The sequence below is a fragment of the Xyrauchen texanus genome, chromosome 44 (assembly GCF_025860055.1).
Source record: "Xyrauchen texanus isolate HMW12.3.18 chromosome 44, RBS_HiC_50CHRs, whole genome shotgun sequence".
Taxonomy (NCBI): domain Eukaryota; kingdom Metazoa; phylum Chordata; class Actinopteri; order Cypriniformes; family Catostomidae; genus Xyrauchen; species Xyrauchen texanus.
The window spans coordinates 14,128,578-14,272,756 of NC_068319.1; the positions used below are offsets into that span (position 1 = coordinate 14,128,578).

A 144,179-nucleotide genomic window follows, 5' to 3' on the forward strand; every position below is an offset into this window, starting at 1 on the left:
TTCCTCATTATAGTAATCATCTTTAATCATCAATATCATGAATACGGAAATAGAATGTTCGATTACAGCTTAAGAGTGACCAATCTGGGTAGGGTGATAAAGCCATGTCCACTCTCATGTTTACTGTGTGCAGCCATCGCATGAGAAACTCTTCATAAAGAGGGCACGAGACAGGAAAACGGTGCAGCAGTATGCGCGAGAGAGCGAGGAGAGTGACACGAATGAACAACTCACATGGCTTTATTTTGGGTTTTAGCCATAATGAACTCGCGAAATGAAGGTCGAATACATCAATGTTGTTCACTAATGTGTGTTTGTGCTCGAAGGCTGCTTGGTGTGTCTTGGGGATAGCTCAGAAGCGTCTGTGACACTGTGTACAAGCTCACTTTTGTCGATGGCGTCTACATATCGTTAAATGTACACATCCTGTTGATATACTGAATGATAATCTACACTTCTTCTGTAATTATTGAGTGTTGAGGACGTTGTTATTAACGTCCAGGACGTTTATGAATATGTGGTTTTAATCGCTCTATTTCGGAACCGTGCCGAAATGTTTCGCGCTCTCTGACTGGCTGTATCGGACTGTCACTCAAGCGTGCGGCCAATCACAACCGGCCTTGCATGAAAACTCTATTTTCACTTACTGCATGTACAGTAGATTGCATGTTGCAAAAAAGTGAACAGAGAAAGACACACACACAGAGAGAGGGGGGGTGGACAACGGCACAGACGACATCAGACCTATAAAGTCACTTCGGTGGCCTGTTGCAGGTAAGCACCGACACACATGCACTTCCACTTAATTTTACAAGCACAACACCGATCTGACACTAATATACAACACACAGGAAGCTCTGTTAAAGTCAGAGTAGACCTGTGATTAAAAATATTGGTGGTGTCATCCTCTAGAAATTGGTGCTATGATCAATTGAATGGCAGTAGAAAAGTTTAGGGCTGAATGACTTGACTCATAAGGCCACCGAGTGATTGATGATGATGATGATGATGATGATGATGTGACACGGGTAGGCCAGTTTGTCCAGCGCTATGAACATCCACACAGTGCTCTAGGGCTTCATAACAGAACAGTCGGTGGGAACACTTGAATGCACGGAGGGGGAGGAGGAGGGCTGTTAAAGAAAAAAGAAAACAAGCTGAGAGGAAAATTGTTCGACTGAAACGAAAGTACTAATTCGAAGTGCCATTCGGCCCCCACCGTTACTCGATTTCGGAGCGATCGGCGCGATTCGAATGTAGTTTTATCGACTTCCCACCGCGCTGTTCCGAGCACGGCGGCGTCCATCCGGTAAAAAATAACATAAGTGCTTGTGGAGTCTGTCTGTAGGGGCTACTGTACGGACGGCCAGTGCAGAGCAGTTCTGATGTGTCAATAAGTTTGAGGTGGACAGAAGGCTGGAATGAGAAGGCCCTGGCGTTTCGGCTGGATTTCAGGGGTAAGTTTGCGTTCACGCACGCCGCGATGACTGAAAACTTGGGCATATTTTGTGTGCGAAAAACACCCGGGTGGCGATTGATCGCGAGCTCGCGCGCAGGCTGGGCGAAATTCGTGCCAGTTTGTTGCACCGAGGCGAAGTGGAGAATCACTCTTCGATCATAAACAACAACTGCGATCGGTGTGTCTGACACCTGCTTTCTGTGAAATTGACGATGCGAATGTAGAGAAATATATATATATATATATATATAGCATGTACGACACGGGGGAAAAGGCAGCTATGCTCTCATCAGATGATCAGAATGGGCACTTCCCTCATCCAGCGCAATGTTACAGCGAAACGAGAACAATCGAACGCGTCTCATTGAAGTTGCGTTCTTAAAGTGGGAAGATGTCGGATACGAAGTGTCCAGCGCGTGCGATTATCGCTGGCAGTGACACGTTCAGGCGAGCTCGAGCGATATATCTCGCATCACAGGGTGCTAGCAGGCTAGCCCAGCTACTTTGATTCTATCTGGCAAAACGCAGCGAGAAACCCAGTTACAAAACCGTATCATTTGAAAACTCTGCCCCGAAAACCCTTAGTTTAAGTAATGAAAGCTCGCGGAGGGGATTCCCTCTGTAAAAAAATAACCTGGTTGAGTTTGACAGGAGTGAGATTTATACTTCATCTTCCCCAAAGCAAGATGGACTCTCTTTTCGCTTGTCTGTCTTGTCAAGAGCCCACATCGACATTTTTGCACCGTCTGAGCACAGTTCAGATAAGGGGTCAAATGAGTTATAAAATGGGCACTTTTGTGTAAGTAACGTGAGAATATCAGCGAGATGGTGCTTTGTGGAGTTCTTAATTCGGGGGTCTTCTAGAGTTCCTCCGGGCTGCATAGAATGAGAGCGCGAGCACCGCTCTCAGGATGAAACTAAGCGGTATACAGTCCATGCACTCGACGAAATTGTGTCGGATGTGCTTTAGTGAGACATTGGCGAACGAGCAGCCGTGTATTTAACGAATTATGTGTATGTTGTGAGTGATGTCACTCGATGTATACGGGGAATTCATAACTTTACGCTTCATCAACAATACCGAAGGTGCCACCATAGTTTGAAGCCGGAGCAGCGCGCGCACGTATGCCTCCAACTATCCACAACACACGGTTAAAATCGGTTAAAAACACCCGGGACAGTATTATGTGGTGCATTTGGCTTTGTTTTCGACGATTTATTCCTGTACTGAGGGCACAGTGTGCGCTTTTTTTGTTGTTTCACTTTGTAGGTCATCTTCATCGCATGATCCAGCCTGACTGACAGATCCATCCTCATCTTTCCAATACCGTATTTCCATATTCTGTGACTGTAAGTACACCTTCACGTCATGCCATCATCAGCAGTGATATCTTATAATTTCTAATTGATTGACTTATTGGGATCTGATGCCCTAACATCATGGATCAAACAGTCATGACATCATCACAGATTTTAAGCTCATGTCTGTAGATAATCACCTGCTTATTGGGCTGTGCACAATCCGAGATAGAATACATATTCGTTCTTCAACCTTTTAGCATTGCACAGAGCCAGGCTGCTCAAAAATAGTCTAGTTTTCTGAATAATAGTAACCTTGTGCAAACACTATGTTTGATGTTCATATAATGACTTATCATATGCACAATTTGTGTTGTTCTTTTAAAGGGTAATTAATAACGGTATGATTTTGTCATTCGTGTTTTCATAGATAATGGATAAGTAATGGGGTTGTAAAAGTTAAAGAGTAGTTCACCCATAAATGAAAATTATCTAGATAATTACTCACCCTCATGCCATCCCAGATGTTTGTGACTTTCCTTCTTCGGCAGAACACAAATGAAGTTTTTTGATGAATAATTCAGCTCTGTAGGTCCTTAGAATGCAAGTGAATGGTGACCAAAACTTTGAAGCGCCAAAAACACATAAATGCAGCATAAAAGTAACCCAAATGACTCCGGTGGTTTAATTGAATTGGTTTAAGGTGCGAACAGTTAAAGTCCTCTTTATCTATACATTTTGAAAAACGCCTTCTAGGCGTGCTCGATATCAAGCTTGATTACACTTCCTTGCGCCATCTACCACTCTGCTCATGCGATAAGTGCGAGGAAGAGCAATCAAGCTTGAAATCATGATTGTGCTGAGAGACTTCAATGGCAAGATGTACAAGGAAAAATTAGTTAAATTTTGGTCTGTTCTCAAACATAAAAGATTAGATCGCTTCTGAAGTCTTGAGTCTGAGTTATATGGATTACTTTTAGCCTTTATGTGCTATTTGGGGCTTCAGAATTTTTGTCACCATTCACTTGCATTAAATGGACTTTCAGAGCTGAGATATTTATCTAAAAATCTGTGTTTATGGGTAAACAATCTACTATATGAAGACAAATAAGCTGCGGTTGTTTGTATTGCCTTTTCTCTCAGACTACACAACAAACTTTTTAATGTAGGTTTTCATTGCATTCATCAAACGTGAATCATTAAAAGATTTTCCTAGTGGACTAGTTGGCATTATTTTAAGCCATTAGTCGTTTAGTCGCACGTTTATGATATTAATTTAATACTTAAATATATATATATATATTTTTGGGGCATCAGAAAATGGTTTGAGTTCCAGGGCTGAGAAAGAATGTTATAAGTAACATTGCTAAAACTGTTCTACATTACAGAGAAATACTAAACCGTAATAATGAGTCTTTAAAATATCAATTGTTCAAGCGCACGCACGAAGCGAACCGCAGTGACACCGGCAAAAATGGTGATGATTCTGAATTTGTTGAAAAACCAGCAAGGAGACTGTCTGAACATTTTTTTCATTTATAGAGAGAAATGCAAATTAGGGTTGTGCTGACAGACGATGATCTCGGGGATCGACGATGGTCAGAGTGATCACCAATAGCTGATGCCTTTGACGATGTCGAGATGATATTTGGCTCATTTTCCATGTAATAATGTATTATTATTATTAAGATTAATATTACAAATAATTTGCCGGTAAACACAGACACATGCTTGAAGAAACAAACTTTATAATATTATTAAGAACAGATGACAGAAAAGCCGTATATGGGACTATATGATGCGCTGATACGGAGACGTGCAGTCTCGTGGAACATGCGTAAAAGTTTCTCACTCTTTGTTTCTGTCTTCTGATTTTTTTTTTTTTTTGCAAGATCAGTATCATCTATGAGTGCTGCAAATTACCTCTGACATTTCAGCTCAGGAGGTGTTTTGAGTGAGTTCGCTTTATTTCCACAGAGCAGTTTATAGTGACCACAACTCTGCAGCCTACACATCTGTGATTAAAACATAAAATAATGTTTACCTCGAACCATGATTTATATTTCAGTGATTATTATCATCATATTTTTACATTTATAATTGTTTTTATGTCTTCATTTTTGCACGTAAATTTCCGCCTGCATGCTAAAGAGCACATATTATGTTTTTTTTAAACGTGCCTAATTTTGTTTTAAAGGTCTCATACAATAGATTTACATGCATCCAAGCATGCATTACCTTATTTTCCCAGTGTCAAAAGCGACTCGTTCAATGATCCGTTCAAAAGCATTCATTCTAAACACCTCCTTTCAGAGAGCCTACTCTGCTCCGATTGGTCGGATGTCCCCAGTCTGTTGTGATTGGTCTACCACTCAGTGTAGTGTTTGAGGGTGGGTCAAAGCTGTTCGCAAGCAGCCAATGAAGACCAGAGGCAGGTTGTTTTGTTACCAAATTACGTAGGTTAGTACAGGAAGATTGTGTCTCTTTTGGAAGGATGTGTCCTCCAGAGGTCGCATTTGTTGGCCGCATACGTCATCGAGTCTGTCTCGTTTCAGAAAAGTGAGTAGGACACTTCGAATGCAGTCTTTGAGTGCGACCTTCTTTCACGGGAATTCGGAGGATGCAAAAGGTGAAGATGTCCTTCTGGGCACTCACAACCCACAATCCTTTGCTTCAACGGAAATGTAAAAAAAATAATAACACCAATTTGCCCGTAAATATGATGTTCAAACGCAAGGAATGTTAATTCCCAAGTTGAAGTACCACAGTAGATGGGTGCAGAGTATATATTATGTATAATTATATTCATATATAATTAAAATAAAGAATTAGACTAAAAGTACACCTGTAAAATCTATTTTCTGTTCATTTTTATAACTCTCCTAAATTTTACCTCATACATTCCCTTCTAAAGGGACTTTGTTCCCTTCTCACTCACAACGCTTGCGCTTGTTAAAGAGTGGCGTATTGTCATAGCAACCATGTTACGTTCCATTTCCGTTTGCCCTATGAAGACAGTACCATTTAAACGAGACTTGTTTAAAGGAGGACGCTCGGTAAACTGCAGCCTTCAAAGGACGCGTCCAACCTAGCATGCAGCCTTTCAAAGGAGACACAGCCAAAGTCTGGAATTACTAATGACTCGTTTCAGGTGTTCAGAATCGGTTCTTTCTTTTGGGAGAAAGAAACTCCATTTGTCATGCACTTTGATTTTTGAAACTTTGCAGACATTTTTTCTTTCTTTCTCAAACAGCTATATAACACTACATGAAAGGTTATATTTGAAAAACCATAATAGGTGCTCTTAAGACTGATGGTATATGGAAGGTTACTTTTGTATATGTATATATATATATATAATTTATATAATCATTATTTTATTTGCTTTTTCATTTAGATTGGAGAGCAATTTGAATTTAGAAATGTATGTTATTTAATTATAATTTTTTTTTTAATATAAATTAATTTCATTTTCAATGCAAAATCACTATAGCCTGCTTAACGAAAATTACCCCATAGTACAGCCTAGCGTCCATCGAGCGGTAATACCAGTGTTCGTTGGTTTCCTGTAGAGTTTTTTTCTGCAACCTACAGACCAATCAAAACTAAATTTCATCTTTTATTTTTGCTAGTAAAACACACATACCTGAATATTGTGTAACAGAGGTAAGCGATTATTTAAGTAAAGCAGCATTATTGCATATAAAGGAAAAGTTTGCCCGAAAATGTCTTTTTTATTTTTTATTTTATCATTTACTCACCCTCATTTTGTTCCAAAACCCAATGACATTATTTATTTCATGAAACACAAAATATGGTTTTATGAGAATAGCCGTCATTTTAATGCAATGGCAGTGGATAGTGCCTCACTTTAAACCTTAATAAAAGATTATTATTAAGTAATCCATGCAACTTCTATGTCATATTCAAAGTCTTATGAAGACATAGGATATGGTTTTGGGGAGAAACAACCCAGAATACAAGAGACTTGATTTAATTTGCACGTTAATGAGTGCTATAAACGAAGCTTGTTCCTAGTGGCTCACATGTTCATGCGAGAACTTGCGTTGTTTAGCTTTAAAAACGACAAAAGTTCTGTTTCTCACCATAAACTATTGTATGTTTTCAGAAGACTTGGAATATGATGCATGGGAATACATTAACACAAAAACACCATACAATAAAAGTGGTTCATATGATTCATTCAAAGTTTTCAGAAGCCATAGTATAGCTTTAAATGAGGTATAGACAGATGTCATTAATCTCTAGAAATCTTACCCTCTGTATACAATCTCAAATCTAAAAGATTTAAATGCATAGAGCCACATTTCAGGGCTGAAAACCCTTCGCTAAGCCCAGCCATATCTCTGACAAGGGCTTGCATTTTTTACAATGAGGGTCTAGGGGAGTAATGTGTGTTTGAGTAGTTGTATGACTAATTTGTAGTAATGATCCAAAACAATTTAAAAACTTTGTTGCTGGGTCACTCTAATAGTGACACAAGGTTTCTACCTAGAGAGTATGCACAATGTTTTTTCTTTCTTTTTTTAAATCTTTAAATATATCTCAGTGTCTGACCTCATTCCCAACTGAACATGTATAACATAAGCAAGGACATACATTTGATCCAAGGTAAATTAAATCTAATAACGTAACGTTAATATAGTCATGAATTGATTCAGGTTTTTGTAAAGGTAATAGTAAATAAAGAGTTCCACTGCATCATAGTGAGTGTGTTATGAGACGTTATGAGCAGTTCTGTTCGCTTACACTAATGGTATCAGTGTGTAATCAGATTCAAATTAAGTTTGTCTCTTTTCAAGTGACTGTGATAATCATTTGCCTTAATTCTGAATCACAGTCTTCACGGTTTTCAATGAAATTATTGTGTAATTAAAAATTTTCTTTTTTACAAAAAACATCAGATAAACATTCTTCACAATGTCACTCTCCATTCCAGCCCATGTAAGCATATTATAATTTCCATTTGTGTAATATTTTGCTGAAAAATGTCATAGTACTCTCCCATTCAGTACCTTGGGAAGTTCTGCAAAGCTTTTCAGAGCGAGCAACAGTAACCAAGGAGGGTGGAGCTTAGCGAAGAGTCAATAACATTCTGGTTACATTCCGACAGATCATCCTGTGAAAGCTAAACTTTATGCTGAGGAACCTCTTTTAAAATGTCAAAACTCTTTAGTTTAAAAGTCCCACTAGCCTGTTAATAGCTCACGGTTACATTAGGAGTATCAAATAAGCCCTTTTATTTAAACATGCGTATGTCTTTTTTTAGGGTCACGTTTCTGTATCAAAGTCTAATTCTACTTCTAGTGACACAACTAATGGGAAACTTTCAAATTAAGAGCCATAAACAGTAGATAACAGTGAAGACATAAATAGAGAGTATGGTGTTGTCCAACCCCTTTTCTCTCTTTTATAGATTTAATCACAGTTTCTTATATACCCTATTTTTGTCATAATCATTACCTTGTTAGCTATTTGTTTGCTAATCCCATTCTTTTAATTGTGGATGGTAATTTAAGTCATACAGAATAGATTAGAGTAGCTTTAAATATATGGGTTTCTTTGGAGTGTAACATTTTTAACGAACAGCAAACCTGCTGCAAATACAGTTGCCCTGTCTGTGTTCATTTCTAATTTTTATTTAAATTAGGAAAATTTAGAAATAATTTGTTTTTGGAAGTTATCCTCAATAGAATGAGAGTGAGAGGAAAGGAAAATTCTACCAAAATGTGCATTGTAAACTTATATTATACATATAAAATAAACATTTTCTAATGCCTCAAATCTTAATGGTCATATTGAGATTGAATTTAATAATTTTCACCAAATTGCGACTGAAATCAAATCAACCACTTTTACTGTTCATTTCAAATAGGTACTTAGTAATACTTGCTCAACTGTCAGTGAGAATACTTTTTAAGAGCTTGTAAATGGGTTAATTTTTGTGTATTTTAAGCAGATTTAGTCTCTTTGTTTAATAAGTTTAGGCTATCTAAACGTATGTTCAAGGAATGATCCAAGTTAAATAGAACTTAAGCTCTATTGACAATCTCTGAGGCATGTTGTCAGTTTCCTCCAGAAAAATAATTTCGACTCATCACTAGGGATGTGCATGGTTACCATTTGTAACATTCAGTTAGTTGACTGCGAGGTTTTACAAACGGTTAATCGGTTTTTTCTCGAGAGTAAAAATGTGTCTTGCAATGGAATTTCCTCAAACACTACTTAACATAGCTTTAAATAAAGTGCTCAGTGAGCTATGAGCACAATACATAGATCTCAATTAGTGCTGTCAGTCGATTACATTTTTTAATTGAGATTAATCGCTTTTTTTTTGTAGTTCATTGCGATTAATTGCTGAAATTTGACTATATATACTTCTTTTACTGTCAAATTTCATTTATTTCCATCTTAGGAAACAAAACAATATGTAGCAATATGTATATAATACTTCATTAACATTTCCCAAACAAAACCTTTCACAATATAAAGAGAATGCTCTAAAATATCACCAATTCAAGTCACATCAAACATTTCCCAAAGTCCAAGTGGGACTTTGACTAATTGAAAGCACTCCACATACACTCACCTAAAGGGTTATTAGGAACACCATACTAATACTGTGTTTGACCCCCTTTCGCCTTCAGAACTGCCTTAATTCTACGTGGCATTGATTCAACAAGGTGCTGAAAGCATTCTTTAGAAATGTTGGCCCATATTGATAGGATAGCATCTTGCAGTTGATGGAGATTTGTGGGATGCACATCCAGGGCACGAAGCTCCCGTTCCACCACATCCCAAAGATGCTCTATTGGGTTGAGATCTGGTGACTGTGGTGGCCATTTTAGTACAGTGAACTCATTGTCATGTTCAAGAAACCAATTTGAAATGATTCGAGCTTTGTGACATGGTGCATTATCCTGCTGGAAGTAGCCATCAGAGGATGGGTACATGGTGGCCATAAAGGGATGGACATGGTCAGAAACAATGCTCAGGTAGGCCGTGGCATTTAAACGATGCCCAAATGCACTAAGGGGCCTAAAGTGTGCCAAGAAAACATCCCCCACACCATTACACCACCACCACCAGCCTGCACAGTGGTAACAAGGCATGATGGATCCATGTTCTCATTCTGTTTACGCCAGATTCTGACTCTACCATCTGAATGTCTCAACAGAAATCGAGACTCATCAGACCAGGCAACATTTTTCCAGTCTTCAACTGTCCAATTTTGGTGAGCTCTTGCAAATTGTAGCCTCTTTTTCTTATTTGTAGTGGAGATGAGTGGTACCCGGTGGGGTCTTCTGCTGTTGTAGCCCATCCGCCTCAAGGTTGTGTGTGTTGTGGCTTCACAAATGCTTTGCTGCATACCTCTGTTGTAACGAGTGGTTATTTCAGGCAAAGTTGCTCTTCTATCAGCTTGAATCAGTCGGCCCATTCTCCTCTGACCTCTAGCATCAACAAGGCATTTTCAGCCCACAGGACTGCCGCATACTGGATGTTTTTCCCTTTTCACACCATTCTTTGTAAACCCTAGAAATGGTTGTGCGTGAAAATCCCAGTAACTGAGCAGATTGTGAAATACTCAGACCGGCCCGTCTGGCACCAACAACCATGCCACGCTCAAAATTGCTTAAATCACCTTTCTTTCCCATTCTGACATTCAGTTTGGAGTTCAGGAGATTGTCTTGACCAGGACCACACCCCTAAATGCATTGAAGCAACTGCCATGTGATTGGTTGATTAGATAAATGCATTAATGAGAAATTGAACAGGTGTTCCTAATAATCCTTTAGGTGAGTGTAGGTTGCATATTCAAAAAACAAACACGTTAACAGCAATGACAAGGAATGGTACTGTAAAAATTAAAAGACACACTTTCTAAAGTTTAGTTACAATACTTGGAGGGTGGGGGGTATTCACTAAGAAGAATTAAGATGCTGTTTTCTTGCACAAGCTGTCTGCTCTGGTTTATCGCCCTAAGCACTAAAGAAATTATGCAGTTTACATGGAATCATTAAAGAATGGAAAGCTTCCACCAACCATGATGCAAGCCTGCATAAGTCTGATTCTTAAAGAGGACAAAGATCCAAGTGAGTGTAAGAGTTACCGTCCAATTTCCCTGGTCCAGCTAGACCTTAAAACATGGTCAAAAAGTCTTGCTAACCGATAAAGTAAAGTTATAACATCTCTTATACATACAGATCAGGTGCTGTTTATTCAGGCCGTAGCTCTTCTGATAACGTTAGGCATTTCATCAATATCATGTGGTCAGTGGCGAATGATCAGACTCTGGTTGCTGCCATCTCACTTGATGCCAAAAAGGCTTTTGATATTGTAGAATGGGATTTTTTTTTTTAAGATTTTGGAAATGTATGAGTTTGGGAATACCTTTATTGGATGGATTAAGTTACTTTATAGACACCCGGTAGCAGCGGTACAAACAAATGGATTAATTTCAGATTATTTTACTATGGATTGGGGCACCGGCAGGGTTGCCCTTTTCCCATTATTGTTCTGTCTTGCCCTGAAACCATTAACAGCTGAGATAAGAAAGGAGGAGGAATTTCCTGGGGTGATGGCGGGAGGTGTGGTGCATTATCTTTTGCTTTACGCAGATGATATTTTATTATTTGTCTACAACCCGACTAGATCAATGCCTCGCCTCTACAGAATTATTAATTCCTTTTCTAATTTCTTGGGATACTGAGTTAATTGGTCTAAATCCGAAGCTTAGTCTCTTGGCTTTTTAGCCAGGCGCCTTCCTGTGGCCCAAGCAGGGCATTAAGTATTTGGGTATTTTAGTCCCAGCAGGTTTGTGTGATTAAGTTAGAGTTAATTTTGACCCATTAATAAAACATTTTTCGAGTGATGTGTATTCCAAAATTCAACTACCTGCTATAGTCTCTCCCTATAGATGCCCCCCTCTCGTATTTCAAGTAACTTGATAGCATAGCGAAGTCCTTCATTTGGAATGGGAAACGTCCCAGATTACGTTGCAGTAAACTGTATAGGATGATTTGACAAATGCGGGCTATGCATACCCAAGATTTTGTTTTATTATTATTAGGGCTGGGACAACGCTCGATGACATCGACGCAAAAAATACGTCGACGCAAAATATGTGCATCGATTCGTTAGACCCAAAACAAAGATGGCGGCGCCGAAGAGTAGTAGCAACACGAATGGCTCCTCAGACTATCAGAAGTGCAAGGCACTCGTTCCTCTAAAGTATGGGAATTCTTTTAAATTAAAGGAAACAATTCCGTGATATGTCGTCTTTGCAAAAGGGAGATGGCCTTCCATTCTAGCACCACGGCAATGCACCAGCACCTGAAGAGGCGCCGCGCACCCACACGCGCACCCACACGCACACGCACACACAGTATTCTTAAGGTGAAAGGAAAGTGTCAGAGTGTAAGTTGTTATTTGCATGTGAATGAAGATGCTATTTTCAGTATGTTCAACATAAATGTTGAATTCTGAATGTTTATTTTCATTATTTTTTGTTGGAAAAGCACTTTCTGTATTAGCTTAAAGCCTCCAAGTTTACAATAGTTACTGTATTCTTTCAATAGATCTAAGAAAGGGTGGCTGGGTGACCTTTTTATTTTTTTATTGAATGCTAGACATCAAGTTGTTGTTATTTTATTCTGAAAGAAGAATTACAAGATGCACTTTTTTTCAGTAAAAAATGTGGCCTATGTGTTTTCAAGGCGTCAAGGTTTTATTGAATGCTACCTCTGACTAAGAATGCATTACTTTGCACTTGTATAGTCTTTTATTTTGGAATTTTAAGAACAATAAACATATATTGCAATGTTAAGGAATTCATTTTTTTTTTCATTCATATATGTAAATCAACATGTATAAATTGCTATTAGTCGATTAATGGGGAGATAATCGAAATCGAATCAGACTGGAAAAATGAATCGTTAGATTAATCGATGCATCGAAAAAATAATCGCTAGATTAATCGTTTAAAAAATAATCGTTTATCCCAGCCCTAATTATTATGCATTCAGTCTCAGACATTTGGCACATTGGTCGCTTCCACCTGAGAGAGTCCCTCCCTGCTTTTGTATTGAACCTATTTCGACATTACAAAACCAATCTATCAAACTAACCGGAGAAGTTAAGTTACACCCTGTAAGTTACGCCGCATTTGCACTGTTTAATTCGGAGATTTATTTAAATGTTGCCTCGAGCATATGGCTGAACCCAAAATGATGTATTGATAAGTCCCCTTTCCGTTGGTCAGAGTGGATTGTGAGGGGGTTGCTACACTTGTTGACCTATATGAGAGTGGAGTGTTGAGATCCTTTGAAAATTTGGTTCAACATTTTGGGATTCCCAGATTTCAGTTTTATAGGTATTTACAGCTGCACCACCTGCTCTGTACTATTTTTGGGAGAAGCATACACCCCTCTAAATTGGCAGACACTCTGGGAGTGGTGATTACTGCTTTTGGAAAAGGTCATGAGGCATCCATGTATTACTTCCTGCTAATTCAGAGTCTGGGGGACGGAGCTTTAACTTCTATCAAGCGATTATGGGAGACAGATTTAAACTTGGTATTGGAGGAGGGAGTGTGGGCTAGGATCAAGTCTACATGTAGAGACGCAAGAATGCGCCTTATACAATTCAAGATTTTACATCAGTTCTATTGGACCCCATCTAGATTGTATAGGCTTGGTCTTAAAGGCACATCAGAAGATGGAGACACAATCCATGTCTTTGGTGGTGTGTTAAGAGCCAAGAATTTTGGTTGAAGGTTCAGAGTTTTGTGTGTGATGTACTGGGCACTCCGGTTTCGTTTTGCCCCAGAAGTGGAGAATAGAGTCTTGATCACGAGACGGATAGTTTTAAGGGGAGGGAGCTCGGCTGGAGCACCCTCATTTCAGGAGTGATGCTCAGAGATGGGGAGGGTGGCGGCCGTTGAAAAAGGGTCATTTAGAAGACTGCGGAAATTGGACTTGTTTGTGGGGAATATATTTATATATTTGACCACTGGGATGTTGTTGAGAGCGGGGGAGGGGTAATAGTGGGGGTTAATAGTTGATTCTATATATATATATATATATATATATTTTCATAATAAACCATTTTTTATTGATTCACATATAAACACAGAAAACCACAAAAAAATATATATATATATATATATATATATATATATATATATATATAATATATAAATTTTTTTGTGGTTTTCTGTGTTTAATATGTGAATCAATAAAAAAATGGTTTATTATGAGAAATAATAATTAACAAGAAATTATGCATATCAGGCAATAGCAAAAACGCGTCCACAAAATCTGTGCTGAGCGCTGTATAGTAGATGATGCAGCAGATCTGGCACACTTTGTCAAGACTGGGCAAGCAGGGATATTCAACTTAATCAACAAATGAGATAGATGGAAAAAATCTTCAGGGCATGCGGGCATTTTTTTATTGAAAGCTTCTATCTACAGATATTGTGTTGTAGCAGGCCTATAATATTTGTTTACCTTATGAATAAAACATCAGCTTTTTATAGCTTTAATTTATATGTTTGTCATTAGAAATAATTCCACCTAGCAGGAAATTCTGGACAAAAAAATACAGAGACAAAAAATAAGAAGTACTTTCAAAATTGGTCAATTACTGGAAGAGTAAATCAGACTGATACTAAAAACTTTTGACTTTTCAAATGTATTGACCAAATTAATGAATAGGACTTTTCAGTTGCTACGAATTTACGCTTGTCATTCGTCCATGATTTTATGTCTTTAATCTTCCCTTTCCATTAAAGTGATGGATAATGATTATTTGTAGCACAACCTCTAAAACAAAAATGCGGTAAACATGCATGAGGCACAGTAAAAACATAAAAAAGGCACAATGTCTGTTTAGCACAAGTTTTGAAATTGAGAAACCACGTGAACGGACACGAAACGCGTTCGATGTGAATGGCCCCCTTGACAACTGACAACCTCACACGGGCCGCTGAAAAGTTCAAACGGGCCGTATTTGGGCTGCGGACTGCCACTTCAATAGGCCTGCTGTACAGCATCACTCCACTACTGTGATCCAGACACCGTATGTGTGTATATATATATATATATACTCACCTAAAGGATTATTAGGAACACCTGTTCAATTTCTCATTAATGCAATTATCTAATCAACCAATCACATGGCAGTTGCTTCAATGCATTTAGGGGTGTGGTCCTGGTCAAGACAATCTCCTGAACTCCAAACTGAATGTCAGAATGGGAAAGAAAGGTGATTTAAGCAATTTTGAGCGTGGCATGGTTGTTGGTGCCAGACGGGCTGGTCTGAGTATTTCACAATCTTCTCAGTTACTGGGATTTTCATGCACAACCATTTCTAGGGTTTACAAAGAATGGTGTGAAAAGGGAAAAACATTCAGTATCGCGGCAGTCCTGTGGGCTGAAAATGCCTTGTTGATGCTAGAGGTCAGAGGAGAATGGGCCGACTGATTCAAGCTGATAGAAGAGCAACTTTGCCTGAAATAACCACTCGTTACAACCGAGGTATGCAGCAAAGCATTTGTGAAGCCACAACACGCACAACCTTGAGGCGGATGGGCTACAACAGCAGAAGACCCCACCGGGTACCACTCATCTCCACTACAAATAGGAAAAAGAGGCTACAATTTGCAAGAGCTCACCAAAATTGGACAGTTGAAGACTGGAAAAATGTTGCCTGGTCTGATGAGTCTCGATTTCTGTTGAGACATTCAGATGGTAGAGTCAGAATTTGGCGTAAACAGAATGAGAACATGGATCCATCATGCCTTGTTACCACTGTTCAGGCTGGTGGTGGTGGTGTGGGGGATGTTTTCTTGGCACACTTTAGGCCTCTTAGTGCCAAGTGGGCATCGTTTATATGCCACGGCCTACCTGAGCATTGTTTCTGACCATGTCCATCCCTTTATGGCCACCATGTACCCATCCTCTGATGGCTACTTCCAGCAGGATAATGCACCATGTCACAAAGCTCGAATCATTTCAAATTGGTTTCTTGAACATGACAATGAGTTCACTGTACTAAAATGGCCCCCACAGTCACCAGATCTCAACCCAATAGAGCATCTTTGGGATGTGGTGGAACAGGAGCTTCTTGCCCTGGATGTGCATCCCACAAATCTCCATCAACTGCAAGATGCTATCCTATCAATATGGGCCAACATTTCTAAAGAATGCTTTCAGCACCTTGTTGAATCAATGCCACGTAGAATTAAGGCAGTTCTGAAGGCGAAAGGGGTCAAACACAGTATTAGTATGGTGTTCCTAATAATCCTTTAGGTGAGTGTGTGTGTGTATATATATGTGTGATATATATATATATATATATATATATATGTTTTCCATCATTTGATCATTATTTGATGAATTTATAAAACTTTATTTTGCCTGCTTTCCTTGGGTGGTAAAAGTGAGATGTTTATTCCCCTTCAAATAGCACAGAATTGTGTGAATGAAGCACAATCTATAATGAGCTTATTTTACATATAAAGGAGGCGTGTTTGTGTGGAAAAGTTTGACATTGACTCAATTTATGACTCAATACTCAAGATGCAGCACTGTTTAAGCATTGATTTTACCTGCTTAACAAGATTAACCCTTTAAATTTCAATGGAATACCCAAAATTAAAGGATTATAAACAAACAAAACCAAAAAAACAAGGAGGGTCATATTTTTGGAATCAACGTTAAGAAAACGTGTATAAATCTTTTTTTATGATAGATTCTGAGACTCGGCTTAAGAAACTGCTGGAGAAAAACTTAAATAAAATGTCCCTTTTTAAATTTTTCTTATTTGACATATCTCTGGGTGTAAATAATGTGGCTCCGAAAAACAGCTTTTATTTTGTCATGTCAACTGTATCTTAAATCAGCAGTGGTAGCATTACAAAAAATAATTTATTATACTGTCCAAAAAATTTTTATGTGTTTGGTGACACTTTTGGACACATGAAGCATTGTACATAAGAACTAATTACACATGCAAACACAACTGAATGACTAAAGGTATGCATAGTATGGAGACATGTTTTTAGTAATGAGATTTCACAGAATAAATGACTTTTGTTTCAATGAGTCTGTATCATTGAGTCTGTGTCATTTATATGGTGCCGCTTCCTGGTGGCCATATGTAACATTGTGCTTTGTGTGAATTATCAAATGATCTATGCATCCGATTACTTGTATGTGGGCTTGTTTGAAAGATAATAACCTCTTTAATGTTATGTTATAGTTTCATTCATATTCCGTCTCATATGGATGCTGTCTAAAATGATTCAGAAATATACAGTGGTTGCACAAATTTATTTAAATAAAAATAAATAAAGCATTAAGCTATTAGAGGCTATGCTTTACGTCATGCCAATGAATGCCTCTTACACATTGTAAAATCAATGTAACCCACAGACATGAGTGGCCCTCCTGAGACCAGAGCGTGACTGCTGTATGCATTTTCCATTTACCTTTTTGATTTATAACTGGTAGTACTTTATAAACATGCAAAATTAAATAAATCCTAGAGCAAATAGTTTAAACAAAATTGATGTCCACATATGCGAATTGTGAGACTAAGTTGTGAAATTTTAAATAATACCAAGCTATAGAAAGTCAGATTTCTTTTTAAAATAAAATTGTTTATTATGTTTCTAGGAGTGTTGATTATTCATGTTTTTGAAATGTTACAGGCATTACAGCTGATTTGGAACAATGTGTATTGGGAAAAGCACAAATAATAAACTACAAATAATAATTATTTGACTTGATTTGACTTTTATGTTACGATATTGTTTCTAATTTGGCAACAAAATCTCAATGTTCTCTCTTTGTACTGTCAAACAACAAGTGATAGCAAGTGCTGAAGCATTTTACCAATCAGAAATATGCATAATAAAATCTGATACAAGTAATGGCTAGCTTCATCCAATCACTGCCAACCATGGTAAAATAAAATGAAACATTATAATTTCTGGATCTATGTACTGATTACCATTTCTCATGTCTACCAATTATGTTGAGTGATTCAAACATAATCTCCAGCCTAAAACTGAACTTTTGGTCAGATGTTTGGAGTGAAAGCACTTGGCTTCATTGAAAAGCTATTGGATGCTCCTTATTTAGTGATTGACTTAACCTCCAATGTGTTGTTTATCCACACTGGTCTCAGAACAGTTCGAAATACATATTTTCATCCTAACTCCATATAAAGCCTCTGAAAGCAATTTTTTTTTCTCAATGTTAAAATGCACAGTAAAAATAGGATTTCTAATGAAAACCTAGTGCTGTTGTACACATTAGTGTAAGCAGCTGGCGAACGCATCATACAGACATGTCCAAGTCTGAACCTTTATTTCTGCTGCCAAAGTGGTTGATGTCCACTGTCTGGGATTACTTTGGGTACATAAAGACCCACAAGGCACCATCAATGTTGATGGTTACCCAATCTGAAAAGTTTGTGGCAAAAAAGTCGGCTCAAGCGGGAAACACTTGCACCATCTCCGTGAGACCAATCCATGGTCCATGAGAACTTGAGTAGATGAATGTAAGTGGAAATACAGTTTACAGGATAATAAATTATTTTCATTAAAACACCAGATTCAATGTAGTTTTTACGTTGGCTAAAGTTAATTTTATACATTCTGTCACATTCACAAATGCAGCAAACAGATATATGCACCCGTTCAACATTATGACGTGCCAAATGTTTGCGCAAAAGTGCAGCGCAACAGTAGGCCAACAATGTGTTTGATACTACTAATAATATGTTTTATTTGTAAAACATTAGTACTAAATAAGGTTTACAAAGTGCATGGCTTTTGGTATGCAGGAAATTGACATTGACTGTATGCATGCAGAAAATGACAGTATTGGATAAAAATATCAATAACCAAACTGCAAATGAATAATATATTTTCGGTAGGTATTGTTTAGAATTAAACTAAATCACAAATGCAACAAAATACTGAATGCATACAAATGCTTATCTGAAGTGTTAACCTGGACAATAATCATTACAAATTGTTACAATAAAATTTCATAAATCATAAAATAACAATAACAAAATATTTTTGTAGTTATATCATCTGACTACTGTACTTGTTTAAAAAAAATATTATTATTGTTTACATGTTTGTTAATTTGTTTTATTTATTTTACTGTTTAGAGTGTCCTAATGTTCAAGATCAAAAGATAAAGGAATAAAGTTGAAGACTTATAAAAAAAAAGTTCAAGAATTGTTTCTAACTGAAATATTTTCTGTGTTTATCAGACATATTTCATAACCAAATATTAAACTGCTAATAATATTACCAATATACCTCAATACCGTGATACCGTAATAAATTGATATTTCTTGTGACAGTTATCATACTGTGAAAATGTCATACCGTCACACCCCTAGATGAAACTAGAGACCCTGATCTTTTGACTCAAACAGGTTTGTAAAAAAACCAAACATGTTTGAGTCAATGTAATAAATGTAAAAAATGAATTAGACTTCTTACCAGATGTAGTTTTGTTGCTGTTTCTCCCAAAGACAGACTCTGCTGTGATCAGTGCCATTTTGTTTCATCACATGACTCCATACGTCGAAAGTTAAACCCTTTATTTACAGCGCAGAGTCTGCTGAATTGAGATCAGTTGGTTTGAATGAAATGAAATGATGTGTTGCGTATAGCCAAATACAATATCCACACATGTGTATGCTGGATCCCAAGAGGTTAATATAGAATTTGCAGTGATAGATAGTTCCAACTGTAGATGTTCCAGTTCTGACAAAACAGTTTATAAAAGATATATACTTTTATAAGATGATACTAGACTTTTCACAGAAATAACTTTTTACAACTAGTTTTAACCAAATGGTACAGTGGTGGTGGGGGTGTGGTTAAGCAGCAGTTTGTGAATGGAGAGCGAGATCAGGAGATGAGAATGGTAAGGATCATCACCTGGCAGTGATTGCCTCTAACAGCTGTTTGTCATTGCAGTGAGAGTGGAGACCGGCTTTTAAGAGCGAGCCAGATGCCAGTGAGGGTGAGAGAGCTGCAAGAAGCAGTGTGCCAGGGTGCGATATTTGTGTTGTGCTGAAAAGCCTTATTCGATTGTGTCCACTGAAAAGTGTGGGAAATAAAGCCAGTTGGATCTCCCAGTCTCCCACTTCCTCAGCAAGAAAACTAATAACTTTGTCACACTGGTGCGGAAACCTGGAATTAAAGGGAGGAATATTGCCGCCATGGAACCCTCACCTCTGGAGGACGTGGTAAAGACCCTCAACAGCATCCAGCAGATGCAACGTCAGGCCCTCCTCGAGCTGCACACTGAGCAGGAACAGTGATACATTGTGCTCCCCCAGGCCCAACCAGAGGACCGGCAGATGTTCCAGAGCTTGCTGTGCCAGGAGAGTGCTGCAACCGCATGACCCCATGACTGCCCGTCCCAGGTTCTTGTCAAGATGGGCCCCCTTGTTGATCTGGAGGCTGTCTTGGAGCTCTTTGAGTGGACGGCAAGGGCATGCTGATGGCTGAGAACCCAGTGGATATTCTGATTGATTCCATTGCTGTCTGGGAAAGCCCAACTCGTGGCGCAGCAGTTACCAGCGGAGAACCTCCTGGTGTACGCCAACTTGAGAAAAGCCAGACTGCAACAGGTCGGCCGGACACCCGAGCAGCATTGCCAACACTTTTGCTCTATGACCATTGGCGAGCACCGCCTGTACACCTTTGCCCAACAGCTCCGGGATGCCTGCCGGAGGTGGTTGCTGGCTGAGCAACACAATGTCGGAGCTGTCATTGATCTGGTGGTACTGGAGCAGTTCATCATTCGACTTCCAAGAGGTACGGTGGAGTGGGTCCATTGCCACCATCCAGCATCATTCCAAATGGCCATCCAGCTGGCAGAGGACCACATGGCAGCATATTTGGGATCCGGCGAGCCCCGAGATCCATCTCTCTCTCGTTCCTTGTCCCCTCCCATACCGGCTCCTCGACTCCGGGGATTGCACTAATCACCGGTTTCCTCATTATTTTTAAGTTTGTGTATGAAGATGCTCGGAATTGGCATAAGTGGCTTGAACCCCTGTTATTCGCAGTTTTAGTGGTCCTGCAAGCCTCCACAGTGTTCTCCCCATCTGAATTATTGGATGGGCGAAAGCCTTGTGTTGTTTTAGATGTCGTGAGTGAAAATTGGGAGGAGAGACCTTCAAACAGCTAAAACGAAATTCAATATGTTCTTGACCTGAAAGCAAAACTCCACATTGGGGCAACTATCACAGTAGAATTTTCTACAGATTAAAGAGCGTCAGACCCTGCTGTATAACAGGGGAGCTAAATTACTCGCAAAGTGGCAAGGGCCCTTTGAGGTCACATGGCGAGTCGGGGAAATCGATTATGAGGTTAAACGAATGTATGGGGCGGAGCATGGCAAATTTACCACCTCAACATCTTAAAGCCGTGGAGGGAAGTGGTCCCCATGGCTTTGGCGACCGGTTCCCATGGCTTTGGCGACAGTGGTACAGGAGTGGGAGGAGCTCGGGCCGGAGATTAACTTAAAAGCCAATTGCAGCACCCCGGTCACTTACGGAGACCACCTATCACTGTCACAAATCATGGATGTGGCCCAGTTGCAAAGAGAATTTTCTGATGTGGTCTTGCCCCTTCCCTGTCGTGCAAACCTCATAAAACACTGTATCAAAACTACCCCAGGGGTAGTGGTAGGCAGTCGTCCCTTCCGATTACCCAAGCACAAAAAAAAGTGGTTTGAGAAGAATTAAAGGCCATGCTCGATATGGGGGAAATAGAAGAATCCCACAGTTACTGGGTCAGTCCGGTGGTGCTGGTTTCGAAGAGAGATGTCTATGGCGTTTCTGTGTGGATTATAGAAAAGTCAATGAGGTGTCTAAATTTGACAAATATCCAATGCGCCGTAATGATGAACTGCTCGATCGGTTGGGTGCAGCTTGCTTTTATTTGACACTGGATTTAATGAAAGTTATCGTCAGATAATATCATGTGAGTATTGGCTTGTATCAATTCGTGACCCTTCAATTCGGCTTTGTTTGGAGACCCGGCTACATTTCAGCACCTTATGGACAGAGTCCTCAGACAGCACTCTGTGTAAGCCGGTGCATATAAAAACGGCGCATTTGCCAGGGGGTTGGGAGCTGTGGTGTCTCATGTGGTTGAGGTGGAGGAGTGCACATTGCTGTACATCAGCCTTAAGCGTTCGGTGATAGAGGTGAGGTACAGCACCATTAAGAAGGCATGTCTAGCCATCAAGTGGGCGGTACTCATCCTTGGGTATTACCTCCAGGGACTTGCTTTCACCCTCTGTTTGGACCACGCCCGCTCCAGTGGCTCCATCGCATGAAGGATACCCACGCGTAGATCACCCGTTGGTATCTGGCTCTTCCGACTTTTAAGTTTGAGGTGGTCCACAGACTGGGGGCACAGATGGCTGTTGTGGACTTTCTCTTCAGAAATGGGGGGTGGTCAAATGAGATGAGAATGGTAAGGATAATCACCTGGCAATGATTGCCTCTAACAGCTGTTTGTCATTGCAGTGAGAGTGGAGATGGGCTTTTAAGAGCAAGCCAGATGCCAGTGAGGGGGAGAGAACTGCACAGAGCAAAGTGTTCCAGAGTGCAAAGTTTGTGTTGTGCTGAAAATCCTTATTTGAGTGTGTCCACTGAAAAGTGTGATTTAAAGACTCATCTCCCGCTTCCTCCTTGCCATGAAAAATAAGAACTTTGTTACAGGTACCAAAGTCATATTTTGTGAATTTTTGAAGTTTGTTCCAGTCAAGTTCACACAGGTGTCCTTGCAGAGTATACACGTGTGTAGTTAATCACATGAATTATAGACATGTTCCACTAAGTTTGACAACCAATAATATCTTTATTGTTTTAAAATTTAAAACCAAATATTTTTGGTAAATGATTTTGTCTAGTGGCAGAATCCAGTGTTTATAATACTATTTGAATTAACAGCAAGAGGGCAGCAGACACTAGCTCATGAAAGCCGTACAGACGATGTCTGCTGGTAATGGAATGTCTAGATATACTATACTCCCAAATTCCTCTAGTGGTATTTTCCGAGCACCACTGGACCAGGGATCAGGAACCTTCCTTAATTTGTATGAAGATGTGTATTTTACAATTTAGCCCATGGTAATTGTAGCACAACTGTTAGAAAACAGTCACACACAAGTTAGTAATTTACTCACCCTCACATTGTTCCAAACCTGTATTATTTTTCTCCCATGGATATTGACATGTTAGGCAGAATGTTAGCCTCAGTAACTATTCACTTGCATTTCATCTTTTTTGCATACAATGAAAGTGAATGGACTGTCATCTCACAGCAAAAAGGTCCCCGGTTCAAGTCCCGTCTCTCACAGGGCCTTTCTGTGTGGAGTTTGCATGTTCTCCCCATATTCGCATGGGTTTCCTCTGGGTGCTCCGGTTTCCCCCACAGTCCAAAAACATGCAGGTTAAGTGAATTGGAAACTAAATTGCCCATAGGTAATAGTGACTGTGTGAATGTGTATGTCTGTGTCTGCCCTGTGATGGACTGGCCACCTGTCCAGGGTGTTTCCAGGGTGTGTATGTGAGATATGTGCTCTGGTCCTATTGGAGAGGAAAGAGGGTGTTTGTTTGTGAAGGTCACTTGTACAGTGTACAAGAGTGCTGAGATCGACAGAGAACCCTGTGTCCACCTCCCCTCACCGAACACTGCACTGCACTCGAAAGCATGCTGAATAAATAGTGTACAATTGTCTTATGTCGGCTTGCTCCAGATAGTGATGTTTAAAGATCCTCCCTGCTTTATTTATGACTCCATCAGAAGTATATTATTGCTGTCTGGCCTTTTTTATATATATTTTATGTTGCCTGTCAAACTATATTTACTGTCTTTTTTTTCCTCTTTTCTATTCTGCCTCTTTCATGTCTGGTATCATGTTTATTATAAGAAGTTAAAGTCACTCATGCCTTGCAGGGTAATGTTTATGCAGCACTAATTGGAATATCTCAATTATCATGTCACTGAATGAGAAAGAGATTGATTAAGAAAGAAAGCAAGCTCTTGTGCAAGTCAGTAATTCAAATATTCATTCCAGAGGGTTGTATCATAATTGTTTAATGTGTGTAATGATTAATTTTGTAAACCACAGGAAAGTTTGGAAATGACTTTTGGCATGCCAAAATTTGTAGTTAGATATTAAAGGTAAAGTTGAACCAAAAATAGAATTGGAAAAATTACATTAAAGGGATAGTTTACCCACAAAAGGGTAAACTATCTCTCATTATTTACTCACCCTCAAGCCATCCCAGATAAGTATGACTTTCTTTATTCTGCTGTAACAAAGAAAGATTTTTAGAAGCTCTGTAAGTCCCTACAATGCAAGTGAATGGTTACCAAAAAGTCAAAAAAACCACCTAAAGGCAGAATAAAAATAATCCAGTGACTCCAGTGGTTAAATCCATATCTACAGAAGCGATATGATAAGTGTGGGTCAGAAACAGATCAATATTTAAGTTTAATATTTAAGTAAATATGTAGTCATATTTATTATTATTTTTTTTATTTAAATGTATATTTTTACATAAATAACCTGTTTCTCTCAAAATTAGATGTTAGGCAGAATGTTTCAAGTCACCTTCACTTTCATTGTTTGGGGAAAAGATACAATGAAAATGAATGTTGATTGAGACTGCCCAACATATCCTTCCAGGTCATATAATTACAGTGGATCATGTTTGTGTGCCCTCTTCTTGTTGTATGGTATATTTTGTGAAGGCACGGTGTATTGGGGCCTGTGGTTGACCTCTGACTGACCTTTCCCTTAATAGGGTCAGCAGCAGTATGAAGGGTGGAGGTGGAGGGAAAGAACCTCCGGTGGAGGGAGAGGTCAGTGGAAAGCGGCCCAAACGCAAATGCTTACAGTGGCACCCACTGCTTGCCAAGAAAGTTCCAGATTACTCAGAGGAAGAGGATGAGGAGGATGAAGAGGAGCTGGAGAAGGTACATTTTTATACAGACTGGATTAACTACAGTATTAACTCTGCATTAACCCTACTCTAGTGTTCATTGAGTGTTCCCTGCAGAAAAGACCAGCTTATGTTGTGGTTTGGATAAATAGTTGAAAAGGCCTGGAGTAGGCTTTTGGCTGTGATTTTTAGCTTCATGCAGCTTTCTCCAGTGTTGCTGTTGAAAATGACGAGGTTTCTTTTGTGTTTATCATTTTCATCATTTTTCCTCTCTTCACCCCAGGAGCCAGTGTTATGTGCAGAGAGTGGGAGTCAAGAAACCGAATGTGGTGGAGTGGAAGATGATGGTGAAGAATTCTCTTCTGAGCAGCGGGCTCGCCGGCCCATGAATGCCTTCCTGCTGTTCTGCAAAAGGCACCGCTCACTGGTCCGGCAGGAGCACCCACGACTTGACAACCGGGGAGCCACTAAGATCCTGGCCGACTGGTGGGCCGTACTGGATCCCACAGAAAAACAGAAATACACAGACATGGCTAAGGAGGTAAGAGCCTAACTTAATTTAGGGGCCATTCACACAGGACACATTTTGGCATCCGTTTTGGTATTATTTTTCTATGTAAAGACGCTCTAGATAGACGTTTTTGACCTTTGCGATGCATGCTGTGCTCCAGCTTTTTTTTTTTTTTTTATACACAAGAATTAAAGATTATTAAAGATTGGAGCTAAGCAGGTTTGCTACTACTGTCACCAAACTGAATTTAAATAAATATGAACCGGTTTCCCAGACATTTTTTTCCATTTGTCAGACATTGGTTGTGCCAATGGGGCTTTGTAGGGCTGTTCAGGATGCTCAAACAAAAAGAACAATGTGTTGATAGTGCCATGGTTTGAAGAAATCAACCTAGAAATTGCTTAAGTTGTCAATGCATATTAAGGTGGGAGAAAGTAATTTAACATTTAAAAATACTAAACTCTTCAGTTTTAAAATAATTCTAATCATAAATCTATATATGGGGCAAATATTATGACCATTATGGAGTATATCTCCTATGCTGTAATATGATTAAAACCCAGCACTCTGCATGCATAAAGATTTATAATTTAATGAAGTGGTTAATATCTTCCCTCTCATTGCGGTCAGGGTGTCATTTTCTAGAGTGGGGTTTTCAGTAGACATTTGCTTATTAGCCTTTGCACCCTCACATTCTCACATCAGCAAATGCCTCATCTCTGCTTCTGCGCTGGATCAGATGTCAGATTGGGTGAAATTGGTGTTCTGATTTTATGCCTTTAAATTACATTGTAACGACCCTGTTAGATGTTATATTTTATCTGAGATAATGTGTCTAATTGGCTAGTTTGAAGGAAATTGTTCACCCAAAAAAGATAATTCTGTCATTATTTACTCGCTTGTACATATGCTGTTATATGCTGTAACACAAAATGTGACATTTTTAAAGAATCATTATGCAACCCTTACCATATAACAGCAACTCATAGTGAACTGAAAATCATGGCCTCCAAATAAACTCAAGTCTAGCCCCTATTTGTGTTCAGAATCATAAAATGTTGCCTTCAGTCATGCCAAAGCTTGAACCAAAGGTTTTGGCATTAATAGCGTTGACAGACATTTTTTACATCTGAAAACAGACACAGGCTAGACGCGAGCTTATGTGGAGGTGAAAAGTATCAGTGAATAATGACAGAACTTTCATTTTAAACTGTCAATTAAAGTTTGGAATGAAATTCTTCACATTGTCCCAGTTTCTACTCTTTTCAAAATGTTTATAGCTCTAGAAGTGTATGAATGTATTATATTTATTTTGTGTTTTGTATTGTACAGTACAAGGATGCATTCATGAAGGCTAACCCAGGTTACAAATGGTGTCCTGCCACCAACAAGCCGGTAAAGAGTCCCTCCCACTCTGTGAGTAATGCCCGCAAGAAAGTCTGGTCCCTGCCCTCCAACCCTAGCAAAGATTCTTCCGTTGCCAAAAAACAGCCCAAAACCGACAGCACCCCCCAGCTTAACTTTGCCATAGCAGGTGGGTACACAACAGAAAAAAGCATTTAACATTGAAAAGACAATACCGCGTGACATATCTTAACAGCTTATTCTCTGCTTTATTTATAGATCCCACTATGATGGGAGGCCTAAGCATGCTGCTGTTAGCCGGGGAACATGCCCTGACCGCCAGAGAGGTACATGGCCAGCATTGTGATGCATAACACTACAACACAGCTATTAGAACAATAGGAACTATTGTCCCAGATCTATAATAATCTATACAGTACATCAAGATGCTCAGCCTTTATTTTACCAAAGACGCAAGAGTCAAAGATTTCCTAGTCTTGTAGAGCCAGACATTTGACCAGTCGATAAAAGTCTGTTCCATGTTCTAGTTTTTTCTTAACTTCCAATCCAGTGGGTAGTTCTTTCTAGCAAACCTTCTAACAAAACTAAACTGTGTTAACAGTGCAGACTGATGAAAACCTGTTTACCAAGGATTTCGGAAGCAGCCAATCAGTTAAATTGGAACTGTAGATTTAATTTGTTTTAATGGACAAATACAAATTGTTGCATTTTGTTTTGACCAAAAATAGCTGGGTTTCCATTAGGGCTGGGCGATTACCAGATGTTCACGAAATACAGACGTATTCAAAAGTTTAGGCACCCCTGACAATTTCCATGATTTTCATTTATAAATAATTGGGGGTTTGGATCAGCAATTTCATTTTGATCTATCATATAACTGAAGGACACAGTAATATTTCGGTAGAGAAATGAGGTTCATTGGATTAACAAAAAATGTGCAATATGCATCAAAAGCGAAATTAGACAGGTGCATAAATTTGTGCACCCTTTTCATTTTGTTGATTTGAATACCTGTAACTACCTAGCACTGATTAATTGGAACACACAATTGGTTTGGTGAGCCCATTAAGCTTTGAACTTCATAGACTGGTGCATCCAATCATGAGAAAAGGTATTTAAGGTGGCCAATTGCAAGTTGTTGTTCTCTTTCACTGTCCTCTGAAGAGTGGCAACATGGAGGCCTCAAAACAACTCTCAAATGACCTGAAAACAAAGATTGTTCAACATTATGGTTTAGGGGAAGGCTACAAAAAGCTATAGCAGAGATTTAAGCTGTCAGTGTCCACTGTTAGGAACATAGTGAGGAAATGGAAGACCACAGGCACAGTTCTTGTTAAGGCCATAAGTGGCAGGCCAAGTAAATTATCGGAGAGGCAAAGGCGAAGGATGGTGAGAACGGTCAAAAACAGCCAACAGACCACCTCCAAAGACCTACAACATCATCTTGCTGTTCAACAATTCAGCGCACTTTGCACAAGGAGAAGTGATGCGGAAGAAGCCTTTTCTGCACACACGCCACAAACAGAGTCGCTTGAGGTATGCAAACGCACATTTGGACAAGCCAGCTTCATTTTGGTAGAAGGTGCTGTGGACTGATGAAACAAAGATGGAGTTATTTGGTCATAACACTGGGCGCTATGCATGGCGGCAAAATAACACAGTGTTCCAAGACAAACACTTGCTACCCACAGTAAAATGTGATGGAGGTTCCATCATGCTGTGGGGCTGTGTGGCCAGTGCCGGTACTGGGAATCTTTTTAAAGTTGAGGGTCGCATGGATTCCACTCAATATCAGCAGATACTTGAGAGTAATGTAGAGGAATCAGTCACAAAGTTGAAGTTATGCCGTGGTTGTATATTTCAACAAGTCAATGACCCAAAACACTGCTCAAAATCTACTCTGGCATTTATGCAGAGGAACAAGTACAATGTTCTGGAATGGCCATCCCATTCCACAGACCTGAATATCATTGAAAATCTGTTGGGTGATTTGAAGCGGGCTGTCCATGCTCGGCAACCATCAAACCTAACTGAATTGGAGATGTTTTGCAAGGAGGAATGGTCCAAAATACCTTCATCCAGAATCCAGACACTCATTACAGGCTATAGGAAGCGTCTAGAGGCTGTTATTTCTGCTAAAGGAGTCTCAACTAAATATTGATGTGATATTGCTGTTGGGGTGCCCAAATTTATGCACCTGTCTAATTTCGTTTTGAATTCATATTGCACATTTTCTGTTAATCCAATGAACCAAATTTCACTACCGAAATATTACTGTGTCCTTTAGTTATTTGATGGATCAAAATTAAATTGCTGATCCAAACACCCAATTATTTATAAATGAAAATCATGGAAATTGTCAGGGGTGCCTAAACTTTTGCATACACCTGTACTTGCAACGATTTTGCAAAAGATATAAAATTAAGCAATATTGTCAACATTGCTATGATTTTTATTTGCCCATTAAGTTTTATAAAGAGTGCATAAGTACACTAATTTCACTATCCTTCATGGCTGAACAATTAATTCAAATAACACCAAAATGGTCAAATGTGATTATAAAACTGCAAAAGATTGCAATTTGAAAATGGAGAAACATGGACTGTATGCGCTTCTGAATAATCGGCAGGGGCTAGTGGTTCTATTGCTTTTAGAGCAATTAACATTGTAAAGGGATTAATGGAAACAAAGATGGAGTTATTTGGTATATTATTATTATTATACAGGCATAATAATTATAATTAATAATTCATTATATTTATATAGCGCTTTTCTAGGCACTCAAAGCCCTTTACATAGTATAGGGGGAATCTCCTCAACCGCCACCAGTGTGCAGCATCCACCTGGATGATGCAACGGCAGCCATAGTGCGCCAGACACCACCTATTGGCAGAGAGGAGATGGTAGATTGATGTAGCCAATTCAGGGATGAAGATTAATACAAGGCCATGATAGATGGGGGCCAATGGGGGGAATTTGGCCAGGACACAGGGGTTACACCCCTATTCTTTATGAGAAGTATCCTGGTATTTTTAATGACCACAGAGAGTTAGGACCTCGGTTTAACATCTCATCCGAAGGATGGTGCCTTTTTACAGTATAGTGTCTCCGTCACTATACTGGGGCATTAGGACCCACACAGACCGTAGGGTGGGCACCCCCTGCTGGCCTCCCTAATACCACTTCCAGCAGCAACCTTGGTTTTCCCCAGGAGGTCTCCCATCCAGGTACTGGCCAGGCTCACCCCTGCTTAGCTTTAGTGGGCAACCAGGCAAGAGCTGCAGGGTGATATGGCTGCCGGCATGACAATATAAACAACATTTAATTAAATAAAAAGACACACACATGGGGCAGCTGCCCATAAACATTCTCTCTCTCGCACCACTGTCTGCAGTCGGCCTTTATCCCTCTCGGAGGCTTATCATTAGCCCGATAAGGGGCCGGGTGTGTAGAATCACGACCCAGCCCCGCCCTCTGCCCCGTCACATTCCTCCCTCGTTCTCTCAGGCCGGGGTGCCCCCGGCATGACATACAAAAAAACTAATTTGGCTACTGCATGTTCACCCATTCATGCGATTTCAAACATTAGCACAAGTTATTATACAAATCTACAAAGGTGGCAAAGTAGGGGGGAGGAGATGACAGCTTTTCACCAGATGCTGAACATTGAAAACTGTTAAATATACAGTTAAAGTGTCAAAATAAAAGCGTTAATTTAGTGGAAAGCAGTGGGGAAACATGCCTTTATTACTTTTTTTTAAATGTTATTCAGTTCCTTTAAAATATTGAATCTACTTTGCTATAATTGCTGTTTGGATAAAATGATGGTTCTTCTGATTTAAAACAAAATCACTTTTGTGCCATTTCAGAGCAAAAACTTATTATATATATTGAATATCATTAAAGGCTGAAAAATATTTTTGTAGACATATTGCCCAGCCTTAGTTCCCATCAAAGTTGCGAATTTAATTTACGCAACATATAAATTTATTTAAAAATATAAATATTAAAAAGGGGCTATCGCAAAAATAATTCATGAATTTCCATCCCATGTTTCAAGAGAACAAAATCTTCACTTCTGGGGAAATTGGTGCAAAATAGTAATGGAAATGGAAGTTGTAGTTACTGCGGAAGCGACTGTGGCTCTTTTATAACATTTTATAAATTATTTGCGGTTACATTTGAGATGCTATGCGATGATATTAGTCTGCTGAATAGTCAAGTTATGAACAAATTATTCAGTCACATTACTTTAAATTTCTTCAGTAAATGTGTTTCCATCATAGTTTATGCACTCGTTAAGTGTATTGTGAGCCAAACTCCACCAAACTTTATTTGCATCCTGGTGTTTCCATCTATCATTTTATGTGCAATACCCCAAAAGTATTTTCAGAATACTTGAATTGAAATCCAGGATTTGAGCTGCAGCCAAAAATTTGGTGAGTGCCCTGCCAGTACTGCTTTAGATTCACACATCCTTTAAAATAAATTTTTTGGCTTGTAACAGTGGGATTTTAAGGGGTACATTGAAGAGGTAGATATGTTAACAGAGAGTAAACAGGCTTGTTTATCTAAATTGAACCCTTTTTTTTAAATGATGTTCCATGTTTGCTTCCTATAGCACAAAAAAATCTATGCATGCAACCACAGTCAAGGTGGTTTAAATTGGTCAGGTTAAACAAGGAATTGAAAGCAGGGGTCGAGATGAGGCTTACAGTTATTAGTCTAGATTCGTGTCCTCATATCCCGATATAATTGAGACTAATCTGCATCGTTTTGTACTCACGGCAGACCTCTGATATAATGAGCACATGATCAGTGCACACGTAAATAGACTATGACAGGCCCATCTCCACGGATACAGCAACCACAGTGGGTTATGACTAAACATACTTGGATGTTAACACTGTTTTGGGCCCCAAACTGGGTTTGTGTGCCATTATGAGGTGAACCGATTTTGTCAGTTGTAGTGCTTTAGTTATTAGGCTTTGTAGTTTTGGACTGTGTGTGTGTGACCCTGTGTGTGTGACTGTGTGTGTGTGTGTGTGTGTGTGTGTGTGTGTGTGTGTGTGTGTGTTGGTTGAGGTTTTGCCTACATTATAATGGAAATCCTCTACATTGGATATATCATTCCATTGGATATATAAGAATATATAGCTAACTCACTCTCTATCTTCAAAAAAACGGCTAAAAACACATCTTTTCCAAAAGCACTTAACCGGTCAATAAAAAAAAAAAAAAATAATAAAAAATTTTTTTACATTTCTTGTTGCACTTAAATCTGTTTTGTATACTATTATGATGATAGTGAAACTTTGTAATATGGCACTTTTTGTACCACTGTCTCCCTAAGATGATTCTCTGATGTTCTTCCTCTTTTGTAAGTCGCTTTGGATAAAAGCGTCTGCCAAATGAATAAATGTAACTGTAAATAGCTCTGGAAACAAAGTTATTGGTATAAAGGCTCCTCTATGATGTAAAAACAAACATGTATTTGATTCAGGGATGTTTCTGTGTGTGTTTATGTGTGTGTGTTCAACAGACTTTCAACCCTGTTAATCCTCTGTAAATTCCATTTTCCTTCCACTAAGTGATCCTAATTGCCTTTGGCGCAGTGCATTTGTCACTGAAGAGAGCAATGGGAGGTTTTTACAAAACAAAAGGCAGTGTCTCCATGTTTTGTGGACAAATTACATTGCATCATCTGTTTACCTCCGTTTGAGGAAAGGAAGTAGAGGAAACAGGAGGGCACGGGGCAGAATACACTACCTGTTGACTTAAAATATTTTAAAAGGGTAATTTGTTCAGTCAGAGGAACCAGTCATTGTAGCCATATTCAAAATGATTAAAGTGTTTAAAATATGTAGTTGCAGTAAAAATCTAGTTAGAATAATCAAGGCATGTTTTCCCACACTAAATAAATAAAAAGTAGAATGATATGTAATTCCTGTATTAATATGCATCAATATAACATTACCTAGTAATAAACAGCAATATTTACCTACATATATTGCATTTTTACCAAATTTGTACAACTGCGTTTTAATACACAAATAATGCCACATTGGGATTATAATCACCAGAACTATTTACATTGCAATCACTCAATGTGGTGCATCGCGTCATGTTGCAACATGCTTTTAGTTATCAGACAACCTTCGATTTGCATATCTACTCAAACCACTTTATTTTCTCAATCCATCTAAAAAACAAATTAATTATCCACAAATTTAATATGCTTAAATTTATTGTTTGAAGTATTTGGACAACAATTTATTATTTCATTCATAACCATATTTATCCTCAGTTGTAACATTTTTCGTTATGTCAAATAGTCAATGAAATACATTTTATCAATGTATTTCCATTGAAAATAAAGTTGTATGCAAAGTTATTTGCCCATTTGTTGTTTTAATATTTAAAAACCTCTTGAGAAGAGCATGCTATGGATTCAGTTATGTAATGAGCATGTGTTACATTAGTAAGAACACCTACATTTGCTCTGGGGTAAATTGAAGCCAAAAAATGCCATTCATGGCAATCTTCCATTTATTCCTTTGGGACATTCTGCAAAGCTTGTCTGAGCTAACAACTGTAACCAAGGGGGGTGGAGCTTAGAGCAGGTTCAATTGATTAGCATTTTCCATTTATTGAATCTACTTGTGGCTTGTCCATCTTGTTGTCAACAGAGGGAGATGTTGAGTTGCCAATGTCCGTGGTCAGTTCAAAGAGGATGTTGATTCAAGATTTGTTCTGCTTTACTGATGTAATTTATATATTTATTTTAGATTTCCTCCAGCTCTTCCCAAACAGGAAGCACAGATGTTGCTAAACATACTGGGAAATCAGCCCTTTTTCAGCTGGCTGAGGTGAGACTACCTGAAGACCTGTCTGTATTTAACAACATACCCATAAAACCCTCCTTAGCAGTGAGACATCTCAGATATGGATGGTTGGCTGTGTACATCTAAATGACTTGAGCTTAATGAGCCGATTGCATTTTGTTGACGGTCATATTTGTGCTCCTTCTTAGCAGATTTCTTCCAGTCCAGTGCATCCACCTGGGGGAAGTAAAAATGCTGAGGATACAAGCTCTCTCACACATGTAGAGGTGAGGGATGGTGACCAGTATGCCGCTTCCACACTTGGGCTTTTGGTGCAGACCGTGATGACAACACAGCTGTAAAAAAAACATAGCTTAAACCAGCCTAAGATGGTTAGCTGGTTTAAAAAGTTCTTCCTGCCTAATCAGTTGACAAGTGCCCAAAACCCTTCTAAAAAAGCACACAAGACCAGAATGAGAGACCAGCTTAGGCTTGCTTAAGTATATGAACTGTCATTCACTTCTTTTGTTGTTCTGTGTCCTTCTCAGGCCTCTGGACCATCTCAGCCAAGCTCACCAGACCTGCCCAAAAGTTGTGTTAAATCCCCCCTGTTTCAGCTGGCTGAGGTACAGTTGTACTAAAATCTCTGTTTGAGACAAGCTAAGCAATCATTTCTCACAGTGCTACTAGATTCATGCTGTGCAGGAATCATCTAAAAAAAAACATAGTAGGAAAGACCCAATTACACCTGAATTTTTGAAGTCTGATTTAAAACAACAACAGTACATTAAATCCTTTACACTGAAGCTGGAAACACAGTGTCCTGTTTTGTTTGGTTTTAATTTATTTAACATTTATTGGACTGTTAATTCAGTAATCCAACTTTTTCAGTAGCCTAAGATAGTACAAAAAAACTAATTCTCGTTACTGTAATGACTATCAAAGTTATCTTCTTCGTTTTCGTGAGATTCACCCTTTTATCCCTCAACTTTTGTTAGCTGTAACTGTGTTGTCTTGAAACCGCTTTGTTTCAGTCAGTAAGCCAACATTTGACAGTTAATGTCAACAACCAAAGCCTTCAGCAAATTATAGGGAGTATATATGGCCATACACTTTTTCAGGTCTGCTTAAGCTGGTCAATTGCCACCTTAATAGGACATAAACTTCCTCCAGGGCTGACCATTTTGGAACTTCTGCAATTTCAGTTGTTTGTAATTTCAACATTTTTCATAACTGTCATCAACTTAAAGAGCCATCAGCTGATACTGTTTGTTGTAAAGAAGAATTTGTTTATCTAGCACATTCTATCTGATATCTCTGGCACAAAACAATGTGACTGCATGTGATATTTTAGGATGTTTGTACATGGCTGTGAATTGCATCTAATAATATCCATTACACTTACAAAACCATTACACCTCCGTTCTTAGAAGTCGTGTTTACTAAGACAAGCATCTTACTTTACTATTGCTCATTCTTTGGCCTAAACTATACTTTGGTTTTGACGCAAACACTTAGCGTCTGCATACAGTGAAATGCTAGCCTTTCAAAGTATACTTTATTTGACTTTGTGCACATACACAGGCGCATTACGAATGTTATGAGAGACTGGACATTATAGTCCTTCAGACTGGAGTTATACAAATGCAGGTATCGCTTGACCTCACACACACACTGTTCATGTGCACATTCACTGTTGTTGTTGTATTCATCTTTGTCTACTGATGTTTAGTGACTTTTAATATTCTTTTAGAGCTTCTTCAATTAGCAATGGCTAAATTGATTTGCTACCTTGTGGACCCACTAATTATTGCAAATAATTCCAGGTGCATGCACAGTCTGCGCTTTCAGAGTACCCACAACTAGAAAAATCAGGGCACACGCATTTAGTGCTCGAGCACTCAGCTGATGACGAAATTTGCATCACACATCCTATACTAGGCTTGGAATCATTGCAGTTTTCGTGAATTGATAATCGGAAGATTTTCCCAATGATTATTGATATATATCATGGTGTGTTCTAAAGTCTTAACAATATTTTTTTATAAAAGTACGCATTTGTCGCCTACAATCAGCGGCAAAATTCTGAAGTGCCCCGGAGCTCATCTCGTATAGTTTTCCTTTAAGTTCGTCCCAAATCATTATCAAAGTACAAACATTATTAACTCTAGCCATCACTGGATGAATGAAAGCCTTTCATAGAGCCTATACAATGTATTTTCAGTTACAAGTATGTTGTTTTGTGGTTTGACATCTTGAATGAAAGACCTATTCTAAGCTACATACAGAGAAACTGCATAATAAACATCGCCATTTCTAATCGTCCAGTTTGTGCAGTTACAGCAGATTCATACACTAACCTGCAAACCCATCATCATCATGTAGTTCATTCTTGAAGTAGTACATAAACCTTCAGAACTTTGGACTGCCATCTTCTGCACTGTGTGTGTGAGGGTGTAAGTGTGTGTGAGAGAGAGAGATACCTGTGCCTTTCCTGACCGCAACCAGCTTCAGGAATTGTTATATCACCCTCTTGTAGTCTCCCAACGGTATTATGCCAGGCTGTTAAACAGAAGTCAAACAGAGTGAATTGGAAACAACGTAAATTAGGCTTCTAATTTAAATATCGTATAATATTTAGATTTGGATGCCTCAAAAATATATCAAAATAATCTGCCCATCAATAATCTATATCGATATTTAATGACATCCCTATCCTGTACACACAAGCCTTGCATTCACGTCTGAATGAAGTATACTTTGGGCTTTAAGGTTATTGATTTGAATAAACCCCTAATTATAAGTACTTTGGTGCATATTTTGTGTGTATTACTGCTCTCTGCAATCACAGAGAAGTTTTGCCTGGCGGATGATAAAATCGCATATCTTATATTGTGGGAGGGACCCCTGTCATATCTAGGGACTTAAATATCATAGAAACCAGGGGGTGGGCTCCTTTCACCATCTAGTACACTCTAGCAACTGCCTAACAACATGCTACAAACCTGTCAGAACACCTTAGTAACACTCACAACACCCTAGCATTGTGGCATTGACTTTTGTGTGGGCATTGTGATTTTAACCAGAATCATCCTCCATTGATGAGCGGTATGTTTTCTGTTAAACAAACCCCATATGCCTGTGTGCATTTCTCTCAGTGGGTATATTTATTATTAATGTGTATGTTATTTCTCTCTCTCACTCTCTTTATTGGTATTCCATCATAATTTTTGTGTTGTCTTTGCCTTTATAGCAGATCTCCTCCAGTAGGTCTCAATCAGGGTCTGAGGGAAGGCAGTGTGGTCAGTCGGCACTTTTCCAGCTCGCTGAGGTACATCACACACTGTACACTCACTGCCCCGGGTTACATAAAGACAGGAGGATGAATCTTATGTTATATATTATCTGTTCTAGTACAGAATGAATGTTCAGTGAGGCAGTGGCTGGTGTTGACTGTTAGCATGAATAATGGCAGGCAATGTTATGGATTAAATCCTTGGACAGTTTTTATGTATATGCTGCCACCTGGTGGATGCTCGATTATATCATATGATCACCCTAAGTCACCTTGAAATCTAATTTGACACTAATATTTTAAAAGTTTCTTGAATCATTGTTCAAGACTCATTGGTGAATGTTATTCTTATGAAAAAAAAAAAATGAAGTGAGCCTGATTAGCTCAGCGAGTATTGACGCTGACTACCACCCCTGGAGTTGTGAGTTGAAATCCAGGGTGTGTTGAGTGACTCCAGCCAGGTCTCCTAGGAGTGGCCCGATTGCTAGGGAGGGTAGAGTCACATGGGGTAACCTCCTATAATGTGTGGTTCTCGCTCTCGATGGGGTGCGTGGTGAGTTGTGTGTGGATGCCGTGGAGAATAGCATGAAGCCTCCACACGCGCTATATCTCTGCAGTAACATCAGATGCGGAGGCAACTGACTCCGCCATCCAGATTGAGGCGAGTGACTATGCCACCACGAGGACTTAGAGTGCATTGGGAATTGGGCATTCCAAACTGGGGAGAAAAGGGAAGAAAATCAAAAAATATATTTAATAATATAATCCAAAAATTATATTTGTTTATATTTAAACAAATATAATTTAAATCAGCAATAAAATCTGACAGCAGTTGCGTCACATATTGTGCTGCTTAAGCTTAAATCAAGGTAAAAAAAAACTATTTTCAGGCTGGTCCAGCTAATGTGCACCCACGTTCTCAAAGAAAACTGACAGAATGTGATTTGTTCTTTTAATTACAAGGGGCAAAACATACTCTATGCAAGTACGTGAGATGCAGGTGCATCTTGAAAAGCTAGCCTGATTTCAGGCATCGGGCTGTTATGTGTCAGACCGCGCGATTCATAACTTAATGCAACCATACATTGCATTCTCATTGTTGCCACAAGGGGCGCTATAGCAAGATAACTGTGAATTGTCGGCTACTATGGTGATTTTTATTTATAGCAATTATCTGAACAATAACACATCCAGTTTAATGGCGCAGATGCTACTCTATCGCCCCCTTGAGTACTGAGGTTTATTTCCGCCACCATAATGCTTGATTGCACATAAAGCATGTTCAATCTGCATCTATGTTCACGTACTTGGAATATGAATATGATTTCGGCCTTAGGGAAATTAAAAACCTATTCTATTATTTTTAGTTTTTAAAAACCTAACCTATAACTTTAACGTGTGTGTGTGTGTGTGTGTAGATAAGTCTGGCATCTGAGGCAGAAAAGATGGAAGCTCATTCCTCCCAGCCTTCAGGTGGTTCCTCGTCTCTCTGTGCTCAGCACAGCTTAAGTTGCACATCCAACCCTGACAACAAAGAGCACATGGACACTCCTCATCTTCCTCTAGACACACCATCATTATTATCTTCCTCTTCTGCCTCCGGGTCCAGCTCCTCCTCTCCCACAGTCTCCACCCCAACTGAGCTCAGCCCATCTAAGACACAGAAGAAGAAGAAAAAGAAGAAAGAAAATAAAGAGTCTGACGAGTCTGAGAAGAATCCTGTTTCGCCCAAAAAGGTGAAGAAGCGCCAGTCATCCGAGTCGGACCTGGACAGTGTGATGTTCACTATTGAGGCAGTAGCTAAAGGTACTTGGGGCTCAGAAGAGACACCCAGGAAGAAAGCTCGTCCCTCAGGAATCGAGAGTATCCCCCTCGAGGACCAATCTCCACCTGTGAAGAAGAAAACGAAACCTAAACCGAAAAAACAGCTGAAGACAAAAGAAGAGGTGATGGACGAAGAGGAAGAGGGGGAGGAAGAGACTAATAAGCAACAGGATGGTGAGATGAAAAAAGATGAAGCTCCCCTGACCCCTAAGAGAGAGGGTGAGAAGGAGCCAGATGTGAAGGTGGAGCCCCCTAGCTGTGTGGAGGAATTAGCACCTCACTGTCCTTCTCCATCTACACTTGAACCAGAAGAGAAAGAGACAGACACCAGCCCGCCTGAAGCCAGACAGGAGGATAAAGATCCAGAGGTTAAATCAGAGGCCTGTGGCTCCAGAAAGTCAGAGCGAAGCTGTAAAGGAGCGCTTTATAAGACTTTGGTGTCTGAAGGGATGCTCACATCATTGAGAGCAAATGTGGACAGAGGTAATTACCAAATTTATGGCTCTCCAAACCCATTTTTCTTCTGTGGAACACAAAAAAATATGGAAAAAGATGCAAACTAAATATAAAACACGTGGCCCTCTCGTTTCAATTTAGCAAAAACTATAATGGAAAAATCACATTTCCCCAATTATGTAAAAATAAGCAAGTTGTTCTGCATAAACGACAATGCCACATAAAGAACTTTACATGTCTTTTATAAGGTTTTCTGTGATTTTGTTTTTATGTACATTTTCAATTAATTGAATAGATCACCCAAAAATTCAAAATTCTGTCAACATTTACTTACCCTCATGTCTCAACAAACCAGTGTCAGAAATGTATTTTGTTCACAAATGGGCAATAATTGCCCCCTGGATTTAATTTTCAGGGGCATTTTTTACTTTCTGCGATGGACTGGCGACCTGTCCAGGGTGTCCCCCGCCTTTCGCCCAATGTTAGCTGGGATAGGCTCCAGCCCCCCGCGACCCTGTACACAGGATAAGCGGTTGACGATGGATGGATGGATTTTTTACTTTTATGTGGGCATTATGGTTTCTAAATATCTAAAAAACAATCACATATATGTGATAAATTAAAAAACTGAAACTTTCAGGTTTGTAACTTTTTATTTTATTTCATTTTTATCACTTTTGGAGACATTTTTGCCACTAGCCCTTCTTCATTTCTGACACAAACCCATAGTACTTTATTTTTTCTGCGCTGTTTTAATGCATATTTTGGCCCATCTTTTTAGCAGAATAGCAGTGGATAGTGACTCACTTTAAACTTGAAAAAGATTCAGAATAGTAGTACATGCAATTTGTGCATCATATTCCAAGTCTTCTGAAGGCGTACCATTGGTTTTGGTAGGAAACAACACAACATTTATGTCATTTGTTTTTAGGAAAATGTTGATGTCCATTGTGCATTGAGAGCATTAGAGAAGCTCGTTCACAGTGTCTTTCGTGTTCTCACCAGAATTTGCATTATTTTTAGCGCCAAAAGACATGCAGGTGAGGAAACCATGAAAGTATTTTCATTTTTGAAAAGGGACCGTGATCTGGAACTGTCACAAGGTTTAACATATGGTCTGTTTTTTTTTTTTAGGGAAAAGAGGTTCCATGCGCGGTAGTGTATCCGATCACGAGGGTGGCTGGAATGATGAGAGCTGGGTGTTTTCTCAGACCGCTGCCAGCAATCCCAAAAAGCTCAAGAAGTCTAAGTCCAAAGAGGAAACCACTCCAGGGTGAGCTGTAGTTTCTCCATCACTGCACTGAATCTCGGGAGAAATAGAGATTGTTTTCGTGAAGACACATTCAGTGTCAATGATATTGGTTAAATCAGAATGCACCTAGTATATGTTGTTGAGGCTAACTTGTGGGTTTGGTTTTGTTTTTTTAATTAGGTTAATTGGAGAGTGTTAATGGTCTATAAAGTCTTTTGTTTAGCTTGGTAATTAATTTGTAGTTCAAGAATTTTGTCAATTTTAAGCATGTACCATATCCATATTTGCCATTCCATGATCATAGTATTACACAACTGTACACTTAAAGACTCCAAACATGATGTTTTTTTAGATCAGCGGTCTTCAACCTTTATCAGGCCAAGCACCCCTATGTAAAGTTCAGGAAACTTGGCACAAAAATTACTAGCTCTTTAATACATTTTAATGTGGGAGTGTCAGTTAAACATTTAGTTAAACTTTAACTTCTTCACTTTAGCTTTGGTTGAAGTTTAACATTTTAAAGTTCAAACAATAATTGGTGGATCCCCTGGAGTAGGGCGCTGCGGACTCTTTGTTGAAGACCCCTGATTTAGAACATTCCATCATGTTCCATTGTGCCAGTTTTAAGTCAGTTTATCTAGAAGATGTTGATTGCCGGTGAACAGTCATTTCAATCAGATGGCTAATGTTTTACTGTATGTAAAACTCACAGACTTGGAAAGCTTGAGGAGGAGTTTGAGAAAAAGTTCAACAGTTTACCGCAGTACAGCCCCCTGACATTTGACAAAAAGACTGTGGCGGTCACCAAGAAGAAAAAAACTAGTATGTCCAGCCCTACTGAACCACCCAAACCCTGCAAGGGTGAGTGCACTGTGCGCATGGAAACTGACATCACATCCCCACACTCATTTCCTCATTTGCCTGATTTTTTTAGGAAGTACTCGTCTCATGTTCAGAATAGCATTGGTTCCACCTAACATTGCATGCTGTGTGGTTTTTTGTTTGTTTGTTCTGATTTATTGATTTTAAAATTAGGTTCATCCTCATCTCAGAAAAAGACCTTATTCCACAAGATAGTCAACAAGTACAAACACAGGAAGGAGAAATCCAGTGCGGCAGACAAAGGTGACACCCGATTGGCTATTAGACACTGGGACTCATTCACTAATTTTGTGAACACAGTTTTGCAGTATATTATATTTTATATACATTATATTCTACAATATATATTATTGTAGAATTTAAAAACAATGAGACCTTGCTTTAAGTCTTAATTATTTAAAAATTCAAAAGTGCATTGATTAATGTGTTCAAGCATGATTGGGATCAGTTCTGATCAGCCGATTATGTGTAGTTGAGGCCTATATAAATGTTTTTATTGTGTTTCGACTGGTTTTGAGTTTTAATAGAAGATCTTTCTGCGGAAAGTTGTTATTTGGGTGTGTTTTATGCTCCTTTTTAACTGCTGACATGCTGTCATTCATTTTGAGTAATCCAAATTCATCAACATTAGAATGAGTCTAAGAACAAATTATATGCATACGCACCTGCTGAAAATATGCAGTTAATTATGCACACACAAAAGCAATATACGGATTAGTGAATGAAATCCAGTGTTCTGAAATCAGCTTCATTCTCAGGTTGTATATTCGTGTTTATGTGAATGTTACAAACTGTGCCTGCATTGTGGTGGTAGTTGTTTGTCCTTGGTTTAGCCCTGTGTGTTTTAATACTTCCTGCTGCATATCAGGGAACGCTGGCAGGTCTAGGTCACTGTATACTCTGGTTGTCTTTAACGGGGCACACGTGTCACAGTTATGTAGATTTTTTTTGATGCAGCCTGTTGTGGTGTAGTAAATGCACACTAGATAGTCCAAAATATGTGGACACCTGTACATCAGATCCGTACTGTACTTGTTTGGCATTTAATTTCAAAACCATTGGCATTAATAGGAAGTTGGTCTTCTGTAACAGCTTTCACTCTTCTGGGAAAACTGTCAATTAGGTATTGGAACATGGCTTCAGAGATTTGCTCTAATCAAATAATTTCTTAATGGACCTGTGCACATTGACATTGTCATGCAGGAACAGAAAAGGTCTCTCCACAAACACTTGCCACAAAGTAGGAAGCACACAATTCTCTAGAATAACATCAGCATTGTGTTCACTGGAAGTTAAGTAAACGCCCACTGTTCTGATTGGCTAACATCATGCAGCTCCTCAAATTCAGATTTTTTTTAAAAAACTCAATCTGAAGAGAATGAACAATGTCTGTTCACAAGCAGTACCATGCTGATGGCAGAAAAAAAACACATTTTTGAAGACACATCCACATGACGCACATACATAGTCAAAAGAACGGTGTGAACTAGATGCACACACATACAGTTTTCAGTATCATTCTGCACTGAAATCGCTTGAAATGCATCTAAATGGTCAAAGACATCCGTCTAGCGCAACTAACAATTATAAATAGCTCAGATGGGCAAAAGAACGTGTCCATGGCACGTTTGTGCTCAAACAGAAAGAAGCAGCTGAATGACAGAGAGTGGATTCTCCTATTCAGAGTTGTAACTTGACACTGCGTCTTTTAAAAACGGTCAAAGACTTCTGTCTATGCATGTTTAAATTCAAAAATAATTGAAAATAGTCCAGATGGTCCCCTTAGGTGTTCAGGAATGGTTAGGCCACAGTAGGTTTGGTTGTTCCTTCACTCTCAGTTTACGAAAGGAAGCACCAGTGGGCAGGGCCAAGGGTGTGATGATGTGAAGTAGGGTTTGATGTTTTTGAACTGTAGAGGCAGTCATGAATCAATGTACCCCTTTTGACATAGGGAATTCACAGGAGTAGAGAACGAGGTGTTTTTGCAGCTTGGTTTCAATAAATGCTTTTATTGCATTGGGGATTAAGTTTTAGAGTTCTGAAATTTTGAGTAAGATTTTATAGAAGATAGACATCTTATATGTTATAATATCAAGGAAAATTAGATTCTTCATGATATTGCCCTTTTAAGACTTCTGAATTATAACTTCCAGGTCAGTCTACAGTATGTGTTTTTTCATGTTTCATGTGTTCTCTGTTCTTTTAGACATTGTCATGCCTGACCCTGTGTCTGTGGAAACAAGTCCAGTGAAGTCTGGGAGTCCATGTGTCTCGCCCACTCATGAGCCCCAGAAGATTTTGGATTCGCCCGTGGGCAGTCAGAAAAGGAAGGCCAGGAAGAGTAAAATCACACACTTGGTGCGCACAGCCGATGGCCGAGTGTCACCTAAAGAGGGTGAGCTCTTCCCACAATTTCCATCTAGTGTCTAATTTCAGATTCGTTACTGGGTTAGTTCACTCAAAAATAAAAAGCGTATCATCTTTTACTCACCATAATGTAATTCCAAATAATAGGACGTTCTCTCTTCTGTGTAACACAAAATGAGATGTAAGGCAAAATGTTAGCCTCAGTCACAATTCACTGTTATTGTATGGAAAAGTCATGCAATGACAGTGAATGGTGACTTATGAAACATCCCCATTTTAGAGGTGGACAGTTTTTAAATTTGATTTGGAGAACTTTAAAACATTACTATATTATAACAGTCAGAGACATGGAGGCTACAAGTGTCCAGCATTAATACAATACCAGATTTAGTTTATTGTTCAATCAAAATCGTAATAATGCATTAATCAAAAAGATTTGATGCATTACGTGGGACTTTTAACTGTAAACAAGCCCAAAACACACAAGGGACTCCTATTTTGAAATGACAGAGACTTTACTCCATTAAAATGCTCTAAAAAGCTTTTTATTGCCTATATATTCACCAGATGTGGTTTAATGAGGAATAAGGTTTATTATTATTCACAAGATATGAATTTTGAGACACAATGTATGTGCTGATAGGGCATGTTTCCATAGTCGCATATGTCTTTGCATGTCCTCGCTTCAATTAAGATTAATTGATTATTTCATCAAAATTGCGCTGGCCACAGAAGAACATGAAGGAATAATAAAAAAACTATCTGCAACAATCGGGCATATATTTTGGCCGATAACCAACTGACTATCGGCACCGATTAATCGGTAAAACAATATATCGGACTTCCTCTACTCCTTTTGTGTTCCACGAAAGAAAGAAAGTCATATATAGTTAGAACAACATACGGGTGGGTAAATAGCGACAGAATTTTCATTTATAGCTGAACTAACCATACAAGGCAAGAATCACTATTGCAATGTGGCAATCACCTCTCATAGTCTTCAGAAAATGTAAAAATCTGGTTTATACATATACTGTCTGACAACAAATTACTGTCACGAATCACAAATTATTATCCATAATTAACCTTTCTCTTTTTCTGCAGAGGACAAATCTAAGCATCAGGCCAAGAATCAGGATGAAAAGCCATTCACTCAAGAGGCATTATGCAATAAAGGGGGCTGCTACACTGACCCCAGATCAGCGGAAGTTGATACGGTGGACTCACCCGGTGTCCTCCCGGCCTTCTTCAGCTTAGCTGCTCTTGCTGAGGTTGCTGCCATGGAGAATGTGCACAGGTACACAGGAATATACACCACTGCAAACACTATTTCACTGGTTTTGCATCTTGACCCAGATTTTACATCGGACCTCAAGTGACAACCAAACACAACTCCAATCATATTCATCATTCAAAAGTGTCTTAAATTAAAGCAGGAAATGTATTGATATTACCAAGAAGGAAGTACATGCATAAATAAAACAACAAGATTGATATTCCAGCCTAACACGTCATGGAACAAATTCCACACAAAAAAAAACAAAGTGTTTATCATCAATTGACAAGGCTGTCTGTAGATTTTTTTTTAAACTGCCACAAGGGCAAGGAAACACTTTTGTTAATCGACCAAGCAGACATGGTTATTTGCCAATGGCAATAATCACAAAATGGCCTTATATCGGCCTTGCCAATATATTGATCTATCACAAATCTTGACTGCACAAATTTATGGATAGTTGCATTTTATTATTTGCATCTTTTATTAATAATAAATGCCTCTGTGTGTGTATTCCAGAGCCCAGCGTGCTGTGAGCATCCCCACTGAAGGTCAAGTGAAGGACATGGCCCCTGTTTTGATCTCCTGTGCAGACCAGTGATGTCTGCATACTGGGTCGGGGCCCATGTATGGACATGCTGGGGCTTATCCTTGGCCCTGCTACTTGGGGGATAGAGAGAAAGAGAGGGGGAGAGAGGGAGAGACTGGATAGGAATGAGGGAAGCTCTGAAATGGATGAAGATGTTTTATCCCAGATGCCTTCACCCTCCACCCCACCCTCTCTCCCTCTTGCCTGCTTGTGGCCCCTGGGGAGTTAATCCTGGTCCCCGAGCCTGTTTTCTTTGTCAGCTCCAGACCAGTTATCAGACTTTACAATCTGTAAGAAATGGCTACTATTTAAGGTCAAGTTTTGCATACAAGTGCATTTGAAGCAAGTGCTCTCTCCCTCTATTTGTCTTTCTCTTTATATTTTTTCTGGCTAGCATCATTGCACAAACTTCTTCACATAGCAATGTCCACGTTCTCTCAGTCAGACGAACGTTTTGTGGCTTCCTTCTCCCCTTCCTGCTCTTGAGTCTAAAGAGAGAGAGTGAGTGTCTGTGTCTGTGTTTTAAGACCTCAGCTTCATACCTCGAACCCTATTCAGATTTTTTTCTGGACACATTTCAATACCATCTTCACCATCAAAATGCACAGTTGATGCCTAGATGCCTCTTTACTCTCAAGCAATGACCCTCAATGTGTCTGGTGCCACTGTCAGTTTAGAGCAAGCACCTATTTTTCTCTCACAAACCTCAGTAATATGTCAGTGGTAAACCGGATGTTTGTGCGAGTTGCATTGCGGTCGCAAACATGCCTACAAGAGTTTCTGACAGACTAAATCACCAGGTGGAAAACCAGATGAACCTTTCAAAATTGTGACACCCTGTCACATTTCACTCAGTGCTTTTGCACAGCCGGGGTCCAAAATTAACTCTTACAAGATGCCAAATGCAAGTAAAAATTCTTTTTTAGGCAAACTTTAATAGGAACTGCAATATTACATGGTTTAAACCGAATTGTAACAATGCTAGTCTGAACCTTGTGGATGCAAGTGACTTGTGCAATTCAAAACAAAGACAACACAAACAAACCTTATATTAACAGAAGTATCTGTCGCAACTCACGTGTCTTCTAACTACTTTTAATCTACATCAATGGAACTTTTCCCGGAACTCCTTGCATTATGGCACCAAACTGAAAATATGAAGTTCAGTATCGCGATGTGTGTTTACGATTTGGGAAATGATGCGATATGTTACAAGTGCAGTTTCACCAAGAGGTGAAGACTGACTCATCTCATATATGATGTGGTCAGATATGGTGCGAGTGACCTGCACTGTTTGTCACAAATAGCTAAGTAATCCATCGAAATTAGGGACAAAATCATATTTTTATAAATGTTTTATATTTTTCTTAAAAAAATAACGTAAAATACAATTTAAATGCAGGTAAGACATTTATGCCTGGTAAATTTGCCCAATGTAATTGCCATTGGCCAGTGTGGCAAAAAGTTATTTTGGACCCTGTGCACAGCTGTCAATGAGTTTGTTATCAGAGCAGTATGGCAATACTTGAACGGGACAAAAAATGCATTTTATGTCAATACTTGACCTTACTGCGGTGTGTAGAGTCTTGCTGGCTAATCCAAAAGAGTGCTACTTGTCTCCTAATTTAGTTTAATACCAGACACTGCACTCATTTTTAGCTACCGTAGACCAGGCTTTTAGAAGATGTTGGCTTTTGTTATAATTATAATAGTGATATTTGTTTGTATTTCTGTTTTGTTTAGATTTAGTCTCAAATTAACTTTTGAATCGTCACTGAGATACTCCGCTTTCAATTTCCTCGTAGCTGAGGCAGTAGACGCTTTTCATTCCAGCTCGAAGGTTTGCTGATATTGTTTTTTTTTTTTTTTTTTTTTTTGTCCATTCACGGTCTAGCTGGTGGACCAACATGGTCATGCTGGTTAAAGGGAAAGTTCATCCAAAAATGAAAATTCTGGCATATTTTACTCACCATTGTGTCATTCCAAACCTGTATGACCTGTCTTTCTTATACAGAACACAAAAGGAGATGTTTTAATGAATATTCGGTACCTTCTTTTCAATGTAATGGCATTTCAAATTACTTCAAAGCTTAAAAAAGGACCCAAAGGTATAATAAATGTAGTCCATGTGACTTGTGCATCATATTCCAAGTCTTCTGAAGGCATATGATGTAAATGCATATGATAGATTTTGGTAAAACACAAGTCATTTTTCAGCTAAAATCTTGATGTCTGTTGCATGTTTATGGGTGCTATGAGAGAAGCTTTTTTCACCATGGCTGGCGTATAACAATGCTCTCGCCAATAACAAGGTCTTATGTATTTGAGGGTGAGTAAATTATGACATTATTTTTTTGTTGAACTATCCAACACAACATTTGCAGGTGACCAGCCACACTGTTTTTCAGTTGGGAAGAGTAGAAATTATTTTCTCACTCATATACACTTTGTATTGTAGGAGTCTGTGCATAGCGCTCTCCTGCAATGTGCACATCCTGTGTTTCAGGCACTTGTGAGTCAGACCGTACCAGGGTCATATTCCACTCCCTGTGTTCTTGGGCTGGTTTAAACCTCAGATTCTGCTTCCTGAACCCCTCCTGAGATTCCCAGGGAGCCTATATTATATAAATGAAGGAATACAATAAGCCAGATCACAGGTTTAAAACCCGTCACTAGCTATCTTACGCTGTTAGTCACGCTTTCTCCTTTATAACGCGATAATTGATGTTTTTTTTCTTCATTTTACTCTTAAAGTCACTGATTTTTCTTCTATAAATGATATTGTCTGTGAATTTATGAACTTCTAACTAATAAGTTTTTTTTACTTTTTCAAAATTCTGTATTTAACTACTTCCCCTAAAAATCCTTCTGTAGGGCGACGTTTTTCTCGCTTTCTTTGTAATGTTTAGTTTTAAAACCTCAGCCTTTCCTGAGGTCTTCTGTATTGAGACTGTTGTCAAAAGCTCATATACAAATATCTCTGTGTGTGTGTGTGTATATATACATATATATATACATATATATACATATATACACCTATGCTTACCTGTTAAGCCAACAAGCACTGAGAAATAATGCACCGCCTCTAGATGACTAGTTCCTGCTTGTGGAAGTGCACGCGCGTGGCCTACGTCTGGTTTGCAAGGTGGGGCACAAGAATTGCGTCTGAATGTACCCCCCCTCCCTGTTGTTTATACTATAGAGGCATTTACTCAAAGCCAAGGGTTTAAACCTCAGTGTGTTTTAAGTAATAGACAGCTTGTAATTGTGCCTGAGCAGTCGTGAGAAATATCAATGTTTACCTGAAGAATCAGGACGTAATCACTTTTTTTAAGTGTGATTTTATTAAGCTAGTTCAATTTTATAAATCACCTTTATGGCCCCGCTTTAGAAGCGAGTAGTATGGTGAAAGTATTATAAATTATGAATAATAAGATGCTAAACCTCCTGCTCAGCTGTGTTGAAATCATTTGTTTGTGATTATGGATGATTTGAAGTGTGCAATCTGATTGTGAATTACCCCCTCTTTAAAATAGATATTAGGCTGGGATAGTGCCATGTGTAATTTGACGAAAATGAAAACTAGGCGCTTTTATAATTTATTTGTTTTATTTATATTTTTCAATGTTATGTTGGCTGAAGATTGAAACCATGGTACCAGTGTTGGGGAGTAGTTAACTGAAAGGAGCGGCATTACTAACTTAACTAAGTGTTTTGGTAGCGTGATAATATTTTAGCTACAAGTGTAGTTTTTCTAGTTACGAGACACATTTTCTAGCAAGTAGCGCCGTCACAAAACGCTTCATTTGTCACATTGTATTATGATCGCAGTAATGGAGCTGAACAGTCATCTTCTGTAGCGCTGGGAAATCCATCTAATTTAAGTGAATTTTATTCTTTTTCTTTCTTTTTTCCCTGGACAGTTCATGTAAATGAACTGGTTAAGATAAAACATTCCTTTATATTTAGTAAGTCAGTTTTATTTTGTATGTTGTTTTGTAAACGAACTAGTTCACATAAATGATTCGCTGATTCACTTGAACCCCACAACGCCTTACAGGGAATTTATTAAGTAAAATAGGGTGTTCTAGTTTATTAGTTTAAGTATAAATATAAAATCAATTTAATGTTATCACCCTTTATGTTTAACACTTAAGAAAATTAACCATGGTTTTACTAAAGTAATATTATTAATATCTGGTTACCATGGTTCATTTTCAAAATGAAATGATTAAATATCAAATTAAACTTCTGACTAAATTAAACTTAATCTTACTACTGTTTTAAAGTAGTAGCTTGACTGTAGTTGAACTTCTTTAAAATATGAGTAGCTTGGAAAGCTACAGTTTCAAAGAAGCTTTCCCAAAACTGCAATGTTCACATCATTACGCACCTTTGAAAAAATTGCACGTCTATGCCATATAGTCTTGTTATCGTTCTCGTAAATTTTAACATGGCGTCTACCCTGCCTAAGGTCCACGGGAGGAATGTATGTTCCTCAATGAATCATGTTAGACAAGACTCAAAAAGTTAAGTCCCAAATGTTCCTTCCTTGGAAGTTACTGTAAGACGTCTTCCCTCATGTGTAGTTTATACCAGTGATCAGGAGATGTACCGTACACGTGTATGGCACTTTGTTCTCTCAGACATTTGTCAAAGAAAAGCAAAAATTGTCTGTAAGAGAAGTTTCATGATGCAGAAAGTCAGGCAGGCTTATTCCGCTGAGCTCAGCCAGTGGATCCGTCTTCAGGTTTCAGATGTTTTACAGTATATCAGCACAATTCTAATTCTTCTAATCTTTTCTGATGATTATATCTCTGAACTTACCTGCAGTGAGTGTGATGTGCAAAATGTCGGCACCTTTTAAATGCCTATTTTAGAAAGACAATGTTTGCACCTTAAATCCATACCAAAACAACATCACTTTCTTAAAGGAATAGTTCACCCAAAAATGTACATTCTTCAAACCAGTATGAATTTCTTCCGTAGAACATGAAAGATGAAATTTAGCTAAATGTTGACCCTGTTTTTTCCATACAATAAAAGTGAATGGTGACCAGGGACTATCCAAAAATAGCCCAAAATTTGTCCTAAAGAAGTAGACCATACAACTCTAGCTATATTCAAAGTCTTCTAAAGCCATACAAGAGCTTTGTTGGGAGAAAAGTCAGAAATGTATGTTGTTATTCACTGAAAGTCAATAATGTTTGCTTATATTCAAATATGGCACAAATATATTTGTCATGCCAAAGCCTTGTGTGACATCAATATACCAAACACTTTTGATTTTTGTGTGTCTCATAACCAATCTCAATGCAAAATTTTTTTAATATGTGCAAATTTAAATCACGCAAAATTTTCACCAAATTTCAGTCTGCTCCTCGCACGGCCATTATATGACTTTGAATATAGTGTACAAGTCACTACTGGACTAACTTTATGGTACTTTTATGAATTCCTTGTTTCACCTTTTACGTTCATTGTATGGAACCCTTTTTGGTCTACAGAATGATATGGGTGAATAATTGAAGACAGAATATTCATTTTTGGGTGATCTCCCCATCTCACCAGTGCCCCCTTCATGATTGTCATTCTTAATAGTGACCCCTTGTTTTTATCTAGAGGGGAAATAGATGTATTTGAACAAATTGTAATTGCTAGTGAGAATTATAATGTGTTGAATGAGAACACGCCTTATTTGAAAGTCCCAGCATGATGCATCTTTCAAATTTGCTCATATCCTCTGGCCCTCGTCATAAAGCTCACCCGTTCGTTTCCTATTTAGAAGATGTCTCGTAGCGAATTTGCCTCTATGAATCTAGAAAAGTTCCTATATTAGCTATAAAGATTATGATGTTACCCTTTTGTGCTAGTTTGTTTCTTGAATGTAATCGATTTTGTACCTGTATTTTTCTAATTCCATTCCAGTATTTCGGTGGCTTTATATGGAGGAATTCTAGGCTGCTTCCTTAAGTGAATAATTTGTAAAAACTTCCAGTCATCCTTACAACACAGACCTTGACCACTGGAGTACGCAGTATATGCTCACTTCTGCTGAGAATACTACTGTCACCATCAAATCATCTTTTACACATTTTGACAAGAAACATGCAATACCTGCAATCAGTTGCCAAACCTTCCACATTTCACCATCTCAACTTGGTTTGAGTCTTAAAGGGATAGTTCACCCAAAAAAAAAGAAAAACGAATATATATATATATATATTAGTATTTTTTTTTTTTACTATCCCTTTAATAATCTAAATATGCACCACTTGAATTCTGATCATTTTCTTTGCTCTGTACAAGAATGTACGTTAATGGCTTTAGATGCAGTTGTGGCGCAGTCTTTTTTAAAAGCTTACCCAAGAACCTGTTCTGATTCCTCTAAGGAGTTTATACTCTTGTATGCTTGGTCTAATTATTGTCACTAGTACTGTACGATGCAATGTATGGATCTGATTGTTACAGCCCAGTTGTTGATGCAGCCTTGCCTTACTGAACCCTGCGTAAAGAGGGATCCCTTCGCCATTGCCCTTCTCACTGAGTCTTATGTCATAACACTGTCTGCTGACGCAAATGTTATTCTTTAAACACCTATTAAAGTAACATACATATGAAATTGTCTCTTTTGTTACTTTCAATATGTTACAAACCCTTAGACTTTGTTTCTTGGAACATAAAAGGAGATGTTAGGCATAATATTAGTCACCATTCACTTTCATTGTAAGAAAAAAAAGATGTAATGGAAGTGAATGGAGACTGAGACTAACATTCTGCCTAACATCTCCCTTTTGTTTTCATACAGGACAGAATTACAATTTTTGGGTGCGCCATCCCTTTAAAGGGATAGTTCACCTAAAAATAAAAATTCTCAAATTTCTCTCAATTTTCATTTTTTTGCCGTGAACTATCTCTTTAATAGTGGGTCTAAATTCTGCAAAACTTGAAGTAGACTTGGACAATAAATCAATCAGAAATGTATTATTTAAAGATTTCATTTTTCCTTATTAAAAAAAAGCTGAACTTCTTAAGAAATGAATTGTAATTTTGCAATATATGTAGGAAATCATGAGCACTCACATTTAAATGAAGACTCCAGTCATATCAGTAATCTTATAAAAGCTGTTTTAGTCTACATGGAGAGGGTCCACACATGGGGGCCACCATGTTAAAATTACATGACCAGCCGAATAATATCTAACTCAATCTCAGTAACCGTCCTGTTATTTGACACTTTCACTCTTATATATAATAATAATAATATTCTTGTTGCACTCTAATTTGCCTTGGATACTATTATTCTGATGCGATTTGAACTTTGTGATGCAGCCCTTTTCGTCCTACTCTCTCATCAAGATGAATCGCTTATGATGTATAATTCCAAGTTTGTAAGTTGCTTTGGATAAAATATAATTTTGCACGAAGAAAACACAATGTTCAGCTTAATGACACTGATAATTACACCTGTAAAACAATGACTATAATTAAATCACCAACATCGGAGTACATCTCACATATGATACTTCAAGTTGAAGGTGATTGTGGCATTTGTAACTTTATTTATTATTTTGAATTTCTTGTATTTGAAGACAACCCGCAATCACTAATGGACAATGTTTTTGGACCAATACCACACCTTTAATGACATTTGAACCTAGTGTGCTGGAATTCATGTTCGCTTTCTAAAAAAGGTATGATTTTCTGATCTTTTATATCATTTCAGCTGATTTTCCTTGACCGTAAAGAGAATGAAACTAATTAATGGAGTTGGAGGGGCATTGAGCGTTCAGAGCAGATTGTGAAATTTTGTGATCTAACTTTTTTTAGTATCTCATACGGTATATATGACTTTAACTGGAAAGCAGAACCTCTGACAAGAGACAGAGTTTTTTTTTTACTCAGGCTAGCAAGCAATCTTTAAATATCACATTGGCACACTGGGCAAATGTAAAATCTGGTGAAAAACTCCCATTGGCAAGTAATTAGTGGGATAATATCTTTGGATCTCAAAGTCATAAAGACAAGAGGGTGGGTTCTTTTGACTTGGGCTAGCCTTAGAAACTGCCTAGCCACGCCCTAGCAACCATCCAGTGCACACTAGCAACCAAACCCGTTGACTTCCAATTAAAATTGCTCTTCGGATCACAACGTCATAGAGACTTCATGGTTGGCTCTTTTGACTCGGGCTAGCAAGAAGCCTTTTTAGAATCACCCTGACAACTGCCTAGCAACTAGATTGGGTCACCCTAGCAACCATGTATCAAAATACATTTCTCTGCTCCAGAACATCGTAGCGATATAGGGGTGTTCTACCGAAGTTTAATGATGCAGTGCTCAAATATTTAGTAGTGCGTAAATTGTGACTTAGTGCCCATTTATGCCACAACTAGGTAAAGTTGTATCGTATGTATAGCTGGTGCAACCGTCCCTGGACTTGTGTGTGTGTGGGGTTGTGCGCGCTGCATTGGCTTTGGTTTATAGCAAGCGCACATGCACGTACCGCACGGAGTTAAGTATCACATTTTTGGTACTTTTTGAACAATGTTTGCACGGTGAATTAAACATTTTTGTGGTTGGTTTTTGTTTTTCTTGTTTGTATAATTTTGTTTGAAAAAAATTAAAAGCAATGATGATGTTTTATTTATTGTATATTATTTCATTAGGCTTTTTCAATAAAAAAGAAAGAAAGAAAGAAAAATCGGGTGAAAAGTCCCATTAACAAGAAATTAGTGGGATCATATCTTTGGATCAGGAAGTCATAGAGACATGAGGGTGGGCTCTTTCAGCAAGCAGTCTATATGTATCGCATTGGCAGCCATGTTGCAACATCTTCCAGCCATATGTTGTCATCAGAACATGGTACAGTCATGGGGTTTGTTCTTTTGACTCAGACTGTCAAGCTTTTGTTGTATTACCCTTATAACTGCACCATAGGATCTAGCATACAGATGGACCATCCTAACAACCAAATTGCAACACCAGAACATCCTAAAGACATGGGGTTGGACTCATTTCACTCAGGATAAAAAGCAGCCTTTTTATGATTACCATGGCAACTGCTTAGCAACCATACAGAGGACCCTAGCAACACCAGAACATCGTAGAGACACGGGTATGGGCTCTTTCAACTTGGGGCAGTTAGTGGGATCTTCAGAAAATGTACCTATCTAGTTATAAATGTTATACTACTTATATTATTCTCATGGTAATGTGAATTTGAAAGAGCACAATATAAGCCAAAGATAATTTCAAATTATTTAGACAACAAGAGAAATGTTGGGTGGTAATTAATAAGAGGAAGTTGTGACTAATACACACCAACTGTAGTTCACAAAAGCTGGGCACTTCAAGGCATTCAGTCAGCATGCGTTTAACACAGTTCACCAACTATTTCTTTGTTTTGGCATTAATGTATCTCCAAGATGCAGGTAAGAGGCTTTAATTCTTACTTTATTTGCATTACTTTGTGTGTTTGTTTTTAATTTTAAAATTGGTCTCACCCCACAGGTGCTGTGAATGTTACCAGAGGGGAAACTGCAAATCTGTCCTGCCTCTCAAATTCTGAAAAGTTTGAAAGAGTTTCTGTATATTGGATAAAAAATAACAACACAACTGTTTGTGGCTATCATTTAATTGACCACAAAGATCAAACTATCTCAGGATCTTGTGAACCTCGTTTTTCATTGAATACAACGCATTTCTTTCTAAGCATAGATAATGTTGAGTTCAGTGACGCTGGTAATTACACCTGTAAAACATCGAGAATACTTCCACCACCAACATCTGAGTACATCTCACATGCGATACTTCATGTTGAAGGTGATTGTGGCATTATGAAATTACTTATTTGAATTTCCTACAAACCTGCTGTCATTAAAACACAATGTTATTTAACCTGTAACACATTTTTTACTCCAGGGGTGACAGTCTAACAGATAAGAATACTGATGATGCCAAATGATTTCACGATTCCTTCATTGTATGATTACCAGGTCTCTCACTGCAGCGACTGAACAGCAGTAACGCCACCTGTGTCCATCTGCTCTGCTCTTTGGAGGGTCTGAATCCTGCGCGGGTGAACTTCACCTGGAGTATAGAAGGTCAAAACATATATCATCCATCCACCTCTTCTGATATGAGCAGTGAGCTGCATCTGTGTAAACCAGAGTGGATAGAAGGAGACACAATCACCTGTAACGCCAGTTACTTGAGCACCAAAAGACTTTACAGCCAAAGTATACTGCTCACAGATGATGTCACAGATGATGTCACAGATGATGTCACAGATGATGTCACAGATGATGTCACAGATGAGGTCACAGATGAGGTCACAGGTGAGGTCACAGGTGAGGTCACAGGTGAGGTCCCAGGTGGAACATTTAATAGTCTATCACTTCATGCAGATTTTTTTTTTGTATAGTTCAATTTAAGTTGGCAGTTAGATGATGATGTTTTGGGTGACACTTCTTTTATACATTTCCTTGTTTTGCTGTTCCATTTTATTTAAATGCTCAAAAATAAATTAATTTCAGAATTAATAAAAAGCCTTGTAAAATGTAAACAAATCAATCCATCTGGCCAACCTGTTGTAAGCTGTTCCAATCTGTTTCAGGGTCCACCACCCAGAACTTTCCAGTTGTTCGTGTGATCCTTTACAGCTTTTTCATCAGCATCATCACTTTCATTTTTGCGCTACTTTACATCTTCAAATGTTTGACCTCCACAGTCATTACTCTGTCTCCTTTTACTCTGTCCCCCTAAGATTATTAACTCATTACATCCACCTAACAGGAAATAATTTACTCCTATATTTAGTGAAGAGATGCTTCTGTTTTCCATTCTCAAGTCAATTTTCCTAAACAAAGTTTGTGAATCCTGTAAAATCTTTGGTCTAGCATTTATTTGATGTTCATTTCACCTTGTCAGTATAAGATCTTCATTTCATTTGTCAAACAAAGCAAATCTCACTAAATTGTGCAGGCAACATAAAACTCTTGTGTCATCCTACAGATAAGAATGTGACATCCAGCTGTCCTTGGTCACCAACATGAGCCTGTAAGAAGAACAAGTGAAATACATTCAGCACTTTGGCCTGTACACTTAAACTTGTAGTACCCCAACACCCATTTCTTTTTTTCTTTAATTCCTTTTGCAAATGGTCGAGCAACATAAACCGCATCATGGTTCATGATAAGTTTCTACATGACTGTTTACTGTCACTGTAATATTTGTAAAAAAAAATTCAGTATACCGTATGTACATTATTCACTTACTTTGAAATAATTTTCTTTTATTTGATTTTCAGTGAACTGTAAATTTGATATATCTCACATTTAGTTTCATTTATTATAAATGTCTAAGAAGTGTATGTGATTTTCATCAAAACGAAGAGATTAAAAACAATTCTACATGTTATCCGAGGGTCCCATTAAAACTGAATTGTAAACTTTTTTACCAGGCCTTCATCATTTATTTTTGGTACTTTTCAAATGCCTTTTATGTACAGATGTTTACAGCCTTGTCCCAGACCCAGACTTTCAATATCAAACTATAAAAATCCATTATAAAATATGAATTATTACATGTTTAAAAGCATGATCATCTAAACAATGAAATATATTCAGGGCAAGACAGTCATACTTTGAGTTGGGGGATAAGGCAGGAAAGATTCTGGTTAGATATATAAAACCGAGAGAGTTGAGGGCCTGTTTTTTTCACTGCCATCTCACTTGATGCCAAAAAGGCTTTTGATATTGTAGAATGGGATTTTTTTTTTAAGATTTTGGAAATGTATGAGTTTGGGAATACCTTTATTGGATGGATTAAGTTACTTTATAGACACCCGGTAGCAGCGGTACAAACAAATGGATTAATTTCAGATTATTTTACTATGGATTGGGGCACCCGGCAGGGTTGCCCTTTTCCCCATTATTGTTCTGTCTTGCCCTGAAACCATTAACAGCTGAGATAAGAAAGGAGGAGGAATTTCCTGGGGTGATGGCGGGAGGTGTGGTGCATTATCTTTTGCTTTACGCAGATGATATTTTATTATTTGTCTACAACCCGACTAGATCAATGCCTCGCCTCTACAGAATTATGAATTCCTTTTCTAATTTCTTGGGATACTGAGTTAATTGGTCTAAATCCGAAGCTTAGTCTCTTGGCTTTTTAGCCAGGCGCCTTCCTGTGGCCCAAGCAGGGCATTAAGTATTTGGGTATTTTAGTCCCAGCAGGTTTGTGTGATTAAGTTAGAGTTAATTTTGACCCATTAATAAAACATTTTTCGAGTGATGTGGGCAGGTGGGCTTCATAACATTAATCGATGATTGGGAATGTTAATGTTATTAAAATTAATTGTATTCCAAAATTCAACTACCTGCTATAGTCTCTCCCTATAGATGCCCCCCTCTCGTATTTCAAGTAACTTGATAGCATAGAGAAGTCCTTCATTTGGAATGGGAAACGTCCCAGATTACGTTGCAGTAAACTGCATAGGATGATTTGACAAATGCGGGCTATGCCTACCCAAGATTTTGTTTTATTATTCGTATACTCAGACATTTGGCTCATCAGTCGCTTCCACCTGAGAGAGTCCCTCCCTGCTTTTGTATGGCACAGGAAGTTCTTGAACCTATTTCGCCTCTGCAAAGCCTTTCTATGAAACTAACCGGAGAAGTTAAGTTACACCCTGTTATCTCGCATTTACACTTGATATGGACAAAAGTGTCTTGAGTGTTTATCTCGGATATTTATTTAAATGTTGCCTCGAGCATATGGCTGAATGCAAAATTATGTATTAATATGTAGTAAGTAATTTTATAGGTATTTGCTGCTGCACCACCTGCTCCGTACTATTTTTGGGAGAAGCATACACCCCCCTTAAGTGGCAGACACTCTGGGAGTGGCGATTACTGCTTTTGGAAAAGGTCATGAGGCATCAGTGTATTACTTCCTGCTAATTCAGAGTCTGGGGGATGGAGCTTTAACTTCTATCAAGCGATTATGGGAGACAGATTTAAACTTGGTATTGGAGGAGGGAGTGTGGGCTAGGATCAAGTCTACATGTAGAGACGCAATTCAAGATTTTACATCAGTTCTATTGGACCTCTAGATTGTATTCTTGGTCTTAAAGACACACCCACCTGCTGGCGATGGCAATCAGAATATGGGGACACAACCCATGTTTTTTGGTGGCGTGTTAAGATTATTAGATTATATATATATTTTTTGTGTGTGTGTATATACTCATGTGTGACCACAGAAATGTTTGTTGAGGGTCATGGCGGGATTGGGAGGGGGGAGTGGTAATTGTGGGATTTAAATGTTGTTTCTATGTATATATGCTTTTCTTTATTTACAGTAGGAATCAATAAAAACAATTTATTACAAAAACAATGAGTGAAATAAATGTAAAAAAAAATACCACAGTAGGTCTGTCTTTAAAAGTTTATAGATTATTGTTAAAAATCTATTTGTCTATGGAACAAATGTATTTGATTTTGACTTCTGGAACCAGACTGTTGCGCTCTATACCAATCAAGTTGTAATTTTGCCTAATTAAACAGCAAGTGTGAAAATAAGATTTAATTGTCTGTATTTAGGATACACAACATTTTAGCTGTGAAATTAGCCTTAGAAAGACAAAATAGTTGGCCATCTTGACTCACCGTTTTGGAGATTTCTGTCTTTCAGTACTTTTATAGGAGCTGCACTTATACGCCACTTGTTTAAATAGAAAATAGCTGCCCAACATTCCAAAGATGGCCACCAAGTGAACTGAATTGCCTATAAAGGGACTTTTTACTCTCTAAATAACCCATTATTTTTATGATTAGTATTCTCAAAAGCAATCCTTTGTTTGATTAATAACAGCTCTCAGTAATGAATACATGTATCTAATATAGAACACAGCAAGCTACAAATTAAGACTATCATTAAAGACTATAATTTCATGCCATGTTCTGTTAGAGGCAAAAATTTGTCTTCCTCCACATGTGCAGAGAATATTATCACAGGGGGAACTGCCCATCTCAACAATTTGTATACAATGATGTCCCATTACCATTTTTTGGTAGTAGCCGATACCAATACCGATACCTTCAAAGTCATTCCTCTCAATATTAGCACAATCTGTCTCGTGGTGTGTGTACGCATATTGCAGTGTACATCAGTTCGGTCATAACTCTCTGAATATTTTTTTTTAAATGTAGTATTTAGAATAAAGTGATGTTTTATAATGGATATGACAAGTTAGTAGGTTTGGCCTTGGCTGACTAGACTGATCTAGACCAGCGGTACTGAGGAGGAGGAGGAGGGTTTCAGTTAATACATGTTAAAGGACCTATCAGATTGAACCATGTTGAGTTAATGACTGAACTTAAATTCATTTTAAAAACCAGTTATTTTAGCTTTGACCATGCAAATCTAAACTGATGTTAATTCAGGTCTGTGAAAGTGTTAAACACTCATGTGTCATCCTGCAGATAAGAGTGTCATCCTGTTGTCCTCGACGTGAGCTTGAGAAGAGGGGAGACACATAGAACGAGGGAAATACACCCACTACTTTGCTCTTTGCACATGATTTCATATTAGCTTACTGACAAGGTTATTTCTTTCTGGTTCTTTTCTGGCAAACATTTTAGTTTGGGTTCCATTTATTTTATGTACTCACAAATAATTTTACGACATTGCTGCAGGGTTCACAGCAAGTTCCAACAGTATATGACTGGTATTGTTTGGTATTGTACTTTAAATCAGGGGCTTTCAAACTGGGCTCTGCAAGGTGGTGCTTGGTGGTCTGCAGAAAATGTGAAATAATTTTTCCCAAAATATAAATTCAATATGTTTAATTGTTTACCATATGTGACATTATCATTTAATTCTTCTTTCTAAAGACTGCTCAAAATCATTAGATAATTTAATATATTTTTGGTTTAGTAAAATGACAATAAAAAAGCCAATTATATAATTTGGCAAAAAAAAACAAAAAAAAAAACAACATGTTTAGTTATAATTTCATGGCTATTGTTTTTTTTCACACAGTAAAATTTGGTCTTTATACTGTGGCAAGAAAAAGTATGTGAACCCGTTAGAATTATCTGCATTTATGTAAAAATGGATCTTAAAATCTGGTTTGATCCATTTTTTAATTACCATAAAGAACAAACACAATGTGTTTTAAATAAGAAAATGCTTGTTGGGACTACTGCATGTATCCCTACATGGAATTCATCTTTTAATTAATAAAAAAAATATATAATAATGTCCAATGTTGATATCATTCAGTTTTAAAACTAAACCCAAAACACCTACAGCACAATAGATTACAATAGCCAGGGCATTTACCTTATTCTGATGACTTGCACTGAATGGAATCGGACAATTTTGCCTAATCCGGGCTGCAGCATCGCAATTTCGCGCTCTGTGCTCATAAGTCCTTGAAAGGCTCGTATGCACAAACCTAGTTGTCATGGCAACTGAATAAACAAAAAAAACTCTCCCTTGATGTGGCCATCCAGCCAAGATGGCACAAAGGGTAGGCCTACACCGCAGAATGCTCAGTGAGGTCAAACATAACTCTAGAGTGACAGCTAAAGACTTGAAGGAATCATTGGAACGGTTTTAACATCTCTGTTCATAAGTCTACTATAAGGAATATATTAAATCATGATTTGCGGCTGCTTCGGGCCTGGGCTACTTGCCATTATTGAGGGAAAAATGAATTACCAAGTTTATCAAGATATCCTACAGGAAAATGTCAGAGTGGCTGTGTGTCAGGTGAAGATCAGTAGAAGTTAGATGATGCCTAAACATCGAAGTAAATCCACTACTAAATCCAAGGGTTCACTTACTTTTTCCACTGCATTGTGAATGTTTAACGGGATGTGTTAATAAATACATATATTATTATAATTGTTTTTGTGTTGTTCACTTAAGCACATTGTGTTTGTCTATACTTGTGACTTTAATTAAGATGAGATCTCATTGTATGACTAGAAAATGCCGAAAACCAGCTAATTCCAAATGATTCACATACTTTATCTTGCCAATTGTAATGAGGCTCAGGAATGAGGAAGCGGGAGATGACGATTCCAACTCAGAAATGTCACTCTTTTATTCACAAAAATAAACACATTCGCTTAAAGCGCAACGGTGAAGCTTCAATTCAGACACTCAAAAGTTGCAACATGGCAGCGGCCAACACACGAGCAGCTTCTCAGCTGGGCTCTCTCTCTCTTACGACTCCTCTCTTAAAAAGCCACCATCACTCCTCACTGAAACACAAGACAGGTGTTAAGCACAGATGGAAATCATTCACCACTCATCTCCATGCTTTACTCTAAACAGCATGGCGCTCAGCCATGCCTCTGCCTCCCCACCAATATATATGAAAACATGGCCGTAGCAAAGATTTCTGGGCTCCCTGACTCTATATTGCTCTGGGCCCTTTACCTATAAAAACAAAAAACTGTTTTTAATTTGAGTCTCCCTGGACCTTTGGGCCCCTAGAATCATTACCACCATTCACCCCACTAGCTTAGGCCCTGTATGAAAATATATAGCTGCCTTAATGTTTAGGAAGTTGGGCCCTTGATGAAGGGATCATCATATCTGGGTGTCTGTGGTGTTTAAAAGAAAACTCTGCTTTAGATTAGAAATGGCTGTTTTCTTCTTCTTTGCTATTAAATGTCAGTTGATTTTCCAAAAATATACACATACATCAATACTTGCTATATAACTAATATTTACTACCGTGTACAATAAGCTGTAAATACAGGCCTGCTTCTCAGATTTGCACTGTATATGAGTGTCAATTCTAAAGAAACTTGCGATCCACAAAGTATTGTTTTGTCCACTGGTTGTGTAAAACCACACTTATTTAATCAAATAAAATGAAAGCTTAAGATGTCACAGAAATTGGTGTCTCACTTACCCAAATGGAGCATGAGACTGATTCATTGAGGCCGTGTTCCAGACTAGTGGGAGGCTTGCTGAGTTCAGAGTGGATTGTGAAATTGTGTGGTCTCCCTTTCCAGTATGTAGGCCTGTCTCTTTAATTGGAAAGCAGAACCTCTGAAAAAAGAAAGAGAAAAACATTAAACATACAGGCTTTATGTTCTATGCGCTGTTTGTCAAATACTTTGTGCCACACCAGTACACAGTAACAAAGACAATGAGCCAGAAAGACATGATTCAGAATATAGCATATATTTATTTTCAAGGAAGTAGATTACTAGAACTCTTTTCCATCAAGAGATTATAGTGATGTTACTCTACATTTAAGAAGCTTAATCTGTGTTAAAAATAATCTCTAATGGTTTGGTCAACGGAAGATGGGTTGTTTTTTCTTGTTGTCTTGTCGTGGTTGTGGGTGGGTGCGTGGAGAGGAAGTAATCACTTAGAGTCTCTGTGTGTACGTGTCACACAAACTGAGTGCAGCTCAAGGTGTTCAGTCGACATGTTTTTAAAGCATTTAACAAATTATCTTTTAGTTTTGACTTTAATTTATCTTTTAACAGATACAGGTAAGAGACTTCAATTCTTAATTTATTTCCTAATTGTATCAGTTTGCTTTTATTTAGATGAAAAATACTCCATTTAATGTCGTTTGTAATTACTGTCTGAAAACCTATTGTTTTACGATCAATACTCTCAAAAATAATTCTACGTTTGATTTTCAATGTGACTAATAACAGATCTCCCAGTGATGCAATGGCCTCAAAAGTTTACACTGAAGCCAATGTAAAAATTCATAGCTAACACTTTACAATAAAGTTAACATTAGTTAACAAAATGAGTTAACATGAACTAGCAATGAACAATATTTTTATTGATCCAAATATTAATTTCAACATATACTAACACATTTTTTAATTCAAAACTTGCATTTGTTAACATCAGTCAATGCAGTATTGCATTTGTATTAACTAACATTAACAAAGATGAATAAATGCTGTAAAACAAAATGTTTGTATACCTTATGCATTAACTAATGTTAACTAATGGAACCTTATTGTACTGTAGTGTTACACGTTTTAAGATAAACATTTCTCCAAAAGATCTTTGTTGGGTTCATAATGACTTAAGGGAAAATGACTTAGGATGTGTTCCATTCAGAAGTGATCATCATCATCCCTATCACTTTTATTTGGAAATTGAGTTTGAAGTGATCTTAATGCATGACTATCATGATTGTTCTCCCTCCGAAGTGCTCTTCGGGGGGGGATTCGTCCCAGTTGGAACACAGGGCCAGATACATTCACTGAAAATGACCTTGAGGTTCATGTATATATAAGTCAAACAAAAGTTGGTTGTGAGAAAAAAAAAGTCTTGCAGATTTCACTTGGTTTGATGTTTTGTTGTCTAATGCAATGACATTCTGACATTTTTGCATGTGACTTAAATTTCTTTCACACTGAAATTGGTCTCACCCCACAGGTGCTGTGAATGTTACCAGAGGGGAAACTGCAAGTCTGTCCTGCCTCTCAAATTCTGAAAAGTTTGAAAGAGTTTCTGTATATTGGATAAAAAATAACAACACAACTGTTTGTGGCTATCATTTAATTGACCACAAAGATCAAACTATCTCAGGATCTTGTGAACCTCGTTTTTCATTGAATACAACGCATTTCTTTCTAAGCATAGATAATGTTGAGTTCAGTGACGCTGGTAATTACACCTGTAAAACATCGAGAATACTTCCACCACCAACAATTGATTACATCTCATATGCAATACTTCATGTTGAAGGTGATTGTAGCAGTCATACATTATTTACTTATTCATCCATTTGAATTTCCTTCTTTTGAATACATTAGTTGTCAATAATAGGCTACATTAATACACAATGTTATTGGAATCATATCATATGCCGTTGTGGTGACAGTTTATCCCAGTGTGAATACTGGAATTTATTTTGGTGCTACATCCAGGTCTCTCAATGCAGCGACTGAACAGCAGTAACGCCACCTGTGTCCATCTGCTCTGCTCTTTGGAGGGTCTGAATCCTGCGCGGGTGAACTTCACCTGGAGTATAGAAGGTCAAAACATATATCATCCATCCACCTCTTCTGATATGAGCAGTGAGCTGCATCTGTGTAAACCAGAGTGGATAGGAGGAGACACAATCACCTGTAACGCCAGTTACTTGAGCACCAAAAGACTTTACAGCCAAAGTATACTGCTCACAGATGATGTCACAGATGATGTCACAGATGATGTCACAGATGATGTCACAGGTGAGGTCACAGGTGAGGTCACAGGTGAGGTCACAGCTGATGTCCCAAGTGGGTCATTTAAACTTCATGATGTTTCATTCAAAAAGTAGGGTACAATGGGGCTAACGGCCCCCCAGTTTAAATGGCTAATTTCATTTTATTATCTCCCAAACACTAAATAGCAACAAGCTTCTACAGTACTTTCCTAAACACATGTTTGTCACTTTACTCTGCAAAATATTCCTGATCCATGAGATTGTTGCATGCAATGTCTAAAGTTTGATTTTGAGGTAATTTTACCTAATTTTTTTATATGTTTTACAATGTTGCAAATATATGTCGCTCATGCAAATCCATGAAATGTTCATATTTATTTTAAGACTAGATACTTATTTATTATATCAGTTTTGTTCAAGGTGATTAAATCTAAAGTTTTTTAAAACTGTCCAATAAGTTAAAGGGTAACCCCCCCCCCCCAAATGTTGAAAGTGGGTTTACATTGACTCATAGATTTGGCTTGAACATTGAGGGGGTGTGAAGCATTTAAATGTTTCCATTGATCATGGTATAAAAGCAAATGCGTGCTCTGATTATTGGAGGGGTTGTTAAATAATTCATTAAAATAATTAATAAAGCACAATGAAGAAACAACACAATGAGAGAACAATCAATGGAAATTTTTTTGATCATTACACAGTAATTCTGAGTAGAAAATTAACTGTCCTTTTCTGCATATTTCTGCACCGTTTTGTGGTCCGCTCTGCATAACTTGCTGGCTCATTTTAGCTTATCACGGCCCATTTGGCCCGTTTCATGGCCGACCCATCAGCTCGCTCTGTTCTCCCGATGGCCAGTCCGCCCCTGATCGGCCCCAAAGTGCGTCGGCCCACCGGGAAAATGCCCGGTATGCCAGATTACCAGTCCAGCCCTGCTTGTGATATTTACTCAGATTTGCCAAATAAATATGACATGGTTGTCTTTTGTAGAATTCATACATGATGATGCATTAATAAAAACACCAATCATTATTTACTTAAAAGCAACAGCATTTATTTATGTTTGAATCAAGTGTAAATGCAGAATTAACCTATATTTTCACGTTCACACTTACACTAACTCATTCCATATAGAAAGAACTTAATGTTTTCTGCTTTATCTACGTCCCCACAAAAATGTTTTTTTCAGTGACATGTACTAGACAGACTGTTTCACCATGTCTCGCTATTTTTGAAGTGTCTCATGCTATGAACGCAGCCTATTTCCAGTTCGGATGAGAGGTGTAAATGTTGCAAAATCGATACTTATTAGTGTGGAAAGTAGGAGAGCCTTTGTGCGGTGCACTGACAAATACTTTAAACCAAAACCAAAAGTTTGCTAGTGACTGCTGATCTAAAGGAACTGGTTTTATTCAAGTCATTATTAAACATGAATACATTACGTTACATATGTAGATTAGAAAGAAATAGCAACAATTGCAGGTTACAATTTATTACCGTGTGGACTTTGGTTTGTTTTTGTCTATGCTTGTTTAAACCTTGTTTCTGATGCACAATTATACTGTATGTTAACAGAACGTCATATCAACAAGTCTGTGCTGATAATCGCATGCAGTGGTGTTGCAGGGATCATCTTCTGCCTGATCATCACTATTGTGCTGTGCAAATATAAAGGTGATTATTATAACTCAAACAATTGCATAAATAAATAAAATATGACAGCTCAGATTGCTGCAGTTTGTTCAACCCTGCTAAAAAAAGATATATATATATATACACACACACACAGTATTTCTTAAACTGGTCTCCCAGACAGTTCAGGTATCTTGGCTGGTTTTAGAGGGGTTTTGAGACTTTTCAGATGGCCAGACTGGGAGATCAGCTTAAACCTACTTTTTTTTTTTTTTTTTTGCCTCCCACAGTGGAAATCAAGTAATTCTTAAAAAAGCTTATTTAATAACTGAGAAATTATAGAAACAGGAAATTAAGACATGACAAGTCTTACTTTATTCACGTTGCGCAATGATGCAACTAAAGAAATAGCGTACTGGTTAAAAAAGAAGCCCACAATTCATCTGAAACAAAGAAACAATCTCCCTACCCTCTATTCAAACGCCTCTTCATAACGTACAAATTAGCATCCTTCCTTACCTCAGTTTCTGCTGTTTGTCAACATGTCATTGTAACACGTTTAAAGAGAAAGGAGGAGGTGAGAACCAGCTTGACAATATAAAAAAATATTTTAATGATCAACTTAACCAAAAACACACAAACATAACCACACACACACAGTTTATTGTATGTTTCATTTCCTATTGCTTTAGGTGTTTTGTGAATTAGATTTCTTTGTAGTAGACTAAATCTTTTGAATGTATCTTGTTTCAAAATTTACTTTATTGCCTTGCTCTAACTCGAGTTTCCTTTTTTCTTAAGATATGTGATAAATGTATCCCCTGTAAAAAATATTTTTTTAAAAACACACACACACACATAGGGCAGCTGCCTGTAATCCTCTCTCTCTCGAACTATCGTCTCCTGCCGCCTTTAAACCTCGCGTGCCCCAACGGGCTGATTGGAGACCGGGCGTGCATCGTTCCATCCCGGCCCCGCCCTCCTCTGCTCTACATTCTTCCAAATCTTAAAGGGAAATCTCACTTTAAGTCCACCTTCTATTATCATTTAGTAACCCTCATTTGTTCAAAAGTCATATTGTATGCTGTTATTTTCTTCAATAAAACACAAACAGGGGATTTTTAAGAATATTCACACAGCTCTTTTCCATGTGCTATACTGAGTTACCACAGCCCTGAATAGCACATGTACAATACATCACTCAGACGTCTATCTGATGTGTGTGTTGACATCTGGAAGACATACGTTTATATGATGTATATCAATAAGTATGACTCAGATGTCAATAAGACATTCAGCAGACGTCTTCGAGACGTTTATGATTTTAAATGTTTGTAAATCAGATCTTTTTAAGATGCTTAGCAGATGTTAATTGGATTGTAATGCTTTCCAGATGAAAAGATCTAAAACAGACATTTTGGAGATGTATGTGTGCTATAGGGGAGTTTTATTATAGTAACAACTGTAGTAATTTGTGTATTTAGGGATGGAAACTGTGGTTTATATGATAAATGTGGGTAAGAATAGACCTCTAGTTCACAATTGCACTTTGTTTCAGAAGTCAAAACGTGACTTAAAATGGTAATGTTCTATAAGCTCTGAAAACATACTTGTCATTATTGGTCAACATCTTTAAAACATTCCTTAACATTCCACTACATGCGACAGAAAGAAAGCTTCCCTTATTGTTTTCCAAAACACTATTGTTACTACAATAAAACATTACATTTAGCCACATTATCATTGAGGAAAGAGAGAGAGAAAGAAACCTCTCTACAAACCACACTTATTCAGAAGGTCTAATCTTAATCTCCATGCATATGAGATAACGTACAGTCAGGTGGTTATGATTGCAAAAAAAACAAGACAGGTTATTAGAACTTGTTTCATCCTTAAAGGGATAGTTCACCCAAAAATGAATATCCTCTCATCGTTTATTCACTCTCATGCCATCCCAGATGTGTATGACTTTCTTTCTTCAGCAGAACAAAAATTAAGACTTTTAGAAGAATATTTCACAATGCAAGTGAATGGTGACCAGAACTTTGAAGCTCCAAAAAGCACATAAAGGCAGCATAAAAGTATATAACACCAGTGGTTTAATTCATGTCTTCTGAAGCGATATGATATGTGTGGGTGAGAAACATCAATATTTTATTCCTTTGTACAATAAATATCCACTTTCACATTCTTCTTTTGTTTTTGGTGATTCAAATTCACAGTGTATACTACTACCTACTGGGCTGAGAGGAAAATTTATAGTACAAAATGACTTAAATATGAATTTGTTTCTCGCTCACACCTAGCACATGACTTCTGAAGATTATAGATTACTTTTCTGCTGCCTTTATATGAATTTTAGACATTCTTTGGAGGTTCTGGTCACCATTCACTACAGAGCTGAAATATTCTTCAAAAATCTTTGTTTGTGTTCTGCAGAAGAAAACAAGTCATACTGATCTGGGATGGCATGAGTGTGAGTAAATGAGAGAATTTTCATTTTTGGGTGAATTATCCCTTTAAGGGATTTATTTTGTGAAAATGACTTCATGATTGTTTGGTATGATTCTATTTGTATGTTCTTTGTATTTATGTGTAACTCTTTCTATTTCTGTTTGTCTGATCACACTGGATTTGTCTAACTGGACGACTGTTTGATTGTGCAGCCAGAAAGAAAAGAGATGGAATAATTTTTAGCAATAAAATCTACGAGAACTTCAGTTTCGCCACGGCGCGCCAGACTGCACAGGCCATTCCTAAACCACAGACAGTCGAGTGCATATATGAGAACTAACTTAGTTCATACATAACATACAGTCACACTGAGCCTAAACTTGTTTCAAAGGATTTGCAATGTAGGCTAAACTGTGATTTTCTGGTGGTTTTACTTAGATATCTGAAGGTGCTGCAACGCGTTCTCACAGTATTGTTAAAAATGCTTCCTTGTAAAAAGAATAGCATGCACTTTAAAAACAATCAGTATTTTTTTTGTCATTTTGTTCTCATGTACTGTATAGGCTCACTAAACTAGTATGTGTCTTGAGTTTGTGATTATGGGCAGGGACTTTACATCTGTTTTCTTAGATAAAGTGCTACGACATTATTACAAACTCTCTTTGCACTTTTTGTCATATGAATTATTTTTGGTACAGTATTTAAACTAATTGTGCTGTAATGTTGTATTTACTTGTAAATAAATCACAAATGACATAAAATTTTGAGCCTGTTGTGTAAAAGTCTCCCTTCAGTTAATCAAACTGTTATGTTGCAGAAGCTAAAATGTCCTACTCACTCTGCTAAAATCTGAGGTTTCATTAAAAAAGTAATAATTATATTACTTAAAGCTGCAAGCAGTGATGAACGGACCCTCGCACCCTGTGCACGTTGGGGCTGTTGTGCCAGGGGAATGTCACTGCAATTATTTGTAGCATTTTTTAGCACTTAAATGTTGTAAAGAGTATATCACAGTGTAAAATATGTCATTTCATGTTGCCAGTAGGTGGTGCTATGACTATAACTGAAAATTGGCATATATAAGTGTTCAGGCCAGGACTCTTATAATATATGTGAAGTTTGGATCAGATATTGTATGTTTGAGTTACAACAACTTCCTGTTTCATGGTGAAACATCGAACTATGCCAGGCCACCACAGACACGCTGTTCAAAGAAAAGCTTTGCAAATTAGCATCACAAAGGCCTTTAGATTAGACTGGCCACTATGATTTTGATCTTATTTAATATCTAGGAGTTTGTTAAAGTACAAGGCCTGAAAATGGCAAAAACTGAGCAATAACTGAAGAGAAAATATCACAATGGCTGACTTCCTGTTGGGTTTAGGATATGGTTCTTAGAGACTTTTTTTGTACTGGTGACATGTTACATATGCCTACCGATTTTCTTAAGTGTAGGTGAAATGTTGCATGAGAGCTGCTTTTTACTGTAGGTGGCGCTATCGAGCCATTTTGCCTTAATTCTAAAACCAGTACCAGATGTAAATGTTCCCCATTTTTCAGACATAGGCAAATGTTCAGGAGTTTTCAAGCATGTTTAGGCCTCAGAAATATGACTTGTTTCATATCGAACTTCATCAGGCTGCCACAGACGCCCTTCAACAAAAACTCAAAAGTTCTACAATTTAACATCACCAAGGCCTTTAGATTAAGACTGACAAATTAAATTTTGATTGATAACATTTCTGGGAGGAGTTTAATTTGTAACAATACATATATTTGGTAATTTTAGAAACTCCTTTAGCACAGGATATGGCATAGGTCTTTCACACTCCTGCCCACTCAGTGTTTGTGGTAGCAGTGCTTCTTTAGCATCCTCTTTGTATACACTAAAATATGTCATGAGAAAATGAGTGTTACATTACACATGAATAACTTAACAAAAACTGAACATCTTTAGGCTGATACGAAGTTCTGGTTAAAACAACCAGTTTTCGCCACTTCTGATGCGTGTGCAAAGTTTCATGAGTTTTCAAGTATGTTCAGGCCCTCTAAAATGCGATTCTTTTTGGAAAATAAATACAAATAATAAATATAGCTGCAATCAGCATTTCCTCCTTGCTTCTTTAGTAAAACAATGCATCAAAAATTTGTAAGCGATTTGTGTAAATGTAAACTGATTTTTTTCAAAGACGGTTGTAAGGGCCACACTTCCTGCCAGAGGTGGGACAAAGTCATTGTTATGCAAGTCACAAGAAAGTCTCAAGTCTTTGCCCTCGAGTCCCGAGTCAAGTCGAGTCAAAGATGAGGCAAGTCCCAAATCGAGTCAAAAGTCAAAGCCAACAAGTCTCAAGTCGAGTCCAAAGTCCTACGATTTTAGTTTCGAGTCATTTCAAGTCCTCTTACCACAGAAATAAAATTCATACAAATCATGTATGTCTGTAAGATTTGTATTTATTTAAACCACTTTTTATACAATGACATTAATCAAACACAGTAAAAAACAGAAAATTAAATTTTCACAAAAAATGCTTGTATTTCAACAGCATATTGCACTAGAACAATGCACAGCAGCTTCAGTCCTGTATTGTATTGACCTCATATTGTAAAACAGTTTAACTTTCAAACAGACATGGGTCCTTTTAGCCTAAACTTTTTTAAACATGTCATCAATGAAATCCTCACTCCTCAAAATTATCACTTCTAAAAAACTGGACCAACCTGATAATATAATTCGAATGCCTCCATAGAGACTGGTGTGTATGAGAGAGAGAGAGAGAGAGCTGTGTGGACAGGTGATGAGCAGAGAGTGAGTGTGTGTGCGTATGCGTGCTGTGGACAGGTGGAGGGAGGCCCCTATACTGCATTGCATTTGCAAAAGATCAAATTGGCCAAAAGCCTGTCAGTCATTTGTGCACGATGGGGACGCAGAATGATGCCACCATGGCTGAAAACTCGCTACACTGGAGCACTAGAAGCAGGCACTGCCAAGACTCGGATGGCTACTTGAAAGATTGAAGGAAGAGTCTTACTGTTCAGTGCCCAGAACAAAAGGGCATTCTGTCCTTCTGCCATGTCAATGTAGTGACTTAGCTGTACTGCTGGTGGGGTCCCAACATCCCTTTTCTGCCTCTTATGGTATGCAGCAAACAGCCCTTCTCCTTCCATGTCCTCTAGTTCTTCTTCAGCAGGCACCGGCACAGGCAGCTCCGTCTCTGCAGCATCTTGCAGGATTGATTCTAAAAAAAAACGTGTCACAACAGCAGAAACAAAAGAGCCCTTATTATCATTACTGATGTTGATGATACTGTGCAACACTGAAAATTGTTATTATTGTTAAAGTCAGATTAATATAATATTAGATCCTAGATCAGATTAAGATCAAATTATTTTACGTTGCATTTAAGTTGCATTGCAAGTCAATAATATTTACCTTTAACTCGTTGTGCCACATCTGCCTTGATGTCACGGTTGACCAGCACATGGGGCTCAATCCACAGCAGACAAAAGGCTGGATCCAAGGCAGCTGCTTTCATGTAGACTGTGTCTGAAAAGTTTGGGAACCCCTGCTTTATAGTTCACTCTCTCCTGCACACCAGATTCCATGGTGCCTTGCTGAATCACACAGAAATTGCAGGTCTACTGCTGCCTCATTCATTGTTTAATTGTGATATTTTATGTCTTCAGCGACAGTTCAGCTTAGTTGTGATTAACCAAAATTACATAAACGACCTCAATGAGGCAGCACACCAGCAACTCTGAAACTGAATAATTAAAGAGTAAAACTGGAAGGCCTGTTTTTGTCTAATGTGTGTTGGAGAGACTGAGATATACATTTGTGTTTATCCGTCTAGCAGCAAGGTAGAAATGGTACTTTAAAACGGACATTGACATGATGTTGGCGAGGTTTTCCATCTGAGTGTGCTACACTCATGTACCTCATAAAATCCGGGTTCAAAAATCCCTATTTTTGTAAGCATGAACCAACAAAGGAGACGTCCGTTTACTGTCTCGTTGATACAGTAAATATGCAGCAGCTAGTAAGTTACGGTACATCCGATAAGGTGCTTAGCATTCGTTCAAAACGTACCTTTCTTTGTGCAACTTCAGGTGTCGAACAAAGTTGGACGTTGTAGCAGCTCCGTCTGTAATCTTCGACCCGCATGTTTTGCAAATTGCAACTCGTTTTTTGTCGACTACCTCGTAATTTTTATAGCCAAACGAAACTCTATTCGGTATCATTTTGCCAACTGGCGCGTCGTTGCTTGTTGCGCTTCATTGATTGTCTTGCAATGTGCCTGCTTAGATGCTGTCGAATCAAAACAACGTGCGACTACAGTGATTGGATGTCGTGCAGGCAGCGCGCGTGCTCTCTGCATGCATAGGCTACAGGTGGTGCACATTTTTTTCACAGATGCGGATAGACTGAGAGTGGCGCGGCCGTGTGAACATTTTTTCCCCAGTTTTCATGGGAAGTAGCATGTCTTCTCGAGTCAAAAGGCGCAAGTCCAAGTGAAGCACGAGTCATTGATGTTAAAGTCCAAGTCGAGTTGCAAGTCTTTGTACATTTTGTCGAGTCGAGTCTGAAGTCATCAAATTCATGACTCCAGTCTGACTCGAGTCCAACTTAGTCACATGACTCGAGTCCACACCTCTGCTTCCTGCTGCCTGATGGTGGCGCTACGACCATGACCCACAGTAGATACATCAATGTGATCAGCCCTCAAGGCCAAACATATGGGTAAATTATGCCAAGTATGCAAAACATATGAATATACATAAAAAGGAATAATAGTGTTTAACGCATTGCCATGGCAACGATGGTTAAGATATCGAAAATCCCTTCATAATTGTTGTGTATTGCATTCTAAACGTTTAATGTTTCCTCCTTATGACACTCCGTACTTGTTCCCTGTTGTATATTGTACATGCGCAGAACAATTCAGTGTATCATCTGTATAGTGAACGAGTTAGTAAATGCTGCTATGTGAAAATGCTCGTGTCAGTGTCATCACTCAAGCAGTGCACGATCATCGTTTAACGATGTAACAAAACTGGCGACGAGGATAAACACTCTCTTCTCTCTCCGCTATACTTGTAAATGTACGTGCTATTCAGCTGACAGCGGCCCGTTAACCGTGACGGCATGTGTTCAGTGGAAGCTAACAGGCAAAACACATGTGCGTCTATGCGATGCTCGTCGCACTGGGGAAATAGCGCAAATAGACAAAGAAACGGCACGGGAGGGAAAAGAGACCGGTACAAAAGAAGAGTGAGTGGTAAAGTACACTGACAAACAGACCAAAAATGGCGGGTCTAGTGGGACAAATCGGACCATATGATGAAACTGTCGAGCAGTGGAGCTCGTATACGGAGCGGTTTGATTATTTTGTCAAAGCTAACGGGATAAAAGATGAGGTTCTAGTACCAACTTTTCTCAGTGTAATGGGCAGTAAGACATATAATCTATTGCATAGCCTGGTCCAGCCTAATAAGCCTGGTGATAGCCCATTCAAGGACATTGTAACAATGCTCCAGGAACATTATGCACCAAAACCCCTCATAATCGCTGAAAGATTCCGCTTTCATAAACGCAATCAGCTAGAGGGAGAATCGATCGCATAATTTGTTGCTGTACTGAAGCGTCTGTCAGAACACTGTGAGTTCGGCACAACAATGAGTGACACTATAAGAGACAGATTTGTGTGCGGGTTGCTTAGTGAGACTATTCAAAAGCGACTCTTATGCGAAAGTAATCTAACTCTAGAGCGAGCGATGGAAATCGGTGTATCCATGGAAATGGCTGCAAAAGATGCACAAGCGTTAAGCACATCCAGTCAAGTCCACAAAGTGTAGGCTACAGTGAAAGAATGAAACATGATGGTAAGAAAGCATGTCACCACTGTGGAAAGAGTGGTCATCTGGCACAGGAATGCTGGTTCAAAGACAAAGATTGCAGAAACTGTGGGAGAAAAGGGCATATTGAACGTGTATGCCAAAACAAAAAGCAAAATGAGAAAGTAAATCCAGCTAAACCTGTAGAGTTTAAGAAAAGCTATGTAAAAAAATTCAAAAAGAAAAACATAAATCAGGTGGAATATACAGGGAAACAACAAGAGTACGAATCTGATGAAAATAAATATTCACATGTAATGTCTGTGTCTTCAAATTCTGATGGCTACTGGGTGACGCCACTGTTAGATGGAAAGGCTGTTCCCATGCAAGTGGACACAGGGGTAGCTGTATCGCTCATGGCGGAGTCAACTTACCAAGAGAAGTGGCCATACCTCTGTCTCAAGGAAGCGAAGCTGACCTTGAAAACATACACAGGTGAGCTTGTACCTCTTTCGGGAGTCGTGGATGTGACTGTAGAGCTAAACAAACAGAAGGTAAACTTACCACTGTATATTGTGAAAGGCAGTAGTCACACAGCTCTGATAGGCCAATCATGGCTAGAGAAAATAAAGCTAAATTGGCAGGAAGTACATTTAGTGGCGAAAGAGTCTACTAGCCTACAACACATCCTGAGGAAGCATGCAGAGGTGTTTGGAGATGAATTGGGAAACATGAAAGACAAACCTAAGTGCTTAAAAGCTCGCCCCGTTCCTTACGCAATTAAGCCTAAGGTAGAAGCTGAACTAGACCGTCTGGAAGAAGCTGGCGTACTGAAGAAAGTGAGTGTTAGCGAGTGGGCCATGCCAATTGTTCCTGTATTGATGGATCAGTCAGAATTTGTGGCGATTTCAAGGTTACTGTCAACCCTGTTTTAACTGTAGAACAATACCCCTTGCCGCTAATTGAAGATCTTTTTGCTGGATTAGCAGGCGGCCAGAAATTCAGCAAGGTAGACTTATGTCAAGCTTACCTCCAAATGCAGGTCAATCCTGTTTCCCAAGAGTTGCTGACCATCGTGACACACACAAAGGGCCTGTACAGATATCAGAGGCTTCCTTTCGGCATAACTTCGGCTCCAGCGTTGTTCCAGCGTGCCATGGACCAGATTCTGAGTGGATTGAATGGAGTACAGTGTTATCTCGATGATCTGTTAATCACAGGAAAAGATGATGAGGATCATCTCAGGAACCTGAATGCAACACTACAAAGACTAAAAGAGTATGACCTTCGGGTGAAGAAAGACAAATGTGACTTCTTCCAGCCTACCATCGAGTATTTAGGACATGTAATTGACAGCGCTGGTCTTCACAAAGCAACATCAAAGGTAAAAGCTATCGTGGATGCGCCATCTCCAAAGAACGTAAGCCAGCTGCGATCATTCCTAGGATTGTTAACATACTATACAAAGTTCATGCCAAACCTTTCCAGTAGGCTTCGTCCACTACATGAACTGTTAAACAAGTCCAAACAATGGAAATGGTCGGACAAATGTGAAAAGGCATTCAGGGACGTGAAATGCACATTAACACAATTGGAGGTCCTCACACATTACAACCCTGCACTACCAATACAGTTGGCATTTGATGCTTCACCGTATGGTGTCGGGGCGGTACTTTCACATGTAATGCCATCCGGTGAAGAAAGACCAATCGCCTTTGCGTCAAGGACTCTGAACTCAGCAGAGAGTAATTACGCTCAAATTGACGAAGAAGCTTTAGCAATCGTATTTGGTGTAAAGAAATTTCACCAGTACCTGTTTGGGCGCAGATTTACCCTGTTCACAGACCACAGACCACTTACCTCCATTTTTGGTCCCCAAACTGGCATTCCCTCTCTGGCAGCGAATCGCATGCAGCGTTGGGCTCTGTTGCTGTCGGCTCACCAATATGACATCAAATATAAGAGGTCTGAGCAGCACTGCAATGCAGATGGACTGTCAAGGCTGCCTCTGCCAGACACAAAACCAGAATGCCCTCAAGTCGACATCTTCTACTTCAAAGAAGTGCAAAGTGCTCCAGTAACTGCTGCCCAAGTGAAACGATTCACAAGAACTGACCCAGTTTTGTCAGAAGTTCCTGCCTGGATGTCTCATGGCTGGAGAGGAAAGATGACAGACAAATTCAAACCTTATCTGATTCGACGAAATGAGTTGACAGTCCAGTCGGATTGCTTACTTTGGGGTTATCGTGTCATTATACCCCCGCCCCTGAGGAGCCTTTTGCTGAAAGAACTTCACGCTGGCCATTCGGGAATAGTGAGGATGAAAGAGATGGCACGCAGCTACTTCTGGTGGCCTGGCTTAGATTCAGAGATCGAAGAGGAAGTAAAGGGTTGTTCAGAGTGCCAGAATGTAAGGAATATGCCCCAGACAGCCCCCTTACATCCATGGGATTTTCCAGAGGTGCCATGGCAAAGAATACATATAGACTTCGCAGGACCATTGGAGAACCACATGTTTCTGGTGATTGTGGACGCTCACAGCAAATGGCCTGAGGTTGCAGTCATGCATAACACATCCTCTGAGAAAACCATTGAGGAGCTTAGAACTGTTTGGGCTGCCACAACAGCTTGTAAGTGATAAAGGCCCCCAGCTGGTGTCTGAAGAGTTCCAGTCCTTTCTGAGTGTAAATGGAATTCAGCACATCAGGTCTGCTCCTTATCATCCATCCACAAATGGCCTGGCTGAACGATTCGTTCAGACACTTGAAGAAGGCTTTAAAGACATCTCAAGACTGAACACATTTCTATTGTCTTATAGAAACACACCTCATGCAGTCACAAAAGTCTCCCCAGCTACAGCATTGCTGAAACGACAACTACGCAGCAGACTGGATCTTCTGAGACCAACAGGAACCAAACAAGTTGTATTGTCACAACAGCGAATGCAGGTGGAGAGGCGATCCAAAGCGAAGTTCAGGAGGTTCAACACAGGTGACGGCATACTTGCTCGTAATTATGGAAAAGGAGCAAAATGGGTACTCGCAACCGTTCTTGCCCAAACCGGCCCTGTTTCGTACATCGTTGAAACAAAGGAAAATCTGATATGGAGAAGACATGTTGACCAGTTGTTGTCCTCGACAATCTCCAGTGATGATCCCTATTATTTGGAGACACAACAACACACATCTCACATCAACTCTGGTCAGGATGTGGTACCAAAAACCTTACCCACACCATTTTCAAGTGAACCTTGGGTAAGCGTCCCCTCTGAGAATACATCTCCCTCTCCAGTGACTGTTACAGACACGCTAGTAGAAACACCACCTGTGCCTGTTCTTCGTCGTTATTCAACGAGAGTGCGAAAACCACCCCGGAGATTAGATCTCTAGTTTAGTGGCTAACCCACGACGTTGGGGCAGAATAATCCCCAGGGTTCAGCCAGGGAAATGAGGCAGTCTACCCTCTGTCCCTAGAGTTAGAACAGTTTTATAAAGTGTTTATAAAATAATAATAATGTTCCTAAACTAAAGACAAGTATGATGTCAAAGCATTTATTTGTTGAGGTTGACGTTAAAAGTAAAAGGGGAGGAATATGTTGTGTATTGCATTCTAAACGTTTAATGTTTCCTCCTTATGACACTCCGTACTTGTTCCCTGTTGTATATTGTACATGCGCAGAACAATTCAGTGTATCATCTGTATAGTGAACGAGTTAGTAAATGCTGCTATGTGAAAATGCTTGTGTCAGTGTCATCACTCAAGCAGTGCACGATCATCGTTTAATGATGTAACAAAAATATAATGACATTATTATAAAATTATTTGAAACAGCTCAGATAAAAATAAGAGTGCTATTCCAAGATCTGTCAAAAGTGCCACACATCCTTCTGCCAGTTGGTGGCACTATGACTGTGCGCAACACAATAGTCATATCCATGTGATCAGCCCCCAATACCAATCACATTTCTAAATTTTGATCTAAATCGCACAATGCAGGCCAAAGATATGAGCACTTCCTGTTTTAAATTTTTCGCCATGAATTTATTGCCTTGCAATGGCAACACAATTTGAAATATCAAAAATCTGTTCACAATTTAGCATCTTCAATGTCTTGGAATGATGTTGCCCACGTTTGGTGCCTATCACATAAATCACCTAGGAGGAGTATTTCAAATTCCAGCGCATGCGTTTTTCAAACAATGCTAAATGGCAGACTTCCAGTTGAGTAGAGCCTATGACTGTGAGGGGGAAAGTTGTCCAGCTTGATGAGATCTATATGTGTACAAAGTTTGGTGACTGTATGTGAAAAGGCCTGTGCTACAGAGCCTCCCAAAAATTGAATTTTCCTAATAATAATAAACTCCTAGAAGAACAATCGGGACCTCACACCTGCTTGGGCCCTAATAAAGCATACTTCTTGCTACAGTAAGTTGCTAGTTGCTATCCTAAGTAGATGCTAGAGTTTAATTTGTAACAATACATATATTTGGTAATTTTAGAAACTCCTTTAGCACAGGATATGGCATAGGTCTTTCACACTCCTGCCCACTCAGTGTTTGTGGTAGCAGTACTTCTTTAGCATCCTCTTTTTATACACTAAAATATGTCATGAGAAAATGACTGTTACATTACACATGAATAACTTAACAAAAACTGAACATCTTTAGGCTGATACTAAGTTCTGGTTAAAACAAATCAAACAGAACCATTTTTGACTCTCGACTGTCAAACGCTATTAGAATGTATGGTCCCACTTTTGTTTTTGGTGTCTTTAACTACTATGTACTTGCATTGAAATACATACATGAATAATACAATGTATTTATTGGGTAACTACATGTTGTTCTGTAAAATTGTCAGAAAATTCAGATTTGCGGTTAATTAGGTTGATGGTTGAGCTTTAGGGGTAGGGTTGTGGTTGTGGTTTATATTATGGTTAGGTTTAAAATTAAGAGTAAGGCAACAGTGTAACTACAGATTTAATTGACCTCTTCAACTCTGCGGTTGAGGAGGCGTCTTGAAAAAAGTTTATGGTTAAAATGTTCAAGTCACAGAATACATAAATCAGGCATATGGGGTATCGTTTAAAAGCTTAAAATCTTAACTTTTTGATGATAAGAATCACTTCTGCATTTATATTACATAAGATAACAAAATAAGGCCTGAAATCATTTGCATTGCAAATCGGCGCCACCGTGAGGTCATGTGGTAGAAATATTAATATGATATTTCAAATAACACTTAAATAAAGATATCCAAAAAAGATACTATATATCAAATGAAAACTCTTGTTCTCAGGAATTATTTTGTTGCCCTAATGTGTGTGTATGTGTGTCTTTTCACACACACACACACACACACACACACACACACACACACACACACACACACACACACACACACACACTTTTCCTTGGGGACACAAACAATCTTTTCCTTGGGGATAATTTACTCAATGCTGCTTTAAAGCAGCTCTAATAAAAAAATAATTATATTAAACAAAATACTGGTGTATCTTTCTTGAAACTATAACAATACCAGTTAATTCCCTATACAATACAAAATAAAGAATAAAAATGAATCAAATTAGGATACCAGTTACAAAACAATACAAATAAATAAAATTAAATCCTATCTACGAAATACGGCAGTGCCTATACATGAAAGCACATGGGAAAATAAATATAAACTATAGTTTGGAGGCGGAACTATTCATTGCGGTGCTAGTGTTCCGCCCGTAAATAAATAAGAAAACACCTGTTGAGCGAAGCGCCAAAAAAGACGACAGAAAATTGACCAGCGACAGCCACGCGAAGTAATAAATGACTTGGTTACTAACGTAACCTCGGTTCCCTGAGAGGAGGGAAGGAGTATTGCGTAAGTAGCTTACGCTATGGGAAAACTCCGTTTCTCGAGAAATATTGAAGTCTTTATGTAAAACGCAATGCAGCTGCACAGCAGACAGCAATGAGCGAGGCAGCTCGGTCATTGGCTGTGCTGCGGCAACTTGCTCGAACCAATGACGGGGCGACTCTGAACGCCCGACCAATGAGCGCGCTTCACGCCCACGCGCTCAGAGCCCACCAAGATTGGCGTGGCTAAGGCTATATATTTGGCGCCCCGTCATGAGAGTTCTTTAGGTTCAATCGACTGAAGCGACTGACCAAGCACAAGCACGGCAGCTTACGCAATACTCGTTCCCTCCTCTCAGGGAACCGAGGTTACGTTAGTAACCGAGTCGTTCCCTCTCGAGAGGTCTCTCCTATTGCGTAAGTAGCTTACGCTATGGGAACACCATGCAAAACGCTGTGTGTGCTGACTTCGCTCTATAAAGCCAGAGGCAGATGCCTGAGCCTTAAAGCAAAGTGATTATTCAACGAGCCGGCCAACGGCAAGCTATATAATGGGATAATACAGAGCGCCTTTGCCCCAAGGTGGCCCATGGTGGGGCGCTCATTGTAAAAACACAAGCACATATCTTATGTACTGATTTTTCTATTTACTGATATGCATAAAAAACCCTCTAAGTCAGTCAGAGACGGACCTTATAAGGGAGGAGATAATGCTCAGCATATACGTACTCCAGTCCATACTACAGTCAGGCTGATAGAATGTTGGAATGCAATGAGGGGACCTGTAGGTTATAAAACCTGATAAATGTCGAAGGCGAGGCCCAGCCTGCCGCTGCACAAATATCCTCAATGGGTATCCCACTCGACCACGCCCACGAGGAGGCCATGCTCCTCGTAGAGTGAGCTCTGACGCCTAAGGGGCATTGAAGGCCCTTGGCTTCATAAGCCAGCGCTATAGCATCTACTATCCAGCGCGATATTCTTTGCTTTGAAACTGCGAGACCTTTAGTGCGGCCGCCAAAGCATACGAATAATTGTTCCGTCTGTCTGAATGAGGCAGAACGTTCCAAGTATACTCTGAGCGCCCTGACCGGGCAGAGTAAATTAGCGTTGCTTTCATCTGCTGGAGACGATAGCGCTGCCAGAGATATCACCTGTACTCTGAAGGGTGTGGAGAGCACTTTAGGAATATACCCGTGCTTTGGCCTAAGGACAACTCTGCAGTCGTTAGGTCCAAATTCCAAGCAAGCAGCGCTTGATGACAGCGCGTGCAGGTTGCCCACTCTCTTGACTGAGGCGAGTGCCAGCAAGAGCTCAGTTTTGAGCGAGAGCTGTTTAAGGTGCACGGTTCGGAGAGGTTCGAACGGGGCACTCTTGAGTGCGTCCAGGACCGTGGCCTGGTCCCAGATTGGTACCGAGGGGGGGCGAGGAGGGTTCATCCTCCTAGCACCTCTTAGGAAACGAATGATTAGGTCGTTTTTCCCTAATGAGCGTTCTTTATCAGGATTGTGTGACGCTGCTATGGCAGACTTTGAGCGTGGAGGGTGTGCGGCCCGCCTCCAGCAGCTCTTGCAAAAAGGCGAGTAGACTTGGTATCTCACACGATTTGGGGTTCAAGCTCTTGGTATCACACCAGTCACTGAACACTTTCCTCTTTTGGGCATATAAGCGCCTCGTAGAGGGCGCTCGCGCCTCAGTGATGGTTCTCAACACTCCGCTGGGGAGGTTCTCTGGAACCCGTTGAGGGGCCATGCATGAAGGGCCCACAGATCGGGGGCGGGGATGAAGAATCATCCCGTTGGCCTGCCTGAGGAGGTCCAGCCTCAACGGAATCGGCCATGGGGCAGATTGCATCATCTGCATTAGTTCTGGAAACCACGTCTGTTTCTTCCAGAGTGGGGCTACCAGGAGCACTGCACATTTCACCTCCCTGATCCGACTGATGACCTGAGGTAGCATCGCGATCGGGGGAAAAGCATACAAGGGGCAGCTCGGCCAGACTTGGGCGAGCGGTCCGTCTCTTTGAGAAGAAAAGAGGGCAGTGCGCATTTTCCCTGGAGGCGGAGAGGTCGACCGCTGCCTCGCCAAAGGTTTGCCATAACCACTGAACCGTCAGGGGGTGGAGAGACCATTCTCCTGGGAGAACTTTATCTCTGGACAGCATGTCCGCTCCCTGGTTCAGGACGCCTGGCACATGCGCTGCTCTCAGCAAGCGCAGGTTGTGCTGTGACCATAAGATGAGCTCCCTGGCCATAGAGTGCAGGGAGCTCGACCTGAGTCCACCCTGGCGATTTATATACGATACTACCGTCATGTTGTCCATTCAGACCAGGACGTGTTCATTTTTCAGGTATGGAAGCAGGGCTCTGAGAGCCAAGGCGACCGCTTTCATTTCCAGACAGTTTATATGTAGGCGCTTTTCCGGGTTTGACCAAAAACCGGAGGCAGGCCTGCCCTGTTAAGGGCCCCCAATCCTATTTTGAAGGCATCTGTCGTGATCATTTTTCTCTGTGTGTTCACGCCCAGACTCACGCCGGTTTGATACCAGTCGACGGCCTTCCAGGGCATCAGGGCTTTTATACAGCCGTGATTCGCTCTGATTAAAAAGTGGCCCGAGCGCCACGGGTGAGTGGGGACACGGCTCTTGAGCCAGCGTTGGAGAGGACGCATGTGCAACAATCCTAGCTGGAGTACAGCTGATGCAGAGGCCATGAGACCGAGCATCCTTTGAAATCGTTTGACGGGGGCACGCGCCCCCGCTCTGAATGATGTTGCAAGGCGCCGAATAGCGAGCGTGCGCTCTGATGAGAGGCGCGCCGTCATCTGCACTGAGTCTAGCACTATTCCCAGAAAAGAGATATTCTGACTGGGGGATAGCACGCTCTTTGCAAAATTGATTCTCAGACCCAGGCATTCTAGATGGCTGATAATCCAAGATCTGTGCGTCGTTAACTGACTCTCTGATTGTGCTTGGATTAGCCAGTCGTCGAGGTAATTCAGTATTCGCACTCCCCGCTGTCTCAGGGGGGAAAGTGCTGCGTCCATACATTTTGTGAATGTACGGGGGGCCAATTATAGGCCGAATGGTAGTACTGTGTACTGGTATGACTGTCCCTCGAAAAAGCGAATCTCAGAAATGGCCTGTGATGAGGCGCTATCGGGAATGTGAAAGTAAGCGTCTTTCAAATCCACTGATAGAAACCAATTCCCGGGGCAAACTTGCGCGAGGATATGTTTGGTCGTTAACATTCTGAACGAGCGAATCATTAAAGCTTTGTTCAGATGTCTGAGATCTAGGATGGGGCGGAGGCCACCGTCCTTTTTCGGGACGAGAAAGTAGCGGCTGTAAAAACCCGCCTCGCTCATAGAGGGAGGAACAGTTTTTATAGCGCCCTTCTCTATCAGTTTGAGCACCTCGGTGCGTAGAACTTTTGAAACATCTTTCCTCACTTTCGTCTCGACCACCGCTGAAAAGCGGGGTGGTCTGCGAGCGAATTGAAGCGAGTAACCGTGTTTTATTATGTTCAAAACCCATTTCGGCATGTCGGGGATTATTTCCCACAGATATGGGCTGAATGCTGGCTGGGGGCGTGTCGCAGTGACGTATGGGCCCTGCCGGCGAATTGCCTTGTGCTAACACTGAGCTTACAGCTCTCAGAGGCGCGGGAGCGCGCTGAGCAGCTTTGTTGAGTGCCGAGTGCAGGGGTGCGTGTGAGATTACAGGCACGCGCGCTATCTCTGTAATGCTCAGAGCATGAGCTGGAGAAATGTTTGAAACTTTATATATAGTGTTTACGGGTGGGGGTGCATACATTGTAATAGGCACGCGCACCACTTTCATAAAGCTTCCCGTTCTTAGCGGGGAGTTTCTTGGCTCGTGCGTCGCATCTGTGATGCTCGCGGCATGAGCCAGAGAACTGTAACTGTGCATATACCGTAGTAGGCACGCGCGCCATTTTCATAAAGCCTCCCGCTCACGGCGGGGGGTTTTTGGGCATGCATACAGTGTTTGTGTGTAGGGGTGCATGCATGACAGCAGGCACGCGTGCTACCTTTATAGTATTTCCCGCTTTTACTGGGGAAGTGTTTATAACTGTGGGAACATTGTTTGTGTGTAGTGGTGCATACATGACAATAGGCACACGATCCACATTTATGGGGCGTCCAGCTTGAGCTGGGGAAGTATTCGGCACTGTTTGGACAGTATTGATATGTGGGAATGCGCACTTTAGTGTGGACACGTGACCCCTTAGTGACACAGGCAGAAAATGACTCTTTTTGTGATTTCTGTGTGTTGCCGTTAAAACGCCGTTTGATTGCAGGTGAGCGAGTTCTGTGACTGGCCCATTGACTGCTGTACAGACATTTCCAGCCGCCTGTAAGGGGACTGGGTAATGCCTTGCAGGAACCACTCGTCCAGCCGGCTGTGGGCGGGTTCTTCCGGAGAAGACCAGTCGAGCCCGAGGTCTTCCACGGCTTTGGACAGGATGCGGACGATCTCTGAATCCATGCTGATGCCCGTGCTCGTGTCCGCTAATGTCGACGGCGCGGGGTCGAAGGCCGAGCCCAGCCAGTCGTCGGATGCAGCGTCAATGGAAAGGCTGTCATCCTTTTCACCATCGTCCCCTGAAGCGCCGAACGAGACCAGACCCACCGCTCCGGAGGGGTGCTGGTCTGCCTGCGTGAATTGAACTGGCGGCAGGGATTCCTCGGGTGGTGGTGAAGCACGCGGGGACGGGCCCGGCGTGACGTCACTGAAGTCCGCGTGCTCTGGCGGCCTCCGTGAGCAGCGCTTTTTCTTGCGCGGCTCGAACAGAGGGGATGGCAGCATGGTGGTAGCAGGCTCGTTCGCGGCGAAGTCGGCAAAGCGAGCGTGCAGCTCGGTGAGGCCCAGGGAGTCACATTCGGGGCATCCGCCTCGAGTGAGAGCAGCTTCTGCGTGGTCAGGTCCCAGGCAGGGAGCGCAGAAAATGTGACGGTCCCCGTCAGGAAGAGGGCCTCTGCACGAGGCGCAGGTCGAAGGCATTTGAAACAACGCCTCGAATTTGCTCTTTTACTAAATGACAAAAAAAGCGTCGCAGAGGCGAACACTTGCAAAGTAGCTTAGTAAAAGGATATCAAGGTGATGCGCGCCGGATGGCGTAGCAGAAGGCTTTGAAGGCGGCTGAAGGCGCCGGCGTCCTCGTAGCAGTCCTGCTGTAGGCTTGTCGACAGCGAGCGAAAAGACTCCAATAATCCGGAGGATCCAGCGAAGAGAAGGTCTTTGCTGAAGGAGATTAAATCTAAAGAACTCTCATGACGGGGCGCCTAATATATAGCCTTAGCCACGCCAATCTTGGCGGGCTCTGAGCGCGCGGGCGTGAAGCGCACTCATTGGTCGCGTGTTCAGAGTCGCCCCGTCATTGGTTCGAGCAAGTTGCCGAGGCACAGCCAATGACCGAGCTGCCTCGCTCATTGCTGTCTGCTGTGCAGCTGCAATGCGTTTTACATAAAGACTTCAATATTTCTCGAGAAACTGAGTTTTCCCATAGCGTAAGCTACTTACGCAATAGGAGAGACCTCTCGAGAGGGAACATGTAAGCAGACATGTCTGGAAGAAAGAAGACGAGAAGAAAAATAAAGGAAGATTTAGCCCCTCATAAGAGACAGGCATCCAACAAGGTCTTTTAACCATAACCTCGTGCCTAATGTCTGTCATTGGAGGGAGCTACTGTTGGTACTTTTTGTTATGTTTTACAATTATAAAACCATGTCCATAAACACTGTCTGTTATTGAATTTATATGTTATTTATTGTAATGGCATTGAAAAAAACTGCATTGGGTAAAAAAAGTCCCCCAAGAAATTCAGCCTTCAGTAAGCAGGAAACACATTTAAAATGTCTTGTGTAAGACGATGTAATGTTTAAAGTATATTGTACAAAGTATAGGTAAGAAAGAACAGTTTGTTATTGAAGACAAATTGTGCAATTTGTAGTATTTGGAATAAGCCAAAGGTGTTACTTAGCATATCGTTTTTACTCAAATATTATACACGTGTGGTATATTGCTTGTATGTTTCGAATACACTCGCAATTAATCTGTAATTTACTTGTAACACAACTATAGTACACTTTAACCCCATACAGGCATATACTTAAAGTATACTTGAAGTTGTTCCAATTTAGCACACAAAAGAACACTAAATACACTTAAAGTTATGCTTTACTACAATTTAATTACAACTAAAATATACTTAGTACAAAATTCGTTGTTCCAAAGTAGCACACTTCAAGTTAACTAATCATTAACACACTTGAAGCATACTGATAATTAGTCTGGCTTCAAGTACACTTAGCATATTTATTTATTTTTTTCACCAGGGATGCCTCAGTGGGTCAGCGCTGTTTTGGCGGCACGCAGAGGACCGCATAGTTGGCCGGTGGTCATATTGTTTTGGCTCATCAGTGTATATTATTGGTACCACATTGTAATGTAAGTACAAGTTGTATACATGAAAATTAACAGGCTTTTAGAAAAGTGTTTGTTGTTATTCTGGATAATTAGTTCTCTCTTGTAGATGTAACTTTGACTGTGGCGTTTGTCATCTCTGCAGTGCTGACCCTCATATTGATGTTATATGTAAACGAGTGAGTGTTATGTTGAATTAATTTCCTGTCATATGTGACAAGGGTTTATCATCACATTTGTGTGCAATATCAGTATCTGAATTCAGTGCTCATGTTCTTTCAGGAAAAGCCTGTCACCAGTCTCTGTCTGATGTCGAAATTAGTGTCACACATCATGAGAATGTATCCCACACTTATCAGCAGTAGGAAGTGTTGTATTGTCCTGTCAGTGTCCAGTAACTGTATCTCCACATCGAACACACACTAAAGTCAATTTACAATGGAAGACCATCTGATTTATTGTATTTACTACCATAAAACTGTATATTTCGCCGTCTTTCTACTAGTAATCTATTATTTATTTCATATTTGTTTCAAGTACCTGTACCTAAGTGCAACTAATTGCAAAAATTTTTCAAATAAAACTTCTTTCAATTTTATTTACAAATTGAATCTTACAAAAGTGAAATGAAAATAACAAAATATTTAAAAATATTGTATGTAAATAGATAAAGACATAAATTGGTTTAAATAGGCACATTTTGCTTTGAAACGGTAGAGTCCAGGGTTGTGGACTTGAGTTGCATGACTTGGACTTGTCATAATCAAAGAAGACTTATAACTCGACTTGTGACTTGACTTAGACTCTAGCCTTCTGACTTGAAAGACTATACCTTCTGAAAACAAAGATCAGAGTTGTTCATTTACAAATGTGCAGCAAATCAACTATTCATTTCCCCAATAAACAATTCATTTATTTTTTTAATCTGCATTTAAACGCCCTACAATCAACTAATCAGAAAACCAACCAATCAACTTCCACGAGAGCAGAACCGAGTTATAAGATTGCGCGTTCAAGGATGACATTTTACCAATATTATACCAAAGTTAATTTAATTTGGATGTAAACAATACAATACTGAAGTCAACAAAAGGATTGCAACATGTAGAACCTGTGGTTTAAAAATGACAGACACTTCATCTACTATGCATTTATGCTCAGAGATATCAAGTAGGAATATCCCACATCCAACTTGAATGGAACAGTATAACCGTGCAGGCAATATTTAAATCACAAATATTTTAAGATAGATTTTTTCAGGTATTATAGACCTCCTTAGTATATTCATATGAAAAATTATGATTTTTGAACATGTGTTCGGGAGACGTTCATTTCACAAAACAGTCATGCTGCAGTTAAAATTAGGCTTGCTTTATCATTTCAAGATCTTGCTTCCGTGCGTGGACGTATTTTTAAAATGTCAAATGGTATTATTGGTTAGCTGTGACATAATGTAGGATGCCCAAAGGCATAGGGTGTCTTATTCATTGTGAAACTGTTTTCTTAATGGCATGCTTCACACTGAAGGCCTAGACTTTAAATGCACGGCCCGCCACTGGTAGGGTCTGTATGGAAACTTAACTCACTACTTAAATTCACACACCTACAAGGTGAAATATTGCCCAATTCAGCATAAATGATTGATCAAGATCAGTAAACTGCACAATGAACATCAATGGAGAAAGATGCTTTTACACCCTGAATGGTGTAGTTATTGCATCTACCACCAGGGGCTAATTGGCTAACTGCTAAAACCAGCCAAACCCTGACACTTTGTGTTGAAAGTTACATTTTCTTTCCTAATTCTTCTTGGCTGCAGGCTGTATTTTCTTTCAAAATAACTTTGTTCATCTTTCCTCTGTCCTGACCAATATGCTAAGAAACACTTCCACAATATGTTGCCACGTGTTGGGTAAGTTATTAAAATAAGTAATCCATTACAAATTAATAACTACTACCCAAAAATTATAATCAGATTACTTTACTGATTACTTAATTGAAAAATGAATCATGTTACTGATTACTTTACTTTTAAATTACTTTCTAAAACACTTGACAATTTTTATGTTTCTTCACATAACAAATTCAAAATAATGTCTATTTTCTCCTTGTTCATTGTCACACACCCTCTCAAAAAATGCAAACATGCGTACATACTGTATGAAAATGAATTCACATTTATATGTATAACACAATAATATTTTTTTAATATTTGTAACCCAAGTAATGTGCTTAAAATTAATTACTTTCACTGAACATCAGTAATTGTAATTTGTTTACAATAAATTTGCATGTAATGCGTTACACTACTTTTTGTGCCTAAAAGTAATTAGATTACAGTAACAAATTACTTTGTAATACGATTACACCCAACATTGGTTGCAACTATTGTGCTCTACATATGAATGGTCTTCTCTGGATAAAAGATGTTTTGTCTGGTGTAAAGTGGGCAATAGTCATTACTTATCACTATTGGACAGGTGGACATTCTGAAAGGTCTACATACATTTTACATTAATTTCTTCAGTGTTGTCTATACAACCTGTAGCGACTGCTACACCATTATTGGAATGAGCTAACACTTTGTAGCACACCAGGCTTTTGTATTAGGGATCAATGGAAAGGAGGAGGCAAGAACCGGCTTTACGATACAAATAATAGTTTAATTTTAAACTCAATCAAAAGACAAACACACACATATGACGGACATGTCCGTAAACGATCTCTCTCTCCCGCACGATCCTCTGCAGTCGACCTTCATCCCTCTCGGAGGCTTGATTAGCCTGATACGGGACCGGGTGTGTAGGATTATGGCCCCGCCCTCCGCCCTGCCACAGTGCACTATAATATTGCATGCATATTATAACCAACTATTGCAAACTTTTCAAAGGGCTTCCTATGTCTGGAGGGGTGGTGGCGTTGTGGGCTAAAGCGCATAACTGTTCATCAGAAGGTCGCTGGTTCGATCCCCACATTCACCACCATTGTGTCCTTGAGCAAGGCACTTAACTCCAGGTTGATCCGGGGGGGATTGTCCCTGTAATAAGTGCACTGTAAGTCGCTTTGGATAAAAGTGTCTGTCAAATGCATAAATGTAAATGTATGTCAGGGTGATGTAAACCTACTTTGACCATTTGACCTAGATTAATCTTCTATGCAAATCTTCTATGCACACCTCACACACTATGCATTTAAAGTAAGTAGACCTCACTAATGATTCAGTTCAGCTAGCCAACAGAGTTTGTAGTGTAGTGTATAGTGGTGTCTTTTCAAGAAATGATAGCTAATGTCATTATTGATAGCTAATATGTTATTTATTGTTATCCGAAATAGAAAATGAAACTCAAATTATTTTTAAAATATCACTCATCACTTTTTGACACAGAAAAAGAGAAACGCTTTGTATTTTAATTTCAATTTTTATATTTTAAAACAAAAATCAAATAGCCACTTGTTTTTTGTTTTTGAATACCCGATTCTAAAAGGAAAATCGAATGACCAAAAGATACATGGACCGTTATTGATAGAAGTATTCATTGAACTGAGCTTTTACCGGGCTAGTGGTGGGCACTCCCTACAAATGAAAACTCTTAGTAGAGACAAATGTTTACCTCAATGCTTTTTTTAAACTGCACATCCTGTCCACTGGCTTAGCACACAGATATGAGACATGTGGTGGTATACTGACCCTTTTTGCTTGGTGAACTAGGTTTCTGGTGAACTGATTCATTTTCTCTTTGAAAACAATTTTATTTTTTTTTAAAGTGAATGATTAAGGATTTAAGGAACAGTCATATTCAGTGCAAACACTAATATACAGTCAAATCTACAATCTATCTTTGTAAACAATATCCAATTTCTTTTCTGGAATCAAGGAAGAGGTAATATTGTCTAGATTATGGGTAAGCACAAGAATTGGGAGAATGTGGTGTTCCGGAAACTGAGAACATGTATTTTTTTGTATGCAATAAATATGAGGTATGTCAAAGTAGTCTGTTTAGTAAGAGTAGACCAGTAAAGGCTTTGGATGTTTTAGAAGCAGTTGTGAGGAAAACATGAGTATAGGGCACTTTTTCATTTTTACCGAACACAGGATTAGTGTGTAGAATATAATGTGTATGGACGGATGGTAGTGCTTTGCCCTGCTCTGGAGTTTCAGTTGCCCCGTGTGAAAGCTGGAGAAGCTCAGGGAAGTGCGGAGTATCGCACAAAACTTTTGCAATGGAGATGCAACACCCATGTAATACGTATATTGTTCAATAGGTGGCGGTGATACTCCTAAGGAGTGAATGGCTATTAAACAACAACAAGAAGAAGAAGAAGAAGAAGAAAGAAGACGCGCGGAGTGGTGACAGGACTGTCTCGTGCGACAGGCAGGAGTGGAACACATGTGGTTGAAAAGAAAACACGGTTAGTATATAGATGATGTACAAGCTCCAAATATCAAGTGAACGTTTTATAAAATGAAATCGATGACACGTTCGGCTAGGCTGCAGTGAGCTAGTTTCAATTTGTGTTAATTAATGTGACATTTTGTAAACATTTCTTAACTGTGTAATTATTACATATTTTATGTAATTTTAAGGTGGCTGGTTGTAGCTCGTTTTATGTATTGCACTACTCATTGTTGGGCTACTGAATGTTTCCTGTATGACTTATTGAACCAGATAGATTTTGGATCTGACTTGTGCGACCTTCTGGACATTTTTTCAACCAATAATTTTAGCTGTGTTGGAATTTGGATTTGGATTTTTAACCTCAGTTCCTATAATATATCTATAATACACTGTGTAAACAAAATAGCTACACTCAGGAACGTCAGGACAAAAATGTCCACTTTGAAACCGATTAAAACGGTAATATTTGATACCAGTGCTATTTAATCTTAAAATCATTAATTCTATGATATCATGCTTTAAGTCCTGAACCCTGGCTTCAAAATTAAAACATTTAATATTTTCCACCAGATGGCGCCATTTCCGTCATTTTTAGACTATGGAGCAAATAAATGCTTTTTCCCTATTTTCTGTTAGCTGTGTTATAGAGCACTGTAGGCCGGTTGAATAAATGACACAGCTAACGGGTGTGGGTGTGAGTGTGTATTGGGAAATGTGTGTAAAAAAAAAAAAACAACAGTGACAAACAAACTGGTATTGAAAGGGGTAAAATCGTGAAAATGAATATTTGGTAGTACGATTGATGTTGGTTAAAAAATCTAATTTAGTGAAAGTAGAAAATAATATGAATAATATGTTGTTGTTTTTTTGTAAATCTGACACTGCACAAAAAATTATAATATATCAAAATCAATGTTATTGCTAATAATTGACATCCCATATTCCCCTTAGCATTTAGTATATGGAATATATATATTTTATTTTTTCATAAAAAAACAACAACAGTGGCATTGTATAAACAAACTGGCATTTAAAGTGTTAAAATCCTGAATAATGAATTAATATTTAGTAGTTATGATCAGGACTGAGGTTTGTTAAAAACATTTACTCATTGAAAGTGGAAAATAATATAAATATATAATATTATGACAGTTTTTTGACGTGGACATTTTTGTCCTTTAAGGACCTCTGAGGAACTTTTTTTTTCTAAAACATTAAGACAAGTTTAACATCTTAAGACAAGCGTTAAAAGAAAATAATTTCACAATACGTTTTCAGTTTAAGTAAACAGATTACTGTAAGTAGTTTTCTAATTTCTGTAAATAAAGCAGCCAATTTAGGCAAATCTAGGGCAGTTAAATGCAAAAAAAAAAAATTAATTATGACTTCTTTATTTAAATGTAATATCATTTAGAAAGGTCAATTAAACCTTAATTCACTGATGCTTTTCAAGCCCATAGACTGTAAGACATGTCTTTCATTCATTGTTTTGTTTTCAAACGGTAATGATGTTTTAGCACGCCAATTCTGTTGTTCAGTCCCGCCGTCTGAGCGCCCAGCTTTGCTCTGGTGCACACTAGGTTTAGTATCCATACGCACAGCCAGAATCTTTGATGCACGTGTGTCTGGTTCATGTGTAGATTTATGCTGGTGAGATAGATTGATGTTTTAGATATAATTGTATTGATTTTTGTTGTAATGTGCCCTCATTTGACAGATATATATGAGCATATTTTTGTTAATAGGGCAGTTTTATTGTGATAAACATTTTTTGTGATCTATTGATTTTAGAAAGTGTGAGAATAATTTTTACTCCCTTACAGAATTTTGTGCAAATTATACTCATTAAATGTCACTGATTTTGCAATCACAGAAGTTGGACTAGGATTTCAGCTCAACAGCTAACAATGAAAAATGAAATTGCGGTGGTGGTATTTTTCCTAAAGCGGCTGATAAAGAAGGCTGAGAAGTTGGATGCAGAAAAGATGGATCTCTTTGTGGAACGGTTAACAGTAGCACTACAGAAGTTCAAGGGTCACTGGTATCCAGCCAACCCCAGCAAGGGCCAGGCATTCAGGTACAACTGTGTTAAAACAGTACTTTGCATTGATAACCTAATGACAGATTCCGTGTTCTTTCTTTATGTATTTAGATGTATGAATACTGCTAGTCATTGCATTAGGCATTTGATGATTGTATTTTATACAGGTGTATCAGAGTTAACCGGTTCCATAAAGAGGATGCAGAATTGCTCCGAGCTTGTGCTGAAAGCGGAGTGCAGTACAAAGACCTTGGTCTTCCTAAAGAGCTCACTCTTTGGGTTGACCCTGGAGAGGTGTGCTGTAGGTGAGTAGCTTGAGTTTATAAAATATATGGATCTATGACATATCATCATATTTTGTCGTAACCTATTAACCCTTAAATGCACGGGAATTTTACTAAACGCGTCTTTCGAGACCGGCACTTATGTCTATCACAAATGGATCTACAAAATGCCCTGATAGTGTGAAATTTCAAGTTATTTGAAAGACAATTAGAAAATAATAGGATAAAGTATGTTTTGATCTTTTTTGATGTTTTATTTTTATATATAAAAGAGAAAATGCAACAGATCAGTGCGAATCTTGAACAGGATTTATTACTCTTTAATGAGATGCAACTGGCTGTCAAAAACATTGAGCTACACATAAGATAACCAAGTATATTCTCAGGCACTTATTTAGTCTAAATAGCTGCATAATTTCAGTAGTGCACCCAAATGACAATAGTCATATACTGTTCATGTGTTACACTTGCTATAGTTTATTCCATGTTTTTGGTTCATCAAATGTAAATCAAATCAATCACTGTAACAATAGCACCACCTTGAGTAATAAATAGCATGTATAATGTGTGTGTACACATGGAATACTGATAAATCACCATTGTTGCACAGAAAATCTATATGATATAGTGTTTTTTTTTGGTATGAATATAGAAATAATTTATCTTGTAATAAATAAATGAATATCATGTGATAGTAAACTTATATATATTAAAAACTTGACACTATTGCATACATAGGGTCCTTTATGACCTTATACAATTTTGGTAATTTAAAAATTCAAATTGTTATGTTTTGTTTAGCAATTTTGGCATTTTTTTTTTGTTGTTGTTATTTATAAGATTGAGATTGAGGCACAACTCTGAAAAATGGATGAGGTAGAGGGGGTGGAATAAGGTCCCTGGTTACTAAAGACCCAAGGGATGTGTTTAAGAGTTAAATTATTGAAAAATACATTAAGAATTTCATTCACACAAAACAATTACTTGAATACACCTCTGCTTTGATGAACATGTTTTCAATTACTAAGTTCAAATTTTAAGTAAAAGTAAAACATGTCATGTGGTGTAACCATCGGGGGTCTCATTAAAAGCTGAAATTCTTGAAAATAATAAAATAAATATTGGCATAGTAATTCTGAATAATTCCTTAAAAATAGGCAATGAAACTTGAACATTTAAAATGCGATTAAATGTGTGTATTCTTTGATTATCAAACTTTTGTCCACCAAATCAAATTAATGTGGTGTAACCAACATGTTAGTTGCCATTTTGTTGTAATGTGACCAAAAACACAGAGGACCCAGAACAGAACTGCTTAAAACAAAACTTCAAAGTTACCCAACGTATGAAAACAAAAATCCATTTATGCATATCCTAACTTCCTAACTATAAACAAACAATGTTAAAGCCCATGGTGCAGGTTTTTTTTTTTTTTTTTTTTTTTTTGGCAATTTTCTAGTTGGTAATAAACATTTAAACAGTTATCCATTGTATTTGATGTTGTAGGGTACTACAAAAAAGAAATATAATACGGAAAAGTAGGTGATATGTTAGCTTTTAGCTACAGCTTAGCGATTATTCTTATTTCTCCCACAATGCATTCCATGACGTCACATGAGGTACTCGCTGACTGTTGGACGACAGAAGAAAGCCCGCGGCCCGCCTTACAATTGAGGGAGAGTGAGACGAGGAGTAGCTAACTAGTGAAAGAGTGACAGTGACAGATTTATAAGTAAGTAGATAGATAGAATAGCATAGCATAGATAGTGAGAGATAGCATAGCATAACAGATAGCTTAGAGATAGATAAAGAGTAGATCATAAATAACGTTAGTCAAAATGGTTTATTACTGTGTTTGTGGCGGGTGCAAGAACTCCAGCAAAACTGGACATGGGGTCAATTCCTTCCCCAAGGACAAAGGGATCTTCCGAAGCTGGGTGCAGTTTGTGAAGATTAGGCGGGCAGATTTTTCAGCTAGCTCTGTCACCGCCTACTCGAGAATATGCAGCGCGATTTCAAAGAGGAGGATTACCACTCAGGGATGCTAAAATGGTCTCACTTGGATTAAAGAGTGAGAGGAGTGCTAAATTACTTCCTACCGTCGTGCCGTCTGTGAACGCAAACCTCTCTGCTTGCCCCGTCCCGAGGTCGAGAGACACCGCCTGCATAGCGAGAAATTGCCACGGTAAGCATCATGCTAACGTTAACGTTTACAAGCTGCGTGTTAGCTAGCTCTGTGTGTATTTTGTATACCGTGTTCCCTTTGACACAGCCTCCACTAACTTACAAGCACGATCACTCTGACATTAGAAGAGCATATTTCGTGATTCACTGAATAAAAATTAGAATAATAACAAAATTGCCCTGAAGTAAAAGTCCATATCATCATGAAAGCTTTATGGCTGTGCCATAGGTTATTGTTTCCACTGGGAAACTAACGTTAGTTGTAGCACACACGTCCCATTTTATTGATGGACTTATGAAATGACTGGGAATATTTACTTATCTTCTTGGAATTTCAAAGATGATAAGTAAATAATTCTCAGTACTTCCAAGTTGAAAATAAATGATTAAATGTTTCCATGTACTCCTGCAATGTGCTTGTACACCCAATGTGCTTGCGAATCACTGTTCTAAGTATTCATAGTATACCCACCTCTTATTTCACCACTACACCCATTTGCATTTTGCTGACCCTTTTTCATATTTGTTTTCGCAAGATGTTGACAGATGCCTCACAGCAGGAGACTGTGGACAGTGTAGACACTGTGGAGAGTGTCGATACTGGGGATCAGCCCTTGCCCTCCTCCACTTCTGACGCTGGGACACAGTGTTCTTTGAAGCCCCCCCGATGGTCTCACGGTAAAACTTGGGTATTTTAAGGGGTAGTTATTAGATATAGTCTCTAAAACATTGCCAGTGTCTATGCAATAAGAACATTTCCATACACATTGATTAAATTAATACATAGCCTACACCAAAAAACATACCAGTTTAGATTTGCCATGATTGTCTCATGTTTGGGTATGTTTGCTGCCTCTCCACAGCTGTGCAGGTTAACCTGAAGCCCAAGATGTTCAGCGTGGGCACACAGACATCATTCGGCACACAAACCTCCACTCCCCTTGCTAGTCCTGAACAGACAGATGAAGATGATGATAATGCCTCTGTCATCAGTGACTTATCGTGGGTGCCCGAAGAGCCGATGCATGAGGAGGACTTGTTTGATGAGGAGCCACCTTACACGTGTGACCCCCCCCATCACAAGTGAGATAGTTTAAAACCAACATAGACCATTTTGAATGCTCATTTTTGTGTACTGTAGCTTTGGTAGTTTGAATGCCCCCCAACAACAATTTTTTTGTTCTTGTAGTGGCATTGACAAATTCATTGTTTGCCAAGAGGAGCTGATGGGCCTTTTTGTCATCTGTCCGGTTGATCTATCTTGTCTATTTATACGTTTTCCATCTGTGTGTCTGTCTGCCTCCCTGTCTTGGTCTTTGCAGGCTCATTGGCAGCAGTAAAGTTGGAGAACATAATCACGAGGACTGCCTTACTGAAAGATGTTCGACAGCTGTCTCCACAGCATCAGACATTCTCCCTTGAGGCTTACCACTCCCTCGTCTTGCACTTCGCACCCAAGCACACAGGGTTTTCATACGTTGAGATGTATGGCAGGTCAGTGCTATCCAAGGAATAATACAGCCAATTTTTATGCCTTTTATAGTAATAATAGTACCTATTATCATGCCTATTGTAGTAAAAAAAAATCTCAAATGTGTTATTTTGTAGGCTTCTCTTAGCGGCGCTGCATTACAATCACAATGCCAACCGCGAGACAGCACGGAAAAGTGATGGGATGGAGAAGTACTGCGTGCGTTATCCGCGCTTCAGAAAAGGTGCCCATGTGGTGCGTCCCATCAAAGAGGCAGCCTCATACGGTAAGCAGTGTCATGCAGTTCTATCATATTTTGAGATGGCTCACGAGACATCTGTGATCAGTGGCAATGATCTTTATTCAGTATTATTATTATTATTATTATTATTATTATATCTGCAGGTTATGCAACATCATTGATGAAGGCCCTTCAGGAAAGCTACACCCATTCACCTGCAGCTCTTCGAGAGGTTAGCGCTAATTTGTCCTCCGATGCACCCGCCCCATCGCTAAATCCTTCGAATAGGTTCCTAAGGAGGAGGCCGTCAGCCTCTTCCTAGCCCGGCAGTCACGCTACAAGAGAACCTAAATTCACATTATTATTATTTTTTTCCACAGACAAGTCCAATGATTTAGTTGTAAGTATTTATTTTAGTTGTTATTTATCTTCTTTCCTTCTGTCCCTGTCATCTCATTTGGTGGTGGTTTCCTGTATTCTGCATGTTTTGTGTGTTGTTGCTTTGGTTTTACTTTGCACTAAATCATTACTTTTTTTCGTCTTTGTAAGTGGCATTAATTGTCGCTGTACCCCATTCAAGGGGTCCTGCATGCTGCATGTCTGCTCCTCTGTCTGTTATTTGCATTAAATTTGTTTTATGTAATTCAAAATAATTTACCAATCATTTTACCTGTGCCTTGTCAACCTCTGTGTGCGATGTTGTCTGGGTTCACTGTGTGTCAGCTTGATATGCTTTTGCATGTATCACTGCATATGCATTCATGAAAGAGTGTGTGTGTGTGTGACTGTGTGTGAGTAAGTGAGTGTGAGTGAGTGCGAGAACCATCAGTTGACCCTCAGGTAAGACCACACTTTTGCAGGCAAAAGAAACAATGCAAAGGTTTCAGGTCTAGCCCTTCATCAGTGGGCTTTTTTTATATAGATTTGTTTACTTGCAACCTGTGTCTTTGTTCAGTAATCCTTGTCCTTGTTCAGTAAATGTTTAGTAACCCTACAAGCAATGCCAATAAACTGTTTTTTCTTATTAAAATTCATGTGTTCTGTGTACTTTATAACATTTTAAGGGCAATTGGGCGATCACAACAGAATAAACAATTATTTTTATTCATTCTCATCCAAACGAGGCCATTGAAAGCCCTGATAGGTTTGGTCACCACTTTGGAAGTTTTGTCTGATGGTTGAAACCACACAAGAGGGTAGAGGCTTCCTTATACTCCTCCCTAAAACTCCAAAAGCCCAGCGTATAGCCTGCCTGTACGCAGTGTACCGGTATTGCCTAGGAATAAGTAGGAAAGATTCTGAAGTTTTAAACTCTGTAAGTAGGTTGGAAACGTCATTTGAAGCCTGTCTCTTATGCATGTTTGTGCATGCAACACATCTCCTGTCACCTATTGCTCAGTGACGTGCGGTGATGTCTTAAAGAGGCTAGGCACTGAGTTATGAAAGCCAGATTACCTGATTTATTGTTTAAGCTAATACGTAATAACAGTGAACGTTACACACAAGCGCGGCATATCAAGAAATGTACAAATCAGGATGTATATCGTGTACACTCTCTCTCTCACGCACACACACGTGCGTAAACAGTGAACGTTATGCATTTATCAGATCCTTCAAAACCTCTCGGTTTTCCTTTACCTTTTCATTGTGGTAGGTTATATTCAGCTTCCTTTGCTCGTCAAGTGCAAGGTCGATCAGAGATTTTCCAAAGATTTTCAGTGTAATTTGACACTGGATGTGAGCTGACGACTTTTCATGCTTGGTTAAAGCTGCTGGCAGGTTGTTCAAATCACAATATCCCGCTGAAGTCCAAACAGTCTGACTGGTTGAAAAAAGCAGGCAGGGATGCTGATTGTTAGCACAGCCACATAGCCAATCTTTTCTTACATACCAATCAGTTTGAAATGATCGGATAATTTTTGGGCCCCATCTAAGGCTGGCGTAGACCTCCCTCTTGCAATTAACTCCTATTTGGAATTAAAATCGAGCTTGGAAAAATTTCTTAATTCCGTGATTACGGCCGGTGCTGTCATTTTGAATTTTGCGGGGATTAGGCATGTACACTAGCTGTAGTGTAATGACGTTAGCTACGCAAATGTCCAGGAATATCTCGATTTTAATTGGTCCATGTCTGATACGTAACGGAGATGATTACGGGCATAACATATTCACGTCAAAAGGCACAGCAGATTTGTGCTTTTTGCCGTACATGTTAAAGAATACAGGATCGAAGTGCGCATGCTCAACATAGGTTTTCCGCGTGTCGTCTGCAATGAATGGACCGTAAAAGCACTGCTTATTCTACCATTTGTTTTTAGTTGATTATGCGTAACATTTGTCATCATAACGTCTAAACAATTGGAATAACACACATATTGCATATATAAATCACAAGAATAAAAAGTAAAAATCCAAATACAAGTTTATTATTTAATAAACATTTTATTTTTGAATTTTGGCAGGGTAGGCAGTGCCTAGTTTGCCTACCCAGACCGCACGTCAGTGCTATTGCTGTTGTTCAAAGGACTCAGTGTAAAAACATTGGTAAAGTAAACATAAACCATGAACATACTCGTGCGTGCTGGCTTGAAGGGGACCATGATCCTGTCTGAAGTGTGAATATGCTATTTGTAGCACAAACGGATTCAGGCAGCATGCCTCAAATCCAGGATGCTGCGTTAGGCACGTTACATCTGCTGGCCGCGAGGTGAGATCCTCGACCAGCGACCAAAAGCGCCACCTCCCTACAACACAAGCTCTCCACCACAGTTTCCATGGGACGACACCGCCCACACAGACACCTGCCAAACACAGCGCCACAGACGCTTACTACTCACTCACTCCCTCTCCCGGTAAGCCTGACGGTGTCAATGACAATCAATCACGAGGAAAACTAGTTGGCACTATCAACAGTAATCACACTGACGACGCCTACTCGGCGTCGGCTACAGCGAAACAACATTTTCACCGGAGAAAGAGGTAAAAGCTTAGAAATAAAGCATAAAAGTTATTGTATGCACTGCTGTTCATAGACTACTAGCTCCAGCGGTCATTGCTGCATTTCTAAATGATAGCAACTCACCAGGACACTACACCAACTCTCCATTCATTCGCCTCTGACCATGCATTTATTTGTCTTTGACGGCCATCTGCTCTCGGTATTTCCTCATTCGCCCTCTCATGTCTAAACGGTTCGAAATTGTATGGCTGTGGGCCATCATAAATGTTAACTGTGGGTCTTGCCACCTCTTCCTCATCCCAGTTAGACGCCATAGTAGTCAGTGCTAGTCTGCTAGAATTAGTTCAAGTAGCTGAGAACGGCTGAGGCTACACTCCACCGCGTCTACCTCATGTGACGCCATCGCCGAATCACGTAAAAATAACCGCTTCTAACCAAAAACTACAAAAACTGGACTTTAACACCATTTTGGAGACATTTCTAACTTTATATACATATCTTGACTGCTTTATCTACCCATTAATCGACAGTGGTGTTTAACCTGCACCATGGGCTTTAAGACAAACAAAAATGGCAGGCCACTCTCACACTCCAATCTCAAACTTAAGAGACACATAACTCAACAGCAAAGCCAAAAAACAAATGGACGAGAGACAAAACACAGTTTTGGACTGGCAAAGGGAAGAGAATCCAGGAGCTCTCACACACTGTCCTAGAGTTCTTGCAGATCCACTCTAGAATGTGCTCACCAACATTCTGTTTACGCTGCCTTTTAAACTGCGAGCTAATTGATTTGAGAGTACAAATCACATGGACTTCATTCTCACCTACTGAGAGAACGAGAGCAAAACATACAGAACACCCAACTCTGCACCAAATCCTATATGAATGTAACAGCTGAGAACTGAAAAATGGTTCTTATTCAGAACTGGTTTCATTTTTAAAACGATATCAGAACAGAATGACGTTCAAGACTTTTGGTTCTGTAAACCGTTCTCAAACGTGCATTCATCCGGCAATACGGATAGACCAAGTGTACACTGCCACTACTGAATATACAGCACAACCAGTGCATTCCAATTCCCAAACAAATGACTCCTATGAGCCAAACATTTGTTCCTCAAATGTACTTAAAGAGAAATCAATCACTAAATTCCTTACAATTCCCCTTATTTACATGTTTATTTTGCTGTGCTGATTTCACTTCTCAGTTGGCTGCACAGGTACGGCGAGAAGAACCATGGTTTTACTGTGGCCAGTTTCTCAAGCGACGATGACGATAAAGAGGATGTGATGAAGAAAGTGACAAGCGCTGTGGAGAGGGTCACATCAGACTACCACTCTGGATTCTCCTCGGATGAGGACAACAGCTGTAGAGAGCCTCTGTTCACCCCACCGTTCCACAACCACCCTCCATACCATGTAATAAAAATGTCTTGTATATGTATGTTTTGTATCAACTGTCACCATTGGGTCTGAGTAACTAGATTGACAAAAGGGGGTTATATGTTAAGATTCAGCAATGAATTAGAGCCGTCTGTAAACTCTAGGTCAGATAAACTTGTTGAACCTTTTCAAGCAGTGGTTCTAACTATTTTTGCTTGCTTCTCCTTTCTTTGTAAAGCTTATGCATGCCAGTGCCCCAATGTGGCAGCCAGTACCAAGGAGGAAATTCATCACAGGGAAGGCGCACTACCTTCCATGACCACACTATATGATCCGCCTCCCTTGTAGACCCAACCACCCGTTTAAGCCACACAGCTGGGTCCAGCATGGGTACCACAGCAAGCATGGATACTAAGAAAGCACCCAGCTTCTTTGACCTCTGCAACTCTGTTTGTTTATTGGTGTTAGTGTGAGGGTTGTTTTTTGAAGTTAATACCAAGATGACTGACCAAAAGTTTTAAAATGTATTTTTGTAGTTCTATTGTTACTCTTGACTTTGTGACGGGTCTAATTTTTAAAGAGAGATTACAGTAACTATTTGCACTTTATTATTTGGCGTGTATATGGTAAACTTTGTATTTATTGGATTAGGATTATTTGAAGTATTTCAATTTGTATGGTAATGGAAATATTTGCTTTATTTGTATTTATGTTAAATGGTACTTTGTAATTTAATAGCACTTTACATAATGTTTTTGTGATAGTTTCAAAAGAGCAAATATTTTTTTTATTCACAGTGAAGTATTATGTATTGCATTAAACATTAAAACAAATTATTCATATACTGAATATATAAAAAGTGGAATTTGTAATTATTTGATGCTGTAGATTTGTTAAATCAGTAGGTGGCAGCATTAGGCAGTATTTCTATACCATATAACTGCATACTGAAGTGGGCATAACTTATTTAACTTGTGTTCTAGACAGCATAGGACTGGAAAAATGGGGATTTGGGGAGGGGGGTGCTTATATCAGTACTGTTTTTAAATTATTATTGTTTTATTGACCAATTTTCTCAAGCAATGCTGCTTTGTTATTTAGAGATGTATAATGTTTATATATATAAAAAAAAGGAAGTGGTGGCACAGATTTGTTTTTCTGTTACTTGGTTCAACAGGTTCAGTATGTTGGCCACACCTTCCTCAACTGAGCACAGCAAACTGTTCTCAAACTCTGACCAAGTTTAAGAGGAAATGACTCCTTCATGGCTATCAGCCCCACCATGACAGACTCGAGAGGAATTGCTTAAGAATTCACTTCACTTTTTTCCGCACCCTGTTCTGTTAGCCATTACTATAATGAGGATCCACAGCCTACTATAAACTTCTAAGAGAGGTTGCTGCTATTTGGTTTACTTTCCAATGTACTTTCAAAATATCACCAAAACAAACAGAATAACAGCATTTGTGTTTCCATCAGTGCACTTGATATATTTGGTAATTCATTGCACATTTGAATTTCTTAGCATTACATCAGTGTTTTGTAATCAGATGTATTAAACTATTTTATGGAATTACGCAGGACAGTGATCTGATGACTAATGGCTTCTCAAAAATGTTTATGCCGTTTACAACTGTACACATTTTCTATGCAAATTGAGTATTTACATAATGCTGATTACATTATTGATAATGCCACTACCTGGAAAAACTTGAAGCTATGGGATAGAAAATATTTAAAGTACAACTCTTCAACATAGCCTTAATATAAGGTGTCTATAAGTTTATGGTAAGTTTCTTGTAAGAAAACTGGGAAGTAGGCAGAACTCTCACAATCAATAGGACTTCTGACACAGGAGAGAACAACCTGGAATACGTAAACAAAAAAAAAAAGAGCTTGATCAGAACTGGCTGCAGTGCCAATATTACTACAGGCACCTGGGGAAATCCAGAGTGGCCCTCTAAATTGAAGAAAATACATCGTTTTCATATGCACATATATACTTGCTTTAATTTTGAAGTTAGATCGTAATAGCCACACAATTTGCACTACAGACTATTTTGTATAGTTGTTCATATTTATCTACATTTTCTTCATGCACAATCGAGGAGGCTTGTAGGTAAAAATAAAAGAAACACTGTACCAGATGCGCGTGACGAATAATAAATAAACCCCTATGCTGAGCTTCAATTAATCAACGCAAATATACTTATGTCACTTGCCAGTAAGAGTAATATAACATATCTCTGTGCATGATGATTGGGAAACCCACTCTTTCCGTCCTCCACACACCTGTAATACAGTATTGCTTCAAATAACACGTGAGATATCATCTCGGAACTGACGTCAATTCCCGAGGACGAATGATGTGGCAAAAATCAAAGGGTGAATCGCAAAAAAACTAGTCCCCTTGTGTTTACATCGCGCGCAGCCTTCACGTTCACACTTTCCGCATTCATCTCTCTTATGTTTAAAACGTATTGTTTTCACACCTTACCCAGATTTATAAGTGTATTTTTACCCCCGAAAAACGACATTTTAATGTCAAAAGAAAAGAAAAGTTCCTCTTCCCCACAGTGCTCATATCCCTCCGCCTCCATTGAAGTCTATGGCTGTTTCCGGTACGCTTCTCCACCGGACGGGTTCCGCCGCCATTGCAGGTTGCTAGAGTTCCTCGCAGCGGCGATTGACATTCTGGAGTTGAAGCGCCTCATTTACATTCAACGGGCGACTAGAGTAACCCAACACATTCCCGGTTCATCTCCCCCACCCAGAAAACACAGGAGCACCTCCATTCATCCCCAGCTCTGGAGTAGTTTATTTTAGATTAGGTAGAAATAATAGCAGGAATTAGAGGGTAACGCGAAGAGGAACCACCATCACCATGGCTCAAATCCTGCCCATTAGATTCCAGGAGCACCTGCAGGTAAGGACTTAAAACATCTTCAAATCAGAGACTGGATGGATTTATAATGTAAACATTAGGGTTCTTTTAAATTGTCCGATGGAGTAAACCTACTCACGGATGAACATGACCTCTCATCAGCTGCCGCTGTAGTAGTAGCAGTTAGCTTAGCAACAGTCAGTTTAAACCAGCAGAATCATTAAAATACTGACCGTGTCTCAAGACCACAGACAACAATTGTTGGAGCTCTATCCGTTCGTTCTAATCTTTAGTAAGGGGGTTTGCTTAAGTTAGGTGGATGTAAACGGAGTGCTGTATTGAAACTATAAATGAGCTTGGAGTGGGTGTTTGGCTTGAAGTTTAAAGTGACTACACTGAAAAATGTATGGAAAATGTTGCAAGGGTTATCCAACACCAGCCAACTGGTTTGCCCTCTTTTTATGAAAACGTTGAATTAAGAGACACGTGTTTGTATGAGTAATGTTGTTTAATTCCCACTAATTTAACAAGACAGTTTTTTTAAGGAGACGTCTAGATGACCTGTTTCATGTAGCAGGTGTAAAACGTGTGTGGTCCCATTGTGCCTTTTGGGAAGTGTCACATTATGCCTGTGAAATGACTCCTATCATTATGGGATATTTCTAATTTTGAGTCATTATGTTTGGGCCACAATAGCATATGTAATGCAATTACATGCAGGGTTTGGAGGGTTACTTTTAAAATATATTACAGTACAGATTACATGTATTGCGTTAGATTCCTCAAGGTCAGTAACGTAATAAAAATACATAGATTTATTCATCACTGGTAGATTGTTATTTATTTATTTATTTGTTTTTACTATAAAAAAATCTGCCAATACAGCAAGTTAAAAATACATTCTCTGAGAAACCTGAATATCTAATGCAGTGTTTCTTCTAAAACAAGATAAAGCTAACTGATTTGTTAAGAATTTTTAGATATTTTTACAGGAAAACATTAATAACAATTCTCATCAAGAATATGAGTTTTGCCCTAATATCAAAAGTCTTATTAGAGAAAAATTGTATTATCTAATGTGGATTTTCTTGAGATATATTTAAATGGGATTGTACCTGTAAGGTGCATGTAAAATGGCTAGAAATAGCATTTTAGCTTGGCATAAAGCTACATGTTCATATGACAATTTACACAAGGTTTATTTCTATTTCTTCTGCTCCAAACTTCTCTGTAACGAATCATAAGAAATTGTTTCACCACTGTTCAAATGCACTTTGGATCACGTCATTTATATGGATACATGTTTTCCAAGTGAACTGACTCAAAATTTAATGTAACATGACAAATAAATGCTACATAATCTCTTCAGTAATTGAAATAATTGTTGAATGTGACTATTCTGATTACCAATGATTTAAATTGTAACTGTAATCGAATACAGGTACTAATATTTTGTATTTTAAGTACGTAGTCCTGCTACATGTATTCCATTACTCCCCAACCCTGATTACATGTAGTACAGTGATGGCAAAAATTGTATATCAATGTATTGTTCTTGTGTCCTTGACACAAAATATGTTAGCCTGCCCTACAGTACAAACAATCACGCTGCTGGATCTATTAGCTATTGTTAAACATCATTTTTGCACAGTGTCTGGTTTGTGAATGTTCTGCGTTTATCATTTTCCATGCTTTTCATCATTCCATTTAATCTGATAATACGGCAATCCTGAACTATCATCTAGTTGGTCGTAGTTTGCGATTCTGGTCCTAAAGGATTGCAAAATAGCTAAAGCTATTTCATTTAAATAGTGCAAATTATACAAGTATTTACATTTGATATGTTGAACGTTCTAAATCGGTACTTTCTCTTTAAGACAGCAGCATCAGTCAGTTCCCGGGCTGAGAAAGAATGTTATAAGTAACATTGCTAGCATTGTTAACTCAGTCCTAGTCCATTCAATGATTCTAGAAAGCTGTGAATGTCCAATGTAAAAATATTCTGTATTTAATGCTGGCAGCAAGTGCGTTGGATTGCAAACACATTTTTTCTCTTAGTAAACAAAACAAAAGTTTCATTGTGATTTGTTCTTTTAATGCCGTTCACTATTAATTCAATCCACAGTAATGAGAGTAACATAAGCACCTTAAAGGGGCAAGTCAGGTGATCTGCAGATGGGTAGAGTGTGTTTTATGTGTTGCTGTTTAATACATTACCTTGTAGGCCTGCAAATACATTTGATCTTTGAACTCTTAACCTGCTGATCACACATGACTGTCTTGTGCTGATGGATATCCATTATCCGTTTTGGACTGCTGAGCACGGACTATCTCTACACTTCGCAAAATGACTTGGGATAGGCCTCGTTGACCCAAAGTGAAAATTCTGACATTATTTACTCTCCCCTATGTTGTCCCAAACCCATATGACTTTCTTTCCTTCGTGGAACACAAAAGGAGATGTTGGACAGTATATTATTCTGTCACCATTCACTTTCGTTGCATCAGAACAACTTGAGGAATTTGTGTGTTCATTCCACCTTTTCCCTTTCCTGTTCAAGTCCCACTGCTGTCTGTACTGAACCTGCTAAGCAAGTCACCTATGGTCATATGCTCACAGCTCTTAACATGTTGATTTAATTTCCAGACAATAGGTCCCTGCTTCCTGTTATGGAGTACGGTGGCAGTGCGTTGCAAGCCTCAGCACATTGCGTATCCTTTCCTGCTCTTCCTCGAGCCTTCTGCTACAGTAGGGCATGAGAGTTTTATGCTGAGCAAGGTGCCATTTTTCCCTGGACAGAGAATGAAAAGGGTTAAATCAGCACCGGCAGTTCCTGTAGGTCATTAATAGTAGTGAGAAGAATGTGCTGACAGCTTTAAAAAGTCATGAATTTAAACAAGTTGTTGAAGTTAAAGCAAGAAGAGCTCTTGTTGCAAGGCCCTTCGAGTATTAGAGAAGAGTCTTTCACTTGCCCTGATTTGTGGAAAAGCAAAGCTCACCCATAAAAATGTGCTAAATGCATGAACACCCTTAAAGCAGGTCAGCATAACAGAATAACTGCTCAAGTTAGCCCAGAAAAGTAAAATGTCTGTGGTCGTTCTTAATATTTATTGAAGAACGCCTCAGTGATGGTTGAATGGAATGGTCGAGGATACTGCCAGCTGGAGGGCAAGTAAAATGTCTGATGGTACCATGTAATGAAATGTTACTTTGACTTTCTACATGCATGTAATAATCACGTTCCTTTTAACACAAGTTAGTTATATATGAATGAACCACTTGGCTTACTCTTATGCTCTGCATTTAAATCTTAAGTTTGAGGAAATCTAATCATGCTTGGTCACACAAGCACCGTTAGGAAGGATGAATCTGCTAAAATGTTCCTGTCTTCATCGTACACTCTTTCCTCTAGTATTGTGCCAACTTACTGTTAAATTAACACTAGTGATCTTTATCTAACCACAGTAAAACGCACTAAAATAAGAAGTCACGAATACACAAAGTAATATCAGTTGAGCTCCCGCTTGGAAATTAAGGTTTGTTTTCCTGGGAACCCATTTGCTACACCAAGTGCATTTTTTTTTCAACGCATGCCTTACAATAGAGTTTATCAAGCTGTACAAACTGTATATCAAAACTAGTATTCGATTGATATGGGTTTTTTAATGACCATTGCCAATACAGATGTCTAGAATGCAGGGTGGCTGATATAAATACATTTCAATACTTATTTTTAGTGATTGACCACAGGTTCTCTATGGGTTTAAGATCCGGGGAGTTGCCTGGCCACGGATCCAAAATTTCAATGTTATGATCTCCGAGCCACTTCATTTTCACACTTGCCTTGTGACATGGTGCTCCATGCTGAAAAATGCACTGATCATCACCAAATTGCTCCTGGGTCGTTGGGAGAAGTTGCTCTTGCAGGACGTTTTGATACCATTCTTTATTCATTGCAGTGTTTTTGGGCAGAATTGTGAGAGAGCCCACTCCCTTTGATGAAAAGCAACCCCACACTTGGATGGTCTCAGGATGCTTCACTGTTGGCATGACACAGGACTCATGGTAGCGTTCACCTTTTTCTTTTCTGGACTGTCAATTTTCCAGATGTACTAAACAGTCGGAAGGGGGCTTCATCAGAGAAAATAACTTTTGCACCAGTCTTCTGTTGTCCAATCCTTGTACTTCCTGCAGAATTTCAGTCTGTCCTTGATGTTTTTCTTGGAGAGAAGTGGCTTCTTTGCTGCCCTTCTTGACACCAGGCCATTGTCCAAAAGTCTTCGCCTCACTGTGTGTGCAGATGCACTCACACCAACCTTCTGCCAATATTGAGCAAGCTCTGCACTGGTGGTGACATGATTCTGTAGCTGACACCTCAGGAAGAGATGATCCAGGCACTTGTTGGACACTCTGGGACGTCCTGAACCCTTCACTGCAGTTGAACCTCTCTCCTTGAAGTTCTTGATGATCCGGTAAATGGTTCTTTCTGGTGCAATATTCTTTGCAGCAATTTCCTTGCATGTGAGGCCATTTTGATGCAAAGCGATGATGGCTTCATGTCTTTAGAGGTAAACATTCCAAACAAGAACACAATGATTGGAAGCACTTCTTCCCTCCTTTTATAGCAATCAGTCTGCTCTTATCCAATCAGAATGATAGTGATTTCACCTGACTAGTACTCGTTCACACTTTCCCAGGTGCTGCTGATATGATTAGTGATATTATATTAGCTGGTCATTTTGTGCCAGGGCCATAAAACAGTGACATTTGGGTTTGTGATAATTTTTTTTGGCCAGTTAAGCTTTTTGCAATCACTATGATCACTCTGCACAATAATCTATAAACAATGTGAGTCAACACCACAACAACTGGAGCAGAAAACTTTGTGAAACACAATTTATGTCACTGCCAATACTTTTGGCCATGGCTGTATATTTAAGGGATACTGTACAGTGTACAGTCAGCTGGTTGTAATCTTAAAATAAACCCAGACAGGTTGATCAGGACCAAGACGTGAAGCAAATATCCTGCTTATTACACTGCTACTAACTAGGGATGTCTCAATATAATTTGTTTTAGACCGATTACGAGTACTGATACTTTTAATTTGTTTTAATTTTATCATCAAAATGGTGTTTAAATAATGAATTTATTTAAACCATTAATTAAATGAAAGGATGAATTTATTTTCAACATATTGTACTATTTTTATGAAATGAAGTGAAATGAACCTCACAGCACAATCTAAAATGCATTGGAGATATTGCTTAATAAATCAACAGTAATTGTAATATATTTATTATTATTATTATTATTATTATTATTATAGTGAATATATTTCTGTTATACTTTTTAAATTTAAATTGAGCTTTTATTTTGAATTGTTTCTGTGTTATGACCAAGGAGCTCTCACATAAAACAGGAGCTTCCCACTCTGGAAAAGCCAGGTCCATACGTGACTCAAAGTGATTATTAAACCACAAATGGCTGCAATTTAAATAAATATGTACTCTGTATGTGCCTCGCGCTAAAAAGCGAACTTGCTCTATGCTAATGACGGTGTTCACTATATGAGCCAAGGAGGAGCTTTAAAAGGTACGTGTAGCCGGCGTCAGCACCACATTGTCTCCACACATTCACAAGTGGTGACATTTATAGCGTGCTGCTCATGCAATCTATATTAATATAATTAAATTGTAGCTTTTGCTGTTGGATAATCTCACTAGGACATAACATGGCTTTATTTTGGGCTCTGAATTTTTTTGTAATGGCATTCATATATCAGATGGAATCGGTTAAAAGCACAGTATCGGGACATCCCCTAACCAAATAAATGAAATGATTGAATAAAATATTGATTTGCATTGAAGTTGTTTTTTTGTGTGAAATTGCTCAACAGCTGATTTGCACCTCCAGTGTTGGTGTTTATTTAGGGAAAATTACTGTCTGACTGTTCAATGTCCATCGTATTACAAGATTTCTTGCCAAATAAATAAATAATTGGACATGACTCATTAATATGAGTTTAAATAATTTTATTAGCTTACATGTAACAATCACAGAGTGATACAAGAAGTAGGAAAGATGACTCTCAGTACCCGGGTAACCACTCATATCAGACCGCTAAGTGGCACCATTGACCAATCAGAATCCAGTATTCCAGAAAGCTGTGCTATAAATATACAGTATACGTCAACATGAAACTTAATATAAAAGTAAAAAAATATTCCAAGGCACTCGAATTGTGTAGAAAAAAGTTAAAAAGCCTTTATTAAATCATGGCTTTTAGCAGTAAAATTGGTGACAGGTACACCTACGCGTTGCGGCTTAAGCCTTCGCAACGCGACCTGAAGGGAGAAAAGTTCAAAAATGGAATCATGTATCACACTATATGAAGTTAAATTAATAAAAAAATAATAAATAAATAAATAAATAGATAAATAAAATAAAAAAATATTTATAATGAACAATTTTATCGATATCTTGAGGTTATCTTGCATAGTGTGACCAGGTGTTTGCTATTTGATTAATTAACTGCTACTTAAAATGTACCTGTGACTTTGTTACACACACCCTGACGAAGGCTTAAGCCGCAACGCGTAGGTGTATCTGTCACCAATTTTACTGCTAAAAGCCATGATTTAATAAAGGCTTTTTAACTTTTTTTCTACACAATTCGAGTGCCTTGGAATATTTTTTTATTTTTGTTTTTGAGCTTAATTATCCCAAGCAACCAAAGAGCACCGAGATTTCACACCCTGTGCAGCACTTCTTTTGCATTCTTTGCAGTGAGTTAATATAAAAGTAAATATGTTCAAGTGCTAAAAATTCAATTAATTTGCACCAATCTGTGAAATCGATATCCTTTGTTGTTGTTTTTTTTTTTTTTAGAACAACATCTGTTGATACCGATATTTTGATGGTTGACATCGGTTTTAGCATTACATTTACTAAATTTCATACAAAGACTTGAACTTTATAAAATATATATATTTTTATAAAGTTTTAAAAGATATCTTTATCTTTTAAAAGGCTAAAGAAGATAATTTGACAATCCCAAATATCGGCAGACATATCAGTCAACCACTACTACTTTAACACGATATATTCTCCGTCAACAAATTTTCTTGAAAACAGAAAATGTGCACTATCCATTTATGGAATTGTCATTTAGGTGGATTGATCCCCACCATTGGTTGTCCAATCATGCGTGGTTATAGGCCAATGCAGATAATCTCCATTGGCCAATATGCATTTATCCCAAAAACTTGCTCAATCAACTGAAAATTAACAATTCCTTAATAGGCAGCCTTAATGTCAGTCTCTCGCCTGAACATTTATTCCTGGTAGAAGGGCAGCATTACTTGTTCCATCTTCCATTTATGGACTTGAATTCCCTCAATATCAATATTACATCCTCCTTTGCGAGATTTTAACAGTGATCCAGGATAGAACTGTCCATGGATTATTCTTGATCCACTCTTGTTCTTTGAGGCAGGTATTATAAGGAGTTCTAGCTGTCTGGGAAGGGGGATAGTTTTGGGCATGTCTGTGATGACACTGAAGCAAACAGCAGTTTGGCTGCATGCTGTGGTTGAATTACACCTTGCCCAAGGCTAATGCTACAGCAGTGAGTGTTCTCTCACGGTTGCTTCAGTGTTACTCTTTCTCTGGTTGCGTTATGACAGCTGGCAACGGCAGTGTTTCCCTGTAGCCAATAAGAAAACGGCCTGCTTAGCAGTGATGTCATATTGTGTGATGTTATCTGAGATATGCAGGAGAGGGTAAGAAAGGTCAGAGATATGAGCATAGTTACATTGCTGTTCAGTCAGTAGGGAACAGTTTTATGTTTGGCTTTTTGAATGATTTATTTTTTAAATATATTTTTATTTTGAAATGAAAATAATCTTAGAATTCAAACAGTTTCCAAATATTTTGGAGCTTAGTGTTATTCTATTTGAGCAGAAATGTAATACTGTCTTGGTTGACTGACTGTTTTTCTTTTGTATTTGAATGGATCATTTGGTTTTCCTTTTCCAGTCATATTGTAATGGATAATTTTTGGTTAGAAGTTAAATGATTGTTAGTAGGTTGTGATGATGTGGCTTTCACCTCCATATAACAAAGGAATGTGGGTGTGGCCTCGGGTGTGCCAGCATACGTTCATCATTGATAAAATGTGCTACTGATTCCGTTGAGCTCTTCCTAGAATATGTGCTTCCTGTTCCTTCCTTTTCTTTGATTAGGCCTGAGAACAGCGGCGTGACACAGAGAGATACAGCAGTACATTTGTTGGCATCTGAGCATTCACTGTCTTGGATTATCTAATGTTTAACTTTTAACATAAAATAAGCAATTGGACAATGACCACCATTCTTACATTTTCTTAAGATTAAATTTTAAATGGTACTTACTACAACCTCTGCATAAGTAATCCAAACTCATGCCCTAATGTGATACGTTGGACTGCAAAACACTTAAATTAGCATTTATATTCATGTCAGCTGTGATTGATTGTCTTAATACTTTTATTCTGCAAATTAGCAAATCAACTTTTATATAAACTTTCTCTTCTCATCTTGTACCTTCAAGCTGTGCAAGTCTGAGACCATTTGAGATTGATAAAACAAATGCAGTGGAAGTGAAGAGCCATTTCTAAAGCAGATTTCAGACATAATGAAAGGCTTGGCAACAGATACCGCTTTCTTTAATTATATTATTTTATCCAGGCTTAGCTTGTCTTTTAACTAACTAAACTTTGACTGTTGAAATCTTTGTTAATGTCATAGAGGACTGTTCTCCTGTCCAGCATCACGGTTTGTGTGTGCATCACAGATTTTAATTGAATGCTGTACAGTAGGTTACATAACACCAGGGTTTCTCGTGCCCAGCTGTCAGCTCTGATCGCTGTAATTCCCCATGTGCTGCAGCTGGTGCACAGTTTACAATATTAGGATCTGGAATGGTTGTATGTTTGTGTTATAAACTCGTCTGCTGCCACTGTTTGAGTTTACTGGTATTAGTAAATTGAATATTAGTGTATTAGTAAGAGGTGTGATCTGTCTGGTGTCTGATAAAAACTAAGGCTGGGTTTTGGCTGCTTTTCAGCAAATAAGTTGGCCTACAACTTCCCCTTTTCGGTCAGATGACATGGTATTAGCCCTGATAGAAGTTCAATGTCATTTCAGAAGAAGCTGTTAGTTTAGGTGAAAATGCCTGAAGTTAAGATGTCTCCTGCACCAAATAATCCGCCTTTACTTCTGTCTGTGCCCATTTCAAGTGTAAGTCCATTTTCAGATTTTATGATACTGCATTATCTCATCTACATGTGGTTTTTACTCATCTGCTGTGAGCTATACTGCCACTTCCACATCAAGTCTAATTCTTTTTGGTTGAATGAAAAGTTTCCATAGATTTTGCTATGTTTACTCCTCTCATTCACACCAAAAACTGTCTCTAGTACTGCATAAACGATGATGTTAGGAAACTGAGAACATATTCGTGTGGATGTGGCCTGAGACAGTTGAGTTAGACTTGTACATGGAAAGAACAGCATTTATCAATCTGTAGACCAGAAAAAATATATCCTTATTCATTAGACATAGGGCAGGACGATTTTAGCAAAAATCATAATTGTATATTATTGCTCTTGATATTGTAATCACGATTATTAATGTTGATTTAAATTTTTAATTACTGTGTCGTTCTAAAGCAAGCAACCGTGTGGTTCTTCAGAGTAGCATATTTCAATGATGGATATGAGCTGTGCTTCAGTTTCTTTTAAGCATTCTATTGTATTTTATATTGTAATGTTTAAGGTAAGGCAAATTAAAATTATTGTAAATTGATATCTATTATATAGAATAAATTGAATTATTGCTAAATTACTTAAATTATTAATCCATGCACAGTAAATAGTATGGCATATTCAATATTTAAACTTATTAACAGCTGAAATAAATCGACCAAGTTACTGTGTTCAGTAAGCCCATTCATGGAGAGACAAGGGACCATTAATCCCATTACATCTTCAAAGGTGATCTTGTTTATGTAAGATCATCGTTAGATAATTTTTGGCCTCAGTGGTTGCACTTTGGAAATTAAAAACAATTGGAGTTTGTGCGATTTGTGAAAATTTTAAATATACCAATACCAGCTGTGTGGCAAATGGTCTTATAAGAGCAGATGCAATAACAATGATTTTTTTAATGATATTCATGCCATATTCTTTGTTGGCTACATCTCCAAAACACACAAAACAATTAAGCTGAATTATTGTATTGCTTTTTTGTACAAACCAAATTCACATTGGCCTACTTATTAACATGACAAAACAAAACTGTTATTACATTTAATAAATTGTACACCAAAATCGAGCAACTTGACAAACTCTCCCATTACGATGACCGCTGTCACTCACTGCAGGTTTACACCATTTTAGACCTGCATTTCGACACAAGCTCAATGATGCGCCGTACACTGTTCTGCACTCTCACGAATGCTCTAATTAAAAGCAAAGCTGTCTAATCGGCATAATAAATCAATTATTTACACCGCGTCTGTGCCTTAATTAGAACGGTAGCATTTTGGTTTTGTCGCGTTGCTCATTTGCAGTGTTTTTAACATCTACGTTCAAAACAAACGGTGCAATATGAAATGAATCCAAAATAATTAGTGCTTTTCGCTCTTGTTCTACAGCTTCTTTTCAAGTGTCAGGTGATGTTTCTTCAATATAAATGTTCATGTGCTGCGTGAACAGAGCAAGAACATAAAGAAAGAATCTGGGCATTCAGATGGTTTAAAACTTGTGCGTTAGGATCAGTTGTAATTACAGATAGGACTGAGAACTAATATAAGCGGCTCTGATTGGCCATTGCCATTTCATTGCTCAACGAAAGAAATACTCAACCGCTGCAAAAAACACATTGTAAATCGAAAACATTGACGCGACAGGAGCAGACTTAAATTGAGTGCTGTAATCGTCAATTTTCACGATTACATAATCATGGCAGCCATAATCGTAATTGCGATTTTTAGTTTTTTGATTAATTGTGCAGCCTTAGTGCAGATCTTATTCTCCGGGTCAGGGTTTCTGATTGAATCTATGGCAGTTGGTGTGGTGCTACTAAACTGACTTCCTACTGACATTGTTTTTGACTCTTAATTGCTCGATACACTCTGTGTTATTGTGGTTTAGTGCTATTTGTTAAAATCTCATGTTCAGAGTGCCTCTTTAATTACTTGAAACCAAGCCGACTTGACTTGCTCTCAGCTTGATTATCAAAATCCTTTGTCTGAAAAGCATTGGCTGCTGCACTTTCAAATCCAATTTTCAGCCATTTGTGATCTGGAAGTTTTTATAGACTTTTTATAATATCCTTTATAAAAAGTTGTGAGCCCTGAGCCAAAGCAACCAGCACTGAGGTGAATCACAATTTTACAAACTTTGTTTTAAGGCAAAAAGTATTCAAAAGTCTCAAAGACTATGTAGTGTGTACTTAACGTCTTAAATTAGGGAAATAACTACAATCCCATGGAGCATTGCAAAGGCTAATTAAAAACAATGGGAATATACAGTATAAAACTGTTGATGTTAGGTAGTTGATTATAAGTATAGAAATACTATTTTAAGTTTATTGCAAAATACTCTAAGATACAAGTAGTTTAAGGGTGTTGGGGGACTGACTTGGTTGCATCATTCACAAAGAATCATTAGAGTGGACAGTCGCTCCTGGGCTCATTCTGTGGGCTATGTTGGCCGTGGTTCTCTGATTGGTGAAGCTTTCTCTGCTGGGTAAAAGTAGTTGTTTACCAGGATTTCCATTTTTTTTTAACCAATGAAGTTGAAAATGCAGACTGATGGATTCAACGGATGCATATGCCATAGATGAACAACCTCGGAGCTCATGGTAGATCTGTCTTTAAAGGTTTACAAGTTATCGTTGAAAAACAATTCGTCTATGGAAAAAAGAATGGGATTTTTACTTCCAGAAACAGAATGTTTCGCACTATATGACTGGGTTCAATCATTCTGTTCACTGTGAAGAGAAATTGTTTATTTTTCATTTATCTTTCTTTAGAGAATATGTCCCAGAGATAAACTCCTGAAGGTCTTTTTAGAGACCATATGTGCTCAGTGGGTGATGACTGGTTCTATGCCTTTATTTCTTACATTTATTGAAACACTCATGATGAGCTTTAAAAACATTACTGCTTCTGTTCAAACTTTGTGATCCCATGTGACTACAAAAGAACTTTTACATTGGAGTGGATTATTTTGTTACTGTTTGGCCTGGTTATATCCCTTGTAAATTATGCCACAGATCCTTTTAAATCTTTGTTGTCTGGGACAATGCACCACTGTCATAACTGAATGATTCTCAGGATAGGTCACAAGGTGACAAAGGAACCTGATATAATTCAGGAAACATGCTCCTTTTGAGACTAACTGATTTAATTCTTGACTCAAGGACATGAAAAAAGACATGCTCTTGCACACACTCTCAAAATGGGAAATAGCATAGGTATTTTTTTATGTGGTTTGGATACACTCTGTATGTTGTTTCCTTTTGGTATAATGTATTAATTCCAATTATACTGGAAGTTGCAGCAATTAAATTCCGTCTCTCTCTTCTGCAGCTCCAAAATTTGGGGATCAACCCGGCCAACATCGGGTTCAGCACCCTGACGATGGAGTCAGATAAGTTCATCTGTGTCCGGGAAAAGGTTGGTGAGCAGGCGCAGGTGGTTATCATTGACTTGGCGGACGCAAACACCCCCATCCGCAGGCCCATTTCTGCAGACAGCGCCATCATGAACCCTGCAAGCAAAGTCATAGCACTTAAAGGTAGGAGATTTAAATTAGTAGTGTTTTTGACACTAATAATCTACTGAATTTTTACCATTGAAGTGAATCCCATGCCTGGTGTTACTATAAGGCATTTAATAATGACTGATTTTTATTTTACATCTTGAGTGGTATTTTCTTAGCTATATTTTCTCCAATTCATCCAAAGTTACTTTTTAGTTTAGATTTTACTAGGCCAGTTCTCTTTCTAACATTCGTCTGGTATCTCACTATGGATTACGCCTCGGCGTGACCAATCCTGGTAGCACCAATACCACCCAGTCTGTTAGTTGACAGACCAATCACAGCAGTGATGAGGGAGTCCCATCTCCCTATATAAACCACTGTCATAGGTGCCTACTTCATTCTCTTTCTCTTCCCCGTGAAGATGTTTGGAAGCTGTCCTCAGCAGGACTCGTGAGAAGTGGTCGCTTAACAGTTCATCAGGTGAGCCATTCAGGTACTTCGCAGAATGCAGAATCGAGTGGCATGTTGTGGTGAACTGCTTCTCTGTTCTCGTGGTGGTTTAGTGACTCGCCTCAGTCCGGGTGGCGGAGGCCTAATCTCAATTGCCTCCATGTCTGAGACATCAATCCACGCATCTTATCACGTGGCTTGTTGAGCACGTTACCGCGGAGACATGGCACGTGTGGAGGCTTTATGCTATTCTACATGGCATCCACTCACAGCTCGCCACACACCCCACCGAGAGAAAGAACCACATTATGGCGACCACAAGGAGGTTACCCCATGTGACTCTACCCTCCCTAGCAACTGGGCCAATTTACTTGCTTTGGAGACCTGGCTGGAGTCACTCAGTATGCCCTAGATTCAAACTCGCGACTCCAGGGTGGTAGTCGGAGTCGCGAGTTTGAACCTGGGGCATTCAAACTCGCGACTTTTGAATGAAAGCAGTGGTGTGCTCCCATTGTGCCATTTTCCGTGGCAGATGTTTTTGGTTTTCTGCAGGAACTTTTAGATTAAGGAAGGTCCTTTTCTACCTTCAAGGTTTATCTCGCTGCCATATCGGCTTTGTCATGTGGGAATGGACTCTACTACAATGGGTCAACACCCCACTTGGTTGCAGGTTTATGAGGGGCACATGACATTTGAACAGGGTGTCCAAACTACTGGTTCCATCATGGGATCTGTCCGTGGTCCTGAACGTGCTTTCTCAGTGCCCCTTTGAGCCAGTTTAAAGTATAGAATTAAAGCTCCTTTCGCTAAAGGCAAATTTATTATTGGACTTAACAACTGCAATGCGGGTTAGTGAACTACATGCTTTGTCAGTTCATTACTCTAGTATTCGCTTTGCGGTGGATTTATCAAGAGTGTCTTTTAAAAGGAATCCAGCATTTGTGCCTAAGGTGAACAACACAATCGCTGCTGTGATTGGTCTGTCAGTGTTATTGGTGCTTCCAGAAGAGGCCTCGACCGAGGCATTACCCATAGTGAGATGCCTCTCTTCTGTTGTCAGAAAGCCGGGGTTACGTGAATAACACATTTCTGTACTATATATTTTAGCTTTTTTTTATTGTAGGATTGATTTATTTATTTTTTAGCTAACAATGACATATGTTGTGTATTTGTGTCATGCAGCCATAATTGCTTTTGTCTTTTTGTTTTGTTTCCTTTTTTGTTGGTGCTTTCTCATGTGTATGCAGACGGTGAGTTAACATCTTAGTACAATAATTTGTGGAAGTTATAATCCTGTTTCTAAAATGAACAATGTTGTTTGGCCACATTGCCTAACATTGGGTAGGTCTTTCTATGACCTTCAATTTGTCAAGCCAGAAAATTTAGAAAAATATGATTTGTACTACAAAACGCTCACATACACTTCTGTCAATATGGCAAAGATTATATTTGTATGACTTAAATATTCTCTGAACATAGAAGTGAATGTGTTTTTGAGAGAACAGCAGTTTAAAACACAATTATATTGTTATAATAAATGAGAGGTGTGCCGCAAGGTTCAGTCATGGGCCCTATGCAAATTCAAACCATGATAGACCCTTTAAATATTTCAAACTTGTCCTGGCATCTCTCTGTTATTTACATGAATAAAGACTGTTTAGACAAGAATATACATTTCTAACCTACTTCAGTTAAACAGGATTTGACTTTCACCACATTCATAGTTTGAATGTTCACATCATATTGAATTTTGTAGATTGGGGTTCAAAATATTGGTTTATTTAAATTAATAATTTTGAAAATTTCAACTGCTTGCCATATTGACTCCTTTTCCCCACCCTCACAATGTAGCTAATCTTAACATCGAGTGTCCTAATAAGACCATGTAAATGAGCCTGGATAATGGTAGCCTAATAGTTTTATGGATCTTGTGATAGTTTGTAGTCCATTTGTTTTTTTTTAGCCCATTTGTTTTATTAAATATGCAGCTTATGTTGAGGTAGCAAGCAACCGTTACTACCACTGCTTCAGGGTGTTAAATCTGAAGAGATTCTAGCACAAAGCTCAATGTCATGAGATGCTGAAAATGTATTGTAACTTGACCTATTTATCATGCTGAGCAAATGTATTACATGGTCTTCTTTCAAATTCTCAGCATGTTATTAATTGTTGGCTAATTGCAACATTAAATTAGGTTAATTGATGATGGGCATGATAGATACAATTTTCTGCATGAAAGTTTATTTGTAATATCAGATTTGTTTGCCTATTCAAGTAGTGAATAGGCAAGGATGGATTGTGAACAGCTCTTATCAAAGAACCGATAGTCTCTGTTCAAAATAAGATCAGATCGTAATCATTTGGTTGTTAGTGGCTACAGACAGTTTTATTAGGCTATTGTGGATTCAAAACATTCTGTATGAATTAACCACCAAATTTCCTGACCAATATCCAAGCCTAAGTGACCTCACTCGCTCAGTAGTGCTTCTGGAGAGCTGCATTCCTAAAAAGGGTAATTTCCTCTATAATCGAATACAACTGAACCAGCTATTAATGGACTTCAGGATAGAGGTAGATTCCAGGTAGGTAGATCTCCGCTAGCAGGATTTAGCACCTGTGTTAATATATGGGCATATAAGCCTGTTCCCGTGTGGTTTCTGGTTAGAGATTGTATTTCTTGTACTGTGTAGGGTGTTGAGAACTGTAGTGTAGTTGCTCCCTGCTCCCTTACTACCCTTGACTTGAGTGTAAAATCAACTCACTTCTCATTATGCCTATACCTTTCTCACTCTGTATTGCTCACTCTCCAACACTGCATTGCTCCACACACATCATGTGATTGAAATGTCAGGTGCTTTTGTTGGAAATCATACCCACACTGCCCTGAAACTGGTTAATTTGCTTCCGTCAGTGTGCATAAATAAATACATGGTGATTTCTGCAGCAATCAGCTACAAAGCAGACTGCAATCCCACATTAGTTTAACTCTGTGTCAAAAATGTAATTATGTCAGCACAAGTTGCATGAAAAGTCAACATGAAATAATAATTGACTATGTTTTACTTTCTTAATACACATTCATTTCTTACTGTGCACAATTCATATTTTAAAGAACAAATGACATTTTGAAAAATTACATTAACTTGTCATAAAGCTGTCACGTAGGTAGAGAAATTAATTTCAACCAATAGCCAAATGGCTATTTAGGCATTAATTTAGATTACTTTTGTAGATAATGCAGCCTTTCTAATATCTTGCCAATAGAGCGCAATGGTGCCCGTCCGCTTTCTCGACCATCTTGGTTCCGGAATTGTTTTCCCATTCATCTTTTTCATATGGAAGTCATCAAATCTTTCATAAAAATGTTGAAAGCCATAAACCAAACCAACAAGCTTTTGAGGTGAATCACATTACAAACATTAAATTGAAGCAAAAAGTTATTAAAAAAGGGTACAGACACTGTGCCTCTTATGAGGGAATGAACTACTATCCCATTTAAGCATGCAAATTATGTAATCGAATTAGCAATGATGGAAAAATATAAAATTATTGATTTAAAGTTGATTATAATTATGGAAACCATGTATCTTAATTTTGTTACAATATATTCAGAAACAAATATTATAGTGTATTAACGCCGGTTATCATTAATATGAGTGCCGGTGGTGTTTCAGAAGTGGAGCAGTTCTTAATTGACTGCACACTTGCATTCAGGTCCATTCTAGGTTGGAATGCCCATTTTTCACAATTCAATTAATTATCGATGGATAAAATCAAGTCTCGTCCTTTTTCTTTTTGAAAATTCTGTTTTATTTAAATACTTCACATTATGAAAGCAAAATGGTTCTGAAAACCACTTCATGTTGACTTGAGAATTCTTCTGTGTTGTCCTGCAACCTTTTTCTAAATTATATTGCTGGACAAAGTGCAGATTGATTGTGGAGCTAAAGTAAATCATCACATAGATCAATGTCTTTGTACACATATCTCTGCACATGTATTGTTCTTTATAATCGCTTGGCTTTATTTATGTAGCTGCTTAATGGGCTCTCATGGTGGTCTTGCCTGACGCACTCCTAGCCATGATTGACAATATTTCTACCCTGATGCTATTGTAATCAAATGGAATTGTTGTTTTGTGTATATAGGAATGTGTTCTTACATACTGTTGGTCTTTTCGTTATCCCTCCCAGCTGCCAAAACCCTTCAGATCTTTAACATCGAGATGAAGAGTAAAATGAAAGCCCACACCATGACCGATGATGTCACTTTCTGGAAGTGGATCTCTCTTAACACGGTTGCACTGGTGACCGATAACGCCGTTTATCATTGGAGCATGGAGGGAGACTCTCAGCCGATCAAAGTGTTTGACAGGCATTCCAGTCTTGCGGGCTGTCAAATCATCAACTACCGCACAGATGCCAAGCAGAAGTGGCTGCTGCTCATTGGCATTTCTGCTCAGGTGTCATAGTCATTTAACATATTTTATGTTGCTTTTGTTTTTTGTTTCTTCTGTCATTTCATTTGTTTGTACTTGTGTCTGTCTGTTAATCATAGAGTATTGAATCAAGGCATTTTTCCAAACATTTTTTTAAAAGTGTTCTGTGTTGCAGCAAAACCGAGTTGTTGGTGCCATGCAGCTGTACTCAGTGGACAGGAAGGTGTCACAGCCTATCGAGGGTCATGCCGCTGGCTTTGCCCAGTTCAAAATGGAGGGAAACACAGAAGAATCCACTCTTTTCTGTTTTGCTGTGCGTGGTCAGGCAGGAGGAAAGGTGAGTCTGAACATGAGAAAACACTCTCACATTTAATTAAAATCTTTAATAAATGTCATTAATTGATTATTATAAAAAAAAAAATTGAATATCTAAAAATATATGATGAAGAGGTAAAGTTTGAATTTTGGCTCACATAGTGTTCATTTAATTAGTCAAGTATGGAGTCATACTAATGAAAAGCATGCATTTAATTCAGACTTTGAATTTATACTTTAATAATTACTTTGCAGAGCTAGTTAATTATTAATAATATTTGAAATTCTCTGATATTTGCTGCTTATCTGTTTTGTTTTGCATGTGCAGCATTTTGAGAGCTTTACTGTTATTAGAGCTAATAGTAATAGAGAGCTAATATGATTATTATCTTGTAGCTTCACATCATTGAAGTTGGGACACCACCATCCGGCAACCAGCCATTCCCAAAGAAAGCTGTGGATGTGTTCTTCCCTCCTGAAGCACAGAATGACTTCCCAGTGGCCATGCAGGTATGTTAGTTCTTTGGCTTTTCAAATGAAATGAATTGATTCATTCAATCAGCATCAACAATGTTTTTCCATTGTCTGTGGTAGAATTTTTCAGAAAATTAATTATTAAATGTTAATAAAATGTTGAACAAATATTATTTCTCAATATATGAGGTTTCAGTAAGATTGTCACAGTAAGATTCTATTTAAAACATCAATTTTCTATAGCCGCTTGTCCTATGCGGGGTCGCTGGTAGTGATGGAGCCTATCCCAGCTGTCTTGGGCCTAAGGCAGGGAAACACCCTGGAAAGATGCCCAGTCAATCACAGTGCGACAGACAGACAAACACATTTGCAAATTTAAAATGTATTAAAAATATTTATCTTTCCCTGTTTCTCTTTCCAGATCAGTTCAAAACAGGATGTTGTCTTTCTAATCACCAAATACGGTTACATTCATCTGTATGACCTGGAGACAGGCACCTGCATCTACATGAACCGAATCAGTGGCGAGACCATTTTTGTGACTGCACCCCATGAAGCTACATCTGGAATCATCGGCGTCAACAGGAAAGGACAGGTATGTGTGGAACGTTAAATTAACAAAAGCAGTGTGAATGGCATATTTGCATCCGGAAACATGACTATATCTGGATTTCCTTCTGCAGCAAATAAATGTAGCACATGCAAAGTGTTCTAATGTGCCTACATGACACTGATTAAAAAAATAATAGATGCTGGTGTTGACTTGTTGGTCATGATCATCTGCCATGTTAGATTACAGCTGATGAAGAAATGGAAGCTGCCTGTAGTGTTTGTTATTTTAATGAATTTCCCCATCTTAATTAGTGACAGTATTGCAAATTTTTAGCAGCTGTGTCACTTGATCAGTGTATGCACTTAACTATAGTTTGGTTGCAAAATTGTCTCAAAAAGTAAGCTACGTTCGGGGACGTCCTCAATTGGAAAATCTATTCATTTAAAGCGCATAATGTTTATAAAAATGCTAAATGTAATCCATCAATCTGTCTGGCCAGTAAATTGTTTTTTCTCTGCCAACCAATAGTTTCAAATTAACTGACTTACTACCCACAAATTGTATTGAATGCAGAAAAAAATCAACTGAATATTTTGGCTCTTGAAATGCTTCTTGTACAATCAGATTAGGGGACCAGAACTAACTGTTGTATAATACACTTGTAGAAAGCCAGGTGTTCAGTGTATCAGGTGAGGCAGTGCTCTTTTCCACTGGCTCTCTTCATCACAATGCTCTATTATAAGCTTGTGAATGGATCCCACAAGCAGGGTAAATACTTTTTCAGTCATGCCAATGCCAGAGAAAGTCATTCATTATTCAGCTGGTGAAAGAAAGCCAATCCAGACTGTGTCAGGCTGAACCTGCAGAGCACTGTTACCTTTCTCAATAATACAGAACCTCCACCTGGATAAACCAGCAACTCCACACGCACACCATCACAAATTAAAATGGTTTAGCGTTAATGTTTGCGTTTGACTAAACTATAGGATTTTAGGTGTGTGTGTTTAACTTCCAGAGTTCTCCTAATATTTAGTGGTGCTCGTTAAAGCAAGTATTAAAATCTGTCAAAATCCTCAATTCTACTTATTAAAAATCACCATGTAAATCTTCCTGAACCTTTGGTGCTATGAACACAATTTATACCTGAAAATATGCAGCTTATTCAAGATAGGTGTGCTTTTATTTTTTTATTTTTCAAGTCATCTGACTTAACGATTTTCGCCTGGCGGATGATAAAATAGGCAAACAAATTCCATAGGCTTGCATTAAAGCTGGGTCCCAAGCTAAATCTAGGGGCCAGAATATTTTAGAAACTAGGGGGGGGGGGGGGGTAGGGTCTTTTGACTTGGGCCAGTAAGCAACACACTAGCAACCCACTTAAAAAACACTCTGAACACGCTGACTGCCACAAAGCATAACACCCTAGTGTCGAAAAGGCAGCACAAAAATGTACATAATGGAATAGTATATAACACAAGAATTCTTTATAGAGTATCGCAATGAAGATGGGGTAGTCTTCATTTAATTAGATTTGGGGAAAAATGAAAAATAATTCAATCACTTTTCCTGTCCCCTCTTCCTCTGCTCACATTGGCATTCTCCATCTTCCTGTCCTCTGCACCACTCAGCACTGTTGAGTGATAAAGTCAGCTTCTATCCAGCTGTGTCTGCACTTGTGAGTGGAGTGACCTTGAGAGAGCCTTCACTGAAAATAGCTGCAAAGAGTGCTAGTGGGAGACGAGCTAAAAGAGGGAAAAAAATGCCAGTTATCATGTGATCTTGCTGTGGGAGGCATTGACTGGCATCCTTAATCCTCTAGCGTTAACAGGGGCGGAACCTGTCCGCCAATCAACCGCCTGCGTAGGCAGAATGCATCATCGGGTTCTGTGACATCACACTTTGCTCTCCCTACTCCTCAAGTCTACTATACTGTTTATTAATCTGATTGCTGTAACATCTTAAATATAAAGGCAATTTTATTCCATTATATTTATGCATGTTTCTATTTATCTAAATGTTCCAAATATGTTTCATTATTTTATATTAACAACCTGAATCTGAATACCATTGTTTTCTTTTTTTAAAAGCACAGTGGTGTAATAGTTTTGATTGAATGTTCTTTAGAGACCCACCAAATCGTTAGACATTATTTTGAAGAACCATAATGGTTTTATTAGAAAAGAGTAAATGTTAATGTGAAAAAGATGTCATCTTTTTAGAACATGGGCTGTTTGGCATGATATAATTTGTAAAAGGCGCTATTATAGATATTATTTAGTCTATTTGATTATGGAGAGTTTGGATTGTGCTTAAGTAGATGCGATTTTAAGTGTTTGGGGTTCTCAACAGGAATTACTCCCTTACTCCATCCTAATATCATCTCCTCTGGCTTTGGCCTTTTATTGACGTCAATGCAGTTACTTCCCTGTTTGCCACTGCAGCCTCTCTCTTACTCTCTCACACACAACGCTAATGTAATCTTTCATTCACTTTCCCCTGTCCTTTTCTCTCTCTCTCACTGCCTCTTTGTGGTAGAAAGCTGATGAGCTGCTCTATTTTTACTCTGTCCGTCTCTGTGTGAGCTGACCCATATTGTTGCGGGGTGGACCTTGCGGGTTTAAGTGGAGAGTGAGGTGCATTCATGCAGAATAATGGCTGTGACTTTGACCTGCTGATGTTGAATCCAGAACACACTAAATAGTGAAGTGAAAACACTACATACAGATATTACAGCATGCACTTACAGCAGAGATTCTGAAATTGATAGTGTGCCCTTGTCAACCTGGTTTGTATCAGACAATTATGATTTTTATTTAAAGACAAACATGAAACCATATTCAAAAAGCATTTAACTTGAGAAATGGAACATTTTTCTGAGCAAAACTAATATTCAGCAGGAAATAGTGTAAGAAGTTGATTTTATCCATTTGGAATTTGATTGGTTGTAAAAAAGATTTCCGATTCACAAGCTCTATATGTGATTCTGATTTGATTAGATTATGATTAATTTATAATGTATTAATTTATTGATTAATAATGTCCATTTTTCTTACAAATGAAAGCACTGGTGGATCATTCACACAAGATAAAGGACATTCATTAAGAACAAATAGGGTCATTTTGATGGTGTCAAAGTCAGACTCATTGATGGACTGGGAAATAAATGTTATCTAGATATTTAACCTGCCAGAGATGGATCCAGTCTTATGCATGTTGACAAAAATTGAAGTGTGTGTTAAAACATCATAAATCTGTTTTATTGGCTTGTGGATGTCAGCAGATGAAGGAAAAAGCCCTTCCAGGCTTCAATATTAAACATTTTGAAGTACCTCCAGAGAAATCCTGCAGAACATTGCACTTTGATTGGCTTTCTGCAGTTTCAAGTGGCTTGTGTCTCTTGGCTAAACATCTACTGTGGTTTTTTACTGAGTTTAAAAATGTACAAGCATCTAAAATTCCCTTGTTGTAATTTTCAAGCCTATTGACTGGTCAGAGATCTCATTAGAATGGCTATTTATTTGCAAATAAAAGGCATTTGTTTAAGACATTGACATCTCTGTTGAAAGGTGACACTCTGTCTCCCCCATATCTGATCATATTACATACTAGAGACGAGCATTAGTATGCAATACCTCACCTACAATATGAGGTCAGCTGATGAGGTGTTATATTATCGTCACATTAAGTGTCATTGAAAGGGATCGGTTGCACTGTGATTGATTTTCCAGCTGCTTTTATATACCGTACCTCACAGGTGAGTACACCCCTCACATTTTTGTAAATATTTGATTTTCTTTTCATGTGACAACACTGAAGAAATGGCACTTTGCTACAATGTAAAATAGTGCGTGTAGAGCTTGTACAAAATAACTCCACACAGCCATTAATGTCTAATCTGCTGGCAACAAAAGTGAGTACACCTCTAAGTGAAAATGTCCAAATTGGGCCCAAAGTGTCAATATTTTGTGAGGTTACCATTATTTTTCAGCACTGCTTTAACCCGCTTGGGCATTGAGTTCACCAGAGCTTCACAGGTTGCCACTGGAGTCCTCTTCCACTCCATGACGACATCACAGAGCTGGAGGATGTTGCTAGGTTCTGGGATGACAGCCATGCAGACCAATTTGATGCAGTGTGCGGCGTATGGTCTGAGCACTGATAGGCTCACCCATTCAACCTCTGCAGCAGTGCTGGCAGCACTCATACGTCTATTTCCCAAAGACAACCTCTGGATCTGACACTGAGCACGTGCACTCAACTTCTTTGGTCGACCATGGCGAGGCCTGTTCTGAGTGGAACCTGTCCTGTTAAACTGCTGTATGGTCTTGGCCACCGTGCTGCAGCTCAGTGTCAGAGTCTTGGCAATCTTCTTATAGCCTAGGCCATCTTTGTGTAGAGCAACAATTCTTTTTTTCAGATCCTCAGAGTTCTTTGCCATGAGGTGCTATGTTGAACTTCCAGTGACCAGTATGAGGGCGTGTGAGAGCTATGACAACCAATTTAACATACCTGAGACCTTGTAACACTAACGAGTCACATGACACCGGGGAGGGAAAATGGCTTATTGGGCCCAATTTGGACATTTTCACTTAGGGGTGTACTCACTTTTGTTGCCAGCAGTTTAGACATGAATGGCTGTGTGTTAAGTTATTTTGAGGGGACAGCAAATTTACACTGTTATACAAGCTGTACACTCACTACTTTACATTGTAGCAAAGTGTCATTTTTTCCCTCTGTGTTTAAAATACAAGTTGAAAGGAACAGTTTACCCTAAAATGAAAATTCTTTCTCTTACTTACCCTCATGCCATCTCAGATGTGTATGACTTTCTTCTGCTGAACACAGATTTTTAGAAGAATATTTTAGCTCTGTTGGTCCATACAGTGCAAGTGAATAGTGACCAAATGAAGCTCCAAAAAGCATAAAGTTAACATAAAAGCAATCCAATGGACACACAATGAATAAATATTTTGTTTAAAACGATTGGAGGGTTTGGACATGGTCATTGGTCATTTTCATGAACTTCCAGTTTGTTGAGGTGAATTTCCATCTAAATGCCAAACTTCATTCCTCCCTTTTGTGTTTTCTCAGGTGTTGTCTGTGTGTGTTGAGGAGGAGAACATCATTCCGTACATCACCAATGTGTTACAGAATCCAGACCTGGCATTACGGATGGCAGTCCGAAATAATCTAGCAGGCGCTGAGGAGCTGTTCGCCCGCAAGTTCAACAACCTCTTCGCCGCAGGAAATTACTCTGAGGCAGCTAAAATGGCCGCTAACGCACCAAAGGTGAGGAGAGATAAGTGTTCTTGTAATAACTCTCATTTTCTCATTTAAAATTTAAATAGCATTCACTCACTTCAACTAATTTAACAGTCTGGCTGTATGCTTAAACCAAAAACATAAAAGGATGGTATTCAATTTAACTAGGTTTGTTTCCATTTCATTGACTTTTGTTCTTAAAAATACCTCCAGCATTTTCATTAAACTTTTTATTTCAGTTTTTGTCACGATGTTTGCTATGGCAAGCATCAATATAAATATTGTTCTTACTTTTGGATTTGAACTAACCCCTAAGTATTAAACTTTGGCATGTACCTCGTCCTGCTCTTTGACTGATACTTTAAATTGTGCGGCTTGTTGAGGAAAGATGTGCTAAAAAAAATCCCATAGACTTGCATTGCAGGAGGGACTTGAGCCATATCTAGTGTCCAGAATATCATAGAGACTTGGAAGTGGGCGTTTTGACATGGGCTAGCAAGCAACTGCATAGTAACACCTTAGCAACCACATAACCATCCACTAGCAACCATCCTGAACGCCATAGCATTATGCTGCAGAGTTTTGCACGGCCAAGCAGGACTAAAAACATTTTACAGACAACCTTTTATGTGCTCCTATTTGCTGGTTGACCCACTTCTTCCGTCATGTTTATCTCAGGGTATCCTGCGCACCCCTGACACCATCCGCCGCTTCCAGAGCATCCCTGCCCAGCCTGGCCAGACATCCCCACTGCTGCAGTATTTCGGGATCCTGCTGGACCAGGGCCAGCTCAACAAGTATGAGTCTCTGGAGCTGTGCAGACCCGTCCTCCAGCAGGGCCGCAAACAACTGCTTGAGAAATGGCTAAAGGAAGATAAGGTATGTGGAGGAGGTCGCAGGGGAGATGTTTGTCTCCACACACCCTCAAGAGCCTCTTCCTGTGTGTGTGTGTGTGTACTGTTTGTGTGAAAGAGGCTCATGGAACAGGGTGTTCTTGCTTGTGGTTTTTCAAAAGGACAAAGAATGCCTCCATATTTTGTGACAGAAAATAATGTGTGTGTCTCTGTGGAAACAGACTGTTGATTGTGAGAAAATCTTATTTTGTGTACATGTCCGTGTTTCTGTAATCCAAGATGTTTGTTTTAGATATGATGTAATGTGTTTGTCATGTGGGGTGAGGGGTGTTTTGGTTTTGTTTCCCTCTAATGCACATAATAAATTCTCAGGTTCCAGCCTGCATTTTACAATCTACGCTTAAAATAATTTTGTACTTTCTCATAGTCTCAACCAGCTGCTTTCATTTGGTTTAGTTTATTGATTGTGCTGTTGTTATTTTAAGTTCTGTAACCATAGATATCCATCAGTTTATCTAAAGAGTAGAGGACCGTGCGTCTTAGCTCAGCCCTGAAATACTTGAGAATGAAATGTAAATAATCCCAATGAAACATTTTAAGCATGTAGTATGCTAGCTTCACTATAGACGTGGGTAATGGTGTTAAATTCTCTTCTTGTGTTTAATATAGCTTGAATGCTCAGAGGAGTTGGGTGACCTGGTGAAATCTGTGGACCCTACTCTTGCACTCAGCGTCTATTTAAGGGCCAACGTTCCCAACAAAGTCATTCAGTGTTTTGCAGAAACTGGCCAGTTCCCCAAGATCGTCCTGTACGCCAAAAAGGTGTGATGAACAAGTTACGTGTCTGAAGATTAACCAGTACATTTTACTGTGAAGGAATAATGAATAATTGATAACAGCATTTTATTCTCTCTATATATCCAACTTCAGTTTTGTAATAATTTTAAGCTCAATGTACCGTACTAGTCAAAAGTTTGGACATAACTACTTGTGCATACTATTTTCCAGATTGTATAATGTAGTCATCAAAACTAATGAAATTGTGACTGGATTTGGTGGTTATAGGTGGGCTACACTCCAGACTGGATCTTCCTGCTGAGGAACGTGATGCGGATCAGTCCAGATCAGGGTCTGCAGTTTGCTCAGATGCTGGTTCAGGATGAGGAGCCACTGGCTGACATCACCCAGGTTGGGAACAGAGGAGGAGAGGAGATGCAAGTGTAGTGGGAGAATAAGAGATTTGAAAATTATTTAGAAACCATTCTACCCAGAGGCTGTTTGATATGAATCATGAGCAAATGTTTTTCCACAGCCACAGATTTGACTGTTGCCCTGTTTTTTCCTCCCAGATTGTTGATGTGTTTATGGAATATAATCTGGTCCAGCAGTGCACGTCTTTCCTTTTGGATGCTCTGAAAAACAACCGCCCATCAGAAGGGCCGCTGCAGACCCGTCTGCTGGAGATGAACCTAATGCATGCACCACAGGTACGCACACTTAAGCTGTTAAGCTCGGATGGGCCCACTGAGAAAAACATTATTGTCAATATATTAATAACTACAGTCTTGACCAAGACAAAATGGGTATCTTTTTGAAGCTGTTGTTTACTGAGCAAGTGCTTTGACATTTCCAGAAAGACAAATCAGAAGTGTTCCGGTTTTTATCATTTATTAATGAAACATCAAACTGATCAAATAGTCATGTGTCCTATGTTGTTGGAAAGCTCTCAAAGAGTAGAATACAACCATTATTTTACTCAAAGACAAACATATAGTGAAGTATATCTCTTTGACATACATATTACTTATAAACATGTGTTGCTTATGCCGCGTTTTACTTATAACTTCACGAAAAATAAACTGAACATCAAATCTCACATGCCTTATTTGGATGAGGTGATTATCTTTAAATAGAGCCCACACACAAGTAATATGATGTATAGATCGTTAAATAATCCACACAAAGCATACTGTGCGCACTGCTTCTCTGGCTAAAAACACGTTAGCTTTCCTGGATCAGATGACTTCATCGGAAATTATGTAGTACTTTGTCCAGTGTCATGGAACGCTATACCTATTGTATTAAGATTGAGATATCTGCAACCATATGTGGAAGTCACCCAAATACGGGCAGAGAAGATTGTTCACTCTACTTGCATATGGCCACCAGGAGATGGCACCAAGTACATGACATCAACTCGATGGCTCAAATGACAGAATGGAACTGAATGAGATCTTGTTCCTCCTGCCTGCATGCTTTAGAGAGAAAGCATACCTTTTAGGTACTGTTGTATTTGCGTGTGTAATTAGTTCTTATGTACAATTATTATGTTTTATTTGTTCAGAGAGGCTTTTGAATTCTTGGAGACATTTTTGGACACTAGGATAAATTATTTTTGTAATGCTAACTTTTGATTGCTTTGTCATATCAACACAAAATTGTATTCAATTACAGGTGACATGATTGAGAACAAAACGAGCAGTTTATTATACATATTTACACCCTGAGATTTTTTATTTTTTTTTCTCAGCAGTTTCTTCTGCTTAGAGTATCATCATTTATCATAATCTACTGTAAAAACAACAACTGAGTTGGTACTAACGATACTATAGAAAGACTGATTGATTTTTAACATTTTAGTATCGGTTTGGTTTCAAAGTACTTTTGACATCCGTAATGACAATAATGAAAACTGCTCATGTCTAATTAAGTCTACATTTGTGTTTCATGCAGGTTGCTGATGCCATCCTTGGAAACCAGATGTTCACTAACTACGATCGTGCCCACATTGCCCAGCTGTGTGAGAAGGCGGGGCTTCTGCAGAGAGCTTTGGAACACTATACTGACCTGTATGACATCAAGCGAGCTGTTGTACACACACACCTGCTCAACCCAGAGGTACACATATTTAGTCTGTTTCAAAGTATTGACTTTTTTTTGCCCTTTTAATCATTAATTTAAGATATGACCTTTTCCATTCTGTCTCGCACCATTTTGCACTCTCTCAATGTCTTCAGTGGCTGGTGAACTACTTTGGCTCTCTGTCAGTGGAGGACTCTGTGGAGTGTTTGAGAGCCATGCTGTCTGCTAACATCAGGCAGAACCTTCAGATCTGTGTCCAGGTGGCCTCCAAGTATCACGAGCAGCTGTCTACCCAAGCCCTCACTGAGCTTTTTGAGTCCTTCAAGAGTTTTGAGGGTAAGAAATAGATCCCTCAAATCTGTTCCAAAACCTAGTGTACTGCCCAGGGAGGCAGCATTTTAAGGCGTCATATGTCCTGACACAAAGGCTGTTCCAAAGGTTTAGGCAAATAAATTATTAGGGATGCACCGATGTATCGGCCAATTATTGACCAAATTGAAACCATAAGCAAATAGGTTTTAAGCATGAAAATGCTGATATGAAAATCAATGGTTCATTTATTTAAGTGTTTATTGTCAGCACACTTTGTAAAAACTCTATCCAGAAATAATGATGGCCACAGAGTGTAGAAGGGTTGGCACTTCTAAGAACATTCTTTCTCATTCTCACATTGCGGAAAATCTGTCGCTACAGACGTGACCGCTGTGAAAGTGGCACGTACCTATACGTGATGAGGTAAAACCGGCCAAAGCACTTTCAAATCAGCAAACTTTGACTTCTGAGACATTAGTATGGTATCCATTAAGGTTGATGCGATTTGATTGAGTTAAGATTGAAATCAAAATATGGTCTAGTGTGATTACAAAATCTTGAAAGGCTGCGTCTAAAAATAGACTGCAATTTAGCATTTCAGTCCACATTGTGTATGCAAGCGGCACCCTCTAGCGGTCTTGACAGCATTTTCTAGTATCCATTACACCACTATAGAATTTAAAAGGCTGTTTTTTTTCCTTTGGTAACTTTTCAGAATCAGCTTTATTGCCAAGTATGCTTCCAGTGCACAACAATACAAAAACAGCAGCAAGACAGATAATAATAAATTATTCCACAAGTACCTACATACACATGCTTAGTGAAAATCTTGTACAAATCTGTTATGTACAGTGCAAAATACAAATCTTTTATGTACAGTGCAAATTTAGTTATTTATTTTTTGGCAGAAGAGTTTGGATGTGTTGGATAAATATAAAAAAGACTGAACTGTGTATTGCACAAAATGATTGCTCAATGGGGCAGTTTTAACTGTTCATGAGATGGATAGCCTGAGGGGAAAAAACTGTTCCTGTGCCTGATGGTTCTGGTGCTCGGAGCTCTGAAGCATCGTCCAGAATGCAACAGTTCAAAAAGGTAATGGCTGGGGTCTAGAGTGATTTTTCAGCCTTTTTCCTCACTCTGAAAGTGTATAGTTACCAGCTGTTATGTTCTATTATATAAAGCAGAAACATGTAAAATGTGAGTTCTGTTGTTTTGAACTGCAAAAACAGAAGTGAAAAATTTAGAAGTACAAAATGACCTGTTTTCCACATCAGTCATCATGCTATGGATATTCAGTTATCCAGTTTATAACTTCTATTTATGTTTTATTGTTGCTCTTTTATTTTTTGGCATGTCATGTGTTCAACGGATCCAATCTATGTTCAGTGGAAATGTATAATTGTTCAAGCAAAAGCTTTTGCACCTTTTTTTTATATTTTTGAAACATAATTCCTGAGCAAAACAGTGATCTGATGACAATATATATATATCGGAATAGTTATCGGCCAATAGGTTTTTGTTAAAACCAGTACTGGCCAAAATTTTTCTTATCAGTTCATCCCTATTAACTATGTTGCCTTCTATGATACCTGCGTTTCAAAGAGCAGGCATGATTTGACTTGCATCTTGGCTGTGTAATGGTTCTGCTTTGCGTATGGAGCAGCAGGTAGCCTTCCATTCTGGGAGAAAGTAGGACAAAAGTTTGGTGATCAGAGCAGTTGGATGCATAGGCCCCGTGGCTACACACAATCCTTCAGGCCTTTTGCAAGTCAGAGAGAATTAGGGGATTGACAAGGGGTTAGATGGAAAAGCAGTGCTCATGCAAATTGAGCGGTCTGACCAGAAATGTAAAGAGTTTGTTCACCTTATCATTTACTCGCCCTCACGTTGTCCCAAACGCTTATGGCTTGCTTGCTTTGTTTATAAAACAATTTTGCTCTACTCTGTCCTATACAATGCAGGCATAGTTACCAGTGCCAATCAAGCTTCAAAAAAACATAAAGGATCATAAAAGCAATATACCTAAATTTGCATAAAAAATATCTGAAGAGAAACCCAGCTAATGACATCTAGTCAGTACGAATTGTTATAAAGTGGAATCTCATTGCAAAATATACCTCAAACACACCCAAACATCTGTCCAGGAATAGTCATGTGTTTTTGGTTCTTTGCTGGCTACAGGTCTGTTCTATTTCCTTGGATCGATTGTGAACTTCAGCCAGGACCAAGAGGTGCATTTCAAGTACATCCAGGCTGCATGCAAGACGGGCCAAATCAAAGAGGTGGAGCGGATCTGTCGTGAAAGCAACTGCTATGATCCTGAACGTGTCAAGAACTTCCTCAAGGTATAACCAAGACTGTCAGTAAGACTGGTCTAGAAATTATCCATAGCCGACCACAGAAGCACATTATAGTGTATAGTTTCTCATCTGTTAAAGCTCTTTCCATCTTTTCCACTCATTACATTTCCTGTTTTGTTCTCTCGCACTGATCGAGCTTTTCTCATTTCAGTGAGACTATGGCAATAGCAGATGCAAGCGGTTTTATTTGCGATAAATTTGTAACTTTTGTTAATTTCTAATGGCAAATTTACAGCAACGGGTGTTGTACGTGATTTTTCTTTTTTTCATGGAAAGGTATGCAAAAACTAGTCCTATTCCCTGAAAGATATTTATATGCGAGATAACTCGCCAGTCTCTGAGACAGTTCTAGCCTCTGTATACAGCAAACAAAAATGTGTCTATGGGCCGTGGTCTCTGACTCTTTCTGCCTGTCAATCATTTTGGATGCTTTCATAGAGTTGTAGTTGCAGCGAATTGAGGCTTAACATACATTTTTATGGCATGTTGTTCATAACAGTTGTCAGTAGAGGGTGATATTTTGCTGCTGTTGTTTTTAACAACAGCTTCTGCTCTGTCAGTCTCAATAAAACTCATTTACTGTCTTAGGTGTGTGGCTAATTCAATGGCCTGATCTCTTGGAAGTAGAACAGCTTAAATCGCTTGCAGCACCTTTGATGTCAAATATCATTGAATCAACACAACATAATTGAACATTTGATATCTTGTAATTTCGTTGGGGAGAACGAAACAAATTCAAGTACATGTTATGTTCTCTCTTAAAGAAGCAATTCACCCAAAAATGATGATGCTGTCATTATTTACTCACTCTTTTTTTCCATATAATGAAAGTGAACGGGCACTGGGGTTGTAAAGCTCAAAAATGAGAGAAAATGCTCTATAAAAGTATTGTAAATTAGCCCAGTCCTCGTTCAATAATATTATATGGAAAAGAGTGACCAGGATATTCTTAAAAACAATTAACCTTTTTTGTGTTACACAAAAGAAAGTCATATAGATTTGCATTTTCAGAATTTTCATTTTGGTTAAACTATTAATTTGATGGTAAATTTGAAAGCCATGTGCCTGTAGTTTAATGGGAGTTACTCTCACTCTTTTATCCTGATGATGGCTTTTGTTCCATCCTGTGCTTTTCCCTGTATCTTTGGAATCGGCAGGACTTGTATAAGGTAAATCCACCCCAAGTGCAATAATCCCTTTTACTTCATCGTTTTCCTTTGTCCCCCCTCTTCTCCCAGTGGTCAGTTGAAGGACTAATACTGGTGCGTGTGTCTGCCAGTCAGTCACATACAGGGATGTTTCCAAACCCCTCTCTCGGCCCTGATGATGAACATATAATGATTTACCAAGCTGAGATTTGAGCTTGCAGTTTCGTGCTAGTGTTTTGATGTGTGTTACACTGTGGTTGGTTGAAACAAGCCTCAGGTCTTTTTCAGAATCCATTCCACCAGAGTGAGACTTTATGAAGTTGAACTATTTGGACTCTGCCAGCTTTAGAGGGTGGATCCCGAGATCGGAGTTCCTCCTATTTGTTGGAATGGTTTTGAGACTTGCTTGAGCTCAGCAGTGGCGTTTGGGGTTTCACTGCAAACGTTCAGCTTTGTTTTTTGTGGAGTGAGTTGTGCAGTCCCAGTTCATTAATCCTATGTGTTGTAAAGTACAATGTGTGGCAGCAGGGTGAGCACTGCTGCCACCTCATAGTCTGAGACCGTTTGAGATTTGCATTCAGTTCTCAACTTTGTTTTAACCACTACCCACTTGGTTCTTTGAAAACTAACCTTTGTTGACTACTTGTTCATGCTCTTGTCTTGTATAACATTAAATTAGTTGCACTATTTTAATTTCTTTAATGTTTTAAAATTTCTTTGATATTATCACTATGCATTACTTGGGTCTTAACAGAACTACAGTAGGTTTTTCTATTATGAGTTATTTGTAACAAATACAGTCAAACCTGCTTTCATAACGTCAATCAGCTTTGTCATACAGATACATACAGAGGGAATTTATTTTCTGAAATAGTTTTGCTTTCTACCACAAATAAAGTTTTGCTTTCTTCCCAATACGTTTTAGGCTCCCTTGCAATAGCTTTGCCCATCCCTTAAGAAAAAAAACATGGTTTTCTTACAGTAGCAGTAGTTGAATTATGGTATTTTTGGTAAAGCCATAACCACAAAATGTACCAATTTTATTACAGTAACCATACCATGATATTTGTGGTAAAACCATGTTAATAAAACAGGAAAACAAAACTATGGTAATCTAAATTATAATTGTTCTGACAAAAACCATGAACCATTTTTACTATAGTAACACCTTGGTTAATTTGTGGAACAAGTACCATGATTTTTACATCTGCCATAAATATAGTAGCACAAATGAACCAGTGTTATGGTTAAACTAACAATTATATATATATATATTTTGGACAGAATGATGGACTTTTTTTTTTTATTGGGTTTTTCTGTATTACTATTGTTTTACCACAAATATCATGTTTAAAATGGGATTACTGTAGTAAAACGAGGGACAATTTTGAGGTTACTATGGTTCACTACAAATGCCATTGTCCAACTGTGGTTACTGTAGTAAAACCATGAAGTTTTGTAAGGGATGGATAAAGCTATTGCAGGGGAATGCAAAATAGGCCTAATGGCTATTGTAAAAAAATATGTAATTATAGCTATGGTTTGTCAAGTCTTTTCATGTGGTCTTACTAGTCACTGTACACAGTCCCTCAGCCTTTGTGTCATCTGTCATTATCTTCTCGTTTCCCCATCGTTTTGCTCACAGGAGGCTAAACTAACTGACCAGTTGCCTCTCATCATCGTGTGCGATCGCTTTGACTTTGTCCATGACCTGGTACTCTACCTGTACCGAAACAACCTGCAGAAGTACATTGAAATCTACGTGCAGAAGGTAAGGAACCTTCAGCTACTGTTAATGAAGCCTCTGCTTGTATTATAATGAATAAATGGTAAATATATTCATTGTTACGTTTAGGTGAACCCAAGCCGTCTGCCTGTGGTGATCGGAGGTCTCTTGGATGTTGACTGCTCTGAGGACGTCATCAAGAACCTAATCCTGGTTGTGCGGGGCCAGTTTTCCACCGATGAGTTGGTGGCAGAGGTGGAGAAGAGAAACAGGTACAAATCTAGAATCAACATTGTTATGCACTTAAAACAATGAGTGGGTGATGTTACATTCTAAAGTATTCCATGATGCTTCAATTTATTCGTAGTCTGTAATCAGTTTTTTTTTGTGTATACACCATAAGAGTTTCCAGATGCAACTTTGATTGCACAAGTAAACAAAGAAAAATAAACGGCAGTAGCTGCTTTGATTTGTTCATGGATTTCAGTGAACATATTGCAGTTGTAATATATTAGTTAAAACCACTTTAAATCCAGTGTTTTTAATTTTCCTTGCCATCTTTCATTTCCTTCATCCTCTTCCTTCTGCAGACTGAAGCTATTGTTGCCATGGCTCGAGTCTCGTATCCATGAGGGTTGTGAAGAGCCAGCTACCCACAATGCACTGGCTAAGATTTACATCGATAGCAACAACAATCCAGAACGCTTCCTGCGGGAGAACCCATACTACGACAGCTGTGTGGTGGGGAAGTACTGCGAGAAAAGGGACCCTCATCTGGCCTGTGTGGCCTATGAGAGAGGACAGTGCGACCAGGAGCTCATCCATGTTAGTATTAGCTCACAATAAATAAATATATACTTGGCCTGTTTTATGTGCAGATACAAATGAGTAAACAATGTTTTGCTATTCAGTGCAATTCAGAACTCGTTTGATACAGAATTTGTCTCATTCAGTATTTCTATTGGCAGTAGATTGTGTTTGCCCATGACTAATTTTGTTCAAAAGGAAACGCTTAATAGTTTTCTTACATTAATTATCATATCACAGGTCAATTCGCAAATCGCTATGAGTTTTCAAAATAATTGTCAACATAGTTAAAGAACTAATGTCTGAATTCATAACACACTTTTTCTTTCATTGCACTAAATTCAAATGAAAAGACTATAGATAACTTGTCTCCACAGGTGTGCAATGAGAACTCACTGTTTAAGAGCTTGTCCCGTTACCTGGTGCGCCGCAGAGACCCGGATCTCTGGGCCAGTGTGCTTCTTGAGACCAACCCCTACAAGAGGCCTCTTATTGACCAGGTGTGCATATATATCTACTGAGTCTTACATTCATCTCTCACAGTACATGCAGTAATATGAAGCCTGTGGGAAGTAAATATGCCTTGTGTTATATTATGTAAATTATGGGGCAGCTGTGGCTCAGGTGGTAGAGTAGCTTGGCCACTAGTCTCAGTTCAATTACCAATGTCGGTTCAATTCCCGGCCCATGTGACTCCACAAGACACTGAACCCCAAGTTGTTCCCAATGGTAGGCTAGCACCTTGCATGGCAGCTCTGCCGTTGTGTGTGTGTGTGTGTGTGTGTGTGTGTCTGAATGAGTCCCAGTGTAAACTATATAAGTGCAGATAATTTACATTTATGCATTTGGCAGATGCTTTTATCCAAAGCGACTTACAGTGCACTTATTACAGGGACAGTCCCCCCGGAGCAACCTGGAGTTAAGTGCCTTGCTCAAGGACACAATGGTGGTGGCTGTGGGGCTCGAACCAGCATCCTTCTGATTACCAGATTACCAGTTATGGTGCTTAGACCACTACACCACCACCACTCCATTTGCCATAAAACCTTATGAGCTGTCTGCTGCCTTCATAGGCAGCTACCTTATATGACAGCTTCCTAACTGTCATAGAGCCTCATAACATTTGACTGATTTGAAACACTGTACTTGCAGTAGACAGAACCTATTGATGTTTACTAATGCACATTAAACACAAGTAGCGCTCTTCACGCATCAACAGAGTTTGGTATTAGCCTAGGTTTCCAAGCTAGTTACTCGATATAAGCTAATAAACATGCAAAGTGAAATACAATTTTAAATGGATGTAATTATTATTATTTACACTTTTCTGCATTGAATGCATTATAAGTTGTCTGTATTAATAACTGAAATTTTTCTGGACTCACATTTTCACACTGAACTTGTTGCATTGCATTCTGCACAAAGAATATGTGAAGGATACATGCGATGCTGCCTTGCAATTATCCCAAGACAGGGTATATTACGCCACATCCACACTAATCGGTTTAAGTTTGTCATCGTTTTCCTAAGCATGCCGTTATGAAGAGTGTTTTCTACCATTCCAGTGTGGATAAAAGGGATTCATTTAGTAAAATCGGTGCGTTTACAAATTAAAACCGATTAGTGTGGACTTGGCCTTAGACAGTAGCATAATTATGCTACCTACAGTTTGGAACAGCCTTTACATTGGGAGCATGCCTATGATGCTTTAAAATGTCACCTAAGTATGCAGCTCACTAGGATTTGTAACAAAGCTAATGTTTTAGAGTTGTGGATTACTGACTAGCTTTCGGTTAAACTCAACTATTTTAAGTAATATGTCTTAACGTCTCTCACCCCTTTTTGCCCATTTTGAATATTTTAATGCAAGCCAATTGGTGATATTTATATATTTCTTTAAATGTGCTGTGATTAATCCATGCCAAATTTTATGTTTATCTGCCAGGTGGTGCAGACAGCCCTGTCAGAGACTCAGGACCCAGAGGAGGTGTCGGTCACAGTGAAGGCTTTCATGACCGCTGACCTGCCCAATGAACTAATTGAGCTGCTGGAAAAGATTGTCCTGGACAACTCCGTTTTCAGTGAACACAGGTGCATAATCCAACAATATTCCAAAATATGAATATTTTAGCTTGTCTATGCCGCCATACCTTTGGAACAGCACTTTTTATGTTGACCTTTATGAATATTACATTCCTTGTCCAAACTGACTTTCGCAACATTTTAACATAATTTAATAGTGTTTAATTCATTTCCAATCTTGCATAAAATCTGAGCCATGTCTCGTTCATAGAAACCTGCAGAACCTGCTTATCCTAACGGCCATCAAAGCTGACCGCACCCGTGTTATGGAATACATCAACCGCTTGGACAATTACGACGCCCCAGACATCGCCAACATTGCCATCAGCAGTGAGCTGTTCGAGGAGGCATTTGCGATTTTCAGAAAGTTTGATGTCAACACCTCTGCAGTTCAGGTATATGGTGTTTAATAAATAAATGGTTGCGCCAATTGCAGCAAATCTATCTCTGGTTATAGATTTATGCAGTAAGGGTGTTCTCAAATGGGTTCCCTTACCTTTTTAGACTATATTTATACATTTATGTTCTCTTATCCGCAGGTTCTAATTGAGCACATTGGTAATCTAGATAGGGCATATGAGTTTGCGGAGCGCTGTAATGAACCTGCAGTGTGGAGTCAGCTGGCAAAAGCTCAGCTGCAAAAGGGTTTGGTCAAAGAAGCCATTGACTCATACATCAAGGCTGATGACCCCTCTGCTTACATGGAGGTGGTTCAGGCTGCTGACCAGAGTGGTAAGGGCTCTTCAGTTCTAGTTACTTTCCTTCCTTTAACAGCAAATTTCCTGTTAAATTGCAATTTGATGAAAAACATCTGTCCTATACTTTTCAGGTTGTTAATCATGGAGATAATTCTCTGATTCTGTATTTACTATAACTGTATTCAGGTAACTGGGAGGACCTGGTGAAGTTTCTACAGATGGCCAGAAAGAAGGCCAGAGAGTCATATGTGGAGACTGAACTGATCTTTGCACTGGCCAAAACTAACCGTCTCGCCGAACTAGAGGAGTTTATCAATGGACCAAATAATGCACACATACAGCAGGTAATGATGATGTCATTGCTATAGGCTTATGTTAGAAGAGATTAACAAATTAATAGATTATTCTAGGGTTTTTTCTCTTGTACGGAGATGTTTTGATTTATTTTGAAATGCACTGTTGATGTCAGCATAAAGCAGTTGCTCCAACAAAGTTTTTACATTTACTTATTATATAAAGATATCTGATTGAGAGTTTTGAAATTATTTAGCCATTACAAGACAAGTGAAGCATCAAATCTGAGTTCATTGTTTTTATTTTTGGTAACAGGTTGGTGATCGTTGCTATGATGAGAAAATGTATGATGCAGCCAAGCTGCTCTACAATAATGTCTCAAACTTTGGCCGCTTGGCTTCCACACTGGTCCACCTGGGCGAGTATCAGGCCGCTGTGGATGGTGCCCGTAAAGCTAACAGCACCCGCACATGGAAGGAGGTGAGATCATTAGACCAAGTAATCAGAGAAATGGACAAAACCAATCTTAAATACTACTTTTCATTTCAGTAAGGCTTCTAACAGAGTTAATTACTTGCTACTTGAAATTGTAATGTGTTTGGATGTGTATTTGTAGGTGTGTTTTGCATGTGTGGATGGAACAGAGTTCAGACTGGCTCAGATATGCGGTCTTCACATTGTGGTCCATGCTGATGAACTTGAAGAGCTCATCAACTACTACCAGGCAAGTCTGAACCTCCAAAAAAGATTCTCCAAATAGCTGATCTACTTTTTTGAGGCAATGAACGAGACCAGTTAGATATACTGATATGCCGTCTTTATTGACAAGTTCTTTGGTTTTATGTGTTGTCTGTAGGACCGTGGCTACTTTGAGGAGCTGATCACCATGCTGGAGGCAGCACTGGGGTTGGAACGTGCTCACATGGGCATGTTCACAGAGCTGGCAATCCTGTACTCTAAATTTAAACCACAGAAGATGAGGGAACACTTGGAACTCTTCTGGTCCAGAGTCAACATTCCAAAGGTACACAACCGTTAAGGCTTTTTAGGTTTACTAAAAATCACTTTTTTTTTATCATTTGTTTTTAATAATTCTCTTCTGTCAGATGTTTTGCTACAGAATTAGTTTTTAAAGCAGTTATTCATTCTTAAAGGGATAGTTCACCCAAAAATGTAAACTCTCATCATTTACTCACCCTCATGCCATCCCAGATGTTTATAATTTTCTTTTAGAAGAAAATCACAACTCTGTGGTACCTTACAATGAAAGTGAATGGTGACCAACATTTTAATGCTTCAAAAATTACATGTACACCATTCACTTGCATTGTGTGGACCTACAGAGCTGATTTATTCTTCTACAGTAGAAGTAAAATTATACACATCTGAGATGGCATGAGGGAGAGTTAATGAGAATTTTCATTTTTGGGTGAACTATCATATTCCATGTGCTTCCTTTTGATATTTAAGTGTCCTTCACTCAGTTCTGTTAAACGTATATTGTTGTGCTTAAGAGAGCTGTTAATTTCCCCTCCCTTCATCCTAACTCGGCTATAATTTAGTTTAGTGTGTTATCAGATATTCTCCAAAGGGAACAACTAAGTATCATCATTTCTGATGCGCAGATGTTACAAAGTCTTTCATCTCCTCACCATCTTCCCATTTCTCTTTTTTTCTCTTTCCTTCAAACAGGTGCTTAGGGCAGCAGAGCAGGCTCACCTGTGGGGAGAACTTGTGTTCCTCTATGACAAATATGAAGAGTTTGACAACGCCATCATCACCATGATGAGCCATCCAACAGATGCCTGGAAAGAAGGACAGTTCAAGGACATCATCACAAAGGTAAAGGTCCAGCATTTTCTCTTGCTTTAGATACTACGTAGATACTGGAATCCAATGGAAATACTTGTTTCTGGTTCAGTGTGCTCCACAAATGTCAAGAAAATTAATTAAATTACAGTGATTTTATTATGTTTTTTTTTTTTTTTGTAGGTGGCCAATGTGGAACTGTACT

The 144,179-nt window shown here is 38.8% G+C and overlaps 4 protein-coding genes across 11 annotated transcripts in view; all 4 read left to right on the forward strand.

The window, feature by feature from the left end:
* Nucleotides 1-656: 656 nt before the first annotated feature.
* Nucleotides 657-47,302, forward strand: LOC127636490 (HMG box transcription factor BBX-like). 5 transcript variants are annotated; one of them, XM_052116975.1, is made up of 17 exons: nucleotides 657-774; nucleotides 2,730-2,809; nucleotides 24,653-24,824; nucleotides 25,074-25,331; nucleotides 26,634-26,835; nucleotides 26,925-26,992; nucleotides 33,455-33,535; nucleotides 33,700-33,777; nucleotides 34,039-34,116; nucleotides 36,744-36,821; nucleotides 38,204-39,092; nucleotides 40,200-40,338; nucleotides 41,030-41,178; nucleotides 41,353-41,442; nucleotides 43,406-43,594; nucleotides 44,671-44,863; nucleotides 45,362-47,302. In XM_052116975.1, the coding sequence occupies exons 3-17, from the start codon at nucleotides 24,666-24,668 to the stop codon at nucleotides 45,441-45,443; spliced, it is 2,733 nt and encodes a 910-aa protein (XP_051972935.1). In that variant the 5' UTR covers nucleotides 657-774; nucleotides 2,730-2,809; nucleotides 24,653-24,665; the 3' UTR covers nucleotides 45,444-47,302. The 5 variants fall into 5 exon arrangements, with proteins under 5 accessions (XP_051972935.1, XP_051972934.1, XP_051972937.1 ...); XM_052116974.1 differs by lacking the exon at nucleotides 657-774 and adding an exon at nucleotides 1,105-1,457; XM_052116977.1 differs by lacking the exon at nucleotides 657-774 and adding an exon at nucleotides 1,105-1,457 and having other exon boundaries at nucleotides 36,747-36,821.
* Nucleotides 47,303-55,207: 7,905 nt separating this feature from the next.
* On the forward strand, nucleotides 55,208-69,478 carry LOC127636494 (uncharacterized). 4 transcript variants are annotated; one of them, XM_052116984.1, is made up of 5 exons: nucleotides 62,864-62,959; nucleotides 63,873-64,184; nucleotides 64,367-64,696; nucleotides 66,223-66,321; nucleotides 68,946-69,478. In XM_052116984.1, the coding sequence occupies exons 1-5, from the start codon at nucleotides 62,893-62,895 to the stop codon at nucleotides 69,071-69,073; spliced, it is 936 nt and encodes a 311-aa protein (XP_051972944.1). In that variant the 5' UTR covers nucleotides 62,864-62,892; the 3' UTR covers nucleotides 69,074-69,478. The 4 variants fall into 4 exon arrangements, with proteins under 4 accessions (XP_051972949.1, XP_051972944.1, XP_051972945.1 ...); XM_052116985.1 differs by having other exon boundaries at nucleotides 64,367-64,684; XM_052116986.1 differs by having other exon boundaries at nucleotides 64,367-64,672.
* A 23,691-nt stretch (nucleotides 69,479-93,169) lies between these two features.
* LOC127636495 (protein BTG3-like) lies at nucleotides 93,170-102,213 on the forward strand. Its single transcript, XM_052116990.1, has 4 exons — nucleotides 93,170-93,339; nucleotides 93,471-93,608; nucleotides 101,666-101,864; nucleotides 102,067-102,213. Exons 1-4 carry the CDS (start codon nucleotides 93,170-93,172, stop codon nucleotides 102,145-102,147), a joined length of 588 nt encoding a protein of 195 aa, XP_051972950.1. The 3' UTR covers nucleotides 102,148-102,213.
* A 2,256-nt stretch (nucleotides 102,214-104,469) lies between these two features.
* LOC127636487 (clathrin heavy chain 1-like) overlaps nucleotides 104,470-144,179 on the forward strand; it is a 43,143-nt gene continuing 3,433 nt past the window's right edge. The window contains exons 1-27 of the mRNA XM_052116967.1: nucleotides 104,470-104,754; nucleotides 117,353-117,560; nucleotides 122,171-122,439; nucleotides 122,591-122,752; nucleotides 123,127-123,240; nucleotides 123,626-123,799; nucleotides 128,849-129,046; nucleotides 129,698-129,898; nucleotides 130,543-130,695; nucleotides 130,939-131,061; nucleotides 131,223-131,360; nucleotides 132,607-132,771; nucleotides 132,891-133,071; nucleotides 135,232-135,395; nucleotides 138,204-138,329; nucleotides 138,414-138,556; nucleotides 138,875-139,109; nucleotides 139,469-139,591; nucleotides 141,037-141,182; nucleotides 141,385-141,568; nucleotides 141,713-141,905; nucleotides 142,058-142,215; nucleotides 142,481-142,645; nucleotides 142,782-142,889; nucleotides 143,022-143,189; nucleotides 143,858-144,007; nucleotides 144,158-144,179. The exon at nucleotides 144,158-144,179 is cut by the window's right edge and continues 110 nt beyond it. Coding sequence (XP_051972927.1) covers nucleotides 104,713-104,754; nucleotides 117,353-117,560; nucleotides 122,171-122,439; nucleotides 122,591-122,752; nucleotides 123,127-123,240; nucleotides 123,626-123,799; nucleotides 128,849-129,046; nucleotides 129,698-129,898; nucleotides 130,543-130,695; nucleotides 130,939-131,061; nucleotides 131,223-131,360; nucleotides 132,607-132,771; nucleotides 132,891-133,071; nucleotides 135,232-135,395; nucleotides 138,204-138,329; nucleotides 138,414-138,556; nucleotides 138,875-139,109; nucleotides 139,469-139,591; nucleotides 141,037-141,182; nucleotides 141,385-141,568; nucleotides 141,713-141,905; nucleotides 142,058-142,215; nucleotides 142,481-142,645; nucleotides 142,782-142,889; nucleotides 143,022-143,189; nucleotides 143,858-144,007; nucleotides 144,158-144,179 — 4,213 coding nt within the window. The 5' untranslated portion in view covers nucleotides 104,470-104,712. The remainder of the gene's footprint in view (nucleotides 104,755-117,352; nucleotides 117,561-122,170; nucleotides 122,440-122,590; nucleotides 122,753-123,126; nucleotides 123,241-123,625; nucleotides 123,800-128,848; nucleotides 129,047-129,697; nucleotides 129,899-130,542; nucleotides 130,696-130,938; nucleotides 131,062-131,222; nucleotides 131,361-132,606; nucleotides 132,772-132,890; nucleotides 133,072-135,231; nucleotides 135,396-138,203; nucleotides 138,330-138,413; nucleotides 138,557-138,874; nucleotides 139,110-139,468; nucleotides 139,592-141,036; nucleotides 141,183-141,384; nucleotides 141,569-141,712; nucleotides 141,906-142,057; nucleotides 142,216-142,480; nucleotides 142,646-142,781; nucleotides 142,890-143,021; nucleotides 143,190-143,857; nucleotides 144,008-144,157) is intronic.

Bases quoted from the DNA above. Each gene is read 5' to 3' on its own strand.
- LOC127636495 (XM_052116990.1), top strand. From the start codon at position 93,170: ATGAAAAATGAAATTGCGGTGGTGGTATTTTTCCTAAAGCGGCTGATA. The intron at 93,340-93,470 runs GTACAACTGTGT...TATTTTATACAG, and splicing joins AGCAAGGGCCAGGCATTCAG to GTGTATCAGAGTTAACCGGT. The intron at 101,865-102,066 runs GTAATAAAAATG...TTCTTTGTAAAG, and splicing joins ACAACCACCCTCCATACCAT to CTTATGCATGCCAGTGCCCC.
- LOC127636490 (XM_052116975.1), top strand. From the start codon at position 24,666: ATGAAGGGTGGAGGTGGAGGGAAAGAACCTCCGGTGGAGGGAGAGGTC. The intron at 24,825-25,073 runs GTACATTTTTAT...TCTTCACCCCAG, and splicing joins ATGAAGAGGAGCTGGAGAAG to GAGCCAGTGTTATGTGCAGA. The intron at 33,778-34,038 runs GTGAGGGATGGT...TGTCCTTCTCAG, and splicing joins GCTCTCTCACACATGTAGAG to GCCTCTGGACCATCTCAGCC.
- LOC127636494 (XM_052116984.1), top strand. From the start codon at position 62,893: ATGTTTTTAAAGCATTTAACAAATTATCTTTTAGTTTTGACTTTAATT. The intron at 62,960-63,872 runs GTAAGAGACTTC...CTCACCCCACAG, and splicing joins TTATCTTTTAACAGATACAG to GTGCTGTGAATGTTACCAGA. The intron at 66,322-68,945 runs GTGATTATTATA...TTGATTGTGCAG, and splicing joins TGTGCTGTGCAAATATAAAG to CCAGAAAGAAAAGAGATGGA.